Below are 143,698 nucleotides of genomic sequence, written 5' to 3'. Positions count from 1 at the left end.
GAAAGTGGAACCTCACTGTCAAGAGATTCAAAAACCTGTAGTTCCCAGGATCCTTGGGGAAAACAGACAAGAAAGGTAGGATTTTCAAGACTGAGTGGGAGTAGAAATTGAAAGAGAAGGAGAAAAAGAAAATAAATTGAAACAAGAAAAAAGCTCTGTATAGACAATGACAGTGTGCACTGAATTAAGGAATATAAATAGGTCAATTCTCTGCAACTGAGGACCAGTGGAAAAAAAGGAAAAGAAATAAAGAAGCTCATTCACTATGTATATATATATACACACACACATTTTCTCTCTGGAAAAACAATGTGTATATTCATATCAAAGTATATTGATAGATAGATAGATACATAGATAGATACATAGATAGATTAGATTGGATAGATAGATAGATAGATAGATAGATAGATAGATAGATAGATAGATGATAGATAGATATAGATAGATCTTCTTACTTTTTCTTCCTTACTCAAAAGAAATTATTCAAAAGAGAAAGAATATTTTGTATACGTTAAAAGCCTTTAACTAGGCCCTGGCCAGTTGGCTCAGTGGTAGAGCGTCGGCCTGGCGTGCAGGAGTCCCCGGTTCGATTCCGGCCAGAGCACACAGGAGAAGCGCCCATCTGCTTCTCCACCCCTCCCCCTCTCCTTCCTCTCTGTCTCTCTTTTCCCCTCCCGCAGCTAAGGCTCCATTGGAACAAAGTTGGCCCGGGCACTGAGGATGGCTCTGTGGCCTCAGGCACTAGAATAGCTCTGGTTGCAGCAGAGCAATGCCCCAGATGGGCAGAGCATCGCCCCCTGGTGGGCATGCCGGGTGGATCCCGGTTGGGCGCATGCAGGAATCTAACTGCCTCCCCATTTCCAACTTCAGAAAAATAAAAAAATTTAAAAAAGCCTTTAACTATTAGGTATAAGGAAAGTATACTGGATCCTTGATGTTCTCCTGAGAATGAGTATTCAAGATTTGCAGATTTGTTTACTATTACCTTTAATTTGGTCAATTTTTGTTTTATGTGTTTTATTTTAAGGCTTTGTTATAAATGATATACAATTTCAGAATTGTTCTCTTTTTCTGATGATTGACACTTTATCATTTCCAAACCTCTTTTGCTACTGTAAGACTTCTGGACTTTCTGTCTACTTTGTGTATTGTTATAGTTATTTCAGCTTATTTTTTATTATGATTATATGTCATATTCTGTTTCACCCTTTTATTTTCAAAATTTGTATTTATATTTAAGGTAAGCATCCTGTAGGCATCATATAGTTTGTTTTGGTTTTTAATCCAGTTTGCTATCTTAGTCTTTTTAATAATGACATTTGGTCCATTTACATTTAGTAGATCTATTAATATATTTGTACTTAAACTACCATCTTACTATTTGTTTTTATTTATCCCACTTACTATTATTTCCCTTTTATCATCTTTTCTTGGAACTATTAATAAATATTTTATTTAATATTTCATTTCTCCCATATTAGCTTGTTAGTCATATAATTTTCTTTTTACTAATTCATTTTAGTGGTTACCCTCAAGATAGAACATCTATCACTGACTTTTTAACTTCTAACATAAATTAGAACTTTTATTTCCCAAAATGAAACATGGACTTAAAACATGTTAAATTCCATTTCTCTCCCTCCTTCTTTTTGAGCTTTATTGTCATGTACAGGGTGGGGCAAAGTAGATTTACAGTTGTTCGTATGGAAAGTAATACAAAAATTAAATAATAATGCAAGAACAAACTTTTACATACTCACTACTGCAAACCTACTTTTGTCCCACCTTGTATTTTATTATACATATATTTTAAATTGCATAAGACATTATTATTGTTTTTGCTTTATTAAAACAATAGTAGTTCACATTTGTCCATATATTTATATGTTCTATTATTTTATGTTCCGTTCTACATTTTCTTTTCCATCTGGAATCATTTTACTTCTGTGTGAAAAACTCATGATAGTACTTTTTAGTGTAGTATGCTGATGACAAATCATTTATATTTTTATATAAATATGACTTTATCTTTACTTTAATTTAAACATATTCTCCGGGTATAGAATTCTAAGTTGACAGTTATTTTTCTCTCAAAACTAAATGCATTATATACCCTTGCCTTCTGGCTTTGATTGTTTTCTCTTGAGAAATAAGCTGAAAGCCTTACTGCTGTTCCTTTGAAGAACCCTCTCAATGTTTTTCTAGCTGTTTTCAAGTTTGTTTTTGTCTTTGGTTCCTTAAGTCTTGCTATGATATGCCTATGGGGTATCGATATGTCAGAGCTGTTTCAAACAGAGAGATCACATGGCTTTCCCAACTGAGCAGGAACAGGAGCAGAGAAAACATGGTCATCCTCTCCACAGAGGCTGTCAGAAGATACCAGCTTTAATCATGAGTCCTCCTGCTATTATTTCCCCTATAATATCACAATAAGTATCTCTTTTTTTGTGCCATCATTAAAAATGATGTTTAAAAAAACTATCAGGTAGCCAAAATCTTGTTCATGATTAAATGTTAAAATAAACAAAGAATAATCTCTTAAAAAGGAGAGACCTATGCCTAGAAAGACAGAAAGGGAAGACAGCATACCCCAATGCTAACAATGGCTGTCTTTCAAAGGGGATGGATGTGCATTTATAGGTAGTTATTTCTGGTATTTTATTTTGTGAAACTTTCTGAAATTAGCTTAATATTTTATAATGAAAAAAAGAAACTGTTAAACAAACAATATCAACTCTAAAATAACAACAACCACAATATGAGTCTTCCTTCCCATTTTCATTGATCCCAGCTTGTATGAGACAAGTAACCTCATAGTCCCTTCCTCTCCCTCTGCATTCTCCTCAGAAGAGGTCTCTATGCCTACAGTAGGCAAGGAAATTAATCCTGGCCCTCACACTTCCTCAAATAGAGTTCCTCTTGTCCCCAAGATTTTAGCCACATGTCCAACAACTCCCTATGCCATTTGTCCTGAAGGACAGACAACTTAGTTACCAACCTTATCATCTTTGGGCCAATAAGACTTTTATTGGATAAAGACATTTCAAATAAAAAAGTGAATGTGCCTGACCTGTGGTGGCGCAGTGGATAAAGCGTCGACCTGGAAATGCTGAGGTCACCGGTTCGAAACCCTGGGCTTGCCTGGTCAAGGCACATATGGGAGTTGATACTTCCAGCTCCCCCCCCTCTCTGTCTCTCCTCTCTCTCTCTGTCTCTCCCTCTCCTCTCTAAAATGAATAAATAAAAAAATTTTAAAAAAATTAAAGAAAAAAAAAGTGAATGAAAGAATGCCAGATGGAGTCCTGTGATGTTCTTAAAAGACACAGGCATAAGAATCAAAATGACACTTCCAGTTCCACTTCCAAATGAGAAGCATATTTCCTAGACTTATCCATGGCAAGAAAAGCCCAGGGGACATTGCCTAAAACACGACAACACAAAATGACTAAGTTGCCATCTATACACCAAAGACTTTTCCAAGATGAACCTAAGGCCAAGATGCAGAGAATCCTGAGGAAGGGAGAGACTTTGGCCATTCTCTTTAGATTTATAGACTAGACCAGTGGTCGGCAAACTCATTAGTCAACAGAGCCAAATATCAACAGTACAATGATTGAAATTTCTTTTGAGAGCCAAATTTTTTAAACTTAAACTATATAGGTAGGTACATTCCTTATCGAGGTAGCACCTGCATGTGATATTTTGTGGAAGAGCTGCACTCAAGGGGCCAAAGAGCCACATGTGGCTCACGAGCCACAGTTTGCCAACCAGGGGACTAGACTAACATTAGATATCATCTTGTTCAGTTTTAAGTTTTACCCAAATGTTTTTGTTTGTATATTTTAAATGAGTGAGTTTCAACTGTCCTATATAAATCTCACCAGACATCCCAAAATGTAAGTACTGTATGTAGCAAAGATGATGAGAAATCGACTTTTCCCCATCCTTCTAGGGCATTGAGGAGTTACAGAGTCTGGTGTAAGAACAACTGCTCTGACCCAACCCCACCTCTTGCATGAGAAAGTCCAAGCTCTGAAGTGCATATGGTTTGTTCGTGGTCCTGGGGGTATTCACTAGCAACTCTGAAACCAGCCCCTGGTTCCCTGCTGACATCCCAGTGATTGCTCTGTGATACCTGGAATTCTCAAACTGGGCCACCCGTGTTCCCAGTGGTACCCAGTGAGTCAGGGATCCAGAGACCTCAAGATAAACAGGCACATCTTGAAGCATCAGCTTGCTTCAGAAAACTGGTGTCGATCTGGAATAAAAGAAATCCAGGTATTGTGTGTAAAGTGCATATTTTGCACAAGATTGTAAAAGAACATTGAGCCTTCTCAGAACCACTACTGATTTCAGAACTAAGTTCCCCCAGAGTTGCATATTTGCTTCCCTCTGCTCTGATGGAGACTTCAGCTAAAAACTGTCAAGCGTTGCTCCGCACCAAGCAGCTCTCACACTCTTCAGTATGTAGCCCGAATTATAGTTGTGTGACCTTGGGCAAGTTGCTTAACCTCTCTGTGTCTCAACTTCCTCACCTGTAACATGGAAATGATGGTAGTACCCACATCCTGTAGCTATTTTTTGCTTAAACAATTTGTAAACCACCCAATATATATATATTACTGTTTTTACCATTAGTGCTACTGATACATTTAATTACTGTGCTGTCTATAATTAGCCTAGAAAATAATACAGATGAGTGTGCTGGGTAAACTTTCAAGAATCTCCAGGGTATAAGGAATTATTATTATCATAGTTGGCTCACTAACAGTAATGCAGTCACCAGTCATAAAATCAACATGAATAGAATATTTATCCTTTATGAAATCCTGATTGTTGTTCTATTTGGGGAATTAAAGAGAGCTGCCCAAATTGAATCCCAGGAGAAGAAAACTGCCTTGGAAGAAAGATGACCCTGAGATAAACAACCATAAACAGACTTCAGTATCATCATTAGGGCAGTAAATTACCCTTCAGAAACGCCAGTTGACATCTCCACGACCCAACACTGATGGGAAAGTCAACCCTACCGGGGTGAAATAATTGGGGGAAAATACTGCTGGATTAGATGTCATCTGATGAGTTTATGTTCTGCAATAATTTAAACAGTCATTTAGCCTCCCAATCCTGCCTTACCCAGCTCTATAATACTTAATATTTTGTGGTTGCTCTTCTTCCGCATTAACTGCTGGCTCAGGGTTGGTTTAAATAAACTGGATTTCCTGAGTGTGATTTGAGATCAATTAGCCACGTGGATGACCACCTTCCCACCAGGTTCCCACTGATTTCTTGTACACACTGCTTTATTCTAAATGCTTAGAAGCACTTTTCAACAGCAACTCAGTTCCACCGAGAAAAGAACTAATCATTCATCTGCTGGCCCAATCAACCAGAAGGAATTAATTCACTTACCAGATTGTGGCATGTACCCTGTCTGTCTGCAGCATAAAAAGCCAAGAGATAACCCAAGTGTCTGATTCAGAGCAGAAGGGGCAGCCTGAGAACAGCCAGAACTTCCATCAGCCCATCTTCATGGGTTTTATTGTGGTCCATGTCCGCCTGACCACCTCCCTGAGTGCACACAGCAGCCCAGTGCAGCTGTCTGGTTGCCTGGAGTCATTCATGAAATTCCACTTTCATTTCTTTCTTTCTTTCTTTTTTTATTTTTCCACAGTCAGAAGCAGGGAGGCAGTCAGACTCCTGCATGTGCCCGACCGGGATCCACCCAGCATGCCAACCGGGGGATGACATTCTGCCCAGCTGGGGCATAGCTCCGTTGCAACCAGAGCCATTCTAGCACCTGAGGCAGAGGCCATAGAGCCATCCTCAGTGCCTGGGCCAACTTTGCTCCCATGGAGCCTTGGCTGTGGGAGAGGAAGAGAGAGATAGAGAGGAAGGAGAAGAGGAAGGGTGGAGAAGCAGACGGGTGCCTCTCCTGTGTGCCCTGACCGGGAATCGAACCCAGGACCTCCACACGCCATGCTGACACACTACCACTGAGCCAACCGACCAGGGCTACTTTCATATTTTTATATGGATGATTTTGCATTTGCTCTCTGTCATTCTTTTTTTGTTTTCTTGTTTGCTTCTTTTTCTATTGCTGGGTTTTGTTTTTGTTTTTGCCCTTTCTGTACCTGTTTATATGATGGAGCAAATACATAAGAGAAAAAATAAGATAGCTTAGAAATTAATTCCATGGAGTGAGAATGTATAGTCTCCCCTGCATGTTGGGGGAGGGGCACAAAGAAAGGTAGCGGTCATTCACTATTAAAAATGGGACAGCAGCTAGGTGTCTTGGGGTCTGGGATGGGGATGATGAGTTTTATTTCTCAGGATCTAAAGGCTGTCTTTCTTGTTAATCTGTGCACCAAGTGTCTTCTGAAAGACCAACCAAGTTCACCAAGTGTCCAGTGTGACAATTTGGCTTCTGAATCTGAGTGAGGCACTCAATGTTCCCACTGCCACTAAGGATAAGAAAATGCCAAAGGTAAAGGGAATTTAAAGATGATCAAATCCAACCACACTATTTTACGGATGAGGAAACAAAGGGCGGAGAGGTAGTTATTCATCTAAGGCTTCATACCAGGTACATGGAGTGATTTTCACAGTAACATACCCTCCAAGTCCTATGCATCCTGAGCTTGTCTTGAGTCCCTATGGAGCTCAGAGCCCTGTCAGTGAAAAAAAGGACATTTCCTCAATGGGTCTAGATCCATGGAACCTCCCATGATGACAAGAGTCTTCCCTTTGATTCAGAAAATTTCCACTTCAAAAGATATATTCTAAGGGCAGAGATGCGTGTAAAGTTATATGTAAAAATAGCTCAGCAACTTGTAATGCTAACCTCATCTTACAAAAATGATCTCAAAATTATATATTTTGATATAATATATATGTCCTCAACCTTTAAATTACAGGAAAAGAGAAAGGAGATTTGAAGGACAGGTACCAATTGTGAGAAATCTTTGTTTCTGGTTAATTGGATCATGAAAGGGGTTTTCCTCCTTGTACATTTCTGAGTTTTATGTATACTGATTCTGTTTGATTTTAACTTTGTAATTGGGGAACAAAACATTACTTAAGATAAACCTAATATATGAATAAACATTTCTTCGTTTCTGCTCTTGGACAACCCCTCTACAGAGTGTGTCATTGAACCTGGTTTTCCAGCTCATGAGTGACGGACCCCTGCCGCCACCACCACCAACCTAGTGACCCATTAAGATACCCAGCTTCTGGAGGCTGCATCCTGCTTCCTGTATCTCCTGCAAATTTCAGGTTCTCAGGAGCAACTGAGTCCTACCAGGAAGGGCAAGACCACCGGAGAGGCCAGAGTTTTAGTCCTGAGCTCCAGCATTCTAATATCTTAGCATCTGAGGCCAGACAGAACCCTAGCGCCAACTTGCCTTGACAAGCCCATTAACCATCAGCTTGAATCCTTCCTATGCTCGGCACCCCCGTTCCACACTCGACTTTGGCCTTCTCTTGACCTTGCTGGAATCAGCTTCTTCAGCCAGGTCAGGTTCCCCAGTTCAGAGCCCCATTCCTGGTCCCCACTTCCTCTGGTGGTTCTCACAAATCCTCCAACGTTCAAAGCATGGCTGGAAGATAGCAGCAGTCCAAGGGTTTGTGTTTAAAGTAATACTTAGCAGGGATGGTTGAGTTTTAATGAATAAATTCTATTTCACCACGGACACAGACAGCCATGGGCATATTCTATGAGTTCTTGGCACTTTATGGCTCCAGGAGACATCACGGTATAAGATTAAACCTTTGTAATGTTTGTAATCTGGCAGGAATGAGATGAGGACAATACATCACCTGGTGAGGATGTTTCTTTTACCCCTTTTCATCCCAGCAATTTCAGGAAGTTATATAAGAGATTTAAACATAACTGGAGGCACTCATCTTTCTAAGATTGTTTCTGGGGAATCTTAAAAAAAAAAAAAAAAGCAAGCTCAAGAAAAAAACAGAGAGCCAAAGGGGAGAGACAAGATGGCGCTGGAGTAGGCACACGTACCAGCATCTACCTCCCAGAACCAAAGTGGATTACAAACTAATTTTATGAACTATCATCTGGAAAAACCAACTTTGGACTAAAGAGGACTCTTCAACCAAGTAACACTGAAGAAGCCACATCGAGACTGGTAGAAAAAGCGGAAACGCAGAAATGCAGAGAGGGCTGCCCAGCTCCTCGGAGCGAACGGCAGTAGGGAGAGACTCGCATGGTGGGAAGTGAGTTTAGCAGAGGGGAAAGGGGCCTGAGCCCCAGGAACAAAGCCCCAGCCTGCAGCCCCAGAGCCGAGAAGAGGCGTAAGGACAGTATTTAGCTGGAAACAAGTCAGGATACTGTTTGTGAGAGAGTTTGATTTCTCAGACCCAGGATCCTTCTTAAAGGGACCGCGCAGAACATCTCTCTCAAAAACAATCACCTGGGGCTCCTGGGGGTGGGGGGAGAGAGGAGAGGACCACAGTAACAGGAAGGGAGTGTAATCTAGGAGGCATAGGGAGAAACATTTTGGGAGATAGCCACCCTAATCCCTGGGATGAGTCACTCCCCAAAGCTGAAGTGAATATTTCCCCCGGAAACAGCAATACCAGCAAAGGGAAGCAGGAGAGCAGCCAAACAAGCTCCCCCGCGGCATTCAGAGCAGAGTAGCATAGAAGGAGGGAACTTTCAGGTCTACAGTAGTGAGTCTTAGGGTCCGAGCTGCAACGCCCCCACCCACGAGGCTGAGGGCGCACCGGAGGGTGGGCGGCAGCGGGAGACAAAAGCGCGGTTCTGCTGGCAGGGGCGGAAGCCGGTTGGCCACCACTGGGCTCAGGTGTGAGCTCAATCTTGCCCGGCTGGGGAGAAGGGGGTGTGCAAAAGCGGTCAAGCTCAGCTGCCAGCAGCCTGTAATCCAGCCTCCGGGAGAAGGGCGGGGACCTCGGAAAGGGTGGAGACCAGCCCCGGAGCAAGGGCAGAGGAGCACAGCCCTGCCCCACCCGTGCAACCCAGGCTTGCTGTCTGACTTGTTAGCCGGCTCCTCCCACAGGGGTGGAGCCAAAAGCCCAGAAGAGGCGGAGTTCCACTACGGAGCTGAGCTTGGGCACTGCCTGGTGGTAGAGCCAAGGCTAGCAGCTGTTCCTTGAGTGGGATCCTCCTGCAAGGGCAGGGTGAAAGCTCGGAAACAGGCGGAGACCCGCAGCTGAGCAAAGATGCTCGCCAGTGCCCTCAGGACCAAGCATAACGTCACACACGGGGGCAGGGCAAAGGCCAAGGCCACCAACCCTTGTGCACCCAAGCACGTGATCACAGCCACTCCTGTGAAGAGAAAATGCGGAGGCAGAGAAATACAACACAAATAAACCAAGAGAAATCCCCAGAAAAGGACCTAAGTGAATCAGATATAACCAAATTACCAGATGCAGAGTTTAAAATAACGATTGTTAGGATGCTCAAAGATATTAGAACAACCATAGATGGCCATTACGAAAACCTAAATAAAGAGATAACAAATATAAAAAAGGACATTGAAATAATAAAAAAGAATCAGTCAGAAATGACAAATACAATATCTGAAATAAAGAATACAATGGAAGGAATTAAAAGCAGGATGGATGAAGCAGAGAATCAAATCAGTGAGTTAGAGGACACAATAAATAAAGGCACGGAAGCAGAGCAGAAAAAAGAAAGGAGACTCAAAAAGTCTGAGGAAACTCTAAGAGAGCTCTGTGACAACATGAAGAGAAATAACATCTGCATCATAGGGGTTCCTGAAGAAGAAGAGAAAGAACAAGGGATAGAGACTTTGTTCAAACATATTATAGCAGAAAACTTCCCCCAGTTAAGGCAGGAAAACATTTCACATGTTCAGGAAGCACAGAGAACTCCATTAAGGAGAAACCCAAAGAAACCAACACCAAGACACATCATAATTAAAATACCAAAGCTAAGTGATAAAGAGAAAATATTAAAAGCTGCTAGAGAAAAAAAGACTATCACCTACAAAGGAGCCCCCATAAGGATGACTTCTGACTTCTCAACAGAAACACTTGAGGCCAGAAGGGAATGGCAAGAAATATTCAAAGTAATGCAGAACAAGAACCTACAAACAAGACTACTTTATCCAGCAAGGCTATCATTTAAAATTGAAGGAGAAATAAAAATTTTTCAGACAAAAAAAAAACTCAAGAAATTCACTGCAACCAAACCAAGGCTGCAAGAAATGCTAAGGGACCTGTTGTAAACAGATCAAAGGAAAAAAAGAATATAGCAAAAGAGAAATACAGTTTTAAAGAAAAAAAATGGCAATAAACAATTACATATCAGTAATAACCTTAAATGTTAATGGATTAAATGATCCGATCAAGAGAGATAGGGTAGCTGCGTGGATAAGAAAACAGGACCCATACATATGCTGTCTACAAGAGACACACCTTAAATCAAAAGATGCACACAGACTGAAGATAAAAGGATGGAAAAAAATATTTCACGCAAATGGAAATGAAAAAAAAGTCGGGGTAGCAATACTTATATCAGACAAAATGGACTTTAAAACAAAGACCATAGTTAGAGATAAAGAAGGTCACTACATAATGATAAAGGGAGCAATCCAAAAGGAAGATATAACCATTACAAATATCTACGCACCTAATAGAGGAGCACCTAAATATATAAAGCTGACTTTGATGGACTTAAAGGGCGAGATCAACAGCAATACTATAATAGTAGGGGATTTCAATACCCCATTAACATCATTAGATAGATGGTCAAGAAAGAAAATTAACAAAGAAACAGCAGACTTAAAGGACATATAGATCAACTCGATTTAATAGATATCTTCAAAACCTTTCACCCTAAAACAGCAGAATATACATTCTTTTCAAGTGCTCATGGTACATTCTCTAGAATAGACGACATGTTAGGGCACAAAAGCGGGCTCAACAAATTTAAGAAGATTGAAATCATATCAAGCACTTTCTCTGATCACAATGGCATTAAACTAGAAATCAACCACAATAGAAAAATTGAAAAACATTCAAACACTTGGAAACTAAATAGCACGTTATTAAACAATTAATGGGTTAACATTGAGATCAAAGAAGAAATTTAAAAATTCCTAGAAACAAACGATAATGAGCATACATCAACTCAAAATTTATGGGACACAGCAAAAGCAGTACTGAGAGGGAAGTTTATAGCATTACAGGCATACCTCAAGAAGCTAGAAAAAGCTCAAATAAACAACTTAACCCTGCATCTAAAAGAACTAGAAAAAGAACAGCAAGTAAAGCCCAGAGCTAGTAGAAGGAAGGAAATAATAAAGATCAGAGCAGAAATAAATGACATACAGGCTAAAGAAACAATACAGAGGATAAATGAAACCAGGAGCTGGTTCTTTGAAAAGGTAAACAAGATCAATGAACCTTTAATGAGACTCACCAAGAAAAAAAGAGAGAGGACTCAAATAAATAAAATTAGAAACGAGAGTGGAGAAATAACAACTGACATAACAGAAATACAAAATACTGTAAGAAAATACTATGAAGAACTGTACACCAAAAAACTAGACAACCTAGATGAAATGGACAAATTCCTTGAATCATATAATCTTCCAAAAATCAATCTGGAAGAATCAGAAAACCTAAACAGACAAATTACAACAAATGAGATTGAAACAGCTATCAAAAAACTCCCAAAAAAGAAAAGTCCTGGGCCTGATGGCTTCACAAGTGAATTCTACCAAATATTCAAAGAAGAACTAACTCCTATCCTTCTCAAGCTATTTCAAAAAATTCAAGAGGAAGGAAGACTTCCAAACTCTTTTTATGAGGCGAGCATAATTCTCATTCCAAAACCAGGCAAAGACAACACAAAAAAAGAAAATTATAGGCCAATATCCCTGATGAACTTAGATGCAAAAATCCTCAACAAAATATTAGCAAACCGGATCCAGCAATATATGGAAAAAAAATCATATACCATGATCAAGTAGGATTTATTCTTGGGAGGCAAGGCTGGTACAATATTCACAAATCAATCAATGTGATTCATCACATAAACAAAAGAAAGGAGAAAAACCACATGATAATTTCAATAGATGCAGAAAAAGCATTTAATAAAGTCCAGCACCCATTCATGATCAAAACTCTCAGCAAAGTGGGAATACAGGGAACATACCTCAACATGATAAAGGCCATCTATGACAAACCCACAGCCAACATCATACTCAATGGGCAAAAATTAAAAGCAATCCCCTTAAGATCAGGAACAAGGCAGGGGTGCCCCCTTTCACCACTCTTATTCAACATAGTTCTGGAAGTCCTAGCCACAGCAATCAGACAAGAAAAAGAAATAAAAGGCATCCAAATTGGAAAAGAAGAAGTAAAACTATCATTATTTGCAGATGACATGATATTGTATATAGAAAACCCTAAAGTCTCAGTCAAAAAACTACTAGACCTGATAAATGAATTCGGCAAGGTGGCAGGATATAAAATCAATACTCAGAAATCAGAGGCATTTTTATACACCAGCAATGAACTGTCAGAAAGAGAAATCAAGGAACCAATCCCCTTTACCATTGCAACCAAAAAAATAAAGTACCTAGGAATAAATTAAACCAGGTATATTAAAGACTTGTACTCGGAAAATTATAAAACACTGATAAAAGAAATCAGGGAAGATACGAATAAGTGGAGGCATATACCATGCTCATGGTTAGGAAGAATAAACATCATTAAAATGTCTATATTACCCAAAGCAATTTATAAATTCAATGCAATACCGATTAAAATACCAATGACTTACTTCAAAGACATAGAACACATATTCCAAAAATTTATATGGAACCAAAAAGAACACGAATAGCCTCAGCAATCTTGAAAAGGAAGAAAAAAGCAGGAGGTATCACACTTCCAGATATCAAGTTATATTATAAGGCCATTGTACTCAAAACAGCATGGTACTGGCATAAGAACAGGCCCATAGATCAATGGAACAGAACAAAGAACCCAGAAATAAACCCACAGCTCTATGGACAACTGATATTGACAAAGGAGGTAAGACAATACAATGGAGTAAAGACAGCCTCTTCAACAAATGGTGTTGGGAAAACTGGACAGCTACCTGCAAAAAAATGAAACTAGACCACCAACTTACACCATTCACAAAAATAAACTCAAAATGGATAAAAGACTTGAATGTAAGCCGTGAAACCATAAGCATCTTAGAAGAAAACATAGGCAGTAAGCTCTCTGACATCTCTCGCAGCAATATATTTGCTGATTTGTCTCCACAGGCAAGTGAAATAAAAGACAGGATAAAGAAATGGGACTTTATCAAACTAAAAAGCTTCTGCACAGCTAAAGACAATAAGAACAGAATAAAAAGACAAACTACACAATGGGAGAATATATTTGACATAGCGTCTGATAAGGGGTTAATAACCAAAATTTATAAAGAACTTGTAAAACTTAATACCAGGAAGACAAACAATCCAATCCAAAAATGGGCAAAAGAAATGAATAGACACTTCTCCAAAGAGGACACACAGATGGCCAACAGGCATATGAAAAAATGCTCAACATCACTAATGATTAGAGAAATGCAAATTAAAACCACAATGAGATATCACCTCACACCAGTCAGAATGGCGCTCATCAATAAAACAACACAGAATAAGTGCTGGCGAGGATGTGGAGAAAAGGGAACCCTCCTGCACTGCTGGTGGGAATGCAGACTGGTGCAGCCTCTGTGGAAAACAGTATGGAGATTCCTCAAGAAATTAAAAATCGAACTGCCTTTTGACCCAGCTATACCACTGTTAGGAATATACCCCAAGAACACCATAGCACTGTTTGAAAAGAAGAAATGCACCCCCATGTTTATGGCAGCATTGTTCACAATAGCAAAGATTTGGAAACAGCCCAAGTGTCCATCAGAGGATGAGTGGATTAAAAAGCTTTGGTATATATATACTATGGAATACTACTCAGCCATAAGAAATGATGACATAGGATCTTTTCCAATAACATGGATGGGCCTTGATAACATTATACTGAGTGAAAGAAGTAAATCAGAAAAAACTAAGAACTATATGATTCCATACATAGGTGGGACATTACGATGAGACTCAGAGACATGAACAACAGTGTTGGGGTTACAGGGTGGGGGAAGGAGAGGGAGGGGCTTAGGGGATGGGAGGGGCACAATGATTATGGCTTTTCAGCATTTGCCATATTCCCCCCTTAATCTATAGACAGACAGCAAATATTTACGTATGGTGTTCCCACTATAAAGACTGCTGTCTTAGGGACAAATGCTGATAAACTATTTCAGCAGTTCCTCCTTCTTCAAAGACTTATATGCCAACATAGAGCTCCATGTTTCATAGGACATACTCAAGCTCACTCCATGCTCCCTGAAGCTTTAGCACAAGGGAATGCCCCCATTTTTTTTTTTTTTTTTAGTATTTTTTTTTTATTTATTATTTTTTTTTTTGGTATTTTTCTGAGGTTGGAGATGGGGAGGCAGTCAGACAGACTCCTGCATGCGCCTGATGGGGATCCACCTGGCATGCCTACCAGGGGGGAATGCTCTGCCCATCTGGGGTGTTGCTCTGTTGCAACCGGAGCCATTCTAGCGACTAGGGTGGAGGCCATGGGGCCATCCTTAGTGCCCAGGGTGGCTTTGCTCTGGTGGAGCCTTGGCTGCGGGCGGGAGGAGAGAGACAAAGAGGAAGGAGAGGGGGAGGGGTGGAGAGGTAGATGGGCGCTTCTCCTGTATGCTCTGGCCAGGAATCGAACCCGGGAATCCTGCACACCAGACCAATGACTCTGACGGGTCTACCATATCATGCTTTTTACTTAAAAAAAAAAATTTACATTTCTTTTGAATGCTGATGAACAGGAGACACCAAATCTTTTTCGCCTGCAAACTACTACCTTCTTTATTAGATCTAGCTAATAACACTGTTTTGTCTTTTTCCAAATAGATCCAAATATATGGAAAAGATTTATATAGGCAGATGGGGATCCTCAAACCCCTTCTGAGAATGGCTTTTAAGATACCTAGAGGCAGAAAAAGCCCAACAGAGATCAGGGGAACTACCAGCTTTTAGGATACACCCTTAAAGGCTCCAACGCCCCAAAGGGGTCTCATAGGAGGATGCCATCTGGGTCCTGCTTCAATAGTGGAAAGGAAGGTCATTGAGCTAAAGCCTGCCAGGCTTACATGCCTCTGCTGTGAGGAAACAGGGACACTGGAAGGTGGGCTTCCCCCTTGCTCCTCTAAGGGAGGGTTCAGTCTCTTCCAGCCCTGCTCCAGCCACCTATGACCTAACCTTGCCCAGAAAGCTGGGGTTTGCCACTGAAGGCTGAAGGTGCCCAGGGCCGTCGGCCCCATCTACGACACTGTGGACGAGCCTAGGGTATTTCTTCCAAGAAGCAGGTAAACTGATCTCATTGGCACAAGGGCCACTTAACTATGTTTTGCCTGAATAGTCAGGTTTTTTATTCTTCCCTCAAAGATCTCTGTTGTGGGTGTTGATAGTCCTATTTTCTGCTGCTTTGCTTAATATATAGTGTTTCCTTTATCCCTCCTACCTCAATGCCTCACTCAAATTTCAGGCTGGGACCTACTCCTAATTTAGAGCTCTCTTTCCTCCTTTTGCCAACTTGTATTATGAATTTACCTTTGCCACCCAGCTGAGTGTATCCCAAGGTTCTCTTTACCAGGCCACAGTCACAGAGCTCCAGGGAAGAGCAACCTGGTCTCAACTCTCCAGGCAGAGGAGAACAGAAGCTCCATATCCACGCATGCTGCAAATGGCTTTTTCCAGTCTACCTGAATCATTACCAGCTAGAAGCAGCGGTCATTGGGACTTGGACATGAGCTGCAAAGTATAGAATGGTGACAACAATTCCAGTGCCATGCGGACTTTTCCTGTGGGGAACTTTCCTGGACTCCTGCTCCCTGTGACAGCTCCTAACAGACTGAACTGTGTTTGGGTTGTATTTTTCAGGGATTTGGCATGGTGACGGAGCCAACTTGGACTTGGTGAACATGTTAAGGACACTACTCTTTTATGGATTCTTGCTGTATTGGCCAAGAGTTTGCTTAAAGGCTTTTAATCACTGTAAAAACAAAAAATAGAGGACTGGATGAAGAAGATGGGGCACATATACACCATGGTATACTATTCAGCTAGGAGAAATGATGACATCGGATCACTTACAGCGGAATGGTGGAGTCTTGGTAGCACTGTGCGGGGTAAAATAAGCGAATCAGAAAAAAACAGGAACTGCAGGATTCCATACATTGGTGGGACATAAAAACGAGACTAAGAGGCATGGACAGGAGTGTGGTGGTTACGGGGGGGTGGGGGGAGGGAAGGAGGGAGAGGGGGAGGGGGTGGGGTACAGAGAACTGGATGGAGGTTGGCGGAAGACGATCTCTCTTCGGGTGATGGGTATGCAACAGAACTAAATGACAAGATAACCTGAAAATGTTTTCTTTGAATGTATGTACCCTGATTTATTGATGTCACCCCATTAAAATAAAAATTTATTTATAAAAAAAAATAAAAAAATAAAGAGCCAAAGGAAAAAAAAAAAAAAGAAAAAACCAAAGCAGAACTATAGGCAAGGTGGTTTCCCTTAAGTCTTGGCCTTCTATAAAAACTTTTTAAAAATAAAAGTTTTCCCTCCAGAATAATAGAAACTCTTAGACGGGGTTCATGTGACAGAGGCTTGGAGGAGGAGCAGTGGAAAAAGGATATCACGGACCCCACCTTGTGTGAGAGGGGACCGCAGCTTTAGTTTTACCCATTAAAGTTGTGTTAGCGTACAAAACCTTGGCAGGGAATGAAATGATACAAACAGATGTAGATAGCAATATCTTAATGCCCAAAGCAGTTTGTCTTTAAATATAATGATACAGAATAGAAAAAAAAAAAAACCAACTGTGTTTCTGAGCATCTGTTTTTATGTTAAGTGAAACTATCACCGGCAAGACAAGGAGATCGCATTTGGAGCCATGTGAAACATATCAGGCCCAACAGGTAAGAGATGATGGCTCTGGAGCTCGGGGTCCAATGATCAGACCAAGGGGACAGACAGCAATTCAGGAGGCCACCTGGCCAGACACAGCAGCATGTGGCAAGGCCTGGCCGCAGGTCTTTGCAGACCGTCCACTTCCTTGGGACTGCCCATTCAAGGCCATTGACGGGGGCCTGGCCATTCTGTCACCGAATTCAGTTTCCCTGTGGCACATTTGTTAGCACATTCTACAGCTTCAAGAAGTCAGACAATACCGGGAGAGAAAAGCACTTGGAGCCAAGACCCAGAATTGAATTTCCTATGAAAATAGCAACCCTGCTGGAACCTCTGATCCCTAGAGTTTTTCATGCACACCATATCCAAACGACATCCAAAGATGGAGAGGAAGCCGCTCGGGGATGGACCACGTGGTCAGTGAGTTGGAGCCGATGCAAATACTTTATTGCAGACTAACAGACGGGATGTGGCATCAGTAATGATTTCTAAAACTATGTTATTTCTATTTTACACATAAACCCATTGATGAAGTTATGTAAGGATCCACGAGTCTGACAACAGCAGCTGCCTTCAAATGTGAGAGCTGTGGGAGAAGTATCTGGAGAGATAAGAAAAACTTCCTAGATTAAGTGGGGTTTAATAATTAAATAGCTAATAAATGAATAGTAAAGTGGTATTTAAGGGTCAAGTGAACTGGAAAATTGTATTATTTTAAATGTATCAAAATGTAAGATGGATTAATGGATGGATGGATGGATGGATAGATAAATTGATATTTGATAAGCAAATACAGCACAAATTATTGATATATTCTTGGTGGTCTTCCCTGTAAAATTCTTTCAACCCATGTTTAAAATCTTTATGCAATAAAATGTGAGAAGGAGGGGAAAATGGCCTACAAAAAAATGTTTTTCAAAGCCTAATAACTATGTCTATTTGGTTCAGACTGTCATGCCCATGGCAAAGCCAAACCTGATTATTTTGTGAAAATGCCACAGTAATGGTGACCTGAATTTTCAGAAAAATCTCTTTACTGCCTGGCCCAATTATAGACACTCTTTCTCTCAAATTTTGCCCACAGTGTTTTAAACAGATTTTTCATGTTTTAATTGATAACTGTTATACAAAGATCTTTCATCCATTGCAAGAATTAAATTCTTGTAACTCTGATGGTGTGAAAATTGAGGAATATAAAATCTTATGAGAAAAACAGTGTTGGGAACCAGAGGTTCTGAAAGAACCAAAAAAAATTTTTCCCTAAATATGCTCTTATTTAATAAAATACAAAAACAACCAAGAAAACTATTTAAATCTTAAACATTTCAGAGTAATAATCATTAGTAGCACAAAACTAAATATTTGTATTTTTAAGCCTGAAATATATTGATTTTTAAAATTTAATTTCATTTGAATTGTTTATAATTTTATATTTTTTAATTTAAGTATTTATTGACTACCCCCTTCTTATTAGACAGCGGCTTCTCTATTTCAACACTACTAGTATTTGAGCCAGATCATTCTTACTGGGACAGGGGTATGCCTTCTGCACTGTTCAGCAACATCTTTGGCCTCCACCCACTAGATACCAGTAGTATCTTCCACAGTCCTGTCAAACAAACCTGCCTCCTGTCATTCTCAAATGTCCCCGGGGGAGAAATTGCCCCTGGCTGAATACCACTGCACCGAATCCCTTTCCTGACATCTCTTCCCTAGTACGTCAATAACATACTTGTAGGTTGATTCTGCATTGTCCCAGGTGTGTCACATACCAAGAGGAAGCTTATTCTCCATCACATCATTCCCCATGCCCCATGCCTCCCTGATTTTACGGTTCTGCATTGGTCCACCTGCTCTGTGTCCTAGAAAGGACTTAGTAACCTTGGAGCTTGAGAAAGAAAAAGCTTTCACTAACTTTTATCTAATCATTCACTCAACTATCTTTAACTGCCCCCCGTGTGTGTGTGTGTGTGTGTGTGTGTGTGTGTCCCTCTCATACACACACACACACACACACACACACACACACACAGGTTTGTAAAGACTTTCCTCTCTCACTTCGTGCCAAAGGTCCCTCCTAAACTTCTCTCCTGCTCTGCACCTGGCTTGATGCCTCTTGTCTATTCCCAAAACCAAGTCTCATAACCATTTCTAATTATCCCCAAATCTGTGTGACTCACAATTCTGAGCTTTTTATAATTTCAGTAGGACCTTCAAAAGCAAACCCAGACATATTAGAGCTTTGGGGAAAGGAATGAGGCCTCAGAGCAGAGCTGACTCTGTATTCCACATTTGCCCCAAGGTTTATAGCTGCCAGAGTTGGCACGATTATCCATGTGGTCCCTGTGGACACAGGAACTGTCCTAGGCTGATAGTCTCCTTTGGCCACCCACTGGAGTGCACGCTCACTTTTGGTATTGGCAGGAGAAACCACAGGATGCCTGTTCTGACCTAGAAGGAGTTATAACTCTCTCAGCAGGGATGCGACTGAACAAAAAGTACCCCTTAAATTACAACTTTGGATGTTGTTGCTAGCTATTGCCTTAGCTAGACATGCCCTTTGGGTCTCCTCAGAGCTAAAAGCCATGATGGCCCTCAAACCCCCTTTGTAGCCTCTTCTGTCCAGAATCCAAGTGAAAGGGCATCATTGTGTTTTCTGGGAGGGACAGTGACTCTCCCCCAACACTGCCGCTTTCCTGTCCAAAGCCAAGACCTTGCTGAGTCCAAGACTGACAAGCCTTCCATTGCGATACATTCTCAGAAATACTGGATAGAAATATTTCAATCACTCAGGCTCTCAGGGACAGGGACAGTGACCTCCTGCAAGCCAGGAGGATTACCTGTCCCAATCATTAGACCTTCAACATCTTATGCATCATGTGACGCTGCCCCTTCAATTTCCCAGGACTACACACGGTGCCTCCAACAGCAAAGGTGCTCAGGAAGGACTTAACGATTAGATATGAAGCAGAGCTCGGATAGAACCTGAAATCTGCAATCCCTGGGTTGCTGCCAGGGGAACCAGATGAAGGGAGGCAAGAATTTCCGAGTACTTTCTCCCGACAAGAGGCTTCGCCTAACTGATTTCTCATCCTGCGTGAACCTGCAAATGTTTCTGCGACTCCACTTGGTTTCTGGCTCTGTGTCTGTTTTGTTCAACCACCAATTAATGAAAGTCATGATGACAGGCTTCCCTACATGCTCTCTCTGACCCTAAGGCAGCCCTAGAGCCCGGACTTGACCCCAACACCCACAGTATTCTACATCACATGCCCAACCCACCCTCGGCGCCTACCAAGTCACCAAACCCAGTTGTCAGGCTTGAGGGTGTTGCGGATTCAGAAAGCCTGGAACTGAGCAGTAATTTTACTTACTGCATCTTCATTCCTTACATAGTCGGCCCATAACACCTTCAGTTGTCAGCCAAAACACTGACCATAAACAAGTCAGCCAACCAAAAGATGTGTCTTATGATTGGTACCACACTGGCTGTAACTTCTACATGGCTGATTCAAAACCTCTTTCTCAAGCTATAGTTTCTTTTCAGTGAGGACAACAGAAAGATCCAAGCACTCGAATACTGTCACGGGAAGAAAACGGGACCTAAGGGCACCTTTGGAAAACAACTGGGCAGCACCCATTTCAATTTTCAGTGATGTTGCCCTATAACAGAGCATCCACTTCTCCCTTAGAAAACACACGTGGGACTAAGATAGTAATTAAAGTAATAAAACACACATAAAAATGTTTACTGCAGTGTGGATGACAATACTGAAAAATGGTAACAATTGAAATCCCCATCAAACAGGAGCAGCAAAAAAATAACCCCATACACCATACCAGTAATACTATTTGTTCTGCACAACAAAAGTGCAATTAACCTCTTCGTACTAACATAGGAAGGTCTCTAATATATATTAATTTTTTTAATCAAGTACAAATAACATGGTAGAAATTCCACTTGCTTAAAATACACGCACACAGAGACACACACAAAACATAAGCATTTTCTATGAACACAACACTGAGCATGCAAGTCAATTGGAATATGTGCAGAAACATACACATCAATCTACTAACAGTGGCTACCCTGGGGCTGAGGACCGAGGAGAGAGCAATGGAAGAACTGAGAGTATTGGTTGAGAGAGAATGCAGGCTTATGTATAACATTTTAATATTTACAAGCAGAAAATATTTGTGTCTGCCTTGTAATAGTAAAAATTAAATATAAAAGGTGAGGGGATTCTACACCAGTCTGCCTCTTCAGGAAGGCTACTAGGTAGAACTGTCAGGAAACAACTGCTCTGAGTTGGTGCAATGACCTGGGACAGGGCTGTCCCTCCACAGGGGCAGGATGGCATGGTTTCATTAACGGCACTATGAATGCTCCCACTGCCAAAATATCAATCCTTCACTTTGAGACTTCTCCCCTGGGGACGATGCTATGTCTTACGCAGAAAGGTGGACTAGATCCCCTTTCTGTTAATTCCTACAATGCAGTAGGATCATCTGATACGTAATAACAACAGTCAGTTTTTCACGGGTGCTGGGCAAGGTATGAAGTGCATTCCATGCGGCTTCTCAGTCACTGATCATGACCCTGCAGGTACATACCGCTATTCCTACTGTGCAAATAAGAAACCAACTTCCCAGTAAGTAGTGAGCGGAGACACCAAGCCTGGTCTGTCTCCTTTCAAAGCTCACTCCTAACCACTGAGCTAAACTGTGCGAGAAACTAGGGGCCTCTGCCTACCGGAAGTAGCTTGGACCTGTGTTTGCTTGCTTTGTTTTTGTGATTAACAATGGGATGGGTGGCCCTTTCTAAAATGTTTCCCAGCATTCTGAATAGCCTCACAGTTTATTGGGTACCAATGAATAGTTTCTCTGTGTCCAGTAAAATGGCGTTGCCTCTGTAGACCACCTCTCTGGATCTGACATTCCTCAAAGATTGTCCCAGGAGCTATGTGGTCATGAAGTTTCGTTGTCATTTGAAAGAGGTTGGCGGAAAAGAGAACGGAGTCCCCCGCGGTGCAGATCTGAGTGGTGCAGCAGAGGAAACGCTGTCCCCGTGAACACAGGCAGCTGGGTGTCTGGATGCGTCATGAAGTTTTATTGTGAAATGTACAGATGATGGGCCCAGCTGCAAAGCATCAGGAGTGTTTATCATGATCTCCCGGCACATTCCCCTTTGACACCATTTTTGTGGGCTTAACCTAATTGAAATGATGACACCAAAATTACTTCAAGGTGCAGTTCTGCTAGGTATAGGCTTCCCTATCTGAAGATCATCATGCCATTTGTCGTGATGGGCTAGACCAGCAGTGGGGGGAAAGGAATAAATAACAAGTATTGACATGAGAAGATGGCATGACCTACAGTTTAGTAAACCTTTGCCGATCACATCATAATTTGACAGACATCATCAATTACCAAGCTCATGGGGAAGTCTTCCCATTGGCCACACTTAGTACTTGAACAAGGTCACCAAAGTCCACTGTGTTATGTAGCTATGCATATGTCTGTCTGCATTTCAGAGAATGAGATGATCTACAGCCTAAAAATAAGTTTACTCTCTCCCCCTCTCTCCACCCACCCCATGCACCTGGGCTTTTACAAGCAGTTTTATCCTTGCTAATAATTCCTTCTTTTGGATAAGACTTTGCCTTTTCCCTTAAAGACCATAACATTCTCAATCAGGGTTCCTCTTCTGAACCACAGACCTTGTTTTAAGGGACTATTATCTCTCCTAAGGACAGCACATAATTCGTACTGCCCCAGGCACACAGGGGAGAAGTTAAATCATGCCACACAATGGATGCATTATCCGTAGGCATGCAATTCTCTTTTGGAACCCCAGTTGAGAAGTGCCTAGTAAGATCTAAAGATTCACACAGTGATAGGATTAAGTCATGATAGCAAAGTCTCTTACAAGTTGTAAAGCTTAACATCCACTTCTTATGTGCCAATTTCTAACGGGACCTGAAAAGGAGCCCCCTTGCCTCCACCCAAACAGCTCAGCCATCAGAGGCAGCAAACACAATTCAGGAGAGCCCTTGCGGTGATGTTCCTCCTCTGGATGAGCTTGGAAGGGACCAGATGGTGGGGAGCCTTGAACGCCAGATCAAGACTGCCTTTTGTAGGTAGTGGTAATCCATCAACTCTCCAGCTCTCTGCAAGGCCAGCACGTCCCCTCACCTGTTCTCTAATCCTGCCTAATTGCATTAGTGTATGATTTCAGAAGGAAGCCTCTACAGAACCGCTGACAAGTTTAGAAAGCCAATGCAGAGCCAGCAGGTAGATGCTATCAACAGGTAAGGCCATTCATCTCGCTGGTGGAGAGCTACTTGGCAGGGCAGACAGGGCCTCGAGGAATGTTCCCGCTGCCTGGAACCTACCACGGCTGCCCTGTACACCTCCTTGGATACCTTGAAAATACACCCTCCCGATGTCTTATCTTGTTTTCTCACATCAAGCCTGGGCTGAGGTTTCAGGTGTCAAGCTGCAGCCAGAAGGGAGATTTATAGTCCTGTTATCAGCTCTAGACAGCAAGAGGCTGTGGTCACATGTGGGGGAAACAATAGCCTAGCAAGGAAGGCCACAAGGGGGGCTGCCGGTCAGCACCTGGAATCACCTGTGGCCACACAGTCCCCATGGGCAGGTGGACTGGGCTAAGTGTTGGAAATAGAAATGTCCCCTGGGCCTTGGGGGACTGCTCTATCAACTTAAGGGCTATGAGTACAATCACCTATTAGCTCAGCTCAGATGGTTGTTGCCCATGGCTAAATCCACTGTTGCATATTTCAGAGGTGTTAAATCATTCCAGCAATGTATAAAATGGAACACCGATCACAGCTGTTTGAGACTAAGAAGGCCATGATAAATGGAGAGGGAGGGAGGGGACCCTCTAGGGGCTTATTTACCCCCATATTCAAACCATGGAAGAGGCACCCTGCTGGCTTGCCCAGTATGACAACCGGTATGCCCCATCTTCTAGGGACAAAAAATGAGTTTCTGCAAGATGGCGTCTACTTGTCAGGCTTGGGCAAGGGGGTGGGCAGTAGCAAATCTCATTATTATAGCAGCCATAGCTTTGCTCCAACTCGGTTAACCACTTAGCAACGTAGGACTCCATATCCGATCAATCCTCCTTAACTAAATATACATAAAATGTGCATATTATATATACTTTTTCTTATAGGTGTTTTTAACTACATATAATCCTTGTGATATTGTCTGCCCCTTGTTATAAACTAATAAAATAGAGGTTTTTTATATGACATTTGATAATTGTCACATAAAATAGAGTACCATAAGCTAGATGAATGAAGCTATCAGGTTTCCCAGCCCTAGCTGCCTGGCCATGTTGCTGTACCCTGAACACACAACCTGTCACCTTCCCCATTGATGTTTGAGTGGCGGACCCTAAAGAAAAGCCTCCCCTTCTCCCTTTCCCCACTCACACTCTCTCCCAACCTTCAGGCATGGGCAGAAAAGGTAAGAGCAAAACTTCAGCTAACCTCAGGAAAATCCCAACCCTAAGCAATCAGGAAAACCATCTAGTTCTTCCTGACCTCTGGCTTCCAGCAGAAAATTTAGATTTGCCAAATAAATCATTTCCAGTAGGCATTAGGCTAAAGTCACAACTTATCCCCCTTGGCCTGTGACATGGATATCATCCTCTGCTGAGTCAGGGCCTGGGCTGAACCCAAGCAGGTGACCCCAAAGGAAATGGCTCTAGAGTGCCCATGAGCAGCTGTGTCCGTTGGAGCCCTGCTCAAAGCATAGCTTCTCCAGAGACTTCTCCTTGGTTTATCCTGAGTAACTGAGCAGAGACTGGACTGTACTCAACAAACATTTCCTGGGTGCCTATTACACAGAGGGCATGATGCCAAGGGGCCATTTCAGTTCTGTGCAATTCAGCTAACATTTATTTGGAAGCTTATATTAGTGAGAGGTGAAGTATAATGAGTTCAAGAACGAGCTCTGAGTCATCCTGGCTGGTTCACATCCTGAGTCACCATCTCTTATTTTAAACTTAGATGAGTCAATCCATTGAAAATCATTAAAACCATGGCCAACACAAAATAAGCACTCAGTGCATAGGAATCATTGTTATGATTACACAGTGGAAACTTGAATAAGCCCTGGGGGTGTAAGGATCAATAAGTTACCCCACAGCCCTCTAGAAAATTACAGTCTTTGGGAGAGAAGACAGGAAGGCAGAGCATTTCAACTCAGTGGTGTTTCTCAAGCAGATATAACCCAGCCCGTCACAGGTACACTGCCAAATTGTGAACAATGATTAAAAGGAATGTTTGCTACACTGGGTATAAGTACTGTACCAGCCGTGAACATTTCACAGTAATAAACAGAATAAATGAGCTCTCTAGGAGCTAAATCATTGAAACGAGTGGAGAGACAATGTTGTGTAGAACAAGGAGCGATGCCACACTTGCACCAGAAAAAAAGTCATATATTACTAGGAAAAGGAAGAAACTTATTTCATGAGTGTATAAGAAAGTGCTACTGGGCCACAGTTAGTTCCATTCAAAGAGCAAAAGTATTCAGGGATACTTCTGTCTGCTTATCATCTAACACCCAACTAAAATGGAAAAAATATAGGAACATTTATTATCTTCCATAAAAAAAATCTAGAGGAAAGTAATTCAAAGATTGGTGCAGCAGCTCAATTATATCAGTAAATCCAAGACACGTTCTATCTTTCCAATCTTCACACCTAAGCCCATTGATTTAGCCTTTAAGCATCTACTTCATGAATGCAAATGGCTGCCATGGTTCCAGCCATCACAGGTAGATAGCAAATGATGTTCAACAAAGCATTTACTATGAGTCTTTTTTTTTTAGTTACATATCCTCACATTCCATTTGCCAATATTGATCACATGGTCATGCCCGACCTGCAACAGTCAAGGAAAGCAAGTGACTGGCATTTTTTAGCCTCTGTAAAGGGAGATGTGTTGCACCAGAAATGTATTGTATGTAACCACTAATGTCTGCATAGTAAATAAGTGAGTTATCCTGAGACTATGGATGCTTATCCTGAGACTCTGGATACTTAATCAAACATTGTGAGTTTTTGTTGTGCCATAGCAGTAATTGTATATTATTATTAGCTTGTTGAGTGTGGCTTTAAAACATTTAATCCCTTCAAGTGTGCAGCCAAATGTTCTAGTATTTCAAAATGGACTCCAAACATAGAAAGGTTGAGTACTACTCCAGTACATGGCAGTAAGTTATAAAGTGAAGTGTTATAAAGGGGACTAGAGAATCAGCCAGGAGACCCATATATAATTATACTCATTCATTTCATAATTAATTTTAGAATATCTGCTATATTCTGGCACCATTTTATGTAGTGAACAAGACAGAGTCCCTGCCCTTATGAGATTTAAATCTAGTGTGGGTGTGACCACATGGCCTTTAGTCCCCAAGACCCAAAGATTCAATTGCCCTAGGTTTGCAGTACTTTGTACTCATCCTGTACTCTGTGCCTCCTGCCAGAATGCTTGTCCTTACACTTGGCAATTGTGTCTATTATTTCTAAATATTCTTATACTAAAAAATGTGTATTTTGTCTCCATCAGGTCTACTAACTTTGGCGATTGAGACAAACAGTACCTCCACTGATTGTGTGCCCCTTGAAACATACAGGTCATTCATCCTATTTGTAGTAGCGATGTAGCTGCTGTTCATGGGAGTAAATTACTCATACAGATGAAATGCTATGGAGGGGACTGGAGAATCAGCCAGAAGACCCTCATACAATCACACAGAGCAGATAAAGCTCAGCTTAATGCACTCGTTCCTGCTTTGTTACTGACAAGCTACAGAGGCTTGGATGAGTCACCTAGAGTTTGTTTTCCCACCTAAAAAAATGGGTGAGATAATAATGCCTATATCGCCATGTAATGCAATGATGAGAGTGCCAAATTTTGCTATGAAGCTTAGACAAAATAAGCGTGCAATTGCCGGTGTATTGTAGATACTCAACAAATGGACACTAGTAATAGTCCTCAGTGCTGTTTGACCTTCTACTCTCATTTGCCCCTTAGAAAAAGTGAACCCTCAGCAGCAGGTGGCCAGGCCAGTCCATTAATGCCTGCAAATGGCATGGTGACCTGCTAATTGCCCTAAGGCTTCCAAAATCTAAATCGGTGTGGTAGCTCAGCTGCCAAGAACATCGAGTTGTCCTCTCTCCTCCCCTCTGCCCACAGCCCTGCTCTGGAGAATTCCAAAGAAAACTCTGATTCTCTGGAGATGGGTCAGCAGTTTGTGTGGTTAAAAATAAGTGGTTTGGACCCTGACCTGACATTTATGAGGAAACTGAAGACACTAAGTGCCATCTTTGACTTCTTTATGCCCACCACCATAAAAAGGAAAAAAATAAAACCTATGGGGATTTTGACATTTCTGCCGGGACTCAGATCATTGACTAGGACCAGACTACTCTCTGGCTGAGCATGAGGTGAATCCAGGGCCTGCAAAGAGACAAAGGATCTCAAGAAAATGTCAAACTCAATTACTTATTCAAGTGGCAGAGCATGGTGTACTCACTGCTATGCATCAACCAATTAAATATATAGAGAGATATTATTAAATATATATATAAGTATTTCTATATACATAAATATGTGCTCTATTTTTTTCCAAATAAATAATCAACTCAGTCTCCCAGCAACTTAAAAAAAAAAAAAAAAAAAAAAAAAAAAAAAGCACATCTGCTTTTCTGAGCCTTCTCATCACAGATGTCCTTCCTGAGTTTTAAACCACGGTGTCAGCCTGGACTTCCTGCTAGGAAGTCTGGGTAGTTTGCCATTTGCTGGGGGAGAGCCTCAGCACATATTTTCTCACTGCCATTCTAAAAACATGGCACGTGAACTATACATCAAATCATCAGCGGGTCCCTGGCACATCCTCTGCTGTGTGCTTGATATATGGTGGTTGTGTGTAATTGAACGTAGTGGAGAAATGGACAAGGGAGGGAGGGGAAACAGATGTAGAGAAAAAGCCCTCCCCCTTTCCAGCCCCAAAGGGCAAAGGTCTATGGAGCTGTGTCTTCGGGAATGAAGAAAGTAGGGGAAAGAATCTGGGGAAAGGCTGAGAACAAGAAAAGCTCTGTTGTGCCCAAAGGTATTCAAGACCAGCATTGATAAGAAGGTTCTTTGGCCTGACCAGGCAGTGGCGCAGTGGGTAGAATATCGAACTGGGACATGGAGGACTCATTCGAAGCCCCGAGGTCACCTGCTTGAGCGTGGGGTAGCTGGCTTGAGCATGGGATCATAGACATAACCCCATGGTCGCTGGCTTGAGCCCAAGGTCACTGGTTTGAACAAGGGGTCTCTCTCTGTGCTGTAGTCCCCAGGTAAAGGCACATATGAGAAAGCAATCAATGAACAACTAAGGAGACTAAGGAGCTGCAATGAAGAATTTATGCTTCTCATCTCTCTCCTTCCTGCCTGTCTATCCCTATCTGTACCTCTCTCTGTCTCTGTCACAAAAAAAAAGAAAATTTTTTTAAATAATTAAAAAGAAGATTCTTTGGAATTAATAATATCATGGCCAACTTCAGAAGCAACCTGTAGCTCAGCTGCTTGTATGGGTCAGCTTGGAATATGCTATAAAAAAAATAGCACAGAGTTGTATGGCTTAGACAATAGACATTTATTTATTTGTTTATTTATTTACTTTATATTTTCATTGTTCTGTGGGCTAGAAGTCCAAGATCAAGGTGCCAGCCTATTCAATTCCTGGTGAGAACTCTTTTTTCCAGGCCTGCAGATGATCACCTTCTCACTGTATTTTCACTTGGTGAAGAAAAAAGGGATCTCTGCTCTCTTCTTCTAAGGATATATTAATCCTAATGGATCAGAACCCCACCTTAGGACTTCATTTAACTTTAATTACCTTCTATAGGACCGATCTCCAAATGTAGTCACATTGGGGCTAGGGCGTACTCTATTTAAAAGCCCTTTCCCACCTAACCAGTGGTGGCACAGAGGATAGAGCCATTGACCTGGAATGCTGAGGTTGCCGGTTCAAAACCTCAAGGTCGCCAGTTTGAGTGCAGGCTCACCAGCTTCAGTGTGGGCTCACTACAGGCCAAAAATTACTCTAGGCATGGACAAAGCGGAGGTTTAGGAGAGTTGGTCGTCCACTACATGAACAGCCCTTTCCCACACCCTACCCTGTAATCTGTGTATCTTGGGGTTGGGACAGGAACAGCACAGAACCAGACCAGTGCTCCCAAAGACCCCCAGCCCAGCTGGGTCTGGAGTGGGGACAGGGGCAAAGTGCACATGTCCATAGCGAGGCCACTCAGAGGAAGTGATGGTGCTGATGGGCTTCCCCACCATTTCCAAGCCATCCTCCTGACCCTTCTTCCCTTCCTCTCCCTGCTTCCCTCCCCTTGTTCTCTTTAGCTCTCACTTGACTCTGCCTTAAAGGGATAGTGTGCCCATCTTGGAGATTCACAGTGCACATCTGTGAGAAATCTTGCCATAAAGAACATATTTAACCCAGTATTTCCCAAATGCATTTCTTTCCTAAGGCAGTGCATGTTCCCATGGGTGCCTTCCAAGCGTTGCTCATCAGTTTTCAAAGATATGAGCCAACTCACTTAGCTGCCCTAAGTATAATTCAAGCCTTCAACGCCCTCTTTTCTCACCTTCCTGGGCACTTCTCCTCACTCTTGGCATTCACCATGTGTCAGCCTTCCCTGACTTCACTGCTACCTCAGACTCATGATATTATTCTTCACAACCCCCAGGTATAGAGGCCCACCTGGCCTGGCACTTTGCAAACAAAACTTGAGGCTCTAGGCCAGAATTTTCAGTTGGCAACTCTAAGGAATACTTATCCTCAATAAATTATTAAAGAGAAAGAGGGAAAGCTCATAGTTAAATATAAGTTTGCATATGAAATTCTTAGATATTTCTAAGACACATTATTCAAGACTTGGAGAAGTCCTGTATTAGAGAAACTTATCTGACACTGCTTTCCCAATTGCATTTGACCATAGCGCCCCTTGTTAATAACCTGACAAGGGCAGAAGAAACTACCATTCCACAGAATACGCTTTGAGAAACTCAGCTGTAGACCAGTTTCCTCCTCTGAACTCCCTGTGTCCTAGTTGACATCCCATTCTGTCAAGACATAGTTAGATAACTGTTGAGCTAATAATAATAGCACACTATGTGGTCCTCACCCCTACTCCCCAAAATACAGTAAAAAACAATAGGTAGATCATCCTTCATTTTATAGATGAAGAAACTGAGACTTAAGGAAGGAACTTTCTCAAACCTCATCCAAGCAGGAGGTGTCAAGATGGGAATTGAACTTGGGTCTTCTAATGACTTCTTTTACACTAGCCACTCAGTCAGTAAGGGGTTAATATACTCACTTTCCAGAGCTGCTTATATTTTAAAATCAAAGAGAAACAATACTTTAATCCAAGAAGAATGAAATGAATCCCTATGAGGAGAAATGGTAGAAGGAATTGTGGAAGAAGCCAGGGGAGAGGGAATTTGGGGAGGCTGGTCTTCCTTTATGTCTTTCAGATCCCAATGCCCTTCTCCCCATGGGTGCAAGAGAACCTCTATTCAGAAAAGGGCATCCCGCTCCTTTCTCCAAGCTGAGTTATAAGGATAGGGAAATAGTCACACATTTATATGTAGGCACAACAATGGAGTGCGGCTATATAACTCTACGTATTCTAATTTGTGAAGCCCACATACACTACCATTTATTAATAGCTTGGCTTGAGGTTTGATTCCAATGAGGCCAGACTGAAACCTACTGTCCATCACACACGCGATTTTCTAACAAAAGAAATAGGTCCATGTACTTAAACGCTTACCGTACAATGCCCAGTGTGGTGCCTTTCAAAACTAAGTGATCTACTAGATATGCTCTGAAGGTAATGATCCTGAGAAATCAGTCCCCATCTGCAGCATGCATTTGCTCCCCAAAGGATGGCAAATTCACCCAAGTTCCCAACTCAGAATTTGGGGTGAGCTTCCCTTAAAGAGATTTTCTGGGTGGCATCCCTTCTCATGTGTCGTAACTACAAATGCACCGTGTGCCATGATAACCCAGGCCGCAGGGAAGTCCAGTGGAATTACCCTCCGGCACCTGATGGTCATCTCATTAGGCTCCAACCCAGCGCTGTTTGTACTTCTCCGTCACCTTTATTTGTTTAAGAGGCCTGACAAGGCAAACACTCCTGATGCCATGTTTACATTACAGCTTTCACTGGAGCTTATTAAACTCATTGTTACTTCATATAAGCCCCAGATATGTAGCCAGGGCCAGGGAGTGTTGACAGTAAGTAACAGACAGCCTGTCACAAGGTAACATGTTTATATACTCCACTGGGTGCCTGGTGGATTTTGTCCCTGTAAAACTATCACAGATAATGAAGCTACTATCAGATAAGTGACTATAATAAATGACCACAATTAGGTCTCCGGGTGGATGAGAATACTTGGTGGTCTCACCAGCCAGGCTGAGACAAATCCTAGGCCAAAAAAAAAACACACACACACACAAAAAAAAACCGAAACCACAAGTCAAATTTAATTATTATTTAATAATTGACACAATTGCTTTTATAATAGATGTAATGTTTGACTGAATAGAACACCATTTGATCGCAAAAGGAGCAAGTATATTAAAAAATGAGTTTTCATCTTCCATCTTAATGTTCTTTTCCTTTACTCTTTCTCCCACCACAAAAATCAATCAATCCGCCAAAAAAGAAACATTTTTGAAGTCAGATTCTTACAAAGTTCTAAAGCTCTTGGCATGCCTCCTTCCCAAATGGCCCCACATTTAGAGAAATGAGAAACACCCAGGGACATCTAGCTTGGGGACACTTCTCCAGAATGAAGGGCTGGCTCGGGCTATTACTACACCCAGAAGACAAACTAGAGAAGAGACGAAATCACAGAGGGGTCTTGTCCACCATAGCTGGATAGTCAAGGTTCCACCCGGCAGCCCACAAGGCAAGACTGTAATCACTTCTTTAAAGGGCTTTGGTTATGCCAGGCAGGCTCCCTTACAGGACAGTGAAATCACAGCCCAGAGCATACGTGCTCTGATGAAAAGGTCTTTAAAAGACATTTATTTTCTTGTACGTTATAGTCATTTCCCAGATGACTTACAGATTTACAGCAAGCTTTTTATATACGTGTATAACTTAAGAATGTGCTGAAGGAAGGTGTGGAGGGTCCTGGTAAAGACCCTAAAAGATAATACCAGCAAAGTGGAAACTGACTATTGTCAAACTCACATGGCAGTGCACTGAGGAATTAGTTTCCCACAGTGACAAGAACTTTGTTTATGACATGTCACCCCAGCTTGCCCAGAGATCCATCCCCCCACTCCTTTCCCCTGCCATCCCCCATGTCCCTCCTTCTACCCACCCCAATATCTCTACCAGCCTCTCAGCCTTCCCAAACCACCAGCTACATTTTTAGAATTTGGCTAGAGGGGAAATGCTTTTCTGCAAAAGTATGTTTACTCTGGGGGTTTCTATTTGCATTTGATTTAATATTTCCTAACAACAGTTGCAGGGGAAATTACCCTGGATGGGAGAGTGATCCTCCCTAGGAATAAATGCTTGGGGATCTGGGAGGGGGTGGGGGTGATTAATGGGGCTTTTTGTCGTCCCTGCTGCCAGAAGACCTCATAAACTCAGGAAAGCCGCCCAAGTATCAGTCTGTTTACTTTTTCACGACTTTAAAGGTGATTTATTTGACCTTTGGAAACTGGGATCATTCTTCTCGCTGAAAACAGTGCACACTTCAGCATAAACGGTGACTGTCAAGATGGTGAAGTCTCCAGGCAAGGGCCCCTTATCACCTTCTTCTCATTCTAATCTGAATGGGGAGCATCTGCTGGGTTCTCAGCACAAACATATTTAAGAGACATTGTCTAAATACATGGAGATAAGTGTGTGTCTATGTACTGTATGTGCATAGGGTTTCCATAATGATTTTTTTAACTATTTATGAACGCCCTGGAGAATAGGTAAACATGAGGTGCCACGGGCAGAGAAAAAGCATGGGATGTGAGATAGGACCCGAGTCTTTCACTCGCTGGATTCGCCTCATTATATAATTCCACATCTTACAAGAGAGAAGTACCAGCATCACATTCCCAGCTCCACCACTATGGAATCCTGAGCCATATACCTGCTTTGTGCTTTGACACCATTACCTGTAAAACAAGATCATCATAATACCTATGTCTCATAAGGTTGATGTGAAGATTAAATCAGCGGAAACACACAGACTGCTTAAAATAGCGCTGAGCGTATAGAAAACCATAAATGTTAGTTGTCATTACAAGCCTCTGTGAAGGGGATAAAATAATTAAGCATACAACAAATAGATAATGTAGGAACTAAAAATAGGTGATGCACAGAAAGGACCTTGTCCAATGTAACATGCCATAGCAACGCCATTCAGCCACTGAACTGAAGACAGCTCATCAAGGTCCTCATTTAAACAGCTAGTACTAAACGCTGAGAGTAGACAAATATTCATAACTTGTTTTTTTAATAAAACTATGCAGCAATAGGCAGGTCATTTGTATCTTTATTTTACATATGAAGAAACTACACACGGCAAAAAAAAAAATGAAATGATTTAGTTAAGGGCAAACAGCTCTTCAGAAAATACAAGCATTCAGATTAAAATTCTATAATATGTTAATGTCATTTATTCCTTAACGGGTCAAGGATGACTTAACAGCTCATGGTTTCTTGGGTTCACAAGGCCCACTTTCCTGCTGAACCTGTTTCCCCTTCAAAGGGACCCAACCAGCAGAGGAAGTAGGTCCCAAAACAGAGTGAATGTCATCAGCGAGGTCAGCATTTTCCTGAGATTTAACAATCAAGGAAGGAAATGAGGAAAAGCGTTTAACGGCACAGACTGGATCGAGAGACTGCGTTACTAACTACCTTTGCTTTTACTCCTAAGGAACATCAGGCAAGAATATTGGGTATCAATGAGATTTCTATTCGGAAACATTTTATGTTTTTTGAAGTTCAGCCCATCAATATCAATGGAAGTATGAACAACTGCAAAAGTGAATCTGCTCTGCTTAAATAGAATTGGGTTTATTTCCACTGATGCCTTTGCAAGCTCTCTCCACAACTGGCCAGCAGGAGAGGTGGAGACACCCGAATGTTGGAAGAACATCTCCGTTGAGACCACCACACATCTGCGAGCCCCATTGGAGCACGTAGAAGAGTGATTTTGGGGAAAGCTCCTGGGAGCCCCATAAGTTCTAAGTAAAGACTCAGGCTACAATCAGTTAATATGGCCATGAAAGCCATATTCAATAGGCAGAGGACACAAGCCTTCTGAGGAATCAGAGGACATGTCCTTAGGACACCCAAAACTGTTTTCCTAGGCATTGAAGGATGTGGGTTAGCATTGAGCAGCTGCCCCTTAGAAACCAGCTAGAAGGCCTCCATTCTGGGCAAGGACTCATCTGTTCCAACACTCCCAGAGCCTCAACAGCAGAAACTGCTCCCTGGCCATGCACTTCCCATGGTCCCAATATCCCAACCTCCTCTGCACCTCTCAGAAGCATCCCCGCTGACAGATGCTATGATGAGCCACCTGTCCTCAAACCCTGCACATGCCCAGCTCAAACCCCTGTGAACTGAGAAGGACTCTGGAATTGCCCGCCATCTTCTCTGATGACAGCCCATAATTTATTAGCCACTGCCTTTCTCTTCAGGACGTGACACTTGCATATGTTCTAAGGGGACAGCTGAAGGCACATTAATCTTCATCCTGGGGGCAGGGGGAGAGGTTGATGATAATTTAAGTTGACTGGATGGGTGAGGTAGATATATACAAGACCACAGGTACAAATGACAAGATTATTAACTGCTCCCAGAGCCGTCTGTTTACCAAACCACCTCAATAAATGGAAGCGGGATGGTTAAACGTGGACCGAGGTTCAAGCAAGGTTTACAGAGGGGAGTTTCTGGCAGATGTGGCTAATGGCAAAGCTCCACATTTCCAGGGAGAAAGCAAAGGACTTTTGTGGTTAGAAGGGGAACTTGGGCTTCAACCAGCTTAGCAAGCAGGCTAAAGTTGAAAAGGTCAGAGCAACTTCAGAAATATTTCTCTCCCACACCCTCATAAAGGAAACGGTTGAACTTCATCTCCAAGGTCCTCGTTGAAGTCCTCTCCTGACCAACCTCCCTTCCGACTAACTCAAATTTTCCTCCTGTCCAAGTTGTTTTTTAAAGGTTGTCTTCCTGTCTCAGGCTGTGTCCAAGGAGCTTTGTACCCACCAGCCCATCCCAGGAGAGAAAGCATCAAGTAAAGAGATGGAAATTCCTCTCTGTCGCATCCACCCTAGATTCCCTCTGTGGGGGAAGAGGGGGGGGGGGGTGTTTCCTCGATATCTGCCTTCTAACATCCAAGCCTGAGAAAGCTCTGAATTGAAAAGTACCGCCCCCAAACATGGACCACAGTAAGAGAGGGAGGGCTTCGCTTTCCCAGCTTCTGGTCTGGCCCAGGGTTTGTGCCCAGAAATATAATGATGAGCTCCCAGGCTCTTCTGAATGTCCCAGCTTTGTGACTAAACTGCCCCTGATTCCAGCCCCAAAGAGGCTCTGCTATTTGCCCTGACACCACACCCAACTTGGCCAAGCCAAACTACAGATCAGCAGAAGCACACAGGATGTTTCAAATGAGGACAATGTTGGCACTGAGAAACCAACAGGTATGTAATGCCTGATGGTTTACAAAGGTAATCTGATATGATCCTCATGTACCCCTATGTGTGAGCAGAGCAAGCATTTATTTCTCTAATTCACAGATGAGAAAACTGAGACTGAGGGTTAGGCTTCCAAGGTAGCAAGAAGCAGGACAATATTAGACTACTACTACTAGCACTCATTTTATTTTAGCATATTTTTGCATAAAATATAAACTATAGAATACAGGTGACCCTTAAATAACACAGAGGTTAGAGGTGATGACCCCTGTATACACTTATAATTCATATATGTTTTTGACTCCCCAGAAACTTAACTACTAATAGCCTATGGTTGACCAGAAGCCTTACCGATAACAAACAGGTGATGGATGTATATTTTGTATATGTATCAGATACTGTATTCTTACAATAAAGATAGAGAAAACAGGTATAAAGAAAATCATAGGGAAGAGAAAGTACATTTACAGTATTTATTGAAACAAATCCACATATAAGTGGAACCATGTAGTTTAAATCTGTTATATTGTTCAAGGGTCAACTGTATATACTTTGTAAATAGAAATACAAATAAATATGTACTAAAATATATATATTTTACATATAGTATATACACCCTTGATGCCTATACAGTCTGGATGTATATACTGATTTACAGCTTGCAAAGTACTTTTATATATATATAAGCTATATAAAATACAATTAGATATACCATAGCATTTATTTTAATATATATTTATATACATATACTACATATATTTATATAAGTAAATATCCTTCTGTAGCAGACACCATTACTTCACAAGTCCCTGGCCCTCTTTCCTTATTTATGGAACCAGAATTTTGTTCAACAGTGGCCAGAGATGCCTTGGTATGTAGAATTGAATTGAACCTGGATGGGCATGTGATCCATTTCTGACACATGAAATAAAAAAGTCTGCTAAGGAATTTCTAAGAAGATTTTCCTCCATGATAAGAGAGAGGCACCATAATAAGGAGCTCTTTTGCCCCCCCAGTGCCCATTTGAACACAGATGGTGAGGGTTAAATGATTAGAGCAGCTGCATCCCTTTTGCAACAATGAGGAAAAAAAGCCAATAACATCAAAAAGATGGTAACTCAGAGCCTTAACATCTTTAAGCTACTACACCAGCCTCAGGAAACGCATATCACCACACATCTAGTTTAAACCGTTTGGAGAGTTGAGTATTTTGTTTACTGCAGCTAAAAGCCTTCCCAGTGAATATGCTCCCCAACCAGATGAGGAGAAACTCAAGGACAAGAGACGATGTTTACAGTTGAATCCCCTTTGGAATTTTGTCCAGAAATTGTCACTTACTAAACATTTACTAGAATGAGGAACAGAGTATGCTCCTAACAGATATACCTTGGTGCAGTACACTTAACAAAACCAATGAAAGAAAACTTTAATCTTGCCTGCTGATAACAGCCTGCTTCTCCATTCCCTTTGCTATCGCTGTTACCTTTATTCCACCTCCTTTCCCAGAACTGTTTTCACTATTTCCATATATTTTGACTACTAAAAAATGGTTTTCATAAAATTAAACAACTTAGCAATGCATTCCTGCAATAAAAGGGTTTTTTTCTATTTAAAAATAGAATGCTTAGAAAGGTGATATTTCAAGTCAGTGACAGAAGGACAATTACTCAGTAGAGGATAAAAGAATCTAAAGTTATTTTTAAAAAATATTCAATAGATAAGGTTCCTGGTATAACACACCAAAATCAATTCCAGATAAATAACAGTCTACCATTTACCAAGGTCAATAATTACTGAATCCATAAAAATATCTAAAGAATATATTGATGAACATTTATTTATATAATGTCAGCTGTGGAAGAACTTGGTAAGGTAATAATCATAAAGGAAAAATATGAAGTATCTTACTACATAAAAATTCACATTTTCTTAATATTAAAAAAACCATACACAAAATTAAGAGACAAATAGCACTGGGAAAAATTTTTCACACAAATAGCTAAAGCTTTAATCTATACAGGACTCTTACAAGTAACCATGAAAGAGAAAAACACCCCAATCAAATTATGTGCAGTGAACACTCACTCAAAATTGCCTAAGAAAAAACACTATAATCAATAAACATGAAAACATAAAACCTCACTGGTAACAAAGGTATTCAGATTAAAGTAAGATTCCCCTTTGCCATTTTTGCCTACCATATTTATTGGCAAAGATGCTTTTCATTATAATAAGTGTTTGGAAGAAGTCAGAAAATTGTGCTACCTGTAAGCTCCTATTGGTACAAGAAAAAAAATCACAGGAAAAGTAAACCTTTGATCCATAATGTTATTTTACAAACTTATCTTAATAAAAATACTTCTAAGATGAATACAAAGATTTATCCATAAATATGCTTCTTGCAGCATACTATGCATAAGAGTTAAAACTGTAATAAACCAAACTGTGCATAAAATTATACCCTCTATTCAGCATTGTTACAGAACAAATCTTGTTAATGGCAACATAGAATTAATTTTTTTTTGTCTATTCTGAAGTTTCCAAATGTTTCTGTAAATTACATATACTGTTTTATAAGCAAAAAGAGTTACTTTAACATAAGAAAAAATAATCAACCTCTCTGGTCTTAATATTACAAACCCAGTAACATTTCAAGCCATTAACATATTAGTATCCAGTCACTATAATATTGGCACACACACATCTAACAAGAGAGTGCTAACAACAAAAAAATTAATATGTATCAATAATAAACTTTTGAGCAGTCCTGTTAGTTGGCAGAATCTCCCTCCCTGCAACCTTTGACACAGACACTAACTATTATAACCCTACCAGAACCCTCTGAGGAAGACATGGGCAAACTGAGACTCAGAGTGACGAAGTGATTTGTCCAGGGGAAGAAATTATAACTGCTGGTTCCCTAGCTTTGCTGACCACTGCAGCCCCTAACTCAAGAGTATGAACGAAGGGTGGACCTGAGTGTGAGTCCCGCTGACCGCATGGTTCCCACTCTCTGCAACTCTGGGAACCAGAGGCCTGATAGGCTGTCCCAGGAATCCTAGCATTGCAGGTACCCCTGAAGGGCTCTCCTACACTCTGTCAGTCTCTGCTCTGTGGATCAAGCAGTTGCACCTTACCACTCCTCCCTGTCTACAGAGGTGGGGACCCTCTGAGCAGCATCTCTAGAGAGCCCAGATAGGGACAGGGCTGATACTTAGACACAGTGCCTTATCGAAGAGCCAGGACAGGCATGAGGTTGTAGCTCAGCCAAAACTGCCAAATTGGTCTCTGTGGTTCATCACCTAGGAGCCCTTCTCTCTAACATTATGCCAGGGACCAATAAGGGGACCTGGAAACACAGCTCGTCTGTGCTCAATAAATATTTCTTCTCTGCCTGATGTCTCCTTACAGGATGATCATAGGAACCCCTTTTGTGAGAAAATAAAACAGGTGCATAATACAGATCTATTTCTGTCTCATCTATTATCAAGACAGAAACACCCACACCCTAAGCCCCAGGCCTTAAGCACGTTTCCCAGGTGACCAAGACACCTTTTCTCACGTTACCCAACCAGCAGTAGAGCCTGACAACCTCTGAGGGCCAGAACCAAAGCTGCAGCCCGGAAGCCATTACTGTCTTGTCTGCTCCCCCAGAGCCCAAGTGGGTTTCAGGGCCCCATCCTTGTGCCCAGGGGCAACCGTTTATGGTGCATTCCCCCACGGCACTTACTGTGTTGTGATCCTCTGATCATCCATCTCCTCTATTCTGCTCTGAGCACTATGTCTGATTTCAGGAATGTAATGCTGGTGGCTGAGGCCAGGCAGGTCCACACTGGGTTCGGGCAGACGGTTGAAGAACTGTGGAGCCAGAAAAGCATTGGGCCATTTTGTTTAATAAAGTCTCACAGCAGCAGACAAGCACACAGGCAGGGGAAACCGCTTCTCAGGCAAATAAACAGCAAAATGGCCCCTCACAGTGGCTGGCAGGCAGACCATCCTCCATCCACAATCCTCCATCTCTCATCTCTCTTGAGCGCAAGCACCCATAGCCTTATATAGGCCATGCACACATGCCTCTGCCACATACTCACACACTAATCCAGCAAAGTGCTTGCAGCTGGTAACCCCGCGAGCGAGCCTAACACAGCTGTTTTCCCCGCACCTGTGAAGCAAGTTCCAGTAGAAGACGGTGGGCTCTTTTTATTATGGAAGCCCTTCATACAGAAAAAACAGTGCCTCGTGGTTGAATGACTTGCATGGAGACCATCTCATAGCCAGACTATAGACAAAGGATAAAACCATCTTTATTCTAACCCCCTATGGCACACCTGCAAGAATTGAAACCCAGAGGGGGAGAAGAGACAGACTTCAAGAAATATTTTCCATTACCTGGAGAACCGGGTCTAGAACCCGTCTCCCAGCTCTCAAGTCATTGAACAGAGAATTTCTCCCTTAAAGTAAAAGCAATATGGCAAATTCACCAAACGAAAAAGAAATTTCAGATAACTTGGTCGCGGGGAATGTATGCCTTTGGGTATGAGGTGCTGATAAAGCTTTTCCCCACTGCTGCTACAGCTGTTTACCTGGCATTGGTCGTGAAGCGTGAGAAACAAGGGATTGGAAAAGAAAAATAGCACTCACCTCCCCTGCTCTCCATCTCCCTGTCCTAGATCCAGGTCTCCTTCCTCTGCCCCAGAGTCTGAGCATGCCTGCCACTGGGATGAGCCCGTTCTATGGAGAGCCATGATGACCTTTCATAAGCCACTGGACCCCAAGACGAAAGTCAGACGCCTCAGCTCCAACTCTGAGAGCAAATGCAGGTCTCTCCCTGTCCCCTTTGGCCTTGGAGACTGACTGATTTCTTCCCTCTGCCTTGAAAGCTAACCTGAGACCCTCGGTTTGCCCCTAAGACTTGGAATCTCCACTTCACACTCTGGCCTCCAATCCTCTCATTATCTCTGACCCTGTGAATCACAGAACCTTAACTCCTGAGTTAAGGCCATGATTGGACTCTCTTCTAAATCTCTCCAAGTCTAAAGGCCTTCCTAGAAATCCTGGCAAATCATCCAAACACCTAAGTTGGCAACAATTGGGGAGTGGGAGGCATTGCCAGTGCTAAAAAAAATTTTGTCCAAGGCAGTTTCTTGCCCATCTATAAATATTCTGCATTATCACAATGTAAGAATTAGTGGCAAAGAGACCAGATTACCCCAGAGATGTTGTTAGAACAGTGGTAGTCAACCTGGTCCCTACCGCCCGCTAGTGGGTATTCCAGCTTTCATGGTAGGCGGTAGCGGAGTAACCAAAGTATAAATAAAAAGACAGATTTAACTATAGTAAGTTGTTCTATAAAGATTTATTCTGCCAAACTTAGCGAAAATTTGACATAAAGTACTTGGTAAGTAATTATTATTATATGCTTTAACTTGCTATAACTCTGCTTTATAAATTTTATAAAGTAAAGTTACTTCCCTACTTTATAAATCACCATTACTGTGGAACCGGTGGGCGGTTAGAAAATTTTACTACTAACAGAGATACAAAAGTGGGCGGTAGGTATAAAAAGGTTGACTACCCCTGTGACAATGACTTTGAAATGGTGGTTGATTTCATTATTGTTTTTATAAATAAATAGGGAGAATCTGCATGTTTCATCTTAATCGCAAAGCTGGAGAACTCAGACCCAGACACCGATTCTAGCTTCGCCAGGAAGGATGCTGTGTGTTTAGGGAAGTTATTTTCCCTCTCCCAAAATTCAGTCTTCTTAACTGGAAAATGAAAACAATAATTGCAACCCCATACAGATGACTTCTTATGATGACATTAGCTATGGTACAAAGGCCTGGCACGTAGTAGGTACTCGATTAAAAAATTCTGCCCTACCATTTTCTTCCTCTGCAGATTATTCAGAATTCATCATCAGAGCATGTGGAAACTACCACCACCTGGTGTACGGGCCTCAAAACTGCATAAGCAGCAGCAAAGGTAGAAATACCACCTCCACTCAGTAAACTTTAAAACTGAAGTTCAAAAATGACTGAATAGCCCATATTTAAAAGGCACCAATTATATGTGGTATGGAGGGCCACTGGAGATGCTGGGACATTGGGTAGAATTAATCAGGGTGAACTTCCTGGAGGAGGGACACTTTATTTTGACATGTAAGGCAAAAAGAAAACAAAAAAAGGATGTTGGCTAATTGAAAAGAAGGAAGAACAATTTCCTGTGGAAATTTGTGGGAAAAGCTTGAAAGCAAAAGAAAAAGGTCTCAGGATGGCAAATAATGTCAACTGGAGACATCAACCCCAGCCCAGTCTGGTAAGCCTTTAGGCCCTTTGATCATAAAAGAAAATAAGAGAGAATGTGATGGCTAGGTATGACACCGCCACTACATGGCAAATGTCCTAGGACAGCCAGCTTATAGAACTCATGTACATTTGTAACATTGATAGGGACTTGCTTTTGTGGGCAGATGTTGTTGGAAGCAGCCATGTAAGGTCATTGTGACAAAGAGCCTTCGGAAAGGGTGCAAAGGCACAGAGGTCATGGGCAGAGAGATCACGCTGAAGACAGCAGTCCTGTCTTCCCCATCTCGGTGTCCCACAGTTTCTAACTCGGAGCCCAGTGCCTGGAAGATGCCCCGTACCTCGCTGTGAGGTCAGCTTACCAGCCTGGTAGGGAGCAGAGCTTGTATTGTACGGCCAAGTCCCTCACCCGGCTCTCCACTTTGTACCCTGACTCTACATTCTAGGATGTGGTGTGCCTCCTCTACCTTCTAGAGCTTTGCAGACACTGCTCCTTCTGCCTGAAAAACACTTAAAGGGTCCCATTTGAGACATACCTTATTCCAAAAGGCTTCCTCTGACCCCACTCTGACATCCAGTAACTCCCTTATTTTAGGATGCCTCATGACAACATCGTAATTTCTTGTCCTCTTGTTTGTATTTACTTTGGACTCTAAGCTTCGTGAAGGCAGAAGCCATGTTTCTCTTGTTCATTGGTGTTTCCCTAGGACCTAGTAGAGTAGCACCTGACACATAAAGGTCTATGATAAAGATTTAAATTGAAGTTAACAGAATGTCCAAAACCCCCCGCCCAAGTGTTTCAGAGTAGCCTAGAAACAAAGAACATCGGGAGAAGAGGGACCACCCTAAAACTGCCCATCTCAGCTGGACAGAATTTTTGCCTCTGACATTCCTTTGGTCATGGCAGTGATGTTCATCAGTCTAACACCACCTTAGCAGGCTGATTCACCTAAGGCTTTAGGGCAGTGGTCCCAACCTTTTTTGGGCCACGGACCGGTTTAATGTCAGAAAATATTTTCACGGACTGGCCTTTAGGGTGGGATGGATAAATGTATCACGTGACTGAGACAAGCGTCAAGAGTAAGTCTTAGACAGATGTAACAGAGGGAATGTGGTCATTTTTTAAAAATAAAACATTGTTCAGACTTAATATAAATAAAACAGAAATAATGTAACTTATTTATTCTTTCTCTGAGGACTGTTACCAAATGGCCCACGGACCAGTACCAGTCTGCGGCCCGGGGGTTGGGGACCACTGCTTTAGGGGATTCAAGTTGCCCAGTCCCATGTCCTACACTGGATTCTGAGCACAGTGGCACAAGTTGGACAGCCTTGGCAGCTGAACAGGGTTTGGCACTCTGATCACCAGGCTGGTGGGGGCAGACCAAGGCCGGGCACAACTGTCTCCTAGACTCAATCCTCTGAAAACGAGGACAGATCATGAAGAGCTCAGGCAGGAAAGACTAACCCTAGGAAGACCCTGATCATCCCAGCAGATACTTCTGTATATTCCAGGTGACTTCAGGTTAAGAGGAACATCTGGATAGCCCTGGAGTGGGAAAGAAGACACACGTGGGCTGGTTTTAGAGGGAAGGATCGTTAAAAGCAGAGAGAGATGGGTATCCAACCACAAAGGGCAGGCAGCCTGAGCAATGACTTGAACATGACCCAGGCCGTCTAGCACCAGGCCCCCAGGCAGCTGCCTTCATAATCATTGTGGCTGCCACAGAAGCGTCCACCACCCCGGAAAGCCCAACATGGTCTATGGCAGTGCCCTAGAAACTTCCTGAATGCAGGGGTTTTCCTATGTCCCCACCCACTTCTCCCTCTTATCAGCATCACAAAGAATTTTATCTCCCCAAATCTAGAGGGTTCGTGATGCCACCTCCCAGGGAACAAAATCTGTTCTGCTATTTTGCAGGGCATGAAAGGCCACAGGCCAGGGCACAGGCGCAAGGGGGGGTGGCAGCAAAAAGTGTCGGTTTCAGAAAAGGGGTCCCACCCAGCGATAGCATTCAAAGTCAACCTGTTTCTGTATAAAAGCCCCAATTCTTTTTCTCCTCATGGGGCATACTCTTCACCTAGGTGGTCTGTTTCCTCCAGCAGGCCTCCCAAACTGGTAGCTCCCTCATCTTTTACAAGCACCAGCAATATCATTATGCAATGCTGCTCTTTCTTGCATCCAAACAGCTGTCCATGGTAGCTGCCGGCCTATGGCAATGAGAGGACTTGGCAAGAGCTAGTCATCATCTCAGAAGGCAGCCCTGTTGAGCTCCTCACCACGTACCCACATCCCTCACAATCCCCAGCCCCCCCACCACCACCGTTCCAGATGTTGCCTTCTAACATGGACCACAGGCTTGGCTAGGCGCTGCTCCACAGGCCGATGATGACATAATTACTCCTGCCCCCTGTGACCATGAGTCTAGCCAAGCCTGACCCTCCTCTATGGATTTGCCCTGAGTCATTTATCCACAGGGTGGCTGATTCCTCGTGTCTGAGTAAGTGGAGGGGTATTTCATCAAGACATCTGACACCTTCCTTTGAAGGGTGAAGACAGAACATGTGGATGCCTCTGATTAACATCTAAAGGCAGCCTGGCCACCCTGAAGTGGCCCCTCTGTGAAGTTCTCGGTCAATTCAGCTGGCTCTCACTGGAGGGACCCTCTATGGTTTCAACTCATTCATCAACGCACCCATCTGCTTTGCTGTGGCCATTCCATGTGTCCGTGGTTCTGTTGTGTCAGGGCTGGAGCTGCTGCCCCAAGTTCCTGGCCTCCACAAAAGGCCTAATGCAGACCTGTCATGTCCCCCCAGTGATATCTGGAGCAGCTGTTGTTTCTTCCTCCACAGTATGGCAGTTACCAGAAAGCCAAAGGGAGCCCACTGTCTAATTTCCATGCTTAGAGCTAAATCCGTGTGTGCACGATCGTCCCGTGAAACTGGAGGAGGGAACTGTGTCCCTCAACCTTTTACACCAAATTGATTTAAATGTCTCCTCGAGGAGTGGTGAGCTCATCCCTAGTCCCATTCAACTTCAAAAGGCCAACTGTCTCATTAAACTAATTGCCCGACTTTAAGGAACTTGCTTAAATTACCGACTAATGGATGGCCATTTCTGTCCAAACAAGACATTTGAAAGCATTCCCACTAAAAAGAAATCGCTTTCCACCATGACAGATGAATGTCTCTTTTAGAGGATTATGATAATAGTTATGGTAGATAGACGTCTAAGCCCTGAGAAATCTTTAAAAGAAAGATACAAGCGGTAAATTGTATAAATTACCAACTATGGTGTCTTTTTCTCAGTGATGGCATTATGAAAACATTGTCCTTCAACCAAGGACACTCCGAAGACAATTAAATATCTGTACTATAGAACATTTGTCCTTTGGAGGGAGAAAATCCCTTTAAGGATGAGTCTACCAGTAGCCCCTCTTGGCCACATTAAACCTAATAAAATGACCAGTGGCAAATTTCTTGTCAATAAGAGCTTCCCACTGTGCTGAGTCTACTAGCTTTAGTCACAGTGCACAAGGCAGGGAGATTGAATTATTGGTGTGACTCATTTTATTGGTTTGGGCTTGGGGGATTGGGGGGAGATTCTTTTCATGTTTTCCTTTTTTGCCTCAAGAAACAGCTGGTTTTGTCTTCAGTTTCAAATGTCTGTTAAATATATATACAGTATATATCAGGGCAATCATTAGGAGGCAGGAATGTGTACATGAGATCTTCCCAAAACACCTGATGTCAGTCCCAGTGGCTTTGCAGGGGTGGGGCTGCTCATGTCTCAGCCGGGTGGGGGAGGTTAAGGGCTGAATTGATGGCTGTGGGGACAGCTGGCTGGCGGGTGGCTCTCCGCAGAGGAAGGGAAGGGGTACCCCTTAGGAAGTGGCAAAGGGGAAGAGAAGCTGCGCAGTGCGTGGGCCACCGGTGCTGCGGTGTAGACGGCTGGACCCGCAGCACCCTGGGCTCACTCACCATTACCCAGGCTGGTCTGAGCTCGGTTTTAAGTTTCCATTTGAAGATGGCAGCCATGGTATGCAAGGTATCTCAGTCCTGCCGCAGGTCTCCCGAGCAGCATGGGGATCCTGGAGACAAGATATGCAGCATGATTTCCTGGGACTAGAAGCTTCTAACAAAGAGGGGGAACTGGTGCTGATTTCAGAGTGTGGTTTCCTGAAGGCCCAGGATCCAATTACTGCTCAGTCCTTTCTATGTCGACCAAACAGCCCTTTCCCACCTTCAACTAGGGCACTGGGGAATCACAAAATGCAATCCCAATCTGGACTGAAACTCGACCTCACATTTCTTAGACTATCTTCTCTTACCTGGAAAGGCTCAGACCCAAGACTCCATGAAAACAGTGGAGAGAGAGAAAGAGAGAGAGAGAGAGAGAGAGAGCGTGCTGGGTGATTAACTCTAGCACAAGGCCCTGCTCTGAGAAAAGCAGCTCAGAGACCAAGGCAGCAGCCATGCCCATGGCCTGGCCGTGGTCAGTGATTTCCAGGCACCTGCGTGCTGGTTGTCTCACAGACCTATCCTCTGCCCTGCTCCACCCTGCTCTGCACCCAGGAGGCTGGTGTCTATATATCTCTTCTCCTCCCTTGGCTAGAAAGACACACACCAGCAGCTGATCAGGTGAGGGGTGGAGAGATGAGAAAAAAGAGGTCAGGGTAGTTCTTCCTCCTGCTCCCTCCCTACAGAAACTAGGACCACATTCTCACAGTGGCTGTGCCCTCTACCCATAGTCACAGCTGGGTGTCCTCTCTTCTCTAGCTTTGGGTACCAGCAACACAATTTTTCATGTGGGAAACTGAATAACAGCCTCCAAAGATAACCAGTTCTTAATTCCAGGGACCTGCAAATATTACCTTACTTGGCAATAGGGACTTTGCAGATGTGATTAAGTTAAGAATCTCAAGATGGGAGATTATCCTGAATTATCTGAGTGGGCACTAAATACAACCACAAGTGTGCTTAAAAGGGGGAAATTTGACACAAATGAAAAGACTATGTGACTGAAAAGCAGAGGTTGTAATGGCATGGACACAAGCCAACAGCAACCAGAAACTGAAAGAGTCCACCAATGGATTTTCCAGGAGCCTCCAGAAGGGACTGGCCCTGCCAACTCCCTGACTTTGGCCCTAGGAAACTTGCAGTGGACACCTGGCTTCCAGAACTGTAAGAGAATGAATTTCTGCTGTGTAAGATGCTACATGTGTAGCAATCTGTGACTATAACCCTAGAAACTTGTACAGCTCCCAGTCTCTTAGATCTGGGATGCTAATTATTCTCCAACTGTTGCTGAGTGTCTTCTGTTTTGTATCAGAATCCTATCTGTATATTCTGTTTCATTCCAAGAAGAATTTAAGATGGTACATCTAGGAAGTGTATGGCATAATAAGATTTTGTTCAATGAGGAAATTTGGGGAAATAAGAATATAAGGATAAAAAATACAAAGCCTAGACTAATACCCCAAATCCATCCCATACAGCCCCAAACACATTTCAGGAATTAGCCTGAAATGCTCTCCAGCAGCCAATGACATAGCAATTTAATTTACTGTTTCTTAAACTAGCCTGACATCAGGAATCACCTGCATACTGTGTTTAACATCTGGATGTCCAGTCATCACATCTTCCAAGATCTACCACAACAAAATCTAGTATAGAAGCAGTAAGAACCTGGATTTTAACAAATATCTGAGATGATTTAGACAAGTCATAGCCTCCACAGTGTGAGAACTCAGCACAGGAAATATTAACAAGGGGACAATGATGTGTGTGTGGTGGGGGGAAGCCATCATCTCATGTCTAGAAAGATGTCTCCAAGTGTATATATATCTAACCTTGTAGCCATAGCCAACCTCTGTCTTCTGTGCCAGTACGGCACGCAACTATCTGAAGAAAGAAGTGATTCTTAGTCATAATTAAATAAGATCACAACTTAACCAGGCCCTGAATGAGATACGTACTGTAGTGTGTTCCTGTATTGCCTCTTTAGTTTCCATTCTCGGTTCCTGTTCCCAAATAGACCTGCAGTGTCCTCTCAGGGATCCCTGTGCTCAGACATGAATAGGCAGCCCAGGCATGTGCAATGCAGTGTCCCAATCCTCTGGCCATAATGACTGGAGCAAGGACAGGATCTGTGAACAATCCCATCAGACCTTTTCCTGGGGGTTCAAGGTAACAGGCAGCTTCTCATTCTAGATGGAATCATATGGAGAGATGTCAGGGAGACCTGGACACCAGCAGAGAGGTCAGGGTGAGCATGACGTGGACAGAGAGAAGCGCAACCGTGGGAGACCCACAGAGCACAGAGCCAGAGCCCTGATCAAATCACATGTGACACTCACTCCACACCACATTTTCAAATTTAAAATGCTCACAACAACCCTATAAGGAAGGCATTATTATTACTGTTCTTATTCAATTTACTGATGAGGAAACTGAACCATAGAGAAATTTAAAAACTAACTCCTAGATTTTTGCCCATTTTCACCCCCAAGTTTGTGGTCCTCATGACCAGCTATAGTGCCTCTCCTGAGTGTGTCATCAGGAATTATTACTCTATTTCACAGAGGCAGGAATTGATGCTCTGCATTAAGAAAATAGTCCAAGATCTTGGAGACAGCAAGTGCAGAGTCCAAGAGAACTTTCTATGAAGATGAACATATTCTGTCTCTGCACTGTCCTATGTGACAGTTACTGGTCATCTGTGGCTATCAAACAATGGAAATGTGGCTAGCAATAGTTCATTTTAATTAATTTAAATGTAAATAACCACACAGCACAAGTAGAACTATAAAACCAAACATATTTTTTAAATGTATTTTTTATTGTGGTAAAATCTAAAAACCAAAATCTTTTTTTGTATATTTTTCTGAAGTGAGAAGCAGGGAGATAGACAGACTCTGCATGCGCCCAACCGGGATCCACCCAGCATGCCCACTAGGGGGCAATATTCTGCCCATCTGAGGTGTTAGTCTGCTGCAACTGGAGCCATTCTAGCACCTGAGGTGGAGGCCATGGAGCCATCCTCAGTGCCTGGGCCAACTCTGCTCCAATGGAGCCTTGGCTGCGGGAGGGGAAGAGAAAGAGAGAAAGGAGAGGGAGAAGGGTGGAGAAGCAGATGGGCACTTCTCCTGTGTACCCTGGCCAGGAATCAAACCTGGGACTTCCACACACCAGGCCAACACTCTACCACTGAGCCAACCAGCCAGGGCCTAAAAACCAAAACCTTATTCCAACAGTAGAATCTATACACATTCCATTCCATAGGCCAGTGGTTCCCAAAGTGTGTGCCAGGGCACACTGATGCACCCTAGAAGATTTCCAAGTGCGCCCTATGGTATTCCAGAGAAATATGTGCCTGTTGGGGACCAAAAGACCAACAGGGTTTTTGGAGTTTAGATTTTTGGGGGACAGAGGTGTGGGGAATTGGCTGTAAGCTGACAGTCTGCCCAACCCCCACCTCACTTGCCTGATTAGGTTGCAAGAGGCTGTTAAGCTGTGGTGCTGGAGTGTCTACACTACCCCCCATGTTCCCCGGAAAGACTGGAGGCAAGTTTCTTCTATCCTTTGTTTGGTGTAAAGTTAAGATTATATGTATGGTGGGGGTTTTCTGCACTCAACACAATTAAGAGTAAAAAGAGAGGAATTCCTCAATGTATTGATGAGGAAATGAGAGTTTGCCTTTCAAATATATGCCCAAACATTGAAGAAATCACTAGAACACATCAGGCTCATGGTTCTCATAAACACAAAAATGAAAAAACTTAACACATTCGTGCCAGGACCTGCGGAATTTACTAAATCTTACTAAGAATGTAATTATATATATAAAAAGAACATTTTTGTCATTATTTTATGTTTTAACCTCTCTTTTTTATGAATTCTAAAAAGCATAACTCAAAAAATGTAACATAAAAATGTTTTTTAGCCCTGGCCGGTTGGCTCAGTGGTAGAGTGTTGGCCTGGCGTGCAGGAGTCCCGGGTTTGATTCCCGGCCAGGGCACACAGGAGAAGCACCCATCTGCTTCTCCACCCCTCCCCCTCTCCTTCCTCTCTGTCTCTCTCTTCCCCTCCCGCAGCCAAGGCTCCATTGGAGCAAAAGTTGGCCCAGGTGCTGAGGATGGCTCTATGGCCTCTGCCTCAGGTGCTAGAATGGCTCTGGTTGCAACAGAGCAATGCCCCAGATGGGCAGAGCATCGCCCCCTGGTGGGCATGCAGGGTGGATCCCATTCGGGCACATGCGGGAGTCTGACTGCCTCCCCGTTTCCAACTTCAGGGAAAAAAAAATGTTTTTTAATGTCAGAATAAATTTAATTTTGTCGTATTTATTTTGTTTAATTACCATAAAAGCAAGCTTGGACTTCATATTTTTTAATATTTACTTAATTATTATAACATATTTCTCAGAAATTTGTATGTAGTGTGCCTATAATTATTTGTAGGATTTTAAATGAGCCCCAACTTCAAAAAGTTTGAGAACCACTTCCATAGGCCATCAGATTCATGACGTCACCATGCCTAATGTGACCTTTGGGAAACTCTATTGCACACTTCAGGGAATGCCAATAACCCTTTATTGTGAAAATAGCTTTGACGTCTTAAGCCACTGGGGAGAAGCATTCATTCATTCACTCTCACTGGGGTTTCTTCTTTCCATTTAGGGGGATATTGTCCCATCCTGTCCCCTCCCCCCTGCACCACTGGTAGTTTGGTTTCTCTTATTCTCAGCCTCAAAGTTTTCTGCATGCTGGGGCAGGGGAAAGGCCAAGGTCATGGTCAATGCAGGCAACCTAAGCAAAGGAGACCCAGACCGTATAGTGCAGCCAGCTAGGGGAGAATTTTCCTTCTGAGGTTCCAAGTCTCCAAAGCAGTGGAGATCAACTAGAGAAGTAGAAAGAAATGTGCAAAGTAAAATTCAAGATGCAGGAAAAGATGGAATGGCCTCTTCTCCCTGGGGGCTCTCGCTTCTCCCCTCCTCCCAGCAGGCGAGGAAGAGGAGGCAGAAACGCAGAATGGGGAGGGCTTCAGGGGGTCTTCTGGGGCAACTCAATCAAAGAAATTATTTTCCCACAGACCAAGCCAAAAATATCTTAATGGTTTTTTCCTGGTTTAGGAATATTAATTTATGGTCCAGCCCCAAGCCCTACCCACTCACCTAACCTTTAAAAATGTGAGATATGCTTCAAAATTCCACTTATTTTCATGGCTTCTATGTTCCCTCTCCTAGTTCTTGGGCCTCTTTATACGTCACCTCTTACAAGCTACACCTGCTTCTTTTTTTACTGCTACCCTGCTCCTATTTACAAATAAATTACCACCTCCTCTAAGTCACATCTCTCCCCAGGACACATTTCATTAGAGGTGCTAATGCTTCTGAGGTGCAAAGCTCCACCTCCCCAAGAAAAATAAAGACACCAGCAAGAATAATTAGATGTCCTTGAAGAGAAGCTGTCACAGCACAAATCTGCAAGCATGGGAACACCTGCTTAAGTGGCCTTGCGTGCATCCCAGAGCATGCATTTTAACCAAGCTGGAGTCCTGGAGAAGTTTCTGGTGCAGAGACCCAACCCAAACAGTCAATCAAAAGAAAGTAGAGGGTGAGAAGCCCAGCATCCAGAAGACTCAAAATTGCTACTTCCCCATGCATTTAACACACTCTAGACTAAATGCTTAATGGCTGATATTTATGGACTTGGCCACCCTACTTGCCTGTTCCCATGGTCGCAGCTCCTAGTCCCCCTGGTTAGTATCCTGCTTGATCGGTGAAGGTCTCAGTGGGTAAACCACCAGAATTTTCTGCAGGAAGTCAGCAGTCTCACAGGCATGACTCTTAATACTCAAAATAAGTACTTGTTTTATCTGTACTAGAGACGATTCAGACAATGTAGGCCTGGGGAGAGAGATGTAACTTATTCCAGAGTGCACTTGTTACTTATTTGTCCTTCAGCAAGTTAACCTTTCTTTGCCACAGTTTACTCATCTGGAAAATGGGGACGATGTAACTAAGTAATTGCCTAACTGGAATTTGGTAAAAAGCAAATGAGTTAACACATATCAAGTTTTTAGAACCGTGTCTGGCACATGGGTACATGGTAAAGGAGTGCCCAGTATTGTTTTAAACTGCCGTATTCCAGCGGTCACACCGCAGGACATCAGTCCTGGTGACAGCATGAGTTAAGGGACCTGCCTTGCTCTGGCCTTCTGGCTTCACTCACAGCTCCTGTGAGCCGAAGTGGCCCCGCCTGGGAAAGACAGTGTGGACACGCTTCATGGTCACCATGCAGGAATGAGACAGGAGCACCCGGACCTAGTCTACTCATGCCCAACACTGGGTCACTTGCCATCTTGCACCTCCTGTGGCATCCAAAGCCCAAGGAATTCTCTAATTTAGCCGACATTTTGATGTGTTCTTTTACCTGCCCGGGACCCATGCTCCAAACGGAATGAAGTGTGGACCCGAAGGTCCTCAACGTGATGCCTGGAAACGGTAGCTCAGTGGGGACACAGGGCCAATGACCTGTCTGCATTTCGCACCACGAAGTCGGCCTGGGACCTGGAATCCTACCCGGTGCCAAACCGCCAGTGTAGACATGCGGGTTCCCTGGTCTCGTCCCTGCCCGCCAGGACTTTCGTTTTCAGCCGCGCTCTCCAGGGGAATTTCTGGCCATAACGCCGCAAAAAGGAGAGACTGGTGAGCACTGTAGATGGCCGCTGCGCCTGCGGCACCAGCTCGCGCGCAGCCTGGGGCGCGGGCGGGGGCCCCATCGTCCTGGTGCGCGGGGCTCTGGAGCCAGAAAGTGTACACAGACCATAAATTTCCCGCCTGCCCCACCCGGCGCCGCACTCCGAGGCCAAAGTCCGCGGCCGCCCACAGCCTCCCGCGCTGGGCTGCGCTCTGGGGTGCCAGTGACTGCGGCCAGGACAGAGGGATGCAGGTCCCCACAGCAGCTCTGGCCCCGCACGCTGCGGTGCGCACTGCACCACGGCAGTGAGCAGAGCTAGTCCTCACAGCCACAGAAAGCTCCCCTCCTCCGCTGCTGCGGGGAATAAGGTACAGGAAGGGAGCAAAGTGGGAGAGACACCAGGTCAGGGGAGAATGGAAAGAGCAGGCAGTGAGAAACGAAGGGCAAAGGTTGTGGCTTCTAGACCATTCAGATCTTTGCATCTTAACGGAGAGGAGGAACAGTAAGTGCATGTGACAACCATTCACTTAAGATGTTTTTTAATTATCATTAATTTTTAGAGAGAGAGAAACGCTGATTTGTTGTTCCACTTATTTATGCATTAATTGGTTGATTCTTTTTTTAATTTTTTTATTTTTTTATTTTTAACAGAGACAGAGAGAGAGAGTCAGAGAGAGGGATAGACAGGGACAGACAGACAGGCAGGAACGGAGAGATGAGAAGCATCAATCATTAGTTTCTCGTTGCGCATTGCGACACCTTAGTTGTTCATTGATTGCTTTCTCATATGTGCCTTGACCGTGGGCCTTCAGCAGACTGAGTGGCCCTTTGCTTAAGCCAGCGACCTTGGGTCCAAGCTGGTGAGCTTTGCTCAAACCAAATGAGCCAGCGATCAAGCTGGCGACCTCAGGCTCTCGAACCTGGGTCCTCGGCATCCCAGTCTGACGCTCTATCCACTGCGCCACCGCCTGGTCAGGCCACTTAAGACGTTTTTGTAGTAGGCTCCCCTCTGATGCAGCTGTCAACCTCCAAGGCGTCCAGGGCGTCCTGGGAATGCACTTTCCCTGGAGGTGCGGGGAGATGATTCGTAAGATTTCTCTGTGATTGTGTCTACTCTCATAATGTAAAGCAAATGTTTGAAATAATGGTCCGAATGATTGGGGGGGGGGGGAGTGCAAAGCTTTTCTCTGAACTTTGAACTTCCTTTGCCTTTGAAGAATCACAGAAGCCCAGCAGTTGAACTGGAGCAAGAACCTTCCATTCTGAGCCAGGGACACCAGGCAAGTACCTGAATGCATCTACTCAACCTCTGCTTCTCAAAGTGGATTGTCTGTAAGAGTGGAAGAATAGTCATCTTCCCGTTCAGTGTAGCTATGAAGGTTAAATAAGATGCAGAACCTTGGGTTCTTGCTTAAAAGGTGGGAAAGAATTGTGCCTCTTGCCTGCATTTCCACCTGCATGTGGCCACCTTGAGTGATTTCAAACTTCGATCAAGAAGCAGTCCCCAGCCAGGAAAACAAGACTTAGTGTTGTTATGATGGTAGTGGTGATAGCTTAATAAGAACCCCCACTATGAGCTCCTTCCTTTGCAAGGAGAGCTTCTTTGACTGCCTGTGTCTAGTGCTGTGCTCTGTCTTGCACACGCTCCCCTAACCTATTAGGACAGGACACTGACCTCAGCGAAATGGGAAGGCACAAGAGGAGATCTGGAGAGGACTCGGGGCAGAATGCACCCCCTGAGGATCATTACTCTGTGATGGGAAAACCAAAGCAGAGGGGGAAGAAACTTTCCCATTGCTAAAGTTTCTGATTTGGAGGATGTTTCTTAAGCTGCCTTCAACTCACTGCAACCCGAGCTATATGGCCCCCATCCCAGAATCTGCCCCTAGAATCTGCCCAGCAGCTAGAAGGGGTTGGGGCTCCTGTGGTGTGTGTAGATGGATGACACCAAGGCTATGGTGACCCTAGTGTCACGGGCACACCTGAACAATTGTTTCCTGAACAATGCCTCTGGGAAGGATGGTGCTTTTGTCAGTGTTGGGGGAGGGGGGAGGCATTTGGTTTTAATACTAAGAAGAGATCATTGCCTTTCTTTACACTTTGGTTCCTGGGCGAGGCTGGAGTCCATCACCTCTGAAGAAGGCTGGATATGGTTACCCCTCTCAAGTCACGCACCCTGGCCTCATGTCATTGACCCCAAACCAAGCCAGCAGATCCAGCTCCTCCAAAAACCCTGATGGAGAAACGAAAAATGGGAAGAGATGGAGATGCCAAGGCGAAGAGGACAAGGAAGAATGAAGACCAAGGGAAATAGGAAGTTTTCAATTATAGTTGACATTCAATTTTAAAATTGTGTGTCACAGAGTGAATGATTAGTTTGACTTTTTGACTCCTTTCTTTTCACCGGTTTGTTCAACTACAAAACTGCACTTTCAGCCAGGGGAAAAAAATCTCAGCACAAGCAGCTGGGACCCTGCGGGAGGTGCAGACAAGGAGATCTGGCTTAGACTGCTGCAGAGGACCCTAGGCAGCCTTTATGGGGACAATCTCCCAGCATTGCCCACCAGCGTGGGGCTGACTCTGGAGGAACCCAGGCGAGGTCAAGTCCTGAGGGCCTGTGCTGACCTTGGACTGGGGCCTCAGCCTGTGGGTTGGGGAGGCAACAATACAAAAGACCTGGGACTCTCTAGGTCCAAACGAGTGGCGAACAGGGGCGGAGTCAGGTGACCCGCAGTGACAGAGGGTTCCCGTGAGGTCCTCGCCCAGAGCTGGCCTCACTGAACCTCCTTTTCAAGACCTGCAAGCTACTTGTGATTCTCCACATGGAGAGATCCAGGAAAGGGCCAGATGAATCCACCGAAACCTGTGCGTTCGTGCCGATCTCGAGATAAGGGACCTTCTTCACCATCAATTAGTTCATTCGTTCAGCCATTCATTGGTTCCTTTCTTGAGCTGCCCCCCACACATGCTGGGAACTGCTGGGGGTGCACTCTTCACCCTGATTCCCAGTAACAAGGCTGAAATTTGCTGACCCGGGAAGCGCTCTACGCAAGTTGGGAGTCAGGGCAGCTTGGGAACTCTTCGAAACAAAACACTTTTGCGCAGCCTAGGGAGGTGGCAAGGTGCGGACTCGCTGAGGCTAACTCGCCTCGGATTCTCCCAGGCGCCACACTTTTGCCCTGTGCCGCCAGGACCCAGGGAGGGCAGACCAAGAACACACAGAAAACTCTGGCTTTGGTCAAGCTGGATGACTGCGGGCAAGTCATTCAACCTACCAGAGGAGGCGGATGATGCCCAACTGCGCGCACCGCCCTCCAGATGAAAGTGGAAGAACAGCGTTGTTGCCTCTGCATTGAGCTCTGCTTGTGAACTCGACCACATGCTGCTCTGTGATGGTATTAGTAGGGGGGACCCTTGCGAGTCCTCAGCTAATGATTTAGGGCTTCCAAGTCCGCTCCTCCCAAAGTTGCCACTGATTGGCTCCTCGCCTGTGGCTGGGCTTCCCTCCTGTGTTTACAATGCTAACCAAGCCAACGGATTGCTTCTGAGGGTTCCCTGAGACTGTAAATAACCACAAGGACCACAATAACCCTGTTATTCGTTTATTCAATAAACACTTGTTGAGGCGCCTTCCCTGCGCCCAGCTCTATGCTAGCGCTAGCGCTTCTCCAACCACCAGCAGAGCCCAGCCTCGCCCTCAAGAAACAAAGTGCCTTTCCTAAGTAAAGGGACAGCTGGGGTCCTGTTTCCGTTTTAGAAACACTCCTTCTATTCGATTAGTTAAGAACTTGATAGAACTCCCGAAGAGCCATTTGTTCTGAGATGATCTCAACCGTGGGCACATATCTTTCCATCCTTAGACCCCAAACTCTTGCTGAAACTTCCCTCAAACTGGAAGTGTAAAAAAAAAAAAAACCAAACAAACAAACAAAAAAACCACCTTAGCTTCTCCACCTTCCAGCTCCCAAAGAAAACTCCCAAGTACACCTGCAAGCATTGTCATGAGCACCTGCTGTGTGTATTCGAACAGAGCACCAGTAGAACCAAGAGAAAGACATGCCTATGGGTGTCTCAGGGAGTCCACAGAACCCCGTGGCAACCCGTCATCATTCGGCAGGCAGCCGGTCCAAACACTCCTGTAGGGTTTTTCCTGGCGTCTGTTAACATATCATATTCACAAGCCTCCGTCTAACGATATAATCTTTTGGAGAGTAAAGACTGTCTTGAAGTCCATTTCTCTTCCCCTCAACCTATGCATACACTAACATGAACCTAAATAAATACTGCAATGAACAAACAAATAAAGGAATACAATGACAAATAAGCCTATGGCACTGATTATATGTCACCCATGGTTCTCATTTAACGCAATTAATCTGTACAGTGATTTATAAATGAGGTAACTTTGGTTAGTTCTTATTATACAGGTGAGGAAACCGAAGCCCTGTGCTTAGGTCAATTTTCCAAGGTCACAAGATGAGGTTAGTAATTTGGTGAGTGAACAAATGCTTCCTGGGCTAGTCTGAGCTCCCCTGGTGCAAGGTCAGGGGCCAGCCATGCTTTTTCTGGTGCACCTGATTCAGCACTCTGTGAGCCTCTTCCCATACCCAGCCGCCTGAGAGAGTCTTTGGGGTCACCGGAGCCATGAGCTCTGAGCACGCAGCAGGGGTGTAGGTGTAGCTGCTGCCGCCTCCGTGGCCTCCTGTTCTTCCTCTATTGAGCACCATGGACTTCAAAAAAGAGAGGGAGGCCCACTCTGCCCAGGTTGGGGCTGGGTCCGAGGAGGGTGGGTGAGAGGAGAGGCTCACTCTGCCTAGGCTGGGGCTGGGGCTGAGGGTGGGGGAGAGAAGGAGCCATTGCAGAGGCTGCCTCACAGGTGCCATCAGGCCTTGACCTTGAACCCCATGTGAGGAAAGTGGAAAAGCATGGAGGATGAGTCCTATGAGCAGGGTATTGTCTGGACCCTAGATACTATTGGCAAAGCTAAACTTGCCACAGAGGCAGCACAGCCTGAAACATAGTAACCGGAAGAGGACTCACGAAGGGACTCTTGGAGGGAAGCTCCTCAGGGACCACCCAGGGGAAAAGGAGGCATGCCAACAGGAGCCTCATAGGCTCTTTTTAAAAAAGCATATAGTTTTTGATTACTCAGATCGAAATGCCTCCATTCAAATAGTCCCAGAGGACTGCCTGCACGGCTTGTTCCAATCCTAGTACTCACTTCCCAGGGGATCTTTAGCATCAAGACTCCCAGCCTGGGGCTGCCTCAACTCAGAAATGGAGGAGGAAGCAATTGCACCTTCTGGGACACCTAGCCTTCCTGCTTAAAGTGACAGAGGACAGCACAGTTAAGGGACACAAAAGCCAGTGACTCTCCAAGCTTGCTCTGTTAGAACCCAGGGGTGTGTGTGGCATGGGAAAATTTGTTAGAAAGTGCCCCTGCCCTGTGCAAACAGGATTTGCAAAGCACAGCTGCTGCAGGATGTGCACGCTGCAGGTTTAAATATCAAACGTGTAAGGAGAAGGCAAAAAAAAATGCCACACATTTATCTTGGAGATGCCCACCAATTCTATCACAACCTCAAAGCTGTGGCTGTGAGCCAGGGGTGGGCATGTGCAGTTAAATCAGGGTAAATCTCCCCAGCCCCAACACCTGCAGGTAAAGGCCTCCTGAACTCCCAAAGCCGCCTCTTCACAAAGACTGTGGAGCATGCAATGCCCTCCCCAGAGGCTAAAGAAGGGGGAAGGAGATGACCCTGCATGTTTAGGGTCCTCTGGCCATCTTTAAATTAGAGTGACCAGGTTGTGTGGGGAAGGCGCAGCTCAAGTGAAGTCTTTCTGCTCTGCCAGCTCTTCCTTCTTAAAGAGGACAAAGCTCCTTAAAGGAGAGGGAGGGGGAGGGGAGGAGAGGGGGAGAGAAGCGGAGGGGGAGGGAGAGAGGAGGAGAGGGGGAGGGAGAGAGGAAGAGAGGGGGAGGGGAGCGGAGGGGGAAGGGGAGGGGCCACAAATGGGAAGATGGTGCCTAGACCTCAGTCTCTGGCTCTCTCCCCCATTTCTTGCTCCAGAACCACCCCAGCCCCGCCCCACAAATGGAATCTGCTTGAGGTCACAGGGGTTTGAGAGGAGGTGGAATCACATCCAGGAACAGGTTAAAGTTCAAGTCTAAAATGCCCCCAGAAAACCCCCCATAGCAGGTCCTGGTACCTGCCAGGCCCTGAATACCCCAAAACTTCCAGAAGCTGAGGCTGTCACTGTGTGCTTGGGCAGGGGGACCTGGAGTCACCTTCAGGTGATAATAGCTTCAGGTACCTAGAACCTGAGGGACCAGCAGGGCAGGCACTTAGGGCTCAACTGCTCGGTTCTGGCTGAAAATGAGGTAGAACGTGCCACCTTCCCCCCTTCAGACCCTAGGTGGAGGGAGCAGCCACAAGGAAGACTGGTCCCCTCTGAGGGGCTGAGGGAGTAAGAGGATTTGTGACAATCGGAGCCCCCAATACATTGAGGACTTGTAGGGTGGGGTGGAGAGGGCAGGCAGTGGGCTATCTCCTAGGCTTGTATGCAGGCCACAACCTCCTTTGGAGGCAACACCTCTTGAAGTGCCAAAGGGCCAGACAGCTTTGACCTCAGTGGGGTCAGGACATCAACCACAACTTGCTCCCAACAAGTCTAGGGCTCGAGATCCCCGCCCGCTGCCGGCTGAGGCCGACGCATGGATGGCAATGCGGCGCCAGCCTCAGCGGTTTGGTCGGTGAAGCTTGGCGCAAGCGAACTCCTGGAGACAAGCGGCCCATCCATGCACATTGGCAGAATAAGGCGGTGGGAGGCTTCTCACTTTGCTTTGCCATGTGGAGGAGAACGGGGAATTTTGTGTGGTTTTATCCACAAGGAGCTGAAATCGCCAGTAGACTGTCTCTCATGTGTCTGAGTCTGGGCTCTGTGCGCCTCTGGTTACGTGTGTTTGTACTTGGTGTATGTACAATTGCAATGTTTGTGTGTGAGTCCGCGCGCCCATTTGCGCCCCGTTGGTGGAGGGGGTCTTAGACCCCCATCCCTCCCTTCCCAGTGAGACGCGCGCTGGTGGTCATTCCACCCGACTGCGTCCTGGTAACCTTGCTCCGAGGGCTTGGCGCCGCGAAGATTGCTGCGGCTGCTGAGGCAGATCCCTGCTCTGAGCAAAGAGTTATTACTGCTTTTAGGAAAGGGCGAGGCCCGGGGGACGCGGGAAAGCGGAAGGGGTCACGCCTCTGCTAGGCTCGAAGGCCCCGCGCACGCCTGCCACCTCCAAGCACCGGCCCCGCGCGCCTGGGCGGGCCAGGCGTCCGCGGACCCTCCGCTCCCAACCTTCGCTTAAATGCCGGAGAGACCTGCTTCTTAGTTCAAGAATTTCTAGTTTCCCCGGCCGCTCCTACTAGCGTCGAGCGCCACCAGGAAGATTCCAGCAGTCCCGGGATGGGACGACCTGACCCGAATTGCTGCTTTCCTCCTCTCCACGCCGCCTAGAGAGGCCCGAGGTCCTGTGACTGCTCCTCTTCCAAATGAACTTGAAACTTCTCTGGGTCTTGCGATACTCGGTCCCAGTGAAAATGTGGGGGAACTCCACTGCCCGGGCTAAAGCCCCCCTAGAGTTTCACTGGGAAAGTGGGGGAGGAAGGGGTGCCTCCTACTCCGCCTCCCCCCCCAGCATCCCGACAGCCACCCCCAAGTACCCGCGGCCTAGCTCACTGCGCGCTCTTGCGTGGCTGAACCTGGCCGAGATAAGGCCTAATTTTACCTGAAATCAGATCGTTACAGTCCGTGGGCAATGACTTCCTTCACTTCTGAGAACGGCCCAGATGGAGAAAGGTGGAGGGAGTTTGGGGGCAGCAGGGGCGTGCTAGCTGCAGTGAATATAAAGCACCAACCTCTCCCATCTTCCTCCCCAGCGGCTCTTCTACCAGGTGTATACGCTGCCAGGTTATTCTCCTTAACGCTAGAACTGGATTCAAGTACCTCGTACTTACATGTTCTTGGGAAATCCTGGTTTCAAAATTTCAATATGGGGGTGGGAGGAAACAGCTTTCGGTACTAAAGGCACAACTGGGGTATGGAGAGCATCCTGCAGTTTGAGTAGCAGGGCTTGTGGAAGGAATGAAGGAACAGCCCAGCCTGGGGCTGGAACACGGGTCAGGTGGGGAGGCTGCCCACCTTTCTTGTGCCACATTTAGGGCTAACAGCTGGCTCCTTTCCCCTTTAACTTGCGGTCCCTCCTGGGGCCTCTACCTCTCTTCTCTTTCCTTCCTGGGACCACCCTGTTCTCCCCTCTCCCCTCTCCACTGTGCACCCTCCTCTAGGGGTTCAGCTTGGTGGTGGGGGGGGGGGGCGTTGACAGGGTTGGAAATGGTCAGCTTTGCATCCTTGGGCTGTGCTCCCAGGTGCTGATGCGCCTGACCAGAGTATGCTAAATCTGGAGCATCTGCTTAGTCCCCGGGCCCATCAATCTGGAAAGAATGTTTTTGAATGTGCTCAAGCAAATGGGTCATAGTGGAGAAGAAGCTAAGCTAGACCAGGGAGCCTTCCCACTCTGGCCAGAGGCTGACGGTGATCCTACAAAGACCAGCTGACCTCACCATCCCCGCAGGAGCATCGGTCTCCATGAGAACCAGCTCCCCCAAATGGATGGTTGACTCTAAGAGGCCTTGTGCCCTTCCCACAGCTCAGTGGCAAATAGACCCGGGTGATCGGGTTTGTTGGGAACATCTATTTGTTTTTAAATTTCCCAGAAGAACTTTATACAAACTCCAGACATTTTGTAGTTTTGAAGGAAAGTGAGGACTGGTCTAGGAGAGATGTTTGACTCTTCAACCTTAAAAAAAAAGAATTAAAAAAAAAAAAAAACTTTGAATGTCCCATCCCAGTAGCAGTGTGGAGGTAAAACCGCTTTCACTCTGTTCCAGCTGCAGCGTGTTGGTAAAATCACCTCTCATACCGTGGCAACGTGGCAACGTTTGCGTTTGCAGAGAAGGAGCTCACTGGAGCTCCTGCCATACCCCAATTATGAAGGAAGATGGTGTAAGTGTGTGGATTGGGGTAGGGGTGCAGTTTCGTTAGACTCATCACTGACCAAATGCGAGCCAGGAGGTCCAAGTTCTGGTCTGGGGCTCTGCCTTAGTGTGAATTGAACAAGGCACCACCCTGTCATACAACTGTTTGGGCATCTTTAAAGCCATCCCAGGCTTGGCCTTCCAGCCCTAACTGCTGTGGTCTGCCTGTCCTTTCCTCCAGGACACTACTGACCACACCTGAGCAAGGGGCCAGCTGCACTGGAATTGCCTCAAAGCTCCAGGCCTGGCACTGAGTGGCCACTTGGGAGTGTGGTCTGTGGCCAGGCTGACCCGTCCTGGGGTCAACCGTCTTCTCCATCCCAATTCTGCGTCTGTGGGAAACCTGCGAGCACACTCATTGCATGCTCCTGGGGTCCTGGCTCTCCACGGGGAAGTGAATCTGCCCCTACCAGATTCTATGGCCAACTCAGCTCTCAGGGTCACCAAGCATGAGCTCAATGGCCATTGGCCGACTGCAGGCTAAGATGCCTCTGAACTGGTGGAACCACTAAGCCCCAGGCCGATCTCTGCAGCAAAGTGGCTCTGAGGTTTCAGCACTTACCCCCAAAACTCTGTTCCCACCACAGCTGCTAGGCCCTGCAGCACCGGTGGACTAAGGTCCAGCACAGAGATCCCTGACGTACTGACCACATCACCCAGCCAGCCAAGCAGCCTTTCTTTACAAACCGTAGTAAACATTTTATTTACAAGTTTGTGGCAACCTAAGTGCAGCACGTCTTTGGACTGAGCAGTAGCCTGTCACTGTGCGAGCTGCTTGTATCCGGGGAGGAGTGTCGGCAGGAGCACTAAGACTCCCACCGCCACTGCGCTCTGCGGGCCAGCGAGGGCTAAGATGCCAGCGTGGGGAAGGCGTCTCCTTCGCTGCTCTCTGGTCCTGTCCCCGCGGCCATCATAAAGTAGGCACAAGATCCAGCCACGCTGCGAGGCTGGGTGCCTGCACGCAGGACGCGGGTCCCCTCTGCCCTCGTCCAGTCTATAGCCCTCCGAGGGGCGGCTGCGCGGGCTCGGGGCTTTTGGGGGCGCTGCTGAGGGTGGGCTGGGGCGCAGGGAGCAACTCCGGGGCGACACCGCTGCCGCTGCCAAGGCCGCAGGCGATCCCTGCGCTGGTGCTGCTGCCGCCGAGGCCGCTGAAGCCAAAACTGCCGCTGCCCCCGCTCCCGCCACTGCCGCCCGGGAGGAGCGAGCCCGGGACCGGCGCCTTGATAACCGTGGTTTGGTGCGGAGACCGCTCGGCCCCCTCAGTCCGCTCGGTGTCGCTGGGGGCCATGTCCAGAGACTCAGAGTCACTGCTGTCGCTCTCGGCCTCACCCTCCGAGCGGCTGGGGCTCTGCTCCTCCTGCTCGCCGTCAGCAGATGGTGCTCCGCCTGCCGGTTTCTCGTCGGCCTCCTTGTCTTTGTCCTTCTGGGCCTGGGCCTCCTTGGAGTGCCGCCACTTCATCCGCCGGTTCTGGAACCACACCTTCACCTGCTCCGCAAGGCAGACAGAAGCGACACCGAGATGAGACACAGGCTCGCTGCCATCCCACCCTCGCGCCCGAAAGAAAAGGCTGGGAAAGCTGCGCTAATTGTTCCCAGCACTTCTAAGACAGGGCAGGCATTGTGCTAGGTGCAGGGGCCCAGAGGCTGCCCGGGGAAAGAACGAGGTCCCGGCCCAACGGATGCACCAGGCCTGTTTCTCAAAGTGTGGCTCTCCAGACCTCCAGCTGAAGTGATTTGGAGACTTGTTGAAAGGCAGCTTCTTGCACCCCACCTGCAAACCACAGAGGATCTCAACTCTAAATGGATGCTTCCTTAACCCCACTTGAGTTAGGACCCGGGCAAGAATCTGATTATAAAATTATTGACCCCTGGCCCTGGGTGGGGAGAGCACATCTTCCCAAGATTTTGCACACAATTTCAAGGTTTTGATGAACCACTATTAAGAATTCCTGCTAAGTTGGTTCATCCTCTAATGCCACTAAGGCAAGTCCCTACAAAAGCTATTATTTGTAGGGAGGAACCATAGGAAACACAGGGAGGAAGCGGTTGAAAGCACTGACCCCAGCGGGGCGGGGGGGGGGGGGCACCACTGGACCTTCAGTAGAAGAGCATTTTCCAATCAGAAGCTGATTAGGACCCAACTCCTGCCCAGGATAAATTAATCCTACTGTAGGCTCAGAAAACGTTGGGATTAAACCTGTGCATAAAGGAGGAAGGGGGGTAGGGATGGGGTGGGGAATCTATATAAATATATATGATCCCCTGGGGGACCCAATGCGTTCACACAAGTTCCAGCTTCCCTTTTAAAAATAACATCCACAGCTGGTGGAAAAACGGCTGGGCTCTTCCAGCCTGTATGCTGGGGAGGGGAGCTCTGCAATGGGGAACAGAAAGACAGAGATGGGGGTGCACCTAAGGAAACCCTTCAAAGAGCCTGCTTTGGGCTTCTGCCCTGCTCAGAACATTCAGCACCCAGGGAGCAAGGGCCACTGCTGTGGGGTGTGGCAGAACGGCGACTTCCCTAGTTTCAAAACTCAAAAAAGAAAAAGTCCATCCAGCTCTTGAACTGGAGAAAACAGAAAAAAATTGAATTCAGACATTGAAGTCAGGCATGATTGATTTGCTATTTTCTTGAAAAGTATTCAAGTACTCAGAACCCAGAACCTGCTGAAATGCTCTTAAGCACTCTAAGAAATCTTTTTTTTCCTTTCTCTCCTTTGCTCCCCCCCCCCCCACCTAAGATTTTTTTCCTTCGGAGTTTATGCCGTTAGAAAATCGGACTGTGGCCGCTCCAAGCGGGCTTCTTGCCCTACTGGGGCCAAGTAATTCCGTTTGACATGATGTTTTCACTTCCTCACAACTGGGGATTTCACAATCCAGCAGCAGCAGCAAAAGGAGGTGGAGGGAGGGACGGTGGGAGGGGAAAAAAAGTCAACAACTATCTCTTGACTTTGGATTTTTATCTCTTCTGAAATAAACTGCTTCCTACAGCGAATTGCACTAGAGTGGAGTACATAATTATTGTCTCCCACAGTCTATTTGCTTTCTCAGCGGTTCTTTTGCCTGTTGGCCAAAATAAACAGACACTGCTTGTTGACATACATCTTTGGGGATGGGCTATGCCTTCCGTTCTTCTCCTCCCCCACGCTCCTCTCTCCTGCCTCAAGTTGGGAAGTCCACAAAGTGTCCTGAAATTCAAGATCTCGTGTTTCCCCGGCGGGAAATGGGTCGGGTAGGAGGAGTCCTTGGACTGGGAGGCGACACGCAGGCTGCCCCCGAGGGCTGTGCGTTGGAGCGGCAGCTGGCTTACCTGTGCGTCGGTGAGGCCCAGCATCGCGGCCAGCTGCTTTCGGTCTGGTTTAGTCACGTACTTTTGAATCTCAAATCTCTTCTCCAGGCCTTTCCTCTGCAAGTTGGAGAAGACCGCCCGAGACCAGGAGCGCTTCCTCTTGTATGTCTGGGGCATAGTGTCCTTCGTGAGCACAGCATAGGGACCTGCGGGGAGCGTGTCCGGGAGCAGGAGGACCGAGTTAGTGCCCTGTCTGCAGCCTGCCCGCCTGGGGCTTAAACGCTGCTTAAATCTAGTTGTAACAGTCGGCCTGGCCGCACTCACAGTGCTCTCGTCAGAGGAGGGATTATACAGTTTTTGAGAAAGGCCTAAAGCGAGTGTATAGTGAGTTGAAGCCCAGAGGCTTAGAGGCTTGTCCATGGATTCCAAAGGAAAAATGTAAACTCGATGCTTGGCCATCAGGCTTGCGAAAGGTCGGCGAAAATGTCCCTCGGGCCTGAAGTATCTAGAGATGTCAGAGAGAGTGTGTGCGTGTGTGCGTGTGTGTGTGCGTGTGCGTGTGTGTGCGTGTGTGTGTGTGTGCGTGTGTGTGCGTGTGTGTGTGTGCGTGTGTGTGCGTGTGTGTGTGTGTGCGTGTGCGTGCGTGTGCGTGCGTGTGCGTGTGTGTGCGTGTGTGTGCGTGTGTGCGTGTGTGCGTGCGTGTGTGCGCGTGTGTGTGTGTGCGCGTGTGTGTGTGTGTGCGTGCGTGTGTGTGTGTGTGTGTGCGTGTGTGTGCGTGTGTGCGTGTGTTTTCGCGTGCCCACGCGAGCAGCGTAGATGCTACCTCCTGAGGGAAAGGGTTTGAGGTGTGTATGGTAATAAGCAACCCGTCTTGCGGCTGTATTTTCAAAGCAACCGCTCGCGTGAAGGGACTAGGAAAAGCCCACCCCATCCCACCCGCCGACGCACACACTTTCTTGGCTCCCCAGGCCCCCACCCCTTTCCTCCTGGAGCCCACCGGAGAGCGAGCCAGCTCGGGGAGAAATCTTTCGCTTTCTGTCTCCCGACATAGTGGCCTCTGGCACCAACTCTGGGACGCTACACTGCTGTCGCCACGTGAGGCGTCAGTCCTGAGTTTGCTGTCGGGGGCCTCGTCTGTTCCGTACCTGGAAACGTATCTTGAAACTGATGCTGAATTGAGTTTCTTGGGTTCGAGCTTAAGGGACTGAGGATGGCAGAAGCCTCGTTAATAGGATCTAGAGAAGCGAATAACTGGCCGGCGGAAGGCTGCAGGCCCGGGAGATGCAGCCCCGCCGGCCGCCCGCTCGTTAGCAGGGACGTGAGATCTGGGGACCGAGAAAAAGAAGAGCTGGTTACACTTCAGAGCAAACCCGCATTCTCGGGGCGGATTTGCCGCTCCCCTTCCCGGAACCCTCTCTTTGGTTTTCCTGGAGCAGAGTCAAAAGGGACCCCTATCTCCACCCGAAACCCCTCTCTCCCGATTGCGGCCACGCTGGGCAGAGCCGTACATAAAACAGCGAAAAACAAAGTCACTCTCAGGTGCCCTTTAAGAATTCCAAAGACCTAAACCCTCCGCCGGAAGGAGCCCCCACTCTGCTCTCTCCTCTGGGGAATTGAGTAGATTTGTTTCGCTACATTCTTTGGGTGGAATTTCACTCGAAATCAGATAAGTGGACGGAAAAGTGTTCCCCGAAAGGGCTTTCCCTGACAAATAATATAGTTTTTTCTCTAGATTTGTGATTAAAGACAAACAGGTAATAGTCATTTTATCAAATGTTTTTACCCCAATCTTTTTTTTTTATGACTATTGATTCTCTGAAGTGTTTTTAAGTCATTCCTGGAGAAAGCAGGTGCTTTTTAAACCTAGTTTTTCAAAGTCTTCTCACTATTTATTTCCTTCTCCCTCCTTTTACCAATTTGTCCTTAATTGTAAAAAACACTCAAAGGCACCCCAAACTCGCCCCGGGGCCAAGGGTGCCTCAGGGGCCTGAGCAGAGGCCTGCAGCCTCTCTCCCAAGACCTACCTCTCAGCGTGTTGCCTTCCTTGACTTTTGGGTCAAATTCTGCGGACAAAATGCGGTCAATTCCAAATTTAAGGTCCTTGCTGGAGGGGGCTGGGGCCGAGCCGCTATGATGGGGGTTCGGAACCCCCCGTGCCCCGGAGGCTGGGGGCTGTAAGGCGCCGGCCCGGGGCGGAGGCTGCTGTTGCTGCTGCGGCTGTGGGTGATGGTGGTGGTATGCGGCCGAGAGCGGCGACAGCCGCTGCGGGAAACCAGCCGGGACTTCGGAGGGCGCCACCACCGGGGTGGGTCGAAGCGGGGACCTGGCGGCAGCTTGGAAAGAGGCGTGCGGGTGAGCTGAGCCCAAGTGCGCGGTGAGGGCGGCGGCCGAGGCTCCCGCCAGGCCCTCCGGGGCCGCCCCCGGCTCCCCTACACCGGCGTGCAGGATGTCTGCGATGCAGAAGGAGGGTTTCTTGACCGCGGCGGGGTCTAGGGGGAAGGAGCAGCCACCTGGGCCGGCCGAAGAGCAGTAAGCGGCCGACCAGAGGCTGAAGTTGGAGGCATAGAAGGGAGCCAGCCCGGCGGCGAACATCCTGGCGGGGTGCGCCTAGTGGCCGCCGCGGCCTGGCCGGGCCGGGCCGGGCCGGGTGGATGGGTGGGTGGATGCGCGGGGAGGGTCGTGCTGAGTCCAGGAAGAGACGGCTGCCCAGCCGAGGACGATCCGCTTTCGCTTCTCCGTCCGCTCTGAAGAGAGGCCAGGGAGCCCTAGCGCCACCGAGGGAGCAGGCGAGGGCCAGATCCCGGCCGGTCACAGCCAGCCCTGACCTCACTTTGAAGGCGGCGCGGGACCCGCGTTCCCCGCGGACCCGAGACGAGCGAGCGCGCAGAAGCCGCTAGCGGCGGGCGCCGCGGCTTCGCACACACAAGGGAAGCCGGGGAGACAGGGGCCGGGCACCGAAAGAAAAACCCAAACTGCTAAGCCCTAAAGAGCTAAATTTAAAACAACAACAATAATAATCCGTTAGTTAAAGAAAAAAAAAAAAGTATTAAGAAGAAAAAAAAACAAAAAACTCCTCTCTAAAAACTCCCAAACTTTTGGCAGGAGCTTTCGAGTCAGACTCAGGGTAGGACCTCAATCTGAGCGCTCATTGGCCACCCTCACGACCAATGGGAGCGAGGAGTGGAGAGAAATGGGCAGAGGGGCGTGGCCCTCCCGTCGGCCACGCCCCAGCCACGCCAAAGCGTTTTGCCGCCGCCGCGTGGGCCGTGCAGGGTCCCGAGCGTCCCTCTCCGCGGCTCCAGGGAATTCTGACCCTCCAGTAACTTCTCCAGCGTTGAACTGGCACCGGACGTGGAGAGTTGGTCATAAAGATACTGGATTACACGCCTGTGGAAACCGACGGTCCCGCGTAATTATCGCGGGTGCAAAGCCCGCCTCTCGGAACGCGCTGGGGGCCCCTCAAGTGTCCTTCTCTTTACATCGCTCGGGCCCGATTTTTCTCCAGACCCGGCCTTTATCGTGAAAATTGGTGTCCTCGCAAGACCCCATCTTTCGCACCTCACGCTGCCCAGCCCCAAGCTCTCATGCGGGAATGTTGGAGCCCCGGGTACCCGCCCAAGTGAGCACCGCGTCCTCCTAACTGCCTCCGAAATCCTCGGGCAAGAGAGGAGGGGCGGTCGCAAATTAGCTTTATTCTGAGCTGTCAAACGGTGACAACTTGAACAAGTCACTTTTCAAACAAAATAAGATGGATGTCCCCCAACGACTGCCTTGGACGCAGCCAAACTTTCCCCAGAGCCTCAAAGACAACAAAGCAGGCCGCCGACCGAAACCCGGGCGAGCGGCACGCGCGTCCCCTCCTCGCCTGCACCTTGTAGGAAATGTCACCCTCCCTCCTCCGCCACATCCCCGGATCACGTGGGCTCCGTTGTTTTGCAAGTGCCCACAAGAGCAGATTTCCTCGGGGTTAAAAACTACTTTCAATTCATCGACAGCTTCCCTAGGAACCCCTTGGGCCTGGTCTCAGAGAGAAGCTGCAGGGGACGCCGGCGTGTACCTTTCGCACTTCGGCTCTTTGGAGTGCAGGGTGGGTGCAGTGGGGGGTTTTCTGCAACATCAACATCTCTATTTTAAGAATTCGTTCTCTTTTAAATTATAGTCAGAATGGATTTCCCCACCCCTCTCCCAAACAAACCACAGGCCACCCAGATGAGCTCTTCTTGCACATTTTCAGGAAGAAAATAAAATAATAACAATAATGAAACCACATAATCTTTTGTTTTCGATTGTCATAATAAGCACCTCTTAACAGAGCAGCTGTAGTTCTGTGGCCTTTTTTCCCCCCAGAAAGACCTTTCAATATAGTTGCAATAAAGCTTCTGTGGCATTTTTAAATTTCACTTCAGCACGAAGGTTTCTTACCAAATAAACCCGGGAAGGCAACTGAACTTGCCGTGCCTATTTCGAGTTTAGGATTTGGGCTAATTAAATTATTTTGTAATGGTTTCTGGCCCTTTGTTGCAGATGTTGTCATTTGAAGCTCTTTCTCCTGGAAAGTTATCAATCACTAATCAATCACTTCGGACCAGACAGCACTAAGAACACCCCCGTCCCATCTGTCCCCCCCCTTTTTTATTTTTTATTATTATTATTATTATTTTTTGGTCTGCTAAAGGGTTTTCCTGCTCTGCTCTTTGCAGCCAGGGCAGAGGTGGTATTTCTAGCGATGGAATGGAGGGATGTGCTGGGCGTAGGGCCCTGGTAACTGGGGCAAGAGACGCAGGAAAACCAGCCCTTCTGTTTCTAGTCAGAGGACAAGGAATGACAAGTATAAAGCCACTTGAGACGTTGGACCCTCTCTGAAAGCCTCCAGGAGAGGCAATGCAAGCAAAGGCCGGGTGGGAGGGAGAGGCCTCTGCATCTTCACAGGCCTCAGTGAAGTCACTAGCGCGAGTGCGTGTTGCTCTTTTCTAGGGTCACTGCCAATTCCGTTGCAATTCCAATTTCACTGCCAACACTCCAACCGCGGCCTAAGCCCAAACTCACGGTTCTAAGAGATGCATTTAACACCCACCCCAGGACGGCTACCCTCCTTCCCCCCCCCCCCAATAAAACACGACCTTCAGGGGTGGGCGCGGGGTGCAGACTGGGCGAAATGCGGGCCCCCGGGTTTCCCGTGGGACCCATGACCCGCATCTGCAGCACTTAAAGGACAGATGAGCGGGACAGGCCGGGCGAAGGTGAGGAAAGAAAGCCAGGTTTCCCCGCGAGATCCCAGCCGGGCCGCGCGCTTCTCTTTCCGCGGAAGGTCCGCGGCTCGACTGTAAATTGCACGTTGGCCTGTACACCCCTGGGCCCTCCCAGACCCTCGGCTTTATTGCAACCTCATTAGCGCCTCCGTGGCCGACACGGAGCTCCCTTTGGGAAATACGAAAAGGGAAGCCTTTGGAACGATCCCCTGCCTCCCCTTCCTCCTCGCCCTATACACTCCTTCCCCGGACCCAAGCCTGGTTTCTGCGGGCCCGTAGCCCTCTTCTGAGCCCGCAGGCTCCCCTCCTCCTGACTCCCCACCCTTCTGAACCAAGAAAGCAGCAGGAAACCCTGCGCTCGCCGGAGTTCAGGTCATCTCCTGTTTTTTGATGGGCTCAAACTCGTACCAAATGAGCGGATGTGCCTGCGAGATTGGTCTCAAAATAGACGCGGCCTTAGTATTTTAGGATACTGCAAAAATCCTTATTTCTTCCGGAGAAAAACTCTATAATGACTCCTAGCACTTCCCCTTTTAATATTTGTGCAACTTTATCTCCACCGACAAGTTGCTCGGGTGACGCAAATCCGCCTCTGTGTATTACAACTACCAAAATAAATGCGCGGAAATCAATTCCCTTCTAGCAATGAAAATATATACAGCTGCGACTTTCCCCTTTAATCTTTGCTTTCCGAGAGGCTCCGAGCTGTGGCGAAATGAGCTGGTCCAAGAGCAATTGAGCCTGGCGGGGAGGCTCTGGGGCAGAGACCAGGGTCCCCGGGGCCTGGTAACCACAGGCCCCAGGCTCCATCCCGCAGGAGGGAAGAGGGCCCGGAGGAAACTGATGGACTTGCGCTTAAAGGTGGCCGCGCTATCTTTGAAGGAAGCTCATTTGTAAAGATGATTTTGTCTGAGACTGCAGAGTTGCCCCAGCAAATTACACTTGACAATGAGAGAGTTCTTTATACTGAAAGATTAAACAGGTTGTCTGATCAATTCTGATGACCGTCTTTAATGCATATGACTCTTCCTTCTATATTCCTGGATGGACACAGCCAAGCTACCTCACCATACTGAGGGTGCACAGTGCCATAGACTGCCCGTTTTATAACATAACAATGCGGTTTAAGGAAGTTTAAGATTGAAAAAAAGGGGCTCAAGTCAGAGGTTTATGCATTGACTGAAGCACGGGAAAGGTCCCATCACCCTTTGGTTGTCCCTGTCTTCAGAGCCTCCATACTTAAATCCCCAGTGCAAATTTTTGTCCTAAACGTGGAGACACAGATAACGCAGCAGTTGAACATAAAAGCTCAATGAGATTGGATGCTGATTTTTGTTTATTACAGTCACATAACTTGGCAAGGGCTCAAGCCATCCAGTTCTGCTATCTGCTTTGTCTTTTCTTATAGATTCTGGGCAAAGTAATGTGCAAGGCAGTTGCTTGTGTACCCCCTCCTCTACCCCACTTTCATTTTAAATATTCTTTCAAACATGGTAACTCCTGGCTTCCAAGGAAGAGAAACAAATATTCAGAGTGAGAAAGAGAAGAAAAGAAAGCATGCCCAGGCATCTGAGGAACTAGAAGATTTGCAGTGATGTTGGAGTCTGCATATAGTCTGCCTGTCATTCTGCCAGGTGAAAATTTATAGATGGCTGGGCCCAGTGCTCAAATTTAGTGGAGGTGTTGGACTTTGTTTGCTTGTTTTGTTTTGGTAGATGCTAGATACTATAGTTTATGACTCTGGAGACTCCTCCCTACACCACCCCCAACCATTGAATTATTCTGACTAGGCCACAACTCTCTTCTGCTGGAAACTTTAGTATTCCAGAATTATACAGAGTTCCTGTGCCTTTTGAAAGTAGACTTCCATATGGGGTAAGAAAGGCAAGTAACCATGTGATAAGACCATGAGGTCCAAGTCACTTGACTTAGTTCTTTTGCTTTTTCTGACTTCTCACATATGGCCATCCCTTTATGTGGCCATAGCCCTGCCCATGACCTCTTGCCCACACATCTGGCTTTAGAGCCTCAGACACCCCTTTGGGTCTGGTCCCATTTGCCTTCCTTTTCCCCATTACTAGGATATACCATTTCACATGCAGGTACCTCTTCTTTCACTCTCTTTCCCTCTCTCTCTCTCTCTCTCTCTCTCTCTCTCTCTCTCTCTCTCTCACACACACACACACACACACACACACACACACACACACTGGAGAAGGGTAGGGTTTTCTCCTGCTGCAAACAGCTACCTCTCTCTCTCTCCAAGTCCCTTTCTACAGACCCAGCCAAGAAAGACCTCAGACCTCATAAAACTTAATGTGACACATTGTAACAGAGACTCACATATATTTGCCGTGAAATCATGTCCCTGTAAGACTAAAATATGAGAGCCCATTTTTAACACATGAGAGATTTAGTACTTATTGAACAGGCCTTCTATTTAGTAGTTGAATACAACCTTCTCCTACTCCCAACATATTAGCCACCTGCCTTAGGGAAGCTGGCTTTGTTGCCTGAATTACTGAACCTGAAAGTGGGAGGGGTGGTGCCTCTAGTGAGTGAGTTCGATGTTAAGATAGGAGATGGAGGTGTAGGTCTGGCACTGAGAGGAAGAGAGGTAAGTCATTTCCAAAGTAATATTTATCTAAACAAACATAACCTTTCTTTCCTTTGAGACAAGTTTCCCAAATTAGAGCACAGGTTTTGAGGACCAGAATAGGGACTAAGAGGCAGAAATAGGAAGAGACCCTATGAAGGTAGAGGATTCCAGAGCCAAAGAGAGGGACTTCGTAGATAGAGCTGAAGGGTTGTCCCATCTCAGTGGTCCCCATCTGTCCACCTGCACCCTACCAAAACTGAGACATCTCTGGACTTAATGGCAGAATCTTGCCGGTCCTGACACAACCCACTAGGCCCCAGCATCTCCTCCATCCCTTGATGAGCCCACTTAGTACCAAAAGTTGGTTCTCTGCTGACACCTGCTGGGCCATCTCTGCTTTGCTGTCTGGCAGTGCTTGTCCAGTGCCAGCAACCTTGTTGTGATGAAAGCTGGCTCTTCCTTTTGGGAAAACGAAGGTTTCTAAAATTGGCTTGGGCCAGCAGCTGTTTCCTTCTATACTGCAGACAATATGGAAAGATCTTGTATTATGTGTTTAAAATCACCAAACAGGGTGAGGGAAGTCGTCACCCTTCAGTGATAACACCTTATATTTCACAGGTCTCTAGGTCAGTTTCCATGTATTAGCTCACGTATTCTTCAACGTAATCAGAGGAGGTATTATCATCCTGATTTGAGTTTAGGAAGTTGATCCTTAGAGAGGTTAAGTGGCTTGCCCGAGGTTACAGAGTTAGGAAATGGTGTTCCAGAAAGAAGAGGCGACATATTCTGACTTACCAACGAGAACTCTACCACTCAGTCAATTTCTTTAGGGGAAACAGTTTATTCAAAGGAAAAAACTCTCTACTCTCAATCAGGCAAAGGGGCTGAAGAATAGAATTCTAACCTAGAATTGTCACAGGAACACTGGTAAACAAGGACAGATTGGTGGCTGCATCACTAGTTTGTGTTTCAGGGTATTAGGGAGACCCTAAATCACAGTGGGGTTTACCAGGTTTTTCTTTTTTTTCCATTTGATAAGGGGAATACAGAAAGAGATTCTGCACAAGATACAATCAAGGACACGGGTCTCTTTGGGTCACAGAGGGACAGCGTGGGTACGTTGGGCACAGGTTCCCAGAAGGGTGCTGAAGACGGAGAGTGGAGGATGGCATTTTAGAGTTTTTCTTGGGTCTGTGCCCTCTGTCCACAGTGTCATAAATGGTGAGAAGGGAGGAAAGATAGGTCCACCACACCCTGGAGCTCTGCCATTCACTTCCCCCGACCAGCACCAAATGGCTTTGTAAGAGTTCAATGCCCTATTTGACTCCAAATAAGTAGTTTATTTTTGAAGTTCATAGCCATCCATCAGTATAACTGTATCGTAGCTATTTCGTATAGATACAGGTATTTTCATGGTTGATGGCTCTTTTGTCTGAGTCTTACATATATAAATGCCCAAATACTAGTTTTCAAGGGTCTTGAGAGAGAATTAGACTTATAAAGAAGTAGAAAGGCAAGTCATGGGGTCACAAAGGACTTCAGTGGGACCAGGATCCTACTAACCAGTGTCTACCTAGTTCAGCCTGGTTATCAAAACTTTGTTCTCTGGACAGAAGCAGGTGAGGTGGGGGTGGTATAGACAGAGACAAAAGTCAAGAATGTCAGCACTGTAAGGGGTGGAAGTGAGAGGATAATCATTGAATTCATCTTGAAACAGTCCCTATTAGAGACAATATTGTATCAGAACATGCATCTAACTGTTTTCCATCAAAAACTTGTAGACAGAGCACCTGTTGAGAAGTTAGTGGCTCCCAGCTCTAGGGTTAGTTTTTCTCTGGTGTGGTTGCTGCCTTCACCCAGAGATGCTGAAAAAAGCATGCGATTCTTCAACGTGAACAATCATGTTTGAGTTCAGACTTTTGAACTGAAGACTGAGAGCTGTGTCTATTTGTAACCAGGAACACATTTAAAAAAAAGCTGTTAGGTTCAAAACAGAATAGGTATGGGTCATTTGGAATGGCAATAGCCTGTTGAAGAAGTGAAGGCTTGGAACACAAAAGGACTACCTCCATACCCTCACTTTGTAGAAAATAAAAGACAATCAGGGTACATTTACTCTTGGGGGGGGGTTAGCTTTAACATTACTGTAACAAATCACATTTCCCTGTCAATTATGACATTACTCTTCCTTTCCACATCCCCACCAGCACTAGACGTTAGTGGTCCTTTAACTTCTACCAATCTGATATTATATTTCAATTGCATTTCCTGACTTCTGCTAAGAGTGCCTGATTTGCCTACTCTCTGGTTGTAGACATTAATTTTTGCTGTTCTAGAGCACAGATAACTCTCCAAGTGCTCCTCATTTCCAACATGCCCAAGTCAGGAGGGACCCCAAACTCCATGAGCCCTCCACACAGACCTGCCACCTCTCTCCAGCAGTCAGTGAACACGCCACCTTTGGCATCAGGCTGGCCATGATCAGAATTCAATGAGTGGCACAAACTGTGTCCAATCCACATGTGCAAATGACAAGAAGTCGCTCTGTTGATATTGAGGCGTCTGTGCATTACTAAAAGGGAATCACCCTGAATGTTTATGCTATCCCAGCAACTACGTGTAGTTTGGAAACAGGCCTAGGGAGGCATTTATTCAAATTGTCTCCCCCTCCACTCTCACCCTGAGTCATAACATCCCTGTCACCTTTTTTCCATTGCAACCTGAAAGTGGTGTCTATTTTGGTTGTGGGCTAAGACCCAATGCAAGCTCCAGGACTCAGGCTCTGAGAGCAGCTTCAGATGTTTCCTCCTTTCCCCGCCCCACCCTTCTTTCCACCTCAGCCATGCGTGATAGAAAATTCCACAGGAACGGTGACATCTCGGGTTCTCAAGAGGCAGGAGCTCAAGACAACGGCCTGTTGATTTTAAGAGGCCTCTCTGCAGGTTCCCAAAGACAGCAGGAAGTTCGACACAGACAGTCTTGCCAACCTGCTGGAAAGTAGAAAGGTTTTAGCTACCCTCTCCCTTCTTTCTCCCTTCCTTCCCTCCCACCATGACATGTACAATGTCACCATAGAGGTCACGGAGAATCTTATTCTGAAATTTCTCTTAGAATTTTCCAAACCAGTTGCCAGCCTCCCTGGGTCAATCTCCCTGCCTCACGCCTAAGATAAACAAAAATGGGGAGTAGGGGTCCCAGCTCCCTGCTCAGCACTGGCAGACATTATCACTTGTCCCTCTGAAGCCCTGGAAGAAGCTGTCCTTAGCATTTCCAATTATCCTGGGGAAACCAAGTTTTAAACGGTTAGGTAACTAGGCTGAGGTCACAGTAAGTGATGCACACTGGACTCAAACTGGCTTTTTTTGGCCACTAGGGACCTCATTCATCTCTTCTCCAGTCTCTCTGTGTTCTTGTTCTTTCTACACTTCAAAAATGAATTAGAAATTAAGACATTTTTAGATAGATAAAAATAACTATGCATATAAATAACTATATATATGGATGACAGGAGAGCTAATATGATGTCCTAGAATATGCCTAACACAAAATAAGGCTAGAATAGAGTAACAGAGGAACAAAACCAACATGAGATTGAGACATGCAGAAAACAAAAACATAGGAGATGTAAATCTTACCTTATTCGTAATTATATTAAATGGAAATAGATTAAACATGCCCATCAAAAAGCAAAAATGAGCAGAATGAATTTAAAAAATATATGTTCTTATGCAATCTGCAAAAATCATACTAGACATTCAAAGACATAAACAGATTGCAAGTAAAAAAGTTGAGAATGATATATCTTTTTCAAGTTGCTATATTAATATCACACAAAACATACATTATGACCAAAATTGTTACTAGAGCCAAAGAAAGAATTTTATAATGACAAAAGGGTCAATCCATCAAGAAGACATAATTATAATCACATATGTACTTAACATCAGAGCCCCAAATACACATAGCAAGTAGGGACAGAATTTGAAGGAAAAAATAAATAATTCAGCAGTAATAGTAGAAGTCTTCAATACCCCACTTTCAACAATGGATAGAATTAGATAGGAGATCAATGTGAAAAACAAAGACTGGAACAACACTATACATCAACCAGACCTAACAGACATCAATAAAACACTCAACCCAACAATAGAAGGATACACATTCTTCTCAAGGGCACATGGCATAGTCTCCAGGATAGACCACATGTTAGGCCATAAAACAAGTCTCATAAATTCAGAAGGATTTAAGTCATAAGAAGTCTGTTCTCCTGCCACATGAAGCTAGAAATCAATAACAGAAAGAAATTTTGGAAATACATTAATACGTGAAAGTTAAATAACATACCCCCAAATAACCAATGGGCAAAAAAAGAAGAAAGAACAAAAAAAATCACAAGGAAAAATATAGACTATTTTGAGATAAATGAACATGAAAATAATATATAACAAACTTACGAGATCCAGGAAAAGTGGTGCTTAGAGGAACATGCATAGATTAAACATCTATATCTTTTTAAAAAAAAGAAAGATCTCAAAGCAATAACCTAACCTTTCACCTTAAGACTGGAGAAAGAAGACAATATTAAATCCAAAGCTAGCAGAAGGAAAGAAATAAGAGCAGAAATAAATAAAATAGAAAATTTTAAAATAGGGGGAAAATCAATAAAACCAAACACTGGCTTTTTGAAAAGTTTGATAAAAACTGACAAAACTTTAGCTAGACTGACCAAGAAAAAGAGAAAAGTCTCAAATTACTAAAATCAAGACTGAAAGAGATGACATTACTACTGACCTTAAAGAATAAAAGTAACTATAACAGAATATTATGGACAATTGTATGACAAAAAATTAGATAAAAGTATATGAATTGGAGAGAATTCGAGAAAGACACAACCACCAAAACTGATTCAGGAAAAAATAGAAAATTTGAAAAGATGTATAATGAATAAAATTAGTAATAAAAAATACCCCACAATAAAACCTTATGTCAAAGACCCAAATGGCTTCATTAGTGGATTCTATCAACCCTTTAAAGAATTAACATGTGCTTCATAAACTTTTCCAAAAAATTAAAGGAAGAGATAACACTTCCCCACATGAGGCCATTATTATCTTAATATCTAAATCAGACAAAGACGTCACAAGAAAAGTACACTACAAAAGAAAAGTACACTACAATATCCCTTTAAATATAGATGCAAAAGTCTCTAACAAGAGTGACTCTGTTGGTCTTTTGAAAGTGTTATTGGGGTAGTTTACAGGTTACTAAGATAGATAGATTAGATAGATAGATAGATAGATAGATAGATAGATAGATAGATAGATAGATAGATAGATAGATATAGATAGATGATAGATATGTAGTTATAGATATATATATTAAATAGCGTTATAGAACTCATATGTGTGTATATCTATATAAATTTCACTGAACTTCAATCTTTTTTTCTTATATAATATTTAGATTTCCTTTTTCCTGTACAGATTTCAATATTTATTAATACATGAGAAGCATAAAGTTATTTTAATAAATAACATTTAAGCAATGTATGAGTACTTTATATCTTAAGCAGGATTACTATTTTTCAATGTGCCCCTCATATCTTGAAACGAAGCTTTCTTGGCCATTTCAGTGGTCGCCCCTTGCAAAGAGCACTTGGAAAACAGCCCCATGATGTTAATGGGAATTAAACCTGAAGCAGAATTCCTATTAAGTGACCAAGTAGAGTTGATGAATATGTTTTTGTGCCACTGACAGAGAAGGACTCTTCCTTCATTTCTCACTTTATTCATTTGTCTGCCATTCTCCACCTTGTAGTGTCTTTTCTTGCTCTCTCTCCCACTCCCCTTCTGTTTTTTTCTCTACGATTCTCCGCCCTCCCCAGCAGGTCTGATGAAGTTATTCCCATCAGGTGCTCCGAACAGACCCTCCTTGGTGGGCCTCCCTCCTGAGAATAAGGTGGCTGTGTCAATGTTTCTGGTGCCTATTTTTACTCTTGTGTTTGTCCGGCGTCTGACGTGGTTCATCAGTCTCTCCAAAGACCCATTGTCCAGCACTTCAAGAAGAATGTTGTTATATTGACTGTTAGTGCGTCAGCCCGGCTCTCTCTGGAGGAACTCTTGGATGAAATTAGATAATTTCCATTAAGAGACTGTGCATTATTAGTCCCTGGTGCCAAACTGGAGAATAAGCCAAGATGACTATTTCTGGCTAGGCTCACCTCAGGAAGGACCTTCTCGGCTTTAATGGGATTTTGCTATTGTTGGTGGCCTTCTGTTTGACACCAGGCCAGCCCGGGGTTGGAAATTGTTTAGAAAGCTGCATGAAATATAATAGAACCCCAGCCATTTGCTGAGGCACATTCCTGCACAATGTTTATTTTGAAGAAGGGGAAAAAAAATATATTGTCCTTGGCAGACAACAATTAAAAAAAACACAAAAACACGCCGTAACTTGAATCTCTGACCATATGCTTCTTGTTACCAGTTGTGTTTAAAAACTCCCTGTTGGTATCAGAGAATTTCACACCGAAGTGATAAATCTCTTGTAATATTTATAAGCATCTTCATTACAGACCCGGGAAGATATTTAAAGTCGCCAACATCCTTCAAGGCTGAGGCTGTTTGGGATGGATAGGTGATGAGGAGAGGATCTGAAAGAATATTCCAGGCTCATGCTGGTCCCAGTCTGAGCCCAGATGTCCAGTCCACAAAAGTCCCTCTGCCCTGCTGTCTAGTTAAAACCTTTCTCATGCAGTAGTCGGAGCTGAGGCTCAGGATCCAGTTGTGTTCTGAGCAGAGGTTATTGTTGGAGCAGTAGATAATGGTAGGAATAAACTTCTCCCCAGCCTTGCATACTGGTGAGGGGTTTTGTTTTTTGTTTTTGTTTTTGTTCAATGAAAGTTTGTTCACTATTGGAATTGACTTTGAAGCAAAGTTGTCTCAATTTTGCCAGTACTAGTACATGAACTGTCTAAGGATATTGAAATATTAGACATTTTAAAATGAGATTGAAATCCCTAAATTACTTTTTTTTTTTTTTTTTTTTACAAATTTGTTTAATATCACAGGCTAAGCCTTCTTTTTATTCCAGTAATATTTTGGGCTAAGTGTGTACACATGAAAATGTAAACTGAATAAAACAAAACAAAAAACCTAAGGTAGGATTTCAATAGACAACCCTTGAAAAAGAAATCAGACTCCACTTATGAGTTGCTTGGCTGAATTAAAATGCCACTTTCCAAGTCTGTTTAAAGATCAAATCTTCCAGTCTAGAAGCCGATTCCATCTATTAGCATTTAGATGTCCTCAAACATGTTGCTTTCTTTCAATGATTTGGCATTAGCCTTGGTCTTTTCCTTTTTGGCTCTTTCAATAAATAACATGAACAACTAAGTCTTGAGTGTCAACAACAACAAGGAAGAGGGGAAGCAGAAATAATTAAAAGATAGTCACCAAAGCTAACCACCAAGTCAACTTTGAATGTAAATGTCATCCTTTCCCCATGAAACCTTTCATCAGAAATGCTGACCCGTGGCCAAGACGCACCAATGGGTGGTGAATAAATAATCCTTGCAAGGGGAAGTGGAGATGCACAATCCCGACTGTGTATAGTTCATACACAGACTCTTCCCTGACCCTGCCTACATAATGGGGTCCTATCTTAACCCAAAGGTGGCCAACAAACACCTCCACAGGCACCAAAAATGAGATCCATGCTGTGGGTAGAATTCTAGGATGGCCCCCAAATTCCACTCCTCACGTATACAGGTCCTCTATCATCCTGGCCCCTTGAGTATGGACAGAACCTATCAATAGGGTAGGGTATCACTTGTGATTAGGGTACATTATACAGCAAAGATGAAGAGATTTTGCAGAAGTAATTGAGATCTCAAATAAATTAATTTTGAGTCAATCCAGAGGGAGATTACCTTGAGTGGATCTTACTTAATCAAGTGAAAGATCTTAAAAGGAAGACTACGTCTTTTCTCAAGAGAGAAACATGTTGGGAACAGCTGATGAAAAGGGCAGCATCTCAAAGTTGAGAGGTCCCACAACAGCAAGGAACTGAATTCTGCCAATGACTGGATGAGCTTGGAAGCAAAGCCTGAGCTCCATGTGGGAATCCAGCAGGTCAACACTCTGACTGCAGCCCATGGACTCTGAGCAGAGGACCCAGCTAGGCTGTGTCTGAACTCCTGACAAGTGCAAACTGTGAGATAACAATGGGTATTGTTTTAAGCCACTAAATTTGGGGTAATTTGTTATGCAGCAATAGATGAGTACAACTGCCCAATGGACTTGACCAGTTTTGAAATGCTAGAAGTCTTCAATTAATGCAGGTCTACAGGTGACAGTTCCTGTATAGGGACGTACCTACAGTGGGGTAGAAGACTTTCCAGGGTCCATGCCTGAGATTCCCCCAATTGCCTTCAGCTGAACGTGACTGCCTTACTGGAGTTTTGAAACCCTGAGTGACCATTGACCACTTTGTTCCTTGAAGCATCAATGTGGATAGTGGGAGGAGATGACATATTTTGAGACCACACTTGCCTGTGTTTGAATACCCCCTGCTGATATTCAGTAGCCATGTCTCTTGGTCATTTAATCTCTTTGAGTCTCTGATTTGGAAAGTGGGGATAATAGTATTTTCAGAGTTAGCATGAGAAGTAAATGATATATCTATGGGAAACATAGATATATCATTGTTTCCTTGCCCAGAGACTGGATTACATATGTACAAAATATGTTAATGTTCTTCAAGACTTAGTTTACACTACATCCACTGCCAGCTTTGATTCTGTCCCTGATGTTTGCTGGTTAAGTTATTTGATTTCTCTCAGCTTCCACAGTGTCATGAGTAAAAGGAACAGAGCATTAGCACTCATCATATGCAGTTATTGTAAGGATTAAATAATATAGTCCAACTAAAGCATTTATCGCCTACATGGCACATAGCAATGCTAGTTTGTATTATTATCATCACTCCTCCCCCAGTTCCCAAACTGGAATTCATCACTTCCAATGCCAGGGTCTCAGGAACTTCAATTGCATTTCTAACATAGCACTTCTCCTATTCTCAAATACCTGCATTGTAAGAAGTCATATGCATCTCTTTCTGTTCCCTTCCATCTTTGACTTTTGAGGGTAGGGACCATGACCCATTCCTGTTGGCAGTCCACCAAAGCTTTGTCCATTACCTTCCACCTAGCAAATGATCAAGAAGTATTGATGTGACTGAATTTTCAATGGGAGCTAATGTTGGACCCCGCCCCCCCCCAAAAAAAAAATACCAGTAATGACCTTATGGGAAACCTCTCAGTCCTTCCTTCTTGGTAAATCAAGTCAGCCAAGATTCGTGTATGCTTAGTCTTGGTTGAAAGACGCCTACATGGGGAGTTGCCCATACTCTTCATCAATTTCTCTGATAATGCATAAATCTAATGGATGCTGTGTACCCGAGAAGTAAAAGGCAGTTCCTGCCCTCAGAAAGCTTCATGATATCATAGGGAACACTACCCCCTGGACCAGGGATATCACTGACATCCCTCCCTCCCTGCTGCTCTGCTCACACCCTCCCCTCTGAAGCCAGGAGAGCTCCTGAGGACAGCTGCTCCCCATCCTCAGCCACATGACCCTCACATAGTTCAGGCCCATGATGGAGCTGCCCCCCAGCCTGACTTAAGTTTTGCCTCTACAGCAGGGATATTGATGATGACCTGCCAGGAAGGGTGACAGTAAGAAATAACTCATTAAAAAAGGCTTGCTGGGTGCAAGGATGGGCCGGAGGAGGCGGCCAAGCAGTGTTCCCCGCACTCCATTCATCTTCCAGGGAAAACAATCCTGGGTCCCAGCTATAGAAAGGACACTGAAGATAAAGTGCGCCCCATTCGCTGCTGCCTCAGGCTATTTGTTTTCAATGAGAACCACCGCCACCCCTTTCACAGCACACTTGTCCTCTGTCCTTTTATTCATGCTGGGTCATTTTCATTGTCTCCTGCTCAGAAATGTTTGATAAGCATCAAGCCTCGGCAGGGAGGAAAATCCGTTTTTCAACAAAGGAACCTGCCATTGTGCCCCCCAGCACTTCAAAGCTCTCACAATATCTTACTTTTATTATTTCTTCTTCTCTCCCCTCCCCCCTCCCCCAAAGAAGCACGAACAATGTGTTTTGCATCCTATATTGTCTGTGGGAAAAAAATATTTCTCATTATTTGGTTCCTGAGCAGCTGACAGCTAACCAAAAGATACAGTAATTCAAGCTAAGGTTTATAGAAAACGTTTGAAATTCCTTTTTCTTCTAGACAGCGTACAACAGCACTGAGTGGACCTTGTTGCAGACATCAGTGGGAACCAAAGGCCAGGATGTTACAAGGAGATTATTCCAGACTTAATGTTAGCACATCATTATTTAATTATTTTTTTATTTTAGTATTTCTTATTATATTTAATTCTTTTATTGATTGATTTTAGAAAGACAGAGAGAGGAAGAGAGAGAGAGAGAGAAGTATTCATTTTGTTGTTCCACTTAGATGTGCCTTGATGCATTCATTGGTGCCTTCCCGTGGGTGCCCTGACCAGGGATGGAACCCGCAACCTTGTTATTTCGGGATGATGCTCTGACTGAGCTGACCAGCTAGGGCCTCTTTGTTTGATTCTTTTTTTGTGTGTGACAGAGAAAGAGAGAAACAGATAGGGACAGACAGAAAGAGAGATGAGAAACATCAATTCTTCATTGCGGCACCTTAGTTGTTCACTGATTGTGTTCTCATATGTGCCTTGACCGAGGGGCTACAGCAGAGCCAGTGACCCCTTGCTCAAGCCAGTGACCTTGGCAAGGTCACAAGCTGGCAGGCCTTGCTCAAACCAGATGAGCCCATGCTCAAGCCAGTAACCTCGGGGTTTCAAACCTGAGTCCTCCGTGTCTCAGTCTGATGCTCTATTCACTGCGCCACTGCCGGTCAGGCTTTGATTCTTAACTCAATAGAACTGAGTATTACAAAAGGGGTGAAGAGAGTGGAAAGAGCCTACATGCTGAAAAGAAGGTCCTGACATATCTACCAGACACTATCGTGAAGTATCTGGTACTGGTAACAAGGGCCCTGGGAATGGGATGGACGATGAATGCCACGTTCAAGTGGACCTCAGACTGGCCTAACTCAACTCTCACGATTCTGCAAACCACTCTGAACAGGACAGAGGGCAAGTTGGCAGACCCAGGTAATCAAACAAAACTGCTAACACATTGCAGATTCTAGGGATTCAGAGGGAGTCCTGCCAATGGCAAGGATGCAGAAATTGAGGGAAAATGATAGTCATTTCCTGGGATCCACTCACAGAAGTCGCACTAACAGTGCAAACTCAGCAAAAAGTGGTTATTCTGGACTTTTCATTTTCCCTGACATCTCCCACAGAACTTAGATCCCCTTCGACAGAGCACAAGTCCTGAGATGGCCCTGTCCCTACCTGTCATACTGTGTGGGCCCATGCACCTCGCCCAGACTTCTTCTCTAGCTTGTGTGACAGACATGGATCCTGGAGGGATTTCTTTCTTGGTCTGGACACTCACAGGCATGAAGATCCACAGGGGCAGCCGCAGGCAACCCTGGGAAAACTAGGGAAGGATTTCTGGAGTCGAAAAGGCCTATAGGAGTGCAGCGTGGTGAGTGTGAGAAAGAGGAAGGCCTTGTGCCCTGAGAAAGAGAGTTTCAGTCTACATAGGCTTTTCCTGCGGGATCCGGGCCTATGAAATGAATTTACCTGTTTGTCGCAATTTTCCCAGAAGAACCAAGGAATGTTTGAGTTTCCCCATGAGATCCATCCCTGCCTTTTCCATTTGAAGAAACTGAGGCTGATAGAGGGGAAGGGCCTTGGCCAATGTCACATAGCAAGGTCAGGAACAAGGTCAACTCCTTCTCTATCTGGCTTATTACTACACCGGAGAAATCAAGAGAATGAGAAAAAAGGCAGGTGTGCGGAAACAGTATAGAAATCCGGGACACGTGGTCGGCTTTTAGAATAATCAGAACTTTGAAATCACAGGGGTTCTTTTCTTCTTTTCCAAGAAATGTGTTTTTATAATCCTACTTCATGGCTGGTGAAAAAGATGTCCCCCCATCCCCAAGGACTGTTAGGAAAACCTCCATTAAATTCAAGTCTTCAATCTGGCTGAGTCATAATGACTATAATAAACTCTAGGTTTCTCTTCCAGCCCATCACTTAAGGGGGACGAGAGGTATTGGCAAAAAAGAACAGGCAGGTTTTCAAAATATAATAAAAATGCACCAATTGGGACGGGTTTATAATAAGCAGAGCCTCTCAGTGTCTAGTCAAGAGACTGTCTTCTTCCAGTGGTGGGTCAGAGTGGGTTGGGGGTCGATAGACTATTTATGGCATTATATCCTTCCTGATGGAGGAATGGGTACATGCATGCTCCCTTTGCTGGAACGGTGGTCCCCGCTGCTGACCCCGACCACCAGCGCCCCCTTCCCTGGGCTGGCATTACTGTTTAGGGCTCAGCTGAAATGTTGCCGTGGCTCTCTGCACTTCCCCTTTGTAACATTCCTCACCCTTGCAAATACAGATGTCCCCCACTTTTTGAAAGTTTGCACTATGCCTTTGTTTTTTTTTTAACTTAGAACTTTTTAATTAAAGTAGAGTCAGTATACAACATTACATTAGGTTCAGGTGAACATAGGGCTTCAACATTTATACACCTTACAATGGAATCATCCCAATCAGTCTAGTAAGCATCACACTTCCAGAGAGTGTGTGTGTGTGTGTGTGTGTGTGTGTGTGTGTGTGTGTGTGTGTGTGTCAGAAACAGAGAGTGTCAGGAGAGGGATAGATAGAGACAGACAGACAGGAAGGGAGAGAGATGAGAAACATCAATTCTTCGTTGCGACACCTTAGTTGTTCAGTTGTTCATTGATTGCTTTCTCATATGTGCCTTGACCAGGGGGCTCCAGCAGACCAAGTAACCCCTTGCTCGAGCCAGTGACCTTAGGCTCAAGCTGGTGAGCCTTGCTCAAACCAGATGAGCCCTCGCTCAAGCTGGCGACGTCGGGGTCTTGAACCTGGGTACTCCACATCCCAGTTCGACGCTCTATCCACTGCGCCACCACCTGGTCAGGCACACACCTCTACTTTTATGAAATATCTACATTATCCTGTCTTCGGTAACTTCCAGATATCCATAGAGAATCTTCACTTTTACAAAAAAAGGCAAAAAGTGATAATAGTGTTCAGTGTTTGTTTTGCAATTTGCAAAGTGCTTTTAACATACACACCAGCATCCTCTGCATTGAATTCTTTCTCTGGGGATCCCTCTTGTTCTTTGTGGCAAGAATATGGAAAAAAGGGAACCCTCATGCCCTGCTTGTGGGAATGCAGACTGGTGCAGCCACTGTGGAAAATAGTATCGATATAAAGTTTTCTCAAAAAATTAAAATGGAAGCCAGCCATCCCACTTTTGGGGAATATATCCAAAGAACCCGAAACACTAATTTGAAAGAAGATATGCACCCCTATGTTCACTGCAGCGTTATTTACAACAGCCAAAACCTGGAAACAACCCAAGTGCCCATCAGATGAGCAGAAAAAATATGTGATATACTTATACAATGGAATACTATTCAGCCAATAAAAAAAAATGAAATCTTACCTTTTGCAACAGCATGGATAGGCCTGGAGATTATTAAGCTAAGTGAAATAAACAGCCAGAGAAAGACAAGTACCACATGATCTCACTTAGATGTGGAATCTTATGAACAAAATAAACTGAGGAACAAAATAGAAACAGAGGCATGGATACTTGGAGCAGACTGACAGCTGTCAGAGGGCAGGGGGGTGGGGGGGGCTGGACAAAAAGAAGGAGAAGGGATTAGGCAAAAAGCATATATACATAACACATAGACACAGACAGCAGTATGGTGACAGCCAGAGGGAGAGGGGGTGGGGGAGGTGGAGGTGGGCAGAGGGGGCATGAACCAGGACAGAAAGAGACTTTGCTTGAGGCAATGGGCACACGATGCCCTGGGCAGATGGTGTTTTGTTGAATTGTACACTTGAAACCTGTATGGTTTTGGGAACCAATGTCACCCCAATACATTCAATTAATAAAAAACATACAAGCCAGCAGAGCCTCACGCACACATGAGAAACTATCATTGTCATATGACACGTGTGGTGTTACTATCATCATCTCTGTTCTATGGGTGCCTGGACGAAATCCCAGGAGGGTTAGGAATCCTGTCCCCGATCACACAGCCAGAGCTGGGCTGGGACAGGTTCCTTTCCTGTCACCTGCCAGTTCCATCCTACCTGTCTCCCGAGGTCCAAAGTTTCTCCAAGGGAACTGGTTCATGTTGACACAGGAAGCTGGAGCACTGCCCTCTGGCAGGCAAGCAGACCTGGACATCAGCGTGGGACCAATGTCATCATTTCCGGGTGCGACCCAAGGAAAGAAAAGCTTCCTACAGGTCAACAACACTGCTACTGAGCACTCTTGACCTGTGACCCTACAGTGACCCCAACATTCAGCCTCTTCAAGGCATGGGGGCGCTGGGCATGTAGCCTTGGCTCTTGGCACCAGTAGAGGTGGAGGCTTGTGGAAAGCCAACCAACTGTGGCAAGTTCACGGCCGAGGGGAGGGTGCAGGGCCAGCAGCTGGTTTTCAGAACCAGCCCCCAGGCTGTTGTCCCCAGAAGAGATCTCAGGGGAGACCTCGTTCCTGAGCACAAAACAAAAGGGTAATAAGGGAGGAAGCAAGTGAAAATGGCTTATCTCATTTATTTATTCTTTCTCCCCCATTTCCGCTTAGGCTCCTTTATCCCAAGTCCCCCTGCCTCTGGTCCCCTCCCCCACCCCTCTCTGACTAATAGCCTCCCATGTGAGCAGCCCACCCCCCTCTGCCCCTAATCACTTCTCCAGGCTGGCTCAGGGCTGCATTTACCCCTACAGGGTTTCCGTAGGTGATGACTGCAGAGCAGTCCCTCCCGGCTGTCCCTGCTGTCCTGGGGGGGTGCCTATTTACAGCTAGCCAAGAATTCTAAACTCTCCCAAGAATGTGAGTGTCCTAAGGTGTCTCACCTACCCCCACAGCTGACCCAGCCTCCTGGTAAGCAACACCTCACCCTCATGTTCCCCCTGCCCAGTCTTTTAAGCATGTGACTGCTCCAAATAGAAGGATGGGAGACAAGGTCCCGAGGTCATTTCTCCAAGGTGAGTCACTCACTGACAAATACCTCGTCTGAGGATTGCAGGGAGGGACCTCCAGAGGCCACCAATCTGGGTCTCCTTGACAGGCCTTGTCAAGCAAGGTCCCACAGGAAGGGGACACGGTGTCCCCCTGGTAGCCCTCCTCACGGAGCATGCACCCACACCACCACATTCACACGCTGCAGGGCTGATAGTGTAACACTCAGAAAACGTCTCTACCTCATGGGGTGATTGTCTTTTAACTTTGTGTTGCTTTGGAGCGCACGTTCAGAAAAGTACACAAGTCACAAACTCAATAAAGTTTCACAAAGTGGACACACAGAGGTAAATAGCTCGAACCAGTTCGAGAATCTCTCCCACATCCAGAAGGTCTGTCTGTCTTATATCTCAACCCAACCACTGTCCTCCTCCCTGACACCAGCCCCTGGCCACCACTGTCCTGACGTCCACTGCCAGAGGCCAGCTGAGCCTGGTTTAAGACGCGGGGGTCCACAGGTGCACAGAAAAGACGCCAATTTTCCTTCCTCGACAGCATCTGGGAAGGCGGGGAGATCTGGGTGCTCTATTTTATTTCAAACTGCCAAGATCTCTGATTACTTAACACCACATACCCAGTGAGGAATTTGGGGGAGTTATCTTGGAGGGGGGACTTAGCAGTGCAGAATGCCAAGTGTGGGGGAAACGTGGAGTGAGATGAAAGGGCGGAGGCATTGGAGGGAGGCGGGGCTGCCCGGAGCTGAGGCCGCTGCACGCTGAAACACGTGAGGGTATTTTGACCGAAAAGGAAAAGAGAGCTGAGCTGCCTTTTGCCCACACTCACCTCGCTTCACTTTTTCCCTAACATCTAGACACAGTTTTAAGCAAAGCCACACCTTTGACCCCTTGGACTTAAACAGGCAGAGAACAGCATAAGTATAATAATGTGAGCCTAGTGTGTAATTCTTATTTCTGGGGTATGTTAGAATACACATGACATAAAATGTACGATTAGTGACATTTAGTATAGTCACAATATTCTGCACCACCACTGACTTGGTCCAGAGTATTTCTGTCACCCCAGAAGGCAAACTTGCAAATCAGTCACTCTCCTTTTTCAAAACCATGGTTTGATGCCACCAAGTTCGTGACAATGCCTTAACTGTGTGTTCCACAGGCCCGGGGGCTCTTTGCGCCCTTGTCGAGGGGCCGGCTAAGCTTCTCTCCTTTATACAACACCCACAGTGTAATTTTTAAATTGTCTAGTGGCCCTGTTCAAAAGGTAAAAAGGAATGAATGAAATTAATTCTAATAATTAGTGTAACCCAATTTATTTCAAGGGTTATCATTGCAACATGTCATCATGACAAAAAATAATTGCTGATATAGCAGCCGCTTTTTTCTTTGTACAAGTCTTTGGAGTCTTGTGTGTATCTGACACACATAGCATGTCCCGACTCAGCCCTGCCTCATTCAATGCCTCCATGTGGCTGACGGCCACCGTGTGAGACAGTCACCCTAAATCACCTTCTCAAAAGGTGATTATTGCATCCATAAACGCTCCTAGGCTGTAGTCTTATTTTAAATATGAATTTATTTTCTTAATTATAAAAAATAATATGTTTGGAAATAACAGGAAGAAAAAGTACCCATGACCGCCAACACTAGAAAAAAATTATGATGACTTTGCAACACTTGGTATGCTAGGACTTCTTCGTTGACCTTTTCTTGTCACTGTCTGCAGCATGTAGCGGCACAACCGTCACAGGAAGCTGGAGGACTGGGATCAATGGACCGGCTACCAGAGGAAAATGGAAAGTTTCTTCCAGGATCGAGGTTGTCATTACACAGGGCCACAGACATGACCTGGGTAATGAGAAAGTGGGTGAACTAGCTTTTGACTAAGATCTCTTCCAACCCAAACATTCCAGGGAGCTAGGATCCCATTCATCCCCTCCACCCGACAGACAGAGAGACAGATAGATACACACACACACAGAGCCCAGGTCTCCACTGTCACCCCCTAGAACAGCCTGCAAAGGAGCAAGAAGGCCTCTACCAGCCTAGCAAACTTGCTGGGAACACAGACAGCTCAACAGAACTTGAATTTAGCATAAATGGTCAGAAAGAAGAAAACCTAGCTAAAACCAGACTCAGTATCCAACACAATAAAAAGTTTTTTTGTTGTTTTTTTTACATTCCCAGCAGCTTCATGCCACCATGGCCCAAGCTGAAACAAATGTGCCATTTCATACATTTATAACAGTATCTGATTTAACATTATACAGTTTTGCTTCATCCCAAACCAGAACAAATACTTTCAGATTTACGACATCCTTCTATTCGGAGACCTCAGGTATCATAGTTAATACCATGGCCCTTCCAAAGCCTGGGGAAAAGCTTTATAATTCTTCGGGCCTGAAGATTCCTGAGAGACAGGTTATTTTAGAGAAGGATTTAAGGTTTTAAAGTGCTCGATGATGCCTGAAATTCATCTTTTCCAGTACACATACAAAGAGTTTCTCCTGAAGCTTGGCTGGGGGGTGGAAGGAGAGAAAAACCAGTGGGCACACAACCTCCCCGGCTCTTAGACAGCGGGCAATCACTCATCAGTGTTCTGAATCCTAACCTTGTCTTAAAAACAAAACAAAAAACCCCATACCATTGGCTGTCATGTTCTCTACGTTGTTGATGTTCTAGTTTGAGCTTCTTACTTATCGGTTGATTCATTAAAAGACACTAATTGATTTTAGAAAAGGAGCAGATATTATTACAAAGCATCCTTTCTCGTTTATCGATGCCTCTTATGCACATACAGGCATTTGGTACAAATTTGTACACAATTGTTATGCCCCAAGTATGACCCCTTTCTGGCTAAATTAAGTCAGGATTAGCTTATGATAGGGTTGATAGCTCAACTGCTTGGAGGCCCAAGATAATAGGTTCCCTGCCACCAAATCTTCGCTGTTTCAAGGCACAGATGGTCCCCCATACATCCCAAAATGGGCACGTTCTTACCCATGATATATTTGAGTGAGTTTTATTTTTCTAAGAGAGCCAGTATTTACACATCATTAAAGAGAATGTCAACACTACAGTGGGGTAAGAATGTGTGAAGGAGAACTTGATCTACAGAAAGTCCGGTAAGTGTTTACAACAGTCAGGTCCTTATTAAAAGAGAGAGAGAGAGAGAGAGAGAGAATTCCTGGGTCCCTCTGCAGACCCACTTTGGGATGTCTGGGTATCAGATACAGAGATATCCACTTGAAGCAAGGTTTCCAGGATATAGTACTGCTTACATACACCAGTTTTAAAATTTCTTTCATGACATCATTAGTAAAGTTTTCAAAACAAGATTGTAGGATTCAACCAGTTTTGGGAACTACCACTCTTTGGATTAATTCTTGCTAAACTCATTGATTGGCAAGATCAATTGCATTTAGCAGCATGTGGCCAGAAGGCAAAAGCCTTGAGTTCTAATTCTAGCCCATCACCTTTAACCCCGGGCAAGTTACTTAACCTTATCAACCTCACTGACAGGACTTATGCAATTAGGGAAGAGTGTGATTATCATTCTGAAGCAGCTTACAAAAGGCTTTTTACATGCATCTGACCTCCCTGGATTGTCAGAAAGAACAAACAGCACACAGGGTGGAAGCCCTCTACAGACTTCATGTGCTCTATGTATGCATGTAAAACACAATTAGAATTAGATGCACTTGTAGATTTTTTTTAAAGTCCTATTTATTTATTTTTTATATCAAAATATCTATTTATCACTGATAAAAGCTAGGCTGGAGAATATGACATAGAGCTATAGAAGCAATGGAATTTCTAAGATGGATCAGTACAGTTCATTACATTCTTCAAGACCTTTCTGTAGTCAAGAAGAGAAACGTAGATCTTGTATTTTCCAAATCAAATTATTTCTAGCCACACTGATCAACACAATCTATCGAGGTTTATGCAGTGAAACCCAGTGATATACGGGCACCCTGACAATAAGATGTTCTGCACTTGAACTGAAATCCTCTCAAAATATCAAACTACCAGGGAGTCCCAAGGCTGAATGTAAATCCCCTTAAGGTCCAAGGAATTAAAACAAACAAAAAATTAAAGTCTGAAGTTCAATGATCTCACCCTCAATCAAGATTGAGTTCTAAGACATTATGTTCCAATTTGTAAGGCCAGGAGCCGCCATCGTGGCCATTCACATGCAGGTTCCCATTGGATTCGGGCAGACGATAAAGAAATGGCGGAGTCAGAGGACGGGGGACCATCCTATTTATTGGTGTCTCACCAAGACAGGCAAACCACAAAAGAAGACAAGGGAAAAGCAGAAAACCAGCTCTTCCCATGAAGGGCAAGGGATCAGGGAAGCCCCTGCAATTGTGATAGCAGGAACTGTGTGTCCAAGCTCCTGGTCTGTCCCACTTTATAGTGTAGAAAACCAAAATCCCTTAATCCAATATACAAACAAGGAAGTCTCCGATACAAAGTCACCCATCCAAGGCATAATTGGATTCCTCATGAGAGTGCACCACCCAGATAATACGATCATTCAAGGGTGTGGGGAAAAGCTTAGTCCCAAAACCAAACCCCAGGCTACAACGACCTGGCCTGCTTATAGCCTGTCCCCCACACCCAATATAAGTCACAAGCGAGCAAACATATATATCACATTTACAAACTTATTTGACCAACATTCCACCCCTTTTGCTCGCTTTACAATCTAAACCACAGGCATCTTCCATGATGGTCACTGTGCAAGGAGTAGGATACATTGCATAAACAGAAATAGTACCAACTACAGCAATAGGATTAACAGATCAAAAACTAAGGGCGAAATGAGAGAGCTGTCAGTGGCACCAAGAGAGGCAAATCTTTTCCCTCTGGCAGAATACAGGCCAGAGTTTTGTCTGCAGACAGCACCGTAGCTGGCACCAGAGGCCGCCCTGAGCGGGCATACCAAACCTTATTGGCCAATACACCAGCATCTGCTGGTTCTATGTGCAGTAAGATAGGGGAACTCATTATTGGCCATAAAGAAATTACAAAGGTGCCCTTCAAAATGCTGTCCCCTTGAGCACTCAAGGGATAATACACTTCTACCTTAGGTGGCCAGGTGCTGGTTGCCCAAGGAGTTAACTGGAGGTCCACCTCTAACCCCTTTCCCCATGGTGCCAACAAGGCCACCCATCTCAGATGGGGGGCCTGTACAGTCCAGGGCCAAGTCCATTGAAGCCGTTGTCCTTTAAGAAGGGCTGTTGGAGCAGGCAAGAGCACGTTGCCCTGCTGTCCGAAACCTGGCTTGAGTAAAATGTCCTTGGTGCGTATCTGCAACTGAATAGGGGCAGCTGTCCGATGCAGGAGGGCCTCTACTGGAGCTGGGCTTCCCCGTCGAGGTCGCTCATTCAAAATCCGAAGTACTGTCCATAAGCGGCGTGTCCATCCAGTAAGAGAGCCGGTGCCCCCCTCCTGTCGCAGTCCCTGCTTTAAGAGTCCATTATAACGCTCAATGATACCAGCAGCCTGGGGGTGGTAGGGAACATGGTACTTCCAGTCCACCCCCAGCTTTTGAGCCCATTGCCTCACCGTTGAACCAGTGAAGTGGGTACCATTGTCACTTTCAAGGACCAGCGGTCGCCCGTATGCAGCACTCAGGCGGTCCAGAGCCTGTATGACTGCCCTCTGGTCAGGGTTACGAGCGGGGTAAGCAGCAAGCAGCCCGGTGGCAGTATCTACACAAGTGACTGCATACTGGTACCCTTCTGACTTTGGTAAGGGTCCAATGATGTCTATCTGCCATCGTGTCAGTGGGACATGACCCCTCTGGATCTGTCCAGGTGACACCAGTGGTCTCTGAGGGTGTTCCTTGGAACATACTGCACATTGCTCACAGGCTGCAAGTACCTCTGCATAGGACACAGGCAAGTTCCAAGCCTTAACCGTAGCCCACATAGTTTTCTGTCCTGCATGGAGCAGGCGCCGGTGGAGCCACTGTGCCACATCACCTGCAGGTGCAGTCTCCAACCATCGCACCCTTGCCAACGTATCTGCCTCATCATTCCCAGGATGGGCTAGAGGGGCATGCCCTGTGACATGATATACTGTCACCTGCTTCTGGTGTCCTATTTCCCATAAGTCCTGCCACATGGCCTGACCCCATAATGGACGGTGCATTACCATCCACTGGTTAATGTGCCAAGTAGCAATCCAAAGGGTCAGTCCACGATAGACAGCCCAACTGTCAGTACAGATCACCAGAGGTGAAGGTTCATTATGGGCAACTAGCCAAACAGCTCTTAATTCTGCCCATTGGCTGCTTTGGCCTGTACCCGTGTCCATCCAAATAGTCTCAGTGGCCGGATGGAAGGCGATAGCCGTCCATTTGGCAGGTTGGCCCCTGCTGGAACCATCAGTATACCAGGCATCTTCGGGGATGGGCACCCGCCCCTCCTGGTAGGGACTGACCTCAGGTTCTGCCTCCTGAGCCCCAGTTGCACCTGACTCTAAAGTCGCATAGGTGACTGGACCCAAGACTTCCTGCAGTTCTGCCCTCAATGGGCTGGTGCTAAGAGCACAGCGTTGTTGCAGATAGGCACCCCACTTGGCCAGGGTAGACATTTGGGCCATACCACTACGTGGTTTAGTTGCCCAATCTCTCACCCATCCAGCTATAGGGTATGTTGTTTTGACTGTAACTGGTGTTGTGGTTGTAATACTCTCAGTTGCCAGGAGGGCAGCATACACAGCTGCCAGCTGCTTCTCTACCAATGAGTAACGAACTTCAGCACCTTTCCACAATTGGGACCAAAATCCAATAGGTTGCCGTAGGCGCTCTGTCCGCTGCCACAAGCCCCATCCAAACCCCTCCGAGGTTACATGAACATCCAGCTCACAGGGCCTGGCAGGATCAAACACATTCAAGGCCTGTGCCACCTTGACAGCTCTCTTAGCAGCTGCAAATGAACCTTGCGCCTGCTCAGTCCAATCCCAGCGAACCCCCTTTCGAATAAGGTTGTACAAGGGGCGTAGTAACTGAGCCAAATGCGGTATAAATGCTCGCCAATACCCCAACAAACCTAAGAATTCCTGTAACTGTTTTACCGTAGTGGGCACGGGGTAGGCTTGAATCTTATCTATAACTGCGTCAGGGATAACTTTTGTCTTACCCGACCAGACAACTCCCAAGAATTTAACAGATAACCCAGGTCCTTGTAATTTGTTCTCGTTAACTGCCCAGCCACATGCTTTCAAATGGGATAGCAGGGTAGGGACTGCTTGCTCCAATTCTGAAAGAGAATCACTAGTTAGCATAATATCATCAATATAATGGTACATGCGGACTACCTCTGGCTGTTTCCATTTAGCCAGGTCAGCAGCCACCAGCCTATGGCACAAGGTGGGGCTATGCAAATAGCCCTGGGGTAACACTGTAAAGGTCCATTGTCTCCCTTCCCAACTGAAGGCAAATTGGTCTTGACTCTCTGCGGCTATATCAATAGAGAAAAAAGCATTGGCCAAGTCTGCCACAAAGTGGTATGTCCCCAACTCATGGCTTAGCCGATCCATCATGTTAGCTATCGAAGGAACAGCAGCGTGCAAAGGGGGAACAACTTTATTAAGTTCCCTGTAATCTACTGTCATTCTCCAGGTTCCATCTGCTTTGCGCACAGGCCATACTGGGGAGTTGTAAGGACTGTGTGCTGGCCGGATGATCCCCACCTTTTCTAGTTCAAGGATTGTCCCTGTGACTTCTTCATAACCACCTGGCAGGCGGTACTGCTTGGTGTTAGTCACACGCCGAGGGACGGGTAATTGCAAAGGGGAATGTGATGCATGTCCCCGCAATACTGCCTTCACAACCCTGATCCGCAGCCGGAACTCCCCAGCTGTAGTTTCCAACCACAGTCCTTGCAAGACATCTACCCCCAAAATATATTCAGGAATAGGAGATACATACACCTTATATGGCTTAGGAGGCAGTCTCCCTATCCCCAATGGAATAGTTATTGGCTTCACTTGAACAGTTTGGCCCCCATAACCGTCAATGGCCACTGGGGTCCCAGCAAACCGCTCTGGGTTTCCATAGAGAAGGGAACATTCTGCACCTGTATCCACCAAGGCCAACACCTGTTGTACATTGGAAGGGGACCAGTGGATAGCCAGTTCCACATGTGGCCTCCGGTCCCCGCCCATCCCTGTTAGACGGGTCCCTCGGCCTTTTTCCTATTCAAACTGGTACAGTGGGTCTTGGGAGTTCCCCTCTCCCTCAGCCGTCTCTATCATATAATCTTGTAACCGAGCTGTGCGCGCACCAAACGTTTTATTGGTAGCTGCTGGGGCCTTTCGTCTCAGTGGCTGGAACTTCTGTTCTGGTTTAAGCTGCCGCCAAAGCTCCAAAAGAATTTTATTAGACTGGCCATCCAATTTCCCCTTATCTGCTCCAGCCGCAATCAAGTCTACCCACATCTGTGTTCAGGTAACCTTTACAGGCCCGTTTCCCTTGTTAGTTGGGGGGGAAACATAGGCAGCAGCCCTCACTGCTTTATGATCCCGAGCGGCCTCCAGCTCTCCCAAATCTGCTACCATCTGTGTAACTGCATTGATGGGCTGCCCCACATAGGGGCCCAGGATAGCCACAAGTGACCCAAAAAGGGCTGACGGGGCGCTAGCAAGGACAAATTCCCTCATTTTGGCCGTAAACACTTCCTCGTCTGGCCCACGAGATCCAGGGTTGAAAACAGCATTCTTCATACCTAGTTCTCGAAGGACCTTTACTAACTCACTGTAGCACTGCCACCGACTCATTGCCCCCGGCAGTTCTCCAGCATTCTGCCAGACCATACGAATGGCAGCCATCACCCATTCTAATAGGGTATGGTCTCCTGGGTTGCCATGGCAGTTCTGAAGACGCTGCCTCAAGGAAGAGTGTGTGGTAATGGCGGCCAATTTCTCCATCTCTGTTCCGGAGAGCATGATGCCATCCACCCCTATATCCCATAATCGTAGTAACCAGGCTACCAGGGATTCAGTAGGTTTCTGCCTAAATTGTGCCCCCAACTCCATCAGCTCTGCCTGGGTATAGGGCCGGACCACAGAGTGTTCCATTACCTGGGCTGGAGGCTGTGGCTGCCCCTGAGGGACTCTTTGTTGCTGGGTTTTTACCTTCTTGGCGACAACTGGTCGGGCTCTCAGTGTGCGTATGGCAGCTTCAGCCTGAGCCTTCTCATCCTCAGAAGAGGAGTCGCAAGCGCCTGCTCCCGCTGACTCAAAGCCAATCCACCGGCACGGATGCTGCTGCTCCTTTGGTGACCGTTTAGGCTCCTGTGGCTGCTGGCTTTTGGCCAGAAGCTGAGACTCGAGCTCTTGAATCCGCAGTTGTTTCTCCAACAACTGCCGGTGAACACGTTCAACTTCCAGGGTAAACTGCAACTCGCGAACTCGTAATTCCTTCTCCAGTGCTCGCTCCAATTCCAGCCTTTTCTGCCGTTCTATTTTCAATTCATACTGAAGCTTTTGACCTCGGGCAGTTTCCTCTTGAGTAAAAAACATGTAGCCCATGGCCCCTAAAAGGACAGCCATGGGGAGCCAGAGCAGCAACCAGTACTCTATCCCACCCATCAAGGGTGGTGGCTCCATACCAATCTCTGAATCCTGCCGGAAACTACGCCAGTTGTAAGGCCAGGAGCCGCCATCGTGGCCATTCACATGCAGGTTCCCATTGGATTCGGGCAGACGATAAAGAAATGGCGGAGTCAGAGGACGGGGGGCCATCCTATTTATTGGTGTCTCACCAAGACAGGCAAACCACAAAAGAAGACAAGGGAAAAGCAGAAAACCAGCTCTTCCCATGAAGGGCAAGGGATCAGGGAAGCCCCTGCAATTGTGATAGCAGAAACTGTGTGTCCAAGCTCCTGGTCTGTCCCACTTTATAGTGTAGAAAACCAAAATCCCTTAATCCAATATACAAACAAGGAAGTCTCCGATACAAAGTCACCCATCCAAGGCATAATTGGATTCCTCATGAGAGTGCACCACCCAGATAATACGATCATTCAAGGGTGTGGGGAAAAGCTTAGTCCCAAAACCAAACCCCAGGCTACAATGACCTGGCCTGCTTATAGCCTGTCCCCCACACCCAATATAAGTCACAAGCGAGCAAACATATATATCACATTTACAAACTTATTTGACCAACACAATTTCTTATTCTCTTTAGTCTCAGCAAGAAAAGCTCTGGGTGTTCTGGGTGGGGTGGTGTTGTTTTCAGTGGCTGAGGCCTGGACTCTCTTTCCAGGAAAGGCCCTTAGAGTTTAGATTAGTTCAACTCCAAGTCTCTGATGTATCTCACTTGATTTTTTTTCTTGTTTTTTAATTGTGGTTATATACACTTAAAATGTACCCTCTTCACCATTTTTAAATGGCATAATGCAGTGTACTACATACAGTCACATTGTTGTGCAACCATCACCATCATCCGTCTCCAGAACTCTTTTCATCTTGCAAAACTACAACTATGTCCCCATTAAACAATAATTGCCATTCTCCTCTCCCCCAGCCCCTGGAAGTTACCATCCTACTTTCTGTCTCTATGAATCGGACTATTCTGGGCTCCTTGTATAAATGGAGTTATACAGTATTTGTCTTTTTGTGTCTGGCTTATTACCTTTAAGCATAATGTCCTCAAGGTACATCCATATTGTAACACGCATCACAATGAACTTCCTTTTTAAGGCTCGATTATATTCCATTGTACAGATGGACCACATTTTGTCTATTCCCTCATCTGTTGATAGACACTTAGGTTGCTTCCATCTTTGGCTTTTGTGAATGGTGCTGCTATGAACATGGAAGTCTGTGCCTCACTTTTTTTTTTTTTTATTCAGTGAGAGGAGGGAGGCAGAAAGACAGATTCCCACATGTGCCCTGACGAAGATCCACCCAGCAAGCCTAGTAAGGGGTGATGCAGTGCCCATCTGGGCGTTGCTTTGTTGCTCAGCAACCGAGCTCTTCTTAGCACCTAAGATGTAGGCTATGGAGCCATTCTCAGCTCCTCGAGCCAACTCACTCTCATCGAGCTGTGGCTGCAGGAGGGGAAGAGAGAGAGAGAGAGAGAGAGAGAGAGAGAAATGAAAGGGGGAGGGGTGGAGAAGCAGATGGGCGCTTCTCCTGTGTGCCCTGACTGGGAATTGAACCAGGACACCCACACGCCAGGCCAATGCTCTACCATTGAGCCAACTGGCAGGACCCATGTCTCACTTTTTAAAGAGATCAAAACATTTAAACCACACAGGGTATCACCGACAAAATTTCAAAAATAATTTGACTCCTAGTCCCAGAGACATTCCAGGCAAAATCCTATTAATAACACCCAACATGAGTTGTTGGCAAAGGCCATACTGAGTCAGAAGGGAAGACTTATCTGAAAAGATTCTTCTAAGGGAAGAAGGGTAAATGGTCTTATCTGACGTGCTCATCACTCATTGCCAGGTGACTACAATCCCCAAGGAGGTCAACTGTGGCACTGTGTTTATCATATCCTGGGAGGCAAATTCACCCCTGCAACCAGTCTGCTTTCTCAGCGAGGAGCGGAGACGTGACTGCCTGAAACACATTGCCATGGTTCAGAATCAAAACATAACTAACAAGGGTTTCTCAGACGAGGATTTATATCCTGCCTGAGAAGCTTAAAATATGGCCACCATGAATAAAGGCCAGTGCTTCTGAGTGTGACAGAACAAAGAGGAAGGCAGAGTGTTTGATCCGTCCTGCAGCCCATGCCCAGAACACCGGCTGCCAGCACGTGGACTGCCAACTGGAATGATGCTCCAAGTCAAAAACATCTGAGGGAGAGAAAGGGATGCCTCCCACCCAAAGACCAATGTTGGGGTGAGGGAGGCTTAAGATAATTAAAACTCTAAGAAGCCATGGAATTCAAGGAAATGTGGTTGGGCAACACACCGCTAAGACTTGAAATCTTCATTTTGTTTCTTTTCGAAATCCCGGTGAGCATCCTGAGAAGAATGTTTTTAAGAACTAAGATTCACCCCACCATGCACTAATGGCATCCAGAAACTGTGTGAACAATCTTACTCGACGTCCTAAGACGTTTATATCTGTCCAACGTGAAACCAGAGGGGGAGACGTTCATTTTCTCAGCCGCCTGATAGTAGGTATACAAGATGTCTCAGCCCCACAAAAAGCTCCAAATATATTCTCCAGGACTTCAACAGCCTTAAAATATAGACTTGCATTTATCTTGGCCACATTAACGAGATCTGTTTGACCAATACATTTATATTTATGACGACTAAGGGCAGATTACGGCTGTTAAAATTTGTCCCTGGGACATGAAAACACTCCTCTGTCATTAATACATTTTGTAATATAAACTATGATGTCAGGTCAACGTAAAGGGTAAAAACGTTCCGAAAGTATGCACACATCATTTTTTTAAAGCAATTGAGCCTAATGGAATAACAAAGGTCATCATAACAAACCATTACAGCCTTGGTCTTGGCAACTCTAGCCCCAGAAGAATCTCCAAGAAACGATCATCATTCCTCCAATGTTATGGCATCCAGACGACAGGAATGGCTCGCAAATGAGTCATACAGGCTCAGATCCTCGGTAGCTATGTGAGCGCTGGAAGATCAATTATTCATGTGTTTACAGAGAGCTTTCTTGGTTGATGTTAACCAGAGCTGCTTGCAAAGAAGAGTTCTCCAGCTGTCCTCGGACGTCCTGGGCCTCCGACTAATGAGCCGCTCTAATTGCTAGGCAGGTCATCTGGAAGGTGCCCCTCCCCAAGACCAAGCAAATACAATCTGTCCAAGACTTTATGAGGTGTAAAAATAGGCATCTAAAATAAGGAGGACAGCAATGCTTGATTGACAATACTCCCGGCAGACCTCAGAGAGAGACAGGAGTCAGGCTTGACTGAGAGCCCACAGGGCCCCACTGGGACTGGGGTCTGGACTTGCAGACACAGGTCAGGGATGGGTGGAGGGGAGAGAGAAGGGAACCAAAGAGATAAATCAGGGCCTGTGGGCTTATGAGGGAGGTAGAAGGAAAAGCAGTCTAGAACATTCCATGAAGGTTAGGGACCAAGACTGAGGACCACCAAGGGCCATTAGATCAGGTTGGTTAATATCCAAACATGAGTGAATTGGCCCCACCCATTAGCCTTGGAAGAAGTAGGATGGGAAGTCATTTCTCAGCCCCTCTGTTACTTAATACAACCTATAACCTGGCAGGCAGACTAATAATGTGATTAAGGCAGCTCCTCCTCCTCAGCTAGAGGCAGAGTGTGGGACCAGGGCACCCCCCCCAGGCCCCTATTGGCTGTGTTTGAGGGACAGCTGGGTCAGTCAAAGCTGTGGCCTGGGCCTCCTCCCCCGAAGAGAGTATAGACAGAGCCGACATTGAGATCCCTCAGATACATTTTTAAAAAAATACATTTTTATTAACCCAGTTCCAAAAACATTTGTGGTGCCGAGCCAGATTCTTCCCCTTGCTGGAAACGGGGTAAGTCAAGATGCTATCATAACTCACTTGTCCATCTCTAAGAACATGGTGGAAGCAAATAGTGTCGGCTGTGGCTGATACGAGATCATAGCATAAAGTGCATGTTTATGTCCCATCAGGGGCAATAGGAGCCCTGTGGTCATTGTGCTTCCTGTTGTGGGGTCAACTCTGTTTGGGAGGAGTTGCCCCGGAAGGTAAGGCTAGCAGACGAGAAGATGGTGCCCCCCCCCAGCACACTGAGCATCCTGGACCACTTACCTTATGTGGTGTGGGTGGAAGGCTAGAACAGAGAGTCAGTGCCCCACTTCTCACCCAAATCCACCCGATCCATCTCTGAATGCAGCTTAGAAAGGGAGACCAAAGAATAAGACTGCTTCTCCCTAAGACTAGGAGAGCTGGTCTAAGATACCCTCTCCACACCTCTCATCTGTCACCAAGGGAGAAGACGAGGGGAAGGACCTCAAGAGAGGCCTCCCCCATGTGACCTGGGGCCTTTTAACCTCCTCAGCTTTTCCATGGCCTCCTCTCCTGTGAACCACAATTCCTTGCCCTGGCCAGCTCCCCGGAGCCCAGAGCAGTTTTCTCAAAGGGGATCAGAAACAGAACACCCTCAGGGAGGGTGGTGGACATCCGGAACTCTCCCCCACAGGTCTCCTCTGCAGAGAGGAGTGAGGTGTGCAAGGCACCCGAAGTCACCGGCCTGCAGACTTCTTTGAGGGCGTCCTTCCAGGCCAACTTCCATAACTGCACAGACCAATCAATGCAGGGGAGCGCACCGTCACACCTGGCCCAAGAGCCACTCTGGCACCTCTGAGCGACCCTTACTTCTCTGCTGTTCACTCTTCAGGATTGTTTGAATTTGTCACACTCTCAGAGTTCTGGGGGCACCCGCCTGGCATGCCAGCATGGTAGTAACAGCCCCACAGATGGTTTCCCAGTCACATTTGGCCAGGCAAGCTCCTGGCCTCCGCCCACAGTTCAACCAACCGGGCAGTCCGCCCACAGGCATAACCCCTTGCCCTAGCCCGAAATCACTAGAGGGGAGGGAAAGGAGAAAGATCTCATCGCTGGACCACTGCCCCACTTCTGGTAGCCCACCTGGGTTTCCTGCTTCTATTTCCTGGTTGCAAATTTCTAAATTCTTCTGCAGAGCCCCTCCACCACCTGCCCAGGGCCCCCCACACTGTCCTTTGTAAGGTGTCCAGCTCTGGCTTTGTAACCTTGCGTGACTGTGACCAGAAGTCGCCACCCACAATGAAGCACCCATCTAGGCTGGAGGTTTGGACCTTGTCCATCCACCAGCTGCAGCTCGAAGACCTTTCTGAGAGGCCAGGATGGGTTATATCCCTGATCCTATACTTCAAGCACAACTGTGTGCAAATGTTCAGTATCCAGAATAAATGAGACATCAGCCCTGCCGTTAGCATTAACCAACTCATAAACATAAAATAAACACAAGTAAATGGTTTTTAAATCTCACTGGCAGAAAGCTTCGCAGATTCTAGAGGTCACTGGAAACTCTCTCTTCGATTCAGAATCAACCCCACACTCTGAGGAACAGAAGGTTCCCCCCAAAATGAGGAGAGTGTCCGAACACCTCCTCCAATTTGAGGATTATGCTGCAAGGCAGAGGACGATGGGGTCTGCATACAATGTGGTTTTGCACAGACCGGGTCACAGGGAAAGTGGGTTACTGTTCACAAGGGGTTAAAAATTGACGTCTAAGACATTTAGCTTGCCACTGGTTACATGGTCTCGGAACAGCCACCAAAGCGACCTTGAGTTTCTCATTGGTTCCTAACTACCGGTTACTCTCACAAAGCCAAAATTCACATGGTTTCTTAAATCCTGCGGGTTTTTCCTCGTGGGCTGCCGAGGTCCCACTAGTGACAATGCTGGCTGAATTCTTATTTTTGCCTCCATCTAGGTGTAGTTTCAACATACAGTGGATTTCTTGGGAAAGCAGATGGGCCAGGTTATTGGGTTAATTCCTCACCTCACACCAAATGTGCAGAAAGCCAACTGCAACAATTCACCATCCAGAAAACATATATACATGCACCTGTTAACTGGTAATGTTACCTCAGAGCTGGGCTCCATTCCAGTGATTTCTGACCCCGTTTACAAAACCTGTGAAAAATGCACAGCTTTTAGTAAGAAGCACATTCACTGGACAGTCCTTCAAAATGGGTGGTTGGCCCAAGGAGGCTGTCTGTGGGCAAACCCATCTGTGGGAGACCCGGCATTGTCCATTCATCAGTCGGCTGTCCAAGGCTGCTTCTGCGCCAAGAATTTAGTAAGATCGGAAACTAGCCAATGTAGCTTCGTTTTATTTACATTTTTTTGAAACATTTCTTTCATGATTTCATTAGCTTCCTAATACAATCAAAGGACAAAATGGCCATGGCATACTTCATCAGGATTTAGTTAGATAATTTCATCAACAGGAAAGATTAGGTAGTGGTTTTTAAATGAACGGATCTGTGTGTCCCTTTCTGTCAAAGGTCTTCGGTGGTTTGTTTCTAATCATGTGTCTTCTCGTCTGTGGATGTTTCTCACCCTGAACTTGAAGGGGAGCATCCAGTCATGAATTGATGAGACCAGCAAGGATCCAGGAGGACCCCATGACAGTACAGAGACCCTTTTAGGAAATCATATGACTCTAGCAGAGAAGCAGAAATCACCTGCAGGGTGCCTGCCAAGGAAGGAAGGAAGGGAGAGAGGGAGGGAGGGAGGGAGGGAGGGAAAGAGGATATTCTAAAATAGAAAACTAAAACTCATCCACAGGTATTTTTTCAATCTTTTCAACAGCATGGGCTGAGCTGCCCTTCAACGCCACTAGATGGCACCATCTCCTTTCAAGAAGGTTCCTTTTTGCTCTTACCTGAAGTGGGGGTGGGTGCCATCATTTATTACCTGGGCAACATCAAACAGCGTCTCAGACAGCATCAAACCAGGGCACTCCCCCTCTCCAGTGCAACTCTTCACTCTCAGGTCAGGAGATATATTTGCTATTCTGCCTCATGGCAAGGATGTTTTTGTTGTTTTGCTTCTCACATGGTTCGTATCAGAGTGTGACAGCAATGTTGCTCTCATGAGTTAATTGTCCAGTCTGACATTCCTGCTGTCCCACAGCCCAGAGGCACTGCGCGCTGCGAAGGACTCATCAAATCCTCACAGACCCTATCTGAGAAGCACTGCGCCAGACCCAATAAGGTCTATGGTCCTTGTGTGTTTCCTGAAGGTCATGTTCTTTATGCCCTTTCCAAAGCTAGCCTGGGGCGTGGGGAGAAAAGCAAAGTGACATTCCAGCCTTATCTGGGGAGCTATTTCGTTTCCATTGCATGCTCAGTGCATGTAGTAATATTAAAACCTTCCAGAACATTCCTCTCACTCATTCACTCTTCCTCTTTCTCTTCTCTTTCCCTAAGGAGTGGTAATGAGATGATGGAGGTTAGTGCTCTGGGTAGATTAACAAAGAAGAAGGAGCAAGAATTATTCAACAATCATACATAGTTAAACATAGAGCTTTCAGAATCTTGTCATTTAAGTGACTTCCTGAGGTCCGACTTAATATTGACACTATATTTCTTTGTTTTGAGCACCAGGACACTGAAAGCCTGGTGAGACACAAAGAAGTCCAAAAGAGGAAGACTTGGAAATCCCAGGTCTAAAGAAAAGGCAGAGGTGTCCCTTCTAAAACATTGTACGTCAAGTGTTGGCATTTCTGAGGACATTGTTTTAAAGGCATCTGACAGTCCAGGACCTGTGATTCCTCTTAGTGGCCCAGCAGGTACACAGGGTCTCCCACTCTGATGGTCCCTGGATTTTCCAGAACAAAATACTGTCCAAAGAGAGGTGATTTTCCATATAATTTCTGCTCGGAAGGGTCACACAGGCGATAACTACAGTGGGAGAGAGATCATGATGAGTCACAGACACAAAGATGCAAGAAGAGCTCAACCAGCAGGTGGTTTCCTCTGGGCTAAGGCAAGAGTCCACCCCTAGCCCTGTTGCCCAGCTCCAGAGAGCACCATTCCCATCCAAGTCTAACAGAACAGCGCCTCCTGGTGCACACACTACAGAAGTACAATCAACCACCATATCCCTTCATCTTTTCAGAACCCCGTTCTATTAGTCACCTGGAGCCCATCTCCTGTACCTTTGCCCTGGCTGTCCACAGCTTGTCCGTGGTTGCCAGTCCTGATGTTCTTCCTGCTCCCCACCATTTGAATTTGCTCCCCTGTCTCCCACTAGCCCAAGCTTGCTTCAAGCATGCTCAGACAATGGGACTAACTTCTCACCCCCCTTCTTTTCTTCCTTCTCTCTCCCCCTCCCTTCCAGTTCATTGTTGACACTACACTATATTACTTTAATTCTGCTCTCGTCTGATCATTCCTAGGCTCAGAAATTTTTAATGGCCCTCCAGTGCCTAAAGAGTAACATTCCAACTCTTCACCAAGCATGCAAGGGCCTCCACCTGGCCCTCGCCAGCCTTTTCAAACCTGTCACCCCCAGCTCCTTACGTGTTCCTAAGCAGCTCTGCCCTGGACTCCTTGATGTCCTGTCTGTCCCCATTGCATTCTACTGGCTCGGTGATTGCTGAGATCCCCTCCCAGCTCCCATGTGTTAGAATCCTACTTGTCCTCAAGGCCCAGCTCAAAGGGCACACCTCCCAGGGAGGAAGCCCAGGGAGGAACTGACAGGCAGAGTTCTATGCCCACGCTATGACAGTTTATAAAGAACATCACACATATGCCTTCTTAATCTTTACCACGAACCTTCATGGGAATTACTGCTGTCTCCATTTTACAGGTGGGTCTCGGAGGAGTCACCAACCTGCCAGATCTAAGTTGGTCAGGGCGGGGCTGGAACCCAGAACTGGCTGACTCCGTAGCCAGGATCTTCCCGCCAGGGATGTGACCTCTGGGCATCTACAGCCCTCCTGAGTGCATGCAGGGACCTGGGGAGAACTGAGATGGGGGAGACTTATCTGGAGGAAGGTGGAGCCACTCAGGGGTCTCCCCAAATCCTGCTCATCAACCACATACTTCACACTCACTCCCCCACCAGGTCACTCTGCGGTCAGGGACCCCACGAGCCCTTCACACTACATGGGGTTGGTTTGTACAAGCACAACTCTGATCATCTGGTTTGCAGGTGACGGTCCATGTGACAGTCCATCTCCCTATCTTGGAATAGAAATGGAAGTACTACGGTAGTACAGAAGTGGCTCTCGATGGCTCCGCCTGTCACGGCTTCCCTAGGAGTCATCTGGCCCTGCCCACCCTCCCGCACTCTTGCCCCACCTCCAGTTCCTCCTAAAACTACCCCTGCAGGGCTGCAGGCAGGAAGACTTCATAAACGCGATCAGCAGCGCCCTCTTGTGGGCGTGAGGAGGCATGGTAAGCGGTTACAAATTGCTGTGCACACCAAGCTTTTGTTCAACAGACCGAACAGTATTTTCTCGTACATGGATCTTCTATGATTTTTTTCAAATATATTTTTGGGGAGATTAATAAATTATAAATCATTTAAAAGCTTATTTCCTTGCATATTTTTTCTTACAGTGAATACAAAACAGACAACTACTCCAATGAGCAGGAGGCCCAAGCCATTTTGTTTAGCTTAGACAGAGGTCTCCACACGTCAGGGGTGCAGTGTGAGCGGAATCCCTCTTACCTGGAGAGTGCTGTGCACCAGAAAGGCCTTCTCCTTACCTACAGTGCCTGGTTTACTCGTTAACTGGTCAGTGTCCCGGCCTCGACTACGTAGGGCCTCTGGTCACTGTGGGGTCCCCGCCAGGGTCACAGGCCCCTGCTGAGACCTCATTACCTGCCTCCTCTATGGCCAGGAGAAGACCTAACCAGTGCTGTGACAGTCTACGAAGAGAGGAGTGTCAGAGGCCAGGCCAGTTGGGGCTGGGCTCAGACAACTCCAAGAGGTGTCTCTGGGCTTCTGCCCATACAAAGTGTCAAGTTCATCGATGACCATAGCCTACACGGTCATGGTATACAATACTTTATCATCCATTTTTTAAAAGTCATATTTATTGCCTTGTTCAGATCAACCAGGACAGGTATTACTAGCCCAATTTTTGCAAATAAAGAAGCGGAGACTACAGGAAGCTAAGTGATCTGTCAATGGCCCACAATGGGCGGTGACGATGCAGCTCGGGGTCGGCTGTGTCACACACCACTCCCCCACCCACCTTGCACTCAACACAGCACAACCTAGCACGAGTGGCCAGTGCCATATGTACTTATTGTCACCGTAATCACTCATCCAACCAAACTGTTGTGCCCACAAAGCAAACGTGCTTTTCTTCCTTTCTATTCGGAGCAAGATGTTTTGGAAGCAAAGAATGATAACCTCCCAGATCTGCATGGTAGCCCCTGCTCGTTAAGAAAGAAAAGAGTAATTCCATCTTCACAATTTCCTGCCAGTGACAGCCCTCCCCAGAGCCTCCCACCTGACTGCTTTACCAACAAAGGTTCCCCTGCGCCTGTGGCCAGTGGGTGACAAGAAACAGTAGGCCAGGCCAGCAGAGAGGCCTCCCTGCTGAGATTTTGCACTTGGAAGCAACACATCCCTTAGGCACCACAAGGACACAGAGGAGGGAAAGCAGTGTGGCCTTGGCTTCCTGCCCCCGAGCCGGGAGGGCGCTCTGGACACCACTGTTTGCTTCTCTTCCTGTGATTTATGTCACGTGGCCGGGCCTTGTTCTACCCAATTTATGACCACCTGTCCCAGGAGAACATAAATTACTACCTCTATGGCAGTGTAAACCTCAGTGAGAGATAGAAGACACCTAGGCTGACTGCTTTGTCTGCTGGGGCTCAGGGGCAATTAGGGGGGACTGTGGGGCTGCAGACGTCAGCAGAGGGCCAGGAGAGCTGCCTTTTCCCCATGACCCCTGCGCGCCTGCCCTCACTCTGTGTTTGGGATCAATTATCCTCTATAAACACAGGCTCCCAGTGGGGGCAGGGGGCACTGAAGATTCAGAGGAAGGCTCTCAGGAGGCTACTCCTGCCCAGGCAGACACTATCCCCATCCAGAAGGGAAGGTGCCCAACACCAAGCGACGTGTTGGTGGCATAGAGAACAAGATTGTATAAAAGGGATGACGGTCAATTCCCCCAGTCACTTGGCTGGTTTGACACAGAATCATCCAGTCGTGTGGGGCAGAGCTGGGGTTCCCGACAGGAAGGGTCACTCACATCCGCTTCTGAGAGAGAGAGGACGAAAGGGGCGGCAGCAGGATTCACCTTTGGGGGGGGGCGGTCTGGTCCCACAAACCCCACGTTTGGCTTCCCTTACCTAATGCGCCCTTTCATGGTGGTTCTGAGGCCAGGTTGCCACACTGCCACCTCGGTCCTTCCCCAAGTCCTCCAGGGAGTCAACCCAAGCCGAGGTCACCGCCCTCCATGCCTTCCCCCCACACTCTACAAGTGACACACCAGGGCACAAGTCAGGGTCAAGGCTGAGGGTCTCAGGGGCTGCAGCGATGAGACCTGGCACTCTACCGTGACGCTGCGCTCAACATGGAGGGGATCAATGAAAATGAGCATTCTTAGTTCACTTTCCGAGTCTCACCAATACCTCGTCCCAGATGTGACAGATAACAGCATAGAAGTGCATGAACCCTGGATTGTACTAGCAAAGGCATGCGGGTTGGTTGTAGAACATTTAGAGATGACAGATAAAAACACGCATATTCTTTTCTCATAATTCCGTGACCCCGAGAGCACCTCCATTGACACTTTGGCTCATAGCCTTCTAGCCTTTTATCTATTCGTGTGCATTTATACAATTTAAAAAGTAAAATCAAAGAAACAAAAAAAGCAAATATAATATAGGCCATTTGGGGGCCAGCTTTTAAAAATTAATGTCATCCTAACTTTCTATGCATTAAGCGTTTTTTCTATAATTGTCTCTCACTTAAAAATTTTTTATTATGAAAATTGTAAAAGAAACATAAAAGTGGAAGAATTGTCATCCAGATTCTACTGATCAAGACTGACACATTTTTCCTGTGTCTTTTTTTTTTCTTTTACCAAAATAATCTACAGCATGTCCCAAACATCAATGTCATTTCCCTACATACTCCAAAACACACGGACATTTCTTATATCAACACAATGCCATTATCACACCTAATACATTTCTGGTGTCATCTGATACTCATTCTATAATTTAATTTGCCAAAATAACTAAACAATGTTTTTAAAAAAAATTGGTTTGCTTGAATCATAAATTCTCAATGAAAACTAAGATCGTATGTGCGAGCAGGCATTCTAGGACCAAAGCATCCAGGAACATTCCCAGATTATCAGTCATCAGGACCCTGTCAGCCCCAAGACTGTGTACAGCAGGGGTCCCCAAACTTTTTACACAGGGGGCCAGTTCACTGTCCCTCAGACCGTTGGAGGGCCGGACTATAAAAAAAAACTATGAACAAATCCCTATGCACACTGCACATATCTTATTTTAAAGTAAAGAAACAAAACGGGAACAAATACAATATTTAAAATAAAGAACAAGTAAATTTAAATCAACAAACTGACCAGTATTTCAATGGGAACTATGGGTTTGCTTTTGGCTAATGAGATGGTCAGTGTGCTCCTCTCAATGACCACCAATGAAAGAGGTGCTTCTTCCAGAAGTGCGGCAGGGGCTGGCATGCCTCAGGGGGTCGCATGTGGCCTGCGGGCCATAGTTTGGGGACCCCTGGTGTATATGGTGGCATGTCACTGCCTCCTCTTAGAGAAAATAAATGATCTATTCCTACCTCTTCAGGGTGTCCAGGGGCTCCTTCCTGCTCATGACGCCAGTGTCCGGGTCCACTGTGGTTAAAATACACCTGGACACAGACCCACAGAGCATCATACAAGAGTCGGAGTGACCCTTTCCCGCACCCCCTCCTCCCCGCAGCAGCAGAAGCGCCTTACCTGGTGCAAGCCATCACCCTCTTCAGCTCCATGTTACCGATGAGAAGCTCGCTCCACAAATCCTAGGAGATAGAACACAAAATTCACCTGAGCCCTCACCCTGACTTGTCACATCAAAGATGGCAGACTCTACATCATCCAGAGCAGCCACACACCTTCCTGTCCCTTCTCTCTGCCTTTGATGTTTCCGTTCCTTCACATGTAATGAAATGCTCCCTCTCATCTCACTTGTCAAACTGGGATTGAGGCCCACCTCCTTCAGGAAGTCTCCCTGATTGATCCTGCCTCACTCGAAGGGGGCAGGGAAAAAGTGGGCAGAAGAAGTGGAGTAGGTGAAAGGGAGTAGGGGGTATGAAGAGCTTGTCAGATCACATTGTGCATAATCAAGGTAGATTAAGACCCTTATGTCAGCCTGACCAGGCGGTGGCACAGTGGATAGAGCATTGGACTGGGATGCAGAGAACCAGGTTCAAAACCCCAAGGTCACTGCCTTGAGCACGGGCTCCTCCAGCTTGAGCATGGGCTCACCAGCTTGAGCGCGGGGTCACTGGCTTGAGTGTGGGATCATAGACATGACCCCATGGTCACTGGCTTGAGCTCAAAGGTCGCTGGCTTAAAGCCCAAGGTCACTGGCTTGAGTCCAAGGTCACTGGTTGAGCCCAAGGTCACTGGCTTGAGCAAGGGGTCACTTACTCTGCTGCAGCCCCCCCCCCCCGCCACCGTCAAGGCACATATGCAAAAGCAATCAATGAACAACTAAGGAGACTAAGAAGCCGCAATGAAGAATTGATGCTTCTCATCTCGCTCCCTTCCTGTATATCTCTGTCTCTGTCACAAAATAAATAAATAAATAAATAAATTTTTAAAAACCCTTACGTCATTGCACATGTGAGCCCGTGTTCCCCTGGCCGGATATGAACACACAACAGCGGGCCCAATAGCTGTGTTCTCTGTGCACCTCCACTGGAGGCTCACAAACGCACCAGCTCAGGAGGCCCCCAGGCACCTCATCTGTCTACAGCTGGCCAGAGTCACTGGTGCCTAACTCTCAGGACAAATCAAATCAGCGAACTGCACCCCCACAATCCCAGCAGGGGTGATACAACATACATATATGACAGGTTAATGATCAATGTTGTTTTAAAAAGCCCCAGAAAAAAACTGAAGGTACCATGGCATGTCCTGGTTTAACTGTGTAGGAGAAAACTGCTCGGGTGGGTTAGAGAGCAAATCTTCAGGCACAGTGCTCACAGGGGGTTTATGAAAAAGGAGGGATCTCAACTGCGTCTTGCAGGGCGGAGATTTTTTTGAAAGGCACAAAAGAGACATGAGGGGACTCTGGGATATCACTAGAAGGAAGGACAGTGGGGAGACAAGAGCATCTGACTATTCCTGACCTGAACCTCAAAGAGCCGGGCCAGCAGCCTGTGGGCTGAACACAAAAACCGTGAGTTAAAACAAACCTTCTTTGTTGACCATAGACAGAGTTCCAGGCTCAGAATCTGAACTCTAATAGTGTGCATTACTCTCCATAATTGTATCGCAGACTTTTCTTTTAAATCGTTGGAATGGGTCTCTGAACTGCATTCGCTTCCCAACAGTCCAGAAAGGCGACACCTCCATTTAGAGCAGCCTCAGCCTGTTCTGTGGACATTTCTCCACCAGGGGGCACTGTCATCATATAAAAAAATGGAAAAGATCCAAAAGGGAGAAATGCGAGTTCCAATTAGGAAGTTAATTTATGAAATCTTTCCAGTGCCCCTTGAATGTGCAATAAAAACTGCTAGAAATTGATTCACAGATAAACTAGGTAAAAAAAGTGCACCATATAAGGAAAGAATCTATTTGACAAAGGGGAAGGACAGGAGAAACTGCTGTATGTTCCATGCACACTTTGGGCCCCAAACTGCATTAAACACTAGGGAAGAGCCTGCAAAAGTCTTCCTACCAGAACACGGCACCTGGAGGGGAAAGGAAATTTAAACAGGACAAGCTGGCTATGGGAAAGGGAGGCAACTCTTTGGGGTCTAGCAGTCAGAGCCAACTTTTCAGGGGAGGAGGCTTGTAATCTGGGACTTTAAAGAAGGCCAGGGATTTCTAAGTAGGACAAGGGGCAAGATTCAAGGTGACCAGCAGGGAGTGAAAGAGGTAAGGGAGTGAGCCGTGCAGATATGTGAGGAAGGTATGCCAGGCAGCAGCACCAGCAAGTGCAAAGGTCCTGGGGTGGAAAGGAAGCCAGTGTGGCTAGAGCAGAGTGAGAGAGCACAAAAAGAGGATCAGGAAGGCCCTGGCCCGTTGGCTCAGCAGTAGAGCATCGGCCTGGCGTGTGGAAGTCCCAGGTTCAATTCCTGGCCAGGGCATACAGGAGAAGTGCCCATCTGCTTTTCCACCCTTCCACATCTCCTTCCTCTCTGTCTCTCTCTTCCCCTCCCACAGCCAAAGCTCTATTGGAGCAAAGTTGGCCCGGTCACTGAGGACGGCTCCATGGCCTCCGCCTGAGGCACTAGAATGGCTCTGGTTGCAACGGAGCAACACCCCAGAGGGGCAGAGCATCGCCCCCTGGTGGACATGCCGGGTGATCCTGGTCAGGCACATGCGGGAGTCTGTCTGACTACCTCCCCACTTCTAACTTCCGAAAAATACAAAAAAAAAAAAGAGAGAGAGAGAGAGAGAGAGAGACAGGACATGAAGCCCAAGACCTAGCAGAGCACGGGGTCACGTAGGGCCTTGACAGTCATCAGGAAGGTCCCGTTTCTACTCGAAGAGAGATGGAAGATCATGAGAGGGTTCTGAGTAGGAGAATGACAATGTGACTCACAGGCTTACTTTCACCAATGTGTGGAGAACAAACTGTGCACAATGGTCAAGTTGGTCAGGCTAGGTGCAGTGAGATCAGTGAAGAAAGGCTATTGCAATAAACCACACGACAGAGGAGGCGACATGGCCCAGAGAGGGAGAGGAAGAGAATAGGAAGAGGACACAGCCACCAACGTTTGTCCATCACTTGAACGAGAGAAGTGAGAGAAAGAAGCAAACTCGGGGAGTCGTCCTACACCACGCCAGACAACAATGGGCAGAGCGGGCACCTGAATGCAAATTCAGCCCTCAGCCTTAAACATCTGGAAGGGGAGATTAAGCATCCACGTCGAAATATGGAGAAGGCAGTAAGGACAGTAGAAGGTCCTCAGGGTAAAGAAGCTTCTGAAGAACAGACCAGAAGCAGAGATACAGACTGACCATATGTGTCCTCCCCACATTCTCAGGCAAGCACAGTGTGAATGCCTTTCCCAAGAGGGCCAGGACCACATAGGAAAAGCCATCTTTAATTAGATAGGAGCACACCCCATCTCCATTCCATGGTTCGTACACCTCGTGTGCTCTCTGCTAAGGAAACTGGGCTCAAAAACTCATCTGCTTCCTGGGAGTTCCCCGAAAAGGCTCGGACCCTGACCTGCTCCTTAGAGCCCCAAAGAACATCCCTGCCTCACCAATAGCTGTATCCCCCATGCTGATCAGATGCTCAGGAAATGGAAATATTGCCTGCTGTGTCGTCTAAATCAGTGGTCCCCAACCTTTTTTGGGCCACAGACCGGTTTGATGTCAGAAAATATTTTCACAGACCGGCCTTTAGGGTGGGACGGATAAATGTATCACGTGACCGAGACAAGCGTCAAGAGTGAGTCTTAGACGGATGTAACAGGGAATCTGGTCATTTTTAAAAAATAAACATCGTTCAGACTTAAATATAAGTAAAATGGAAATAATGTAAGTTATTTATTCTTTCTCTGCGTACCGGTACCAAATGGCCCACGGACTGGTATTGGTCCGCGGCCTGGGGGTTGGGGACCACTGGATAACGCAGCTTTAGAAATAATCTAGTCTAACATCAAAGACTCGTATACCTTTAAAGAAAAAAAGTGAAATCTATGGGAAAGGGCAAGGGGGCATAGTGTTACCTCTGCATATGCACCGCACCCTGAAACTACGATATTGGGCCGGAAGTTAGTTGCTTTCACTTTCTTCTCTAGCCTGGAGTTCAGATCGGCCAGCGATGCCTCGGAAAGGACCAAGAGGGGGCTGGCATCAGCGTACGCAATCTGTTAATGAGACAGACTGTTATACACACAAGGCACACGAAGGAATTTCCCAGAGGGCCCATGGGTCTCGTTCTTGGGGCCCCTCCTCTCATACCCCTCCCCAGCCTTCATTATTTCTCTGGTTCTTTTTCTAGAAAAATCATAGTGATTCAGAAGCTGTAGAGAGCCTTGCAGATAACAGGGATTATACGATGGAGTGAAGAGGAGGTGACCCTGGGATCCCAGAGCTGCCCAAAGTGGGACATTACTCCAACTTTTCCTGCCTCTCGTTTCTCATGTGTTTAGTGGGGTGGTTGGGTTCGATGACCTCATTATGTGTGAATAAAAAAATGATTCACTGATTCCCCGGATATTTAATTTTCACGCTACCTGAACAACAGGGTTAAGGACTTGTGCCGACCACAATTCTTTTCACGGCTCTACTAATTGAACTATGTAGCATTGTGCTACCAATCCTAGTGTTACAAGGAGGCCTTATTCTCGTAAAGGCTAGCGGGTCATTTTGAGCCAGTGAATGACCGTACCCACACTCATCTGCCCCACTGTGATCTGAGCCCGATTGTGGTTTTATGGAACGGTCACAAGGCTGGACGCCATGTGCAATGGCAGAATGGAGCAGAAAAGACACGGCCACAGAACAGTTTGGAAACCCTAACAGCAGCAAGCTCATGTAAATAGCATGGTAGATGCTCATGGCCGAGAATGCTAGAGTCTCCCCCAAATCAGAGGATGCTCCCAAGGGAAGGGCTATATGTCTGCCTATTGCTGTTGCCAGGGGGGTGCCCAGCAACACAACAGAGCTGAGCTCGGCAGACATGCACGCTGCCCCATGGGCTGCAGACAGTGCTTTCAGCCCCCGAGGAAGCCTGCCGAGCCCAGGGATGTTCCTCTGACCTGGTCCATGGGCCGGAACACATTCTTTATCTGGTGAGACTTTCTCGGTCGCATGTGAGGCTCAAACTGCACCAGGCGGTAAGGTTGGGTCTTCAGGAAGCCGGTGACCCACTGGGCGGCAGCCTCGCCACAGTCCCTGCCCTCGATCTCCAGGCCGTGCACTCTGCGGGGGGTGGGGGGATGGGGCTGAGCATGGGTATGGCTTTAGAAATCAGGCTGCCCCTCTCTGTTCTAGCCAGGTCAGCCTGGGATGCCACTGTCATTCCTAATTATCAGGAGACATCATTTTAACCTGTCTCTGCCCTAAAGTCAGAGGGCTGAAGTCCACATGCTGGGAGCACACAGTAACGAGATCCTTTAACAAACACCAGGAGCGTCTATCTGCCTTACTCTTTGTTGGGTCAAGATGAAGAATAAAGAAAATGCACAAAATAAAAATGCCCAAAACTCATCCATCCAAATGCATACTGCCTTTCAAAGCGGTCGCCTTGGGGAGCAATGCAATCATTCTACACTAACCCTGACCACCTTGGAAGACTCCCCAGCACTGAGTCCCTCTACTTTAGGTCAAACCCCATTTTCTAAAAAAGAAGCCCTGGCCGGTTGGCTCAGCGGTAGAGCGTCGGCCTGGCGTGCGGGGGACCCGGGTTCGATTCCCGGCCAGGGCACATAAGAGAAGCACCCATTTGCTTCTCCACCCCCTCCTCCTTCTTCTCTGTCTCTCTTTTCCCCTCCCGCAGCCAAGGCTCCATTGGAGCAAAGATGGCCCGGGCGCTGGGGATGGCTCCTTGGCCTCTGCCCCAGGCGCTAGAGTGGCTCTGGTCGCGGCAGAGCGACGCCCCGGAGGGGCAGAGCATCGCCCCCTGGTGGGCAGAGCGTTGCCCCTGGTGGGTGTGCCGGGTGGATCCCGGTCGGGCGCATGCGGGAGTCTGTCTGACTGTCTCTCCCCATTTCCAGCTTCAGAAAAAAAATAAAAATAAAAAAAAATAAAAAAAATAAAAAAAGAAAAAAGAAAAAAAATCCTCTTATGTAGCTTGATCACCTCCTTGTTCACACAACTTAGTTCCAAGAGACCTTGGTGTTTTTTCCAAATGCCAGATCCACCATAAGAGGGTCAAGATTTCCAGAACTGAGTATGTGTGAGAGGGTTAGCCAGTTTGTGTGTGCATGTGCGTGCATGTGTGGAATGGAATACCTAAAATGTTCATTTCTGGAGCATCCCAAGCAATGGCAGTGTCACCCAAATCCATGTATAAGACGACCTGGAAGGTCATCTCCCTGTTAGAAGTCTCTTTTCTGGTGCCTGCACAAGAAAAATAGCCTCCTTCCTCCGGAGTCAAACTCTGACTGCCATCAAGGCCCCGTCTCCGCCCGCCTCCAGCAGCCGATGGCCTTTCATTGGCTGCCTGCACAGGAGGCTGGAGGGGCGGGCAGCAGGGCCGATGGAGAGGAAGGCTGCTCCGGACTCCAGCTGACAATGATGATGGCTACTAAGTGAATGCATTTGCATCTACCCTCAATTATTGCAAGAACCGATGACATGATACTTATTATTTCCATGGCAACCTCTAGGTGTAGGTCTTGGGGTTCAGGTTCATGTAGATACCCAGAACCCAAGGCTGCTAAATGAACAGAACTGTGTTCTGTGCCTTCTTCCTTCTCCTCCTCCACTTCTCTTTGTTCTGAGCAGCCTCCAAAGAATCCTTCCCCCCCTCCCCAACTAAAGTCCAGCTATTCTTAAAACCTTTGACAAAGGCAATGTTCCTAAGTAAGCCTCCCAAAGGCCCTAATTCTCTGTATCCCAAATGTGATTGGCAGGGCTTGTGAGAAAATCCAGCAACCACCTCCACTGTGAAAACAGGTACATTGGCTATGATCACAACCTTTTGAAAAGTGATCCTGGGGACCCCAAAAGTCAAAAGAAATCTTTAGGACACTATGGGCTGAAACTACAACTTCCCCACAAGAGAACGGCCTGGGCTATAATGGAAACCTAACCCAAGTGGGTTCTTGACATCTGTGCCCCAGGAGTCCAAGCATTTCTTACTTTGCAATTTCCAAACATGTTCTTGTTTATAACATGGGCATGGCCCAAAGCCTGTACAGGACCATGCAGAAGGTTTCCACACCATTGCAAATGGATTAGAAATGAAATGGAAAACATGCTCACCACAAGAATTACGGGTAAAGACCTAACTGAAACAGGAAACAGGATATGGACAAACGTGAAATACAAATTGTATTAGGCATATTAAAAATGCAAATTAAATCAACAAGTAATTCCCATGTTCCCCACACAACCAGCAAAATATTTTTCAACACAATGGTCAGAATGTAAGTGGAGAGATATGCCCAATAAATTGCTCATGGCCACAAAGCTGGCATAACCATTCTGCAAAAACAATTTAGCAACATAGGTCAAAAAGTCACTAGGATCCACTCTTGTTTGTAATAATACCACTGCTAAAATTTTTCCCCCTAAGGAAACAATAAGAGACAGGAACAAATGTTTATGCCAAGATATTTATCACATTTTTTTTCATATCTGGAAAAACATTAAAAATAATTCAAATGTTTACATGTGGGCACATGTTAAAATGCACAGGGGGCACCCACAGCAGGACACATTGTGCCAACATGAAAATTGGTATTTTTGAAGATTTCTTTTTTGACAATATGAGAAAATAGACAACATATTAACTTAAGTTTGTCACAGTATTCAAGACTGATTTTTTGTCTTGTTTCAATTTGGTTTTAAAAGCATCAGCCATAGAAACAGAAAGAAATTTTGTTATAATATTAACATTAGTTATTTTAAATGGGCTGTGTTTTATTTATTTTATTTTTTGGTATTTTCCAATTTTTCAACTATGAATATATAAGTGTTTTATAATTAGAAAAAAACACCGAATTATAATAGAAGCATATTATTATGTTGAAAACCCTCGGATGTATTAGAAATTATATTGGAATTTCATTTTATGAACTTTGGGGGGTCTTCAGACACTCTTCAGCTCACTACATTTTTTGATGTGATAACCTCCTAAAATAGGGCATGGATTACATTTAGCATTCTAATTCAAAATGCAGAAACTGGAACAAAAAGTATAATTAGACCAAATTTAATTTTTTCCATAAGGGGATAAACAAATCAACTCTTGACATGATTTCTTAGAAGCAATGCTAGCATTCTGGGATTCGGGCTTCCCTGTAGCCCCCCTGATGTTGGGGGAAGAGCTCAGTACAGGGGCTCCATCCAGGCTGGACCACCTTGATCACAGGGACCTGCAGGTTGGATGGCTCTTGTCACACCCGCTTGTTGCTATTGTGGTACATCCTTTTATTAGATCAAAGTATCACCGGGTCACACAGCTATTTGTGACGTCTTTTCTAACTCTGAGTTGGAAGGTTCCCAGTCTTTCCAGGCAAAGCAGGGCAAGTCCTAAGGTCACCTCTTCCAGGACACTCTCCCCAGTCCCTCCCACCACATTTTGGTCCTTTAGCCTTTGATGGTGGTATCTGTCCCTTGCTGACATGTCAATATGCTTTTTTCTCCAGGATTTCTTTTTTTTTTTTTTTTTTTTTTTTTGTGGCAGAGACAGAGAGAGTCAGAGAGAGGGACAGATAGGGACAGACAGACAGGAAGGGAGAGAGATGAGAAATATCAATTCTTCATTGTGGCTCCTTAGTTGTTCATTGATTGATTTCTCATATGTGCCTTGACCATGGGCCTTCAGCAGACTGAGTGACCCCTCGCTCGAGCCAGCGACCCTGGGTTCAAGCTGGTGAGCTTTGCTCAAACCAGATGAGCTCGTGCTCAAGCTGGCAGGCGAGCTCAGGTCTCGAACCTGGGTCCTCAGCATCCCAGTTCGACGCTTTATCCGCTGCGTCACCGCCTGGTCAGGCTTTTCCCCCAGGATTTCTGATGTGGGACTTTTATTCCTGTGAATCCCACATAAACCTATGTTTCTGAAGCTGCTTCCTCATTCCTCCTTCCTTTAGATCATCACGACATTGACCCTATATATGGTGCACCTTTCTCAGTATATTTATATATCGAATAATAGTAGCCTCCCTAATTCGAACTCTCTTGAAACCGCATGAATCAACACTCAGGCCAAAGCTAAGAACGGCCTTTTCCTTACCTGCACTTGAACAGTGAGTTTGTGGTGGGCATCTTAATGGGCAGTGACAGGTCCTTCGTGTAGGCTGCACTGAGGGTCAGGGTGTCCCCCTCACAGGTCAGGGACATCAGGACCAGGCGAGGTTCCTGGCGAGCAGTCACCATATTCCCCGTCTCGTCGATCACCAGCCAAAACCTGCCATTTTCAAAACATAAGTTGATGCACGACTGCCATGATGGGCTGCGGGTGGACAGGCCCTTCGGTCACGCCCTGTCCTCTCTGAATTCCTCTGCGTGAGCCTGGCATGTGTGTGAGTCTGCGCATGTCTGTCTGTCCGAAATATCAACTTAGCAGCCTAGCAAGACTGAGTCTGTCAGTTCATTTCAAAGGGTTTAATGACCACTCAAGCATCTGACATAATTCCTACAGAACATTTTGAGCTCCTTGATGGCACAGAAATCAAAGATGTGAATTATATTTTCATCTCAATTGCCAGAAAGTCTGATCACTTTCATACAACCTGCCCCAGGAAATGACAGTAATGTATTTCCCAGTAAGGGCCCCCGATGCTGGACGAGCAATAGGCAATGGCTCCCACCAGGTGAAATAACAAGGCTTTCGCTGTATTGTTTGCAGAGCTGGGAGCTCACCTGATCACATTCAATGCCACGTACACCTTGCCAAATCCATCCTTCCCTTAAAAAAAAAAATCACTGTTCCCATATTAAGAACTGTGAATTCTGCAATTTACTGAAAGGTCCATTGTTAATATGGACAATATTAATTCTGGCCAGGATGCCTGGTCTAGCGGTACTTCTCGGGGAGGGTGGGGGTGGGAAATAAAAGAAGAAATAAAAGCAATAGGAAGAACCATTTCCACAAAAAGAACAAAGCAGTCTGTGTACATTGCCTCTCAGCTACAGAGAAAGCTAGACATACTGATGTTTCATTAATTTAGACTCACACTAAATTGGATGATTACCATTGTAGATGTAAGCTTGTGCTTTGGGGATCCAAACACATTAAAAAATATACATGGTAGGCATGTTGGGTCAACACCTCCAGCCAGTCACCATGGTGGAGGTAGACAGCCCACGAGAAGGAGGAAGCTAATGCAAGCATTTCCTGAGCTGGCCTTTATCGCCCTTCATCCTGGACGTGGACAGAGCTCTGCCCAGTGCCACATCCTTGGGACCAGCCCCTGAATATTCTTTCTAGTCACTGTCCCTAGTAACACTGGTAGTCTGCTCTTCCTCAGACACAAATCTGATCATGTCACTACCTCATGCAAAGTCCCGCCACAGTTCCCGCTTTCAGGATAAAACCCCAACTCTTCAGCAAGGCAGGTACTGTCACTTCCTCGTGCCCTTACACCTGCCGGCCTTTCTCTTTCTTTTTAACCTTTTATTGCAGTAGAATATATACAGCATCAGATCCCTGACACACTCTTAGATGTACACCCAAAAGATCTGAAAACAGGGACTCAAACAGATACTTGTGCACAAATGTTCCCAGCAGTATTACCCACAAAGCCAAAGGGTAGAAACAACCTAAGTGCCCATCAATAGAGACTGAAAAAAAAATTTTAATGCATCTTGAACCATTGTTAAGCGCAGAACTTGGTGGCACTAAGCACATTCACAATGTTGTGCAACCACCACCACCATCCACTTCCAAAACCTTTTCCCCATCTCAAACAGAAACTCTGTAACCATTAAGCAATACCCCCCCCCCCCCCCCACTCCTGGTAACCTCTAATCTAGCTCTATGAATTTGTCATTCAGATGCGGCTCTGAACATGGTTTCTTCATCCATAAAAGCGTGCTTGGGAGACTTGGGGAGAATAATCTATGCAACAACAGCTCTTAAGCTGCAAGCAACTTAAGCGTCCACTGCTGTCCTTTTGATGCGACCATCCCATCGTGTGCTGGGCCTCCCTGCGATCTGAGGACTGGGCTCCACCGCTCCAAGTTGTCCCCAAGTTCTCCAGAGACAGCGGCTAACAACAGAGAGGCGGAGACCAATCCTGGCTCGCCTCTAGACGGAGTTCAAAGTTCGCTTGTGCACTGGTGACACCTAGGCACCGGTGCGCACCTCACTAGGAGCGCAAGATATGACGGAGCCCTTGGGAGGTGGAGAGACAGCCACCCCGGAAGAGCAGCTCCGGACCCTGGGGTGCCCTCTGGGAGGTGATGGAACCCTTTTCTCTTGTTCCTTGTCCCCAGCCAGCTCTCGGTTACTGGCAGAGCCGGTGAGCGGACTCTGCAGGCTGCCCCCGCCCCACCCTCACCCACTCCCGGGCTCCCCATACCTGTCCCGCAGGTGGCCGCTGCGCAGCCCCAAGGCGGTGCACTCGGCCTCGCTCACCGCCACCCCCTTGCAGGACTTGATCGGGAAGATCCAGAGCTGCGCCACGGTGCCCACCTGCTGCAGCCGCCGGCGCCGCCTGGGCCGCGCGCGGCGCCAGACGACCGTCCCCAGCGCCACCGCGGCCAGTCCCGCTGCGGTCACCGCGAGCCAGGTGGGCCTGGGGTTCGCGGGGAGGCGTGACGCCGGGACTCGGAAGAGGTTCAGCGCCGCTGAGCCCGCAGCGCCCATAGCCGAGAGATTGCGGGAGTGGCGGCAGCTGGGTTGGGTTACCGCCGCCCTGTGCCAGCCACAGTCCGGGGCTGCCGCGGGCGCAGTGACCCTTGGCCGAAGCCCAGAAGGAGCGCAGCTCCGGAACCGTTCCGAGCCTATCAGAGTGCGCGCCCTTCCCGGGAGGGGTGGGCCCTGGGCGCCGGGGGTGGGATCTGGTGTTCGGCCTCCAGGGTCTTCCACCCGTCTTCTGCCGCCGCTCTGCAAGGCGGGAAGCCCTACCCTGTGAACGCTGCAAGCGACCGATCGGGTTATTTACGTTTTTGTGGATCGTTTATTTAACCTGACATCGACGAAAAGAAAATTTGCAAGACAAAACGCTATTTCGAGTTATGGGTCAGACTCCGTGGGGAGTCGGTGGGCACCACGTGGCCTGCAGTGCGCCCAGCTGTCCTCCGCCACCCTCCCCGCGTGCCTCCCGGAGCCCGGAGCTTGCAGTCAGTGTCCTAACCTATCCTATTCATTTTCCAACCTCAGGTCACCCTCTCCCTCTCCCTACTCCTGTGAAATCCAGGGTACTCGGGTCAGTGTTGCTTCAGCTATTGGGGTACAACCATGAGCTCACTTCTCCCAGGAATGAGCTAGAAGAAGGGTCTTGGATCAATCTAGCCCCTCCCCCCCCTTCCGCCTCCTCCGCAACTGTTGAATGATGTGTTCCTGGTGGGATGGAGTGAACTACATCACGTCTCAGAACGAGGCAGCACTTTGGGCCCTATATTCTTCATAGAAAAAGACAGCTCAGAGACTTTAAACTGTATGTATTTGTTTCCCTCTCTCCCTAATTTCTCTTCAGACATTTAAAGGGAAAATATTGCTTCCCTGTGTTGATGGCTGACTGTGAAGTTAGCATGATTTTTCAATTTCATCATTTCCAAAATGTACCAAGGAACATGGCTAAGTGAACACCTTCCCCTTAAGGGAAATAGAGGTGAATTTCAGTCCCAGAATCCAGCAAAGGAAAACAGCTGCTCCTCGCTGGCCACTGGGACAGTCTCCTCCCAGCCACCTGCCACTATGCTGCAGGTAGGCTGCCTGTGTCCTTCCTGATGTCCCATGCCCCCCACCAATAAGAAGAGGTAACGTGCGTGGAGTCCCACTGAATCTCTGCTAATCAATCAAAAAGCCTGGATGACAGTGACTGAAGTTCTAATATGAAACAGACTCATAAGTGCCAAAGAAAAAGTATAAGGAGATTCACATTTATTAATATTAAAGAAACCACAAAATCATAAGTAGAATAATTCATTCACCTATGACTCCACTGATAATTTTTTAGTTATACACCAAAACAGTTCATTTATCTTTGTTACCAAAAATATATATATATTATTTGCACCTAAAAAAATATGTGCAACTTCCCATCTTCCCACTCCCACTCTCAAAACTCCGCTCTATTCTCTTATCATACCTGGAATTACCATGCACACAATTACTTTTCCATGGACTAACAGAAGCATGACTGACTATAAAAACAAGGTCTATAAAATAATTGCCGTACTCAAGAACAACCTGAGGGTCGGGTCAAAAATACATGAGTGGAAAGTCAATAGGACTCAACAGCCATGTAAAAACCAACTAACAGAATTTTGTGTTCTCCGATGAAGGCACATCGGGACCCTGTTGTTCCTCATTTTGCCTAAAATATGGAATGGTACATAACATAATGTAAACACTTAGGAAAAATTTTGCAGCTTTCCAGACGATTCTTTATACTTTCTCAACCCATCAAAATTAATGTCAGAGGTGTAAGAGCTATGGTAACATTCAAAGTAATTTTATAGACAATTTCATTTATTTTAAAAGTCTTTCCTTATCTAAAAATCTACACAACCTTCTTATTCCCAAATCACCTCTAATACTTTCCCTGCATTAACTTGGAGCATATATAATTCCCAAAAATCAAAAACATTCATTTCCAGGGCGAAGATGATCAGAAGCTAGGTGATGAGGATTGGCCCAGGAGGCACTGCTGTTGTAGTTAAAATCCTGATCAAGGTCTCCTGGACGTGGAAACCTGAATAAATAATAAGAATCTCTGATTATTTGCTTATTTCTCCAACGGGTCATACATAATTAAATACTCACCAACTGCTTCTTATTGAAATGCAGGAATATAAACCGAGTCTTGCACCAAATTACCCTAATGGAAAAAAGCAGCATTAAGACCCAGTTCTGGCTACCATCAGGGTGTCTCTCACATGACATGGGGGGTGGGGGGGTACAAAGGAAGAGCCCTTTTGAAAGCGATTGTTGAGATGCTAAAAAATATACAGTACAGTATATGCCTATACCCCATGAGTCAATAATTCTACTTTAAGAATTTCACTTACAGAAAAACACTTTTTCAATGTTCTGCATACGAACACATGCACTACAATATTATTTAAAACAAAATTGGATATATCGGTAGTTCGAGTGTCAAGTACTGTAAAATGGTGTTTAAAAGGGTTATATTTATACAATGTAATGTCATGAAGCCATCAGGAATGACATGTGAATAGTTTGAAGGGCTATGAAAGTGCTTATGATACATACTTCTGTGTAGATATATATATATATCATGTGATAGATACATGACATATTATAATATATATGTGTATATATAGCATATAATATATATTTATATATATATCTGTATGGTGTATATGATATATAATTATGTATATTACACAGCTACATAAAATACACACAAAAAACCAACCAGAATAAAATTTATAACACAGACAATGGGTCACTTTTTTCTTCTACTTTTCTCTTTTTTTTTTTCATATGAGCCTTGACCGTAGGGCTACAGCAGACCGAGTAACCCCTTGCTTGAGCCAGTGACCTTGGGTCCAAGCTGGCGAGCTTTACTCAAACCAGATGAGTCTGGCGCTCTATCCACTGCGCCACTGCCCGGTCAGGCTCTTCTACTTATCTCATATTTTCTAAATTTGCCATGGTAAGCATGTCTTGCATTGATAATGGAACAGACGAACTTTTACAAAATTAAATTTTAAACGGATAAATAGACAACATGAGAAACCCTGGTGAATGTAGGATCTGCTATTTATTTTAAAGGCTTTAGAGTTGGCATGGCTCAGGCTGGGCCCGACTTTCCCCAGGTGGGGCCTTGGAAACGAGAGGCACTTAGAAACTTCACGGTTTCCACTCCAGTATTTACTGGACTTCATCAAATCCTAAAATGGACCATTATTTTTTATGCATCACCAAGATGTTTTTATTTACATCCTGAATGTTATAAGCTTGTTGATTTCAGAGAGGTTACAATGTGGGAAAAGCTTGCATTTTAGAAGTGGTGAAATATGGTTATAGTTACACAAATACCTGATCATAACAGGCCACTGAGGGAAACGTCTCTTGGTCTTGCTCAGCACACGGGCAGAGCCTGTCTCCTCTGTACACCACAGTGGGATCTGAGACTGGGAGTAGCTGTTGGAAATGATGTCAGTGAAAACCATAGCTAACATTTATTATTTTCTGTTTTGGTGGCAATGCTACAACTTTATGTGAATTAATTTCCAAATAATGTTTATTGGTTTGGGGGAGTGTTATCATTCTTCCCACATTGCATATAAGGGTCTTGGGGTTTAAAGAGTTCAGTTAAGTAACTCAACTGTGTTGAAAATGTTACTTCTGTGATTATGAATCCAAGTCTGCTGAATGCAGACTGTCTGGACCACTATCCCACGCTGTCCACAAGGATGGTCAGGCAGATGGTGAGAAGTCAGGCCACAGAGAGGCAGAAAGTTGAGAGTTTTGGACATTAGGTAACTTTAAGACCTGGGTTATGGATTTGAAGAGAAAAGCTACTTAAAAATCTCGATTTGAAGTCTTGACACCCACTTTCCTATAATTTGGGGGTCAGGCCTTATGCCCTAGGGGGTCAGGGTTTTACTTGGCCTAACGACATCCATGTGAGAGCATTATTTTTCACCTTGCGATGCAGAATCCAGGCAGCCTGGTGCGCTGGCTTTTCTTTCAAGCTTTAAACCATATTTCAAAACCTCATTTGATACAAAGCATTTAACACTCCCCCCCCCCAAGTTGATTTTGACTGCTTTCAATGTTTCCCCTTTGCTTTTCTGTCAGAGACAGAAAATAATAAGCATGTGATTCTTGAGGGTCGCCCACCTTCCTGTTCCTATTCCTGAGTAATGTTCCTTAATGAGCTGGCACACAGATACCTGTCTTTCCACAGGGGCACCAGCATCAGCATTTTATAATTGAATGGGGAAGTGGACTGGGGAGGGCTGGGTAGGAGAATACAGAGGACTTGGGGGGAGTGTTAAAAAAAATAAAGGGCATTTTTCATCTTCAAAGATCAGAACACAAGCTGCTAGCTCTCCGACCGTTAAAGCAGCAAAACGTAAAAACATCTCAATGTGAGAGAAGGGGGCAGTGACTTCAAGGCACTGCCTTCCAGAAGCAAAGCTGGTCCTTTACCGTGTCACCCCCATGGATGCGTCACTGTACCATCCGGTACACAGGGTCACCGACTTTCAAGCTTCCAGTTCTTTCCACCGAATAATAGATCCCAAAAAGTGGGGACGACTTGTATATCTTCTGCTCAGAAGGGTCACACAGGCGGTAGCTGAAAAAAGCAAAAACCCACCATCAGGCACAAAAAAAGGAATAATAATCTAAGTGCTGTCAACAGAATTCAAGCTCCCATCCCCAGGTTAATTATAAATACATGGCCAGTGTTTCTTTTTGACATGATGACAGAGAAGTTTAGGGGCCATTAGTCAAACTGCAAATAACTCTAGTTTTTCGAGAAGTATCCTGAAAGTCTGAACAATTTTCCCATGGCTCCAGTTTGAGACCAAAAAAGAAAGAAACTTTCAGATGTTGCTTAAATACTTAGTTGACATGTGTACCTCCAATTCCACAACTTATTGAAACAGATGCTCAGGCAACCTCAAGAAAAGTGAGCCTCACTGCATCTTAAACAGCAAAACAAAACTGAATTGTAAATCTGAATGCTTCAAGAAATAACGTCTAACCTAAACTCTTTAGGAGCCAACAACAAAGCAGAGGAAAGGGAGAGAAAATAAACAGCATCTCCCCAAAAATGTTAACTTTGGCTTAAAAACACATTTTATATGGAGTCAGCCCAAATTCTTTAAGTCACAAAATGGAACAAATGCAGATACCCTGGAATACAAAAAGCCCCTGGGTAAACAAACTGACAATGCATTATATTTTTTTCTAAAATTTTAAGGAAACAACTTCAATTATTTTCATAGTCCTTGATATTGGTTCTAATAAATGTGAGTTGCAGTAAAAATAGTGTTTGAGGTCTTCATTTGGAAAAACATGTGGAAATGTTTTTAAAAATTGATATGAGAGACATGAAAACTTCAAAACATACTATTGGCTCAGCGGTAGAGCGTCGGCCTGGCGTGCGGGGGACCTGGGTTCGATTCCCGGCCAGGGCACATAGGAGAAGCGCCCATTTGCTTCTCCACCCCCCCCCCCTCCTTCCTCTCTGTCTCTCTCTTCCCCTCCCGCAGCCAAGGCTCCACTGGAGCAAAGATGGCCCGGGCGCTGGGGATGGCTCCTTGGCCTCTGCCCCAGGCGCTAGAGTGGCTCTCATCGCAAAAGAGCGACGCCCCGGAGGGGCAGAGCATCGCCCCCTGGTGGGCAGAGCGTCGCCCCTGGTGGGCGTGCTGGGTGGATCCCAGTCGGGCACATGCGGGAGTCTGTCTGACTGTCTCTCCCCGTTTCCAGCTTCAGAAAAAAAAAAAAAAAATACTATTATACCATTAAAGATTCATCAAAAGTACTAGAAGATAGCATCCATAAAAAAAAAAGAGGAAGCCATGCTCACTTACATCAACCTATAGACAAACCAACCAGCAGGCAGAGTGGAGGGGGCCCTGTCTGGGATTCGGGGGTGGGAGGTGTTAAAAAAAATAAAGGGCGTTTTCCATCTTCAAAGATCATAACACAAGCTGCTAGCTCTCTGGACCGTTAAAGCAGCAAAACGTAAAAACATCTCCCCCCAGACAGGGCCCCCTCCACTTACAGGTAGTTCTAGGTGGGGATAATATTAAAAATAAACCAGACATTTGTTCTACCTCTTCAGGGTTTCCAATGGCTCCTTCCTGTCTATCACTCCGGTATCTGGGTCCACCGTGGTCAAAACGCACCTGTCAGGCAGTTAACCAAGGGTTAGGTGATAATTAGGAGCCAACCCCAGACTTGAGTCTCCCGAGGGTTCTTACCTGGGGCAAGCTAGAACCTTTTTCATTTCTGTGTTGCCAATTAGGATTTCATCCCAGGTATCCTAGGAGGAAAGGAAACATTATCTGTTGAATTAAGGCTGTGTTCGTCTTTAAGGCAGTTTATTCTTTGGTTGGTGCTAGTTACAAAGCTAGTAGACGAAAGAGGTGCAGGAAGATGCCAAGAAATTCCCAAAAGGACTCACAGGCGGGCGGCATGCTGGTGAGTCCAGGCTCCGCCCCTTAACTCCCGGGTTCAGAAACCTGGCCATCAGCATCTAGAGCAGAACTCTGGGGGGCAATCGCCCTGAGAATAATTAACTCAAAAGCAAATTTATGGATATAGAATGAGAAACATAGAGCTTGCAAGACAAGTCCACTCTCCCCTCACAGCTCAGCTACAATGGAAGCCAAGTTAAAACTGGACATATTTCTGATGAGTAGGACATTACCAAAGGGAAGTCAATCATTCCACACTTCCTGCCTCCAAACAGAGGCAGCCTGACCACGGGTCACCGGCTCCACTCTTCCTGTCTCTTTTTTATTGACCTCAACCATCTTGCCTCCCCCAGAGACAAAGGCCTGCCTCCCCCCCACCCCCGCCTGCAGAGTGCATGGGGGCTAAGAGCAATTTTGCCAGGTGGCCTGGCAGTGGCTGGACTTCTGACAGGCAGCTGAAACACAAGTCCTCACCTGGCCACCCATTAGCTGTGTGACCCTGAGCAAATTCGAATTCTCTGAGTCTCAGTTTCCACATCTGGAAAGTACTGCTCACCTCAGTGACTATCAAGCGTTTTCTACTGTGAAGCAAGGTAGAAAATGACATTTTTAAATTGCCAAAACTTGGGCCTGCCCAGGCAATAGCACAGTGGATACAGTGTCGGACTGAGATGCGGAGGACTCAGATTTGAAACCCCGAGGTCACCAGCTTGAGCGCGGGCTTATCTGGTTTGAACAAGGCTCACCACCTGGAAGACCAAGGTTGCTGGCTCGAGCAAGGGGTCACTCGCTCTGCTGTACCCCCCCACCCCGTCAAGATACATATGAGAAAGCAATCAATGAACAACTAAGGTGCCACAAGAAAGAATTGATGCTTTTCACCTCTCTCTCTTCCTGTCTGTCTTTCCCTATCTGCTCTCTCTTTGTCTCTCTGTCTCTGTCACACACACACACACACACACACACACACACACACACACACACACACACACACACAGTTACAATTGCCAAAACTTGGAAGCAACCAAGATGTCCTTCAGTAGGTGAATATAACAGGAGGGGTGATATGGGCAATCTCTCCACCTTCTTCTCAATTTTATCATAAATCTAAATATGATAAATATAGTCTTTAAAAAGTTACATTTTATATTGTTTCTTAATGCTCTTTTACAAACATCCCCAAGATGTAACTTAAAAGTTTTGCAAAACAAGTGTTACTGTTTCTTCATATAGTTTACTCTGATATCTTGTATTCTTTTTTTTTTTTTTTAATGCTGGTCAGCACCCACTGAAGTTACATTATAACACAATGATGTCTTGTGAGCTGCAGAATGGAAAGGGTAACCAGGAGGATTAAATGGAATAAGGTAGGTCATGGGTCTGGTAGAAAATTACATTTTACAATTGCCTGTTATATACAAGCATTTGATAATTGTGAGCCATAACTGTTATCATTACTTTTGTTGTTGTTTTGCATATCGTTACTTTTATTGTTGCTACTTTGGAAATCCTTGAAGCTGGGAGACTTTTTATCTGAGCATGTGAATAAAATCCTAACTCATCCCGACTCTGGTTGTTAGAGACTGAAAAGTTTGGGAATGATTGTTTTTCAACAGCTGCGAAGTATCTTACTAGGAGGACTGGTATTCAAACCACAGCTGTCCAGCTTCAAAATCCACTGCCTCTCTAGAAGCTTCTTGAAGAAGCACTTCTCCAGGGACAACTACTACACTGATGGTTTTCTGCAAGGTTCTCCACTGTTCTTTCATAATGTGGGATCAGGAATGATACAAACAGGCCAGTGCAAAAAAAGAAGAAAAGAATGTCGAGCCCCACTTAGCAAGACAGCAAGCAGAGTTCAGGAAACAGTGAACCCACGCTGGTCAACTAGGGATTAGAAGCATTGGTCAATTTTAGTATTTTTCAATTTCACTGCTCTGCCTTCCCGGAACTCAAACACACTACAATGGCCCAAGGGAAACAGCCTTTTAAAATCCGTTTAATATTCTGAATTACACGAAGAAAGTACAAAGTACTTTGGGTCACAAACAGTAAAATTGCACACCACATTATCCTATTACTCTATATTTTTGCAGTAAATAATGGTCTGAATTTTAGTACCATGCTATTGATGTGCCTTATCATTTTACATTAATATTTAACTGAGTCTCACTAATTGTAACCATGCGATGGTGCCAGGAAGATGGGTTAATGCATCAGGCCACTATGGGGCTTCCTAATTTAAGGGAGAATAAGTCAGCAACATTAGCATCATTTATAGTAAGGACCTTTTTTTCTTAATGCACATAACTAGAGGACTTCTCTAGGAAAATTAGAATATTCTAGAAAAATATGAGTATTACTATTTCTGCAAGCCCACTGCAATGAAAATATAAAACAAATGGGAACATAATGTTATAAAAAAGAAAAAGAAAGACTGAAATTGCCTAGGGGAACAGGATTAGGCTTGCATTAGCCTTAGGTTCGGCTTGACAAGTTATAGGAAAGCAAAAATTCCTCAGGTAGGAATGAGACCACCTTTTCTTCTTATTCCCCCAGCTCAAGATCTTAAACTAAAATCAATATCAACATACTTCTCTCAATGGAGACAAATCACATAAAAACCGTATTCCTTAAAAGAAAGTTTCGACACTTGATCTTAGCCAAGAGGCTGAGAAGCTATTTAAAAAAAAAAAGTTCTCAGAAAATAATGGTCCAATTATAGGATTCCTGTGAAAGATTTCCTTCTTCATGAACAAATTTCAAACCCAGTGTTTAGTAACACACGTCGCTTACACGGAACACTAATTTCATTCCACGTTCAAGAAGTGTCTTATTGGCCCTGGCTGGTTGGCTCAGTGGTAGAGCGTTGGCCTGGCGTACAGAAGTCCCGGGTTCGATTCCCGGCCAGGGCACACAGGAGAAGCGCCCATCTGCTTTACCCCTCCCCCTCTCCTTCCTCTCTGTCTCTCTCTTCCCCTCCCGCAGCCGAGGCTCCATTGGAGCGAAGATGGCCCGGGCGCTGGGGATGGCTCCTTGGCCTCTGCCCCAGGCGCTAGAGTGGCTCTGGTCGCAACAGAGCGTCGCCCCTCGTGGGCGTGCCGGGTGGATCCCGGTCGGGCGCATGCGGGAGTCTGTCTGACTGTCTCTCCCCGTTTCCAGCTTCAGAAAAATACAAAAATAAAAATTAAAAAAATTAAAAAAAGAAGTGTCTTATGACCCCATACTTATGCACAGTCCTCGGGAAGGTAGAAAGGGGGAGACAGGTGTATTTACTGAAAAGCTAGTGAGCCTTCAGCCTCTGCTGGGCTACATGCACTGGACCTTTACAGGACCTGCACCTAATTTTATTATATATTTTTTTTTCTTAAAGAGGTCCCAAATTAAATAAACTTCAGGTCCTGTCAAATTTGTATGTATTCCTGGGGAGAGAACTCAAGCCCCTCCCCTCGAGGAGCCAGTGGCCTAAGGTCAGCACCTTCCTCTCCCGCCCCACCATACCCCCCCACCCCACCCCTCAGAGGCCCCGCCCCTAAGTTTGCTCTCGAGGCACCAGTGACCTGGGGATTGACCTGGGACAGTGTGGCCAAGGCCGAGTCCCGGGCCTCATCACCGTTCTGATGTTGGTTCCAGGGAAGGCCTGCTAATCTGCAGTTTTCCCGAAAGACCCTCTGGCGACTAAGCATGGGACCGCCATTCCTGCCTGGGGATGTACATTAGAGAGCGTCGCTAGAGCAACGTCACGCCTGGCATACTGCGGGCATCCGCAGCTGTCTGAGGACCACAACTCATTAATGACCGCCTTGTTCAAAATCAATACTAGCTCCTCAGTATCCACAACAGAAGTTTTACCTTCCTCGGCATGGTGGCCGGGTCCCCTCAACACACTAACACACACACCCACGCACGCACATGGCACAGCTTTGGGGTAGCGTCATCTGACCCCTCCCAGCGCTCACCACCCTCTCTCCCCCACCGTTGAGGCTTTTCTCCTTCTAAGCATCCTTGGCACCTGCGCATAATAGGTGATCAATTAAAACACATTTTTAACAAATGTTAACAGGAACTGAAGAAAATAGGTAACAAATGACAGGAAAACATCAACAAGTAGACGACTTCTGTATACTTTGCTATTTTTTTATCTAATAATACAAAGTGTCTACATGGGCAAGGATTTCCACTGGGCTCCCTGCAAAGGCTGATCCTAAAGGACACATTTTAAAGAGTGTCAAATCTTTGAAAGCACTCCTGGGTGGTACAGGGAAGGGAGAGATGGCTATTCTCCATTTCGCTTCAGTTATCTCTGAGCTATGATCGTATATGGTAACCTTGTCCCAGGCTGGTTGTAATTTGAATTTCCCTTTGCTTGCTTTGGGGCCTGAGCATTAAAGGGCGAGCAGCGCCCCCTTCAGGCTGGCGAGGAGATGGCGGCAGCAGTGCAGGAACGACAGACAAAGTTAAGGTGACTCGGGAAAGGGGTGTCCCTGCACTGCCAGCTCTGAAGGGTCAGCGTGGACGCTGGCTAAAGGAGGCAGCAGTTCTGTTAGTGTCTTGAACAGCATGTCTGAGCATAACGCGCAGAAACAGTGCGCCTCTTACCTCCTCAAAAGCACCACAGCCTCTGATCACAATATTTGGCCTGAATTGCTCCATTTTCACTTTCTTCTCCAGCCTGGTATTCAGATCTGCCAGGGAGGCTTCCGAGAGGACCATGAGCGGGCTGTAGTCCGGGTAGGCCACCTGCGCCAAGAGCACGGCCCCGTCAGGCCTCCCTGTCCCCTGAAGTTCCTTTGGGCAACTGCACAGCTAAGCAAAGTCTACAAGCAAAACCAGCTGAGTGCAGAAGGGGTCAGTGGTGTCCAGAAAGGAGAGCTGACATCAGCTCTGGGCTTTGGGAAGGGCTCTTCGTCTACCCAATGAGGGCAGCAGGCAGGCTCGGGGCCAACCTTCCCCTCCAGCTCCACCATCTTCCTTGCTCCTCACTCCAGCGCCCAACAGGTGACCCCCCCCCCCCCATCACTATCATCAGACAGCGTAGGGTCTGCGGCCAATCAGCTCTACTCTAGTATGACTTCTTCCGGCCACCACCGCCATTCACTTGACATTCATTTATAAGCTCCTACTAGGTACCAGGTATAATAGGTGGTGACACTGTAGAGGACAAAGCCCATAAAATGTCATGCATTCAAGGAGCTTGTGGAGTGAGCAATCTGATTGGGGAGTCTGGGGTAGACTTCCTGAGGAGCTTGCATTTTAAACCTTATCTCACTGCAGACTCAAAGACACAGAGAGCAGTGTCCTTCAGGACGGGGGCCTTCCCAGCACTCGAAAAAACCATCCTGTACTGACTGTGAAGGCAGCATTTGGAGAATGCTATAATTTTAAGTATTCTGTAATTTTAAGCTTCTGTAATTTTAAGCAACCTGGAGTTAATCCCAAACAAACCTCTCACTTTCACCTCCCACCCCACCCCCCAGCCTGTTTTCTCCTGAGCTCCCATCTCCCTGGGAGACCCTGGCTTCCCCTGCACTGATATGGCCCACATCCCATCCTCTGTGCGTCCTGGAGAGCCCTAGGCTCTGGTACCCACTCAGTCTCCATCCGCAACACCTGCCCGGATGGCACCCTCAGTACCACTCCCCAGAGCCATGACTACTTCCCTAACTGGGCTCCCCAGAGGGGCTCCCTGGGGGCCGACAAGAAAGCGGGAAGAGAAGAGTGACTGGTGGGAATGAAGGGAAGCTCACCTGGTAATTCTGCACAGAATTTGGGAACAGCTTCCTCGATGGCCTTCCCTTCATGTTCTTTTCAAACTGAACCAACCGGAAAGCTTCCCTTTTCAAATAGTTGGTGAACCACTGCGCTGCTTCGTCGCCACAGTCCCTGCCCTTAATGTCAAGACCAAAAATCCTGGAAGGGTGACAACAGAGACCAGGGTTACTTCCTGAATCAACAGGTTCTGGGTCAATAGGTTGGAGCCTGAGGCTCTGTGTTCAGAACAAGCTTCAAGATGCCTAAGAATGTAGAACACTTTCAGAAGGGAAGAAGGATGCAGTCGGGTGTGGCAGATGCAACCTGAGGTTGGAGTTCGCAGACTTAGTTCAAACTAGAACTCTAGTCTATGCCTTCAGCAAGACATTTAACTCCTCTGACCTTCTGTCTCCAATAGGAAGTAGTAGATAATAATATAGCACCAACCCTACATGATGGGCAGATTTCATAGATAAAATAATGGTTTCAAGTTTATTTTGCTTGAGTACCCCTAAAAGAATTTTTTTAAAGCTGTGTACCCCTCACAGAATTTTAGGTTGACATAGAAACTTTTTATAAGTTTATTTGGTTATGAAAGGTAGAATTTCCATTGAAGTATAAATATTAACACTCAAAATTATATTATAAAGTATATTATATTAATATTTAAATATAAAAATATGTTAAAATCAAATCATGCTTTTAAAAGTATGCAATGGAATCTAAATGCTCTCCACCCTTCTTCATTTTTTTTTTTTTGTGACTGAGACAGAGGGAGAGACAGATAGAGGGACAGACAGGGATAGACAGACAGGAAGAGAAAGAGATGAGAAGCATCAATTCTTTGTGTCACTCCTTAATTGTTCATTGATTGCTTTCTCATATGTGCCTTGAGTGGGGGGCTACTGCAGAGTGAGTGACCCCTTGCTCAAGCCAGCAACCTTGGGCTCAAGCCAGTGACCTAGGGCTGCAAGCCAGTGATCTTTGGGCTCAACCCAGCGATAGCAAGGTCATGTCTATGATCCTACGCACAAGCCAGCGACCCTGCACTGAAGCTGGTGAGCCCACGCTCAAGCTGGCAACCTCAGAGTTTCGGACTTGGGTCCTCTGCATCCCAGTCCAATGCTCTATCCACTGCACCACTGACTGGTCAGGCCACCCCCTCTCTACTTTTTAAAATACATGAGTAAAGTCTTCTTTTATGGTCCACATTAAAAAAATTTTTTTTTCAATTTTATTGTGATATAACTGAAACATACCATTATATAAATTTAAGGCAGCGGTTCATTTTTTAAAATACAAGAGTAAGGTCTTCTTTTATGGTCCACATTAAAAAAAATTTTTTTCAATTTTATTGTGATATAACTGAAACATAGCATTATATAAATTTAAGGCAGCGGTTCTCAACCTGTCCCGACCCACAGGTTGAGAACCACTGATTTAAGGTGTACAGCATGGTGACTTGACTTACATATATTGTGAAATGATTACCACAATAAGTTTAGTTAACATCCATCATCTCATAATGGTAAAAAAGAAAAAAGATTTTTGTGGTTTTTTTTCTTTTTGTGATAAGAACTCTTAGGATCAACTCTCTTAACTATCAATATTTCAAATATACCACACAGCAGTGTTAGCCTGGGTCACCATGCTGCATATGACATCCCTAGTATTCATTTTCTCTTATATCTGGAAGTTTGTACCTTGTGACCATCTTCCTCCAATTCCCTTTCTGGTCACCACAATCTGACCTCTATTTCTATGAGTCTGACTTGGGGTTTTGGGGAGAAATCGTTTTGTTTATTTGTTGTTTGTTTGATTCCACATATTAGTAAGATCATACAGTATTGGTCTTTCCCTGGCTGACTTATGTCACTTAGCATATTGCCTGCAAAGTTTACCCTTGTCGCAAATGTGAGACTTTTCTTTTTTTTGTATTTTTCCAAAGTGAGAAGCTGGGAGGCAGACAGACAGACTCCCGCATGCATCCAACCATCTGGGCTGTAGTTGTGTTGCGACTGGAGCCATTCTAGTGCCTGAGGCAGAGGCCATGGAGCCGTCCTCAGCACCTGGGCCAACTTTGCTCCAATGGAGCCTCGGCTGCGGGAGGGGAAGAGAGAGACAGAGAGGAAGGAGAGGGGGAGGAGTGGAGAAGCAGATGGGTGCTTCTCCTGTGTGCCCTGGCCGGGAATCAAACCCAGGACTTCCACACACCAGGCTGACGCTCTACCGCTGAGCCAACCAGCCAGGGCCAGACTTTTCTTCTTTTTCATGGCTGAATGAAAGGACTGGACACAAGAACTGGCTGATAAGGACATGACACACTGAACTCTGACTCTGATTAAAGATGCACTGGTACAACAATTTGGGGAAACTACTTGGCATTTTCTTATAAAAATCAGCATACACTACTCAGTTCATATGGTTGTGTCAAAGGAATTCCTTTACTGTCTCCCAGCTTGAGGTTGTTGGTTCATTTTAGTTTAGTTGATTAAGCTGGCTGTGGACATCACTGTTTGTCACTTACTATCTACTTTATATTAGTTCTCCAGTTGCTATGACAAGCAATGCATTAAAAATAGCTTGTACAGCCAGGCCTTGCTGGTCACAGCAGGTCTGTCTGACCAGCTGCAGAAGGAAGGGTGCTGACTGCATCCTCCCCCGCCCATGTTAGTCTAGATTCACAGCTCCCAGCACTGGGTTCTCCAGACTCCCAGGGTTCTCTGAGCCCATGTCGTCCAGAAACACACTGACATATTGAACAAAGTTATGTAAGGACGGTTTCGCCTTGGTGCCCTTTTGAGACCTGTATCGACCCTCCTATTAAGGGAAGGGGGCTGTGTCCTCCTGGAGTTCTGAAGGTTCAGCCAGATAGTGCAGTAAGGTGGAATCTTGTTTCGTGTCAATGACAAGTGGATCTGCAAGGCCCCCTCCTTATCTGTCACTCAACACCTGCCCATGGAACATTTACCCGTGAGCTTCAAATGCCCTCAGTAACGTTGAGGTGGCTACGGTTTTTCTCTGCAATAAATTTCTTTGCTCAGACCTGCAATGCACAGAAAAGCCTTTCTATTTCTTGCACATGAAGGCATTAAGAGCCACTGCCTAGGAGGCTGGTGGATTCGAATCCCAACTCTGCCTCACAGGACAGTGCCCTGAGTTTTGGTTTCCTTGTCTGTAAAGTGGAGTGAATGGGATTCATCCCATAGGCTTGCTTAGATATGTAACGAAAATCTTGTATTCAATGAATTATTGCTTCAGGGTTTTGAAATTTTGGAATTTTGAGCCTACCAGGTTTCAGCTCAGAGTCTTTGCTTGTAAAAAGCAGAGAAGGGCACAGGGAGCGATATGCATCCGCCCATGAGCCTGGAGGCCTTTGGACAATGCTCACTCCCACATGCTGAGATGCTCGGGTGGCTACGAAGGGATCCAGAGCTTCCTAGGACAAGTGTCTCAGCCTCCAGGACTTCCTGACAGCACAGGACAAGATCTTGGAAAGCCACAGACCTGGAGAGCCCTGCAGGGCTCCTGGGCTGAGAGGAAACCCAGGCCTGAAGCCTGTCTCTGTGCAGAGGTGGAAATTTCTATGTTTGACGGTTGCTGGGGGCACCTGCGTCTCAGTCCCAGACTTTGGAGGCTGCAGAGTCAGCTCGAGAAGCTCTAGCATCCTTACCACACACCCCTGAGATACACCTGGTGATTTCCCCGTTAATTCCCTCATCTACCTGGCCTGAGACCTGGCAACTCTGAACAGCAGACCATTCTACTTGTTAAAAACAGGCAAACCCTAAACACTGGCTCTTTGTATTCCCTCTAAGTTTATATTAATCTTACTTTTTCACTTTCTATATTTTTGATGCTTTGACATCTTGGAGCCTTGCTGATTCTAGAGAAAGTGCCCTTCCCGGGGCTAGTCAATTCCTAGAGATGGTAAACCACTAAGCTTCCACACACACTCCAAACAGTCCAGAGCCCCCAGCCCCAGCCCCCTCCTCTGTTTCTCTCTTACACTCCAGGTCATGATCCCCTGCCTTAATCACTCAGAGCCAGGTACCAGACAATAGGGGACAGCCCCTGTGGGCTATCATACTAGCCAATCCTAAGCCTTTATCCTCCTTGAAGTTCTTCCTTCAGAAACCTCAATGAAGGCTCTTGCTTACACTTTTCCTGTTCCCACTGCCTCCTGGCCAATCCTGAGGCTCCCCCACGTGGCTCTGCATGGCATAAGCCTCCTGTTTCTAGGGATCTCAAATACTTAAAAAAGCTTCTTTTTCTATGACAGACATTTTCTTGTCTACATGTCTTACCACATCTGATTAAAACAATTCCCAGGTACCCTGAAAGCAATACTCTGCACCATCTACTCACACCTGCCCACTGGCTTGATCCCAACCCAAACAAAACATCTCATAAATATTTCCTCCACCAACCTCATCACCCACTGTACACACTTTAGCAAGACAGAGTGCAGGGGAGCAGTCTAATGGGAACCAGGCCTGTCGCAGGCCCCCAGGGCCCCAAGCACAGCACCTGCAGTCATGGAGTATGTTGGAGGAAGGCAGCTTGCTCGGCAAAACCAACTGGTCCATGCCTGGAGCCCTGAGGATCAGGCGATCGTCCTCATAGGTGACGGAGACCAGGACGAGGCGAGGCTCCTGCCGGGCCGTGACCATGTGCCCATCTTCCTTAATCACCAGCCAAAACCTGCCGAGAAACAAACGAGGCTCACTAAGGAATTCCTCTTCCGCACTCTCAGATAGCTTGCCTCTGGTGTCCCGTCTCATTAAAACCCTCTGCCTGCCTAACATGGAAACAACCTTTCTTTTTTCTAGACAATTATTCAGACCCAGCCAAATCATTTGGGTCCAAAATAAGTTGGTGTCCCCAAAAGGAGCCCATTTGGCAGAAACCGAGAATATCTGGCCAACATAGGAAAGTGCCCAGTTCTGAAACTTCAGAAAATGAGGCCAGTTTAAGAGGCTTCCTTCGCTGCTCGCACAACTGTGGTGCTTATTTGAGGCCTCTGCTTTGAACAGAAACCTTCCCAGGCCCCCACCACCGAGAGGAGGGGGAGGGTACAGACAGGAAGAATCCAAGAGAAAAGAGCATTCAGTATTATAAACTTAGGGAATTCATTTCTCCAAGAGATAATAATAGTCTGTGCAGAAGAAATAAGGGGCTGACTTCAGCAAGGATTTGGACAGATTTATAAACAACCAAGTCCTGCGTGACTGCTAAGGAGAGGAGGGGTTTACAGTGCCATGGATGACGGCCGTGCCTATGCCAGGCAGCCTGTGCCAGGGCTCAGCTAGGCGGACTTTGAACCTGCTCAAAGCTCAAGGTGTTCAAGCTGAGCATTCACAGATAACGTTCAGAGCTTTGATGAAACTACCTCTAGAAATGTGAGACATAGAGGAAGATTCCAGCTTCTTAGAACAGTTCCAAAGGTACAGATTCAAAATAGAATTAAATAAAAGAGGCCTTTTCTTACATTCAAACTTTATAGTTTTGTGTTTGAAATCTCAGTTTGAAACACCATTAGAGGTCATTTAGCAGAGTTTTTTCCAGCTTGCTATCGAGTTTCAACGATCCTTTCATTAAAAAAAAGATCTAGATTAGATAGAGTTATAGAGATCATCAAGTTCAAACTCTTTTGCAAATAATGACTTTGCCCAAGGTCCCCTGATCCTGTTCTACCCTCCTTGAACTTTCAAACCACAGATCAGTTTCACAGGAAGAGTGTGAAAGCTGTACTCACAGAGATTTGAGTTCAAATCCTTCCAGAACATAACGGTTTTGTGATTTGGGGTGAGTTACAGCAGGTCCTCAAATAGCATTGTTTTGTTCAATGATGTTTTGTTATGACATTAGTGAGATGCCATAGTGTTTGATAGGACAAGGGTCTCAAGGTCTGGGAATTTCAAAAAGAAACCTTTCCTAGTCCTTCACATTTGCATAAACTTTAAACATGATACTAATGGTCCCAGACAAACCCTTTACTTTGAGCATCAGAGTCACTTAGGAGATGTTGAATTCACTCTTGGTGATTCTGGTTCCATAGGCCTAGGATGGGAGTTTCAGGAAATACAGTTTTAAGAAACTTCCCAGGATTAGACATCTGCAGTGCAGGGGAATGGACAATCCCCTGTGCGTTACACAGCCTGCATACAGAACCAGCCAGGGAGGCACAATCTTCAGTTTCCAGTGGAAAGGGAAAGTGCGCTCCCAGAGCCAGAGAGAAGCTGGTTTCTATGGACAGAATTCCCTGTCCCAGTCCCTGATTCCTGTGTCCTCACGCAAATTTTTTTTTGATTGGTCCAAAAGGCACTGTCCTGATTGGTCAGAATAGAGCTACTCTCCAATTGGATGGTAAAAACCTCAGTCTTATTGGTTGGCCCTGGATTCCAACACCATTATAAGGGCTGGCACAGATAGCAGAAGCGCAGTGCATGCAGACCTCTCCCTGAAGCACAGTTTGTGTGAGACTCCGGTGCAGAAACGGCTTCTAGGCTTTGTTTGTTTGTTTGTTTGTTTGTTTGTTTGTTTGTTTGTTTGTTTTTGAGCCCAGTTAGCCATCAGGAGCCCTTCTTAGTAGGCATCTTCTTTTGCGAGGTTTATATCATTCTTTCTAGGGTTTGTCAGCCTTCACTGTCAAGAGAACCTTCCTGGTATCCCGCTGCATAATTCTGTTAGTACTGTGCGTCTGTGCCTCACCTTTGGCGTGACTTAAATGACAAGATACCTTTTCTTTTCAGAAGGAGGAGAAAGAAATATTTATATGTCAGACCCTATGTGGGTAGAAATTTTACCAAAAGTTCTTCCCTGAGGACCACTCTGCTTCCGGGAGAAGAAAGACGCACCATTATTCCCTCTCCCCATCAGAAGACTCACTCTGTTCAACACTCATTCAAGGGGATCAGGTGTCCACACCTCATGGGTCTCCCAGGCACCTTGCCCAGGACTGAAAAGGTGAGGAATACGCCCCAGCAAGGTCAAAGCCAGTGTCCTTGAACAAGACTTGGTTTCAGCACTGCTCCAGGTTGCCCACGAGGGCCAATGGCCTTTTTGTGTATCAACTATATTATGGCATTTTATGTTTACGCCATGAACTAAGAATGTTTAGAACTCACAGGCGCCGTAGAGATAACCAGGTCAGATTCAGTCCTTTTGCACATTAGGAAGTGTGCCACTACCTACCTTTCCAAATCTGAATCAGACATGAACTTGACCTTCCCAGCTAAAGGATCAAAGGCAGAGGCTCCAACAAGCAGATCCGGAAACCCAGGTGGCAAACCTCCATTGTCCTGTGTGCGGGTGAAGGAGGGAGGAACTGCAACCTCCCTCCCGGCACCCCCACCCCACCGCATCCCCCGCAGGTCCCGCCTACCCCCACCCTCATGCACTCCCGGGTTCCCCATACCTGTCCCGCAGGTGGCCGCTGCGCAGCCCCATGTTGGTGCACTCGGCCTCGCTCACCGCCACCCCCTTGCAGGACTTGATCGGGAAGATCCAGAGCTGCGCCACGGTGCCCACCTGCTGCAGCCGCCGGCGCCGCCTGGGCCGCGCGCGGCGCCAGACGACCGTCCCCAGCGCCACCGCGGCCAGTCCCGTTACGGCCACCCCGAGCCAGGCAAGCCTGGGGTGCGCGGGGCGGTGTGACACGAAGCGGGCCAGCATCGACGAGCCCGCGACGCCCATGGCACTAGCAGTTGCGGGAAATGAACGGAAGGAGGGGGCCCGAGAGCGCTGAAGGCCCTGTAGCAGGGAGGAGCCAGAGATGTCCCAACCCCTGGTCCTGACACCCTGGCCGCGCACGCGCCGAGGTGGCTCAACCGGTTATGCACCGTGCGGGAACCAACGCACGTACCAGCACCGCAGAGCCACGGGGAAATCGAGGCAGAGCGCGGCCACGTGCCATGCGCCCCGGGAGGCAATTGCGATGCTCAGAGCAAGTAGGCTAACCTCCCGCTTAATCTGGGCTGGTCACTTTCGCTTAATTTCTTCCCTCTTCCCGTCCCCTGAGGTGCCAGTCACCACTGGCTAAACCGCCCTCCCTGCCCCATGACCCCCGACGACCGTCCACTTGGTTGCTTAACTGAAGCCAGCCTAAAGGGATTGCTGCTTTCAAATGTGAGATTTAAAAACGTGTAGGAACTACTGTTGTCAGATCGCTCCGAGAAAGGCAGAACTTTCTTCCAGACACACTCTGGGGAAACTTCTGCGCTGTGTCCAAACTCCAGCGAGGTTTCTTGCAGCCCAAGGCCAAACCTAGGATGACCCTGTTAGATAGGGCAAGGGTCTCAAGATCTGGGAAGTTCTAAGTGTTATTGCTTGCTAAATGTTAAAATGTCACATAGTATTTTGTGGATGCAGCAGGGAAAAAAAGTTGAGCGGACAGGAACTCAAGGGATAAAAGCAACCAACTGCAAAGAAGACATCAACGTGATTGACCGAACAGTGTACATGAGCAATGACTAAGCCTCCCTTTGAGGAGGCAAAGCTTTGAATGTGAAGCCCCTGTCTCCTTTACTTGCTGCAAGTAAATTAAACTATCTGGCAGCTGCCACATCTCATTCTTAAATAGAGCACCCCAAGTGGTGAACCCCTTAAAGTCCACAACAACCCCAGTCCCCCAACCCACTCCATTAACATGCCTGCAGAAAGCTCCTGGCTGCCTGGAGGTTTCACAATTTGTTCCAGTCACCTTGGGAAGAGAGGCCCCTGACCAACTGCCTTTCCTCAGGGTCCTTCCTATGTCCCTTGGATTTGTGTACGTATGGCAACAGCTCAGAAATATCTTTCTCAAAGGTCTGGGGCCAATTCCTTGCAATTGTAGTCAGCACGAAGGGAGGGGCTTGTCTCCCAGTGTCTGTGGGAGCACAGTCAGACCTTCAGTGATTGCTATCAGACCCAGTGAACCCAGCAGGCCTAACCCACTTTCATGGAGTCCCTGCTGTCTCCCCCTCCTGACTCTTTGATCGTCCCTTTAAGAGGCCCGGCCACCTACCGACAAATCAGATGCAGCTCAGCTCTTCCCCTTGC

At 46.0% G+C, this 143,698-nt stretch overlaps 3 protein-coding genes, 1 non-coding gene and 1 pseudogene across 13 annotated transcripts; all 5 read right to left on the bottom strand.

The window, feature by feature from the left end:
- The window catches only part of LOC136388162 (tigger transposable element-derived protein 1-like), a 59,041-nt pseudogene extending 12,890 nt beyond the window's left edge, over positions 1-46,151 (bottom strand).
- Positions 46,152-62,590: 16,439 nt separating this feature from the next.
- Positions 62,591-68,550, bottom strand: HLX (H2.0 like homeobox). Its single transcript, XM_066380540.1, has 4 exons — positions 67,207-68,550; positions 66,328-66,507; positions 65,204-65,388; positions 62,591-63,379 (listed from the first exon to the last, which is right to left on the bottom strand). The coding sequence occupies exons 1-4, from the start codon at positions 67,772-67,774 to the stop codon at positions 62,888-62,890; spliced, it is 1,425 nt and encodes a 474-aa protein (XP_066236637.1). The 5' UTR covers positions 67,775-68,550; the 3' UTR covers positions 62,591-62,887.
- Positions 68,551-73,770: 5,220 nt separating this feature from the next.
- Positions 73,771-122,948, bottom strand: MTARC1 (mitochondrial amidoxime reducing component 1). 7 transcript variants are annotated; one of them, XR_010751031.1, is made up of 9 exons: positions 122,134-122,948; positions 119,844-120,017; positions 115,699-115,861; positions 114,664-114,804; positions 110,708-110,769; positions 110,548-110,619; positions 103,840-103,887; positions 100,731-100,875; positions 89,962-90,090 (listed from the first exon to the last, which is right to left on the bottom strand). XR_010751031.1 is itself a non-coding variant. In XM_066380482.1 (8 exons), exons 1-8 carry the CDS (start codon positions 122,418-122,420, stop codon positions 89,928-89,930), a joined length of 1,110 nt encoding a protein of 369 aa, XP_066236579.1. In that variant the 5' UTR covers positions 122,421-122,948; the 3' UTR covers positions 89,695-89,927. The 7 variants fall into 7 exon arrangements, 5 of the variants coding, with proteins under 5 accessions (XP_066236623.1, XP_066236579.1, XP_066236588.1 ...); XR_010751032.1 differs by lacking the exon at positions 100,731-100,875 and adding an exon at positions 104,674-105,662 and having other exon boundaries at positions 90,009-90,090; XM_066380482.1 differs by lacking the exon at positions 100,731-100,875 and having other exon boundaries at positions 89,695-90,090.
- LOC136389964 (U6atac minor spliceosomal RNA) lies at positions 89,342-89,463 on the bottom strand. Its single transcript, XR_010748504.1, has one exon. It is a non-coding gene; the product is annotated as a U6atac minor spliceosomal RNA (small nuclear RNA).
- Positions 122,949-123,642: 694 nt separating the features above from the next.
- On the bottom strand, positions 123,643-142,436 carry MTARC2 (mitochondrial amidoxime reducing component 2). 4 transcript variants are annotated; one of them, XM_066380441.1, is made up of 9 exons: positions 142,077-142,430; positions 139,187-139,360; positions 134,653-134,815; positions 133,505-133,645; positions 128,690-128,751; positions 128,543-128,614; positions 126,936-127,053; positions 125,787-125,891; positions 124,540-124,599 (listed from the first exon to the last, which is right to left on the bottom strand). In XM_066380441.1, the coding sequence occupies exons 1-9, from the start codon at positions 142,352-142,354 to the stop codon at positions 124,555-124,557; spliced, it is 1,158 nt and encodes a 385-aa protein (XP_066236538.1). In that variant the 5' UTR covers positions 142,355-142,430; the 3' UTR covers positions 124,540-124,554. The 4 variants fall into 4 exon arrangements, with proteins under 4 accessions (XP_066236546.1, XP_066236556.1, XP_066236538.1 ...); XM_066380449.1 differs by lacking the exons at positions 124,540-124,599; positions 125,787-125,891 and adding an exon at positions 123,643-124,473 and having other exon boundaries at positions 142,077-142,427; XM_066380459.1 differs by lacking the exons at positions 124,540-124,599; positions 125,787-125,891 and adding an exon at positions 123,643-124,473 and having other exon boundaries at positions 126,906-127,053; positions 142,077-142,425.
- Positions 142,437-143,698: the final 1,262 nt, after the last annotated feature.

Source organism: Saccopteryx leptura, chromosome 1 (assembly GCF_036850995.1).
Source record: "Saccopteryx leptura isolate mSacLep1 chromosome 1, mSacLep1_pri_phased_curated, whole genome shotgun sequence".
NCBI lineage: Eukaryota > Metazoa > Chordata > Mammalia > Chiroptera > Emballonuridae > Saccopteryx > Saccopteryx leptura.
The sequence above is the reverse complement of the archived record's forward strand: the minus strand, read 5'-3'. Positions and strand labels throughout refer to the sequence as shown.

Bases quoted from the DNA above. Each gene is read 5' to 3' on its own strand.
- MTARC2 (XM_066380441.1), bottom strand. From the start codon at position 142,354: ATGGGCGTCGCGGGCTCGTCGATGCTGGCCCGCTTCGTGTCACACCGC. The intron at 139,361-142,076 runs GTATGGGGAACC...GTTTCTCGGCAG, and splicing joins AGCGGCCACCTGCGGGACAG to GTTTTGGCTGGTGATTAAGG. The intron at 128,615-128,689 runs GTAAGAACCCTC...ACTGCCTGACAG, and splicing joins AAGGTTCTAGCTTGCCCCAG to GTGCGTTTTGACCACGGTGG.
- HLX (XM_066380540.1), bottom strand. From the start codon at position 67,774: ATGTTCGCCGCCGGGCTGGCTCCCTTCTATGCCTCCAACTTCAGCCTC. The intron at 66,508-67,206 runs GTAGGTCTTGGG...CTCGGTCCCCAG, and splicing joins GGAAGGCAACACGCTGAGAG to ATCTCACGTCCCTGCTAACG. The intron at 63,380-65,203 runs GTAAGCCAGCTG...CTTGCGGAGCAG, and splicing joins TGGGCCTCACCGACGCACAG to GTGAAGGTGTGGTTCCAGAA.
- MTARC1 (XM_066380482.1), bottom strand. From the start codon at position 122,420: ATGGGCGCTGCGGGCTCAGCGGCGCTGAACCTCTTCCGAGTCCCGGCG. The intron at 110,770-114,663 runs GTAACACTATGC...TCTATCTCCTAG, and splicing joins GGTGCGGTGCATATGCAGAG to GATTTGTGGAGCGAGCTTCT. The intron at 110,620-110,707 runs GTAAGGCGCTTC...GTCTGTGTCCAG, and splicing joins AGGGTGATGGCTTGCACCAG to GTGTATTTTAACCACAGTGG.